The 128,510-nt window shown below is 40.5% G+C and overlaps 2 protein-coding genes across 2 annotated transcripts; one reads left to right on the plus strand and one right to left on the minus strand.

Annotated features, from left to right (window-relative positions):
• Nucleotides 1–19,284: 19,284 nt before the first annotated feature.
• Nucleotides 19,285–34,156, plus strand: LOC309383424 (monoacylglycerol lipase ABHD6-like; the record flags this gene model as incomplete). Its single annotated transcript, XM_081935960.1, has 8 exons — nt 19,285–19,397; nt 20,787–20,943; nt 22,446–22,559; nt 27,257–27,389; nt 30,467–30,624; nt 31,235–31,268; nt 32,839–32,939; nt 33,855–34,156. The coding sequence occupies 8 exons, from the start codon at nt 19,285–19,287 to the stop codon at nt 34,029–34,031; spliced, it is 987 nt and encodes a 328-aa protein (XP_081792086.1). The 3' UTR covers nt 34,032–34,156.
• Nucleotides 34,157–35,977: 1,821 nt separating this feature from the next.
• Nucleotides 35,978–108,186, minus strand: PRKAR2A (protein kinase cAMP-dependent type II regulatory subunit alpha). Its single transcript, XM_081935951.1, has 11 exons — nt 107,647–108,186; nt 92,496–92,531; nt 58,144–58,196; nt 57,661–57,744; nt 51,933–52,039; nt 48,247–48,400; nt 43,340–43,441; nt 42,541–42,615; nt 41,964–42,029; nt 40,899–41,037; nt 35,978–39,921 (listed from the first exon to the last, which is right to left on the minus strand). The coding sequence occupies exons 1-11, from the start codon at nt 107,912–107,914 to the stop codon at nt 39,788–39,790; spliced, it is 1,218 nt and encodes a 405-aa protein (XP_081792077.1). The 5' UTR covers nt 107,915–108,186; the 3' UTR covers nt 35,978–39,787.
• Between the last annotated feature and the right edge of the window lie 20,324 nt (nt 108,187–128,510).

Below are 128,510 nucleotides of genomic sequence, written 5' to 3' on the forward strand. Positions count from 1 at the left end.
TTGAACTAGAACAGGGGTGTCAAACTCAATTTCATTGAGCATCAGAGTTGTGTTTGACCTCAGGAGGGGCTGGCCAGGGTGGGAATGGCCAGCTAGACATCACTCGTGTTGGGGGCGACTGTGGTGGCCTGAGACTCTGCCAGCAAAAATGGGCTCCCGAGCTCCGTTTTCGGCGGTGTCAGAGGCACTGCGGACCAGTCCTTCACTGTTTCAGATCGAAGCAACCCGCAGGCCGGATGTGGCCCCCAGGTCTTGAGTTTGATACCCCTGGACTAGAAGAACTCCAAGGCCCCTTCCAACTCTGTTGCTCTGTAATTCTGAACAGAAACAGTAAGTTTGGATAATTGGGTAATTTTACAGTGCAGGGCTGTTAAACTTGCGGCCCGCATGCCAGATGTGTCATGTGCTGGCCACGCCCATGCCCAGTTCAGTGGTGGGATTAAAAAAAATTACTACCAGTTCTGTGGGTGTTGCTTGGTGGGCATGGCTTGGTAGGCATGTTGTGGCTTGGTTGGTGTGGCAGGGGAAGGATACTGTAAAATCTCCATTCCCTCCCCCCTCCAGGGGAACGTTACTGCAAAATCCCCATTTCCTCCTGATCAGCTGGGACTTGGGAGGCAGAGAATAGGGGCGGGGACAGTCAGAGGTGGTATTTAACAGTTCTCTGAACTACTCAAAATTTCCGCTACCGGTTCTCCAGAACTAGTGAGAACCTGCTGAATACCACTTTTGGGCCAGTTTAGTGAAGGGAGAAAAAGTCCCAATATGTGACATGATGACGTGAGTTTGATACCCCTGGCCAAGTGGGTTAATGTCATCTTTCTAAACTCACTCTGGTTTTCTACAAATGTTTTTTAGATGGACTGAAAGAGAGCCTGGCTAGCAGCTGATATCAAAGGCAGCTTCAAGAATAGCTAACAGGTGTGGAGAAGATTACATTATAACACATCCACACCCTTCTCCCGTGTCAAAGTATATTTGCCTACTATTGTCAATAGGCAGCTCCTTTCAGGCTCATCCAGGTCTCCACAGAAGAGAATATCTGTACATCTGGATTGAATTGATCACTGCCCTGATGATGTTACCTAGTTAGGTAATGAAACACCTGCAAGCAAACAACCCAGATCAACAAGGTTTCTCATCCAGGGATCACCACAGAAGGAGAAGCCAGTTTGAAAACAATCGGATTCTGCAACTGCCTAGAACAAAATGCCCTTTGAAGACAAAGATTAAGAATCATTCCTCAATGGCTGAAATGTGAATCTCCCCCACCCCCACCCCAGAGATTACCTGACTGTCCCACCAATAGAATGATCAGTGAAGTATCATCTATTGGCTGAATGAATGAATGAATGAATGAATGAATGAATGAATGAATGAATGAATGAATCTATTCTCAAGATTCGGAGGAGATGCACTTTTGTACATTAATGGCACATATGACTGAGGAAATGGGGAAGTTAATGAAACTTTGAGAAACATATAATTCATGTAGGTGCTAATTAAGGATAAAACAGCAATCAATGCCACAATATCAGTTGGTAAATTAAAAATTATAAGGGTTGTCTAAAATTGCTATACAGTAATAGAATAAAAGTTAAGTGGTTTGTAAAACAGGTTTTATAGACATAACGATAAAAATGTTAAATAACTGGATTTTTAAATACTCCAAATTATCTCGCTCTCTGTGTGTCTAAACTTGGATTTCTATGCTGTATTTGGAGTTATACTTGACTAATTATTTTCTACAGTTTTGCAAACAGCCTATACCAGTGATGGCGAACCTATGGCATGCGTGCCACAGATGGCATGCAGAGCCACTTGTCAGGGCACGCGAGGCGCTGCCCTGTCAGCTGGCCAGTGCGCATGCGCGCACTGGCCAGCTGAGTTCACCTTTTTAAAAGCCATTTTTCGCCCTCCCCAGGCTCCAGAGGCTTTATAGGAGCCTGGGGAGGGCGAAAAGAGCCTCCCCCGCCCTCCCAGAGGGCCTTCGGAGGCTTCAGGGACCGTCCAGACGGTCCCTGAAGCCTTCAGAACGCTTAAAATTACCCTCCGAACAAACCAGAAGTCACTTCCGGTTTGCTCGGAGGGTCGTTTTAAGCATTCCGAAGGCTTCAGGAAGCCTCTGGATGGTCCCTGAAGCCGCCGGAGGGCCCCCGGGGGGTGGGGGAGGCTCTTTTCGCCCTCCCCAGGCTCCTATAAAGCCTTTGGAGCCTAGGGAGGGTGAAAAAAGCATGTAAAAATGGGAGGTTTGTGCGTTATGCGCACATGCGCACTGGGGGGTCGCGCATTGCATTATGGGTGTGGCACACCCGCACATGACCCATCCGCACTCCCCCCACTTGTGGCACGCGAGCCAAAAAAGGTTCGCCATCGCTGGCCTATACATATGATTGTAGATTATTCTTATTTTTAAATTAATAAATAGTTAATTAAGGAGATCTATATTAGGAGTAGGTTCTGGAAGGCACTACTGCCAGTTCACTCGTGGGTGTTTCACGGTGAGTGTGCTTAATGCACACTGCACGCGCATGTGTAGTGTAATAAAAATAGTTCTGCGCATGCGCAGAAGCAAAAAACAAGATGGCGACGCCCATGGCACCACTCGGAAAACCAGTTCGGGGGCGTGGCAGGCCAGGCCGCCAAACCACTACCGGTTTAGCTGAACCGGTCCGAACTAGTAAGAACCCACCACTGATCTATATCTATTTGAAAAGAGCTAGTTTATTGCAGTGGTGAAGGCATCAGGCTAGAAACTTGAGTTCTAGTCCCACTTTAAGCACAAAGACAGCTTGGTGCCCTTGGGCCAGTCATTTTCTCTGAGGCCTAAGGAGGAGGTAATGGCAAACCGCTTCTGAAAAGCCTTGTCAAAAAAACCTGCAAGGACTTATCTAGGCAGTCTTTGAGAATTGGATCTGACTGAATAGTACACACATACGCACACCTCTTATACTATAAAATCAAGCTAGAAAGGCAACATATGAAAAGTCTCCCATATTTTTTTTAAAAAATGAATCTGTAGTCTTCTAGATGCTCTAATCCATAGACCTCTAGATTCAGCCAGCCTAGCCAAGATATCCCATCTTTCCTAATTTAAATTGAAACACAACAATAGAGTCCACTGATACAAAGAACAAAGATATGAGTAGGAGTAGAATGGAATGGAATGGAATGGAATGGAATGGAATGGAATGGAATAGAATAGAATAGAATAGAATAGAATAGAATAGAATAGAATAGAATAGAATAACAGAGTTGGAAGGGACCTTGGAGGTCTTCTAGTCCAACCCCCTGCCTAGGCAGGAAACCCTATACCGTTTCAGACAAATGGCTATCCAACATCTTCTTAAAGACTTCCAGTGTTGGGGCATTCACAACTTCTGGAGGCAAGCTGTTTCACTGATTAATTGTTCTAACTGTCAGGAAGTTTCTCCTCAGTTCTAAGTTGCTTCTCTCCTTGATTAGTTTCCACCCATTGCTTCTTGTTCTACCCTCAGGGGCCTTGGAGAATAGTTTGACTCCCTCTTCTTTCTGGTAACCCCTGAGATATTGGAAGACTCCTATCATGTCTCCCCTAGTCCTTCTTTCTCTTAAGCTAAACATACCCAGTTCCTGCAACCGTTCTTCATATGTTTTAGTCTCCAGTCCTCTAATCATCATTGTTGCTCTTCTCTGCACTCTTTCTAGAGTCTCCACATCTTTTTTACATCATGGTGACCAAAACTGAATGCAGTATTCCAAGTGTGGCCTTACCAAATGTATAAATTCTTTTATATAAGCCATTTTTATTCTTTCCAAACAAATATTGGAAAGAAATTAAGTAAAGTGGCATCAACAGGTAATTTTATGCATCGAGAAAGTTGTTGGGAGATAAAATAAAGATGGGAACATGTTTGTTCCTCTTCATTCTGTGGATAAGAATAATACAAGAACAGGCGGAGTCACAAAGAATTCCTATTTCACTTCTAGTTTGGTCTTTGCTTGTATTCTTTTGATTCACAATGGACGGAGGAAGGAAAACAAGACAAGTAAGGGCATTCTATTAGTAATTTTGTTTCCAAAATTAGCTGAACTCGGAAAACTGTACCTGGTTTATTCACTGAAATGCTGCCAAGGAAAAGAAAACTAAATTTCTAGAGAAAAGTGGCAGCTACTGATTCCTTTGCACTAATGATTGATCTACAGATCCCAAATATGTTTTTTTAAACTACAGGAACCATTGCACTTCAGTTTGAGATGCAGGTAACACAGACTCATCCCCAAACAGCCTTTGCAGTGATGGGTTCCTACCGGTTTGGCCTGGTTCAGCCAAACCGGTAGTGGCATGGTGGCCTGGGTCGCAGAACCGGCAGCAACCCAGGCTGGCCACACCCCCGAACTGGTTCCCCGGTTACCGCCACCATCTTTTTTTTTTTTTTTGAGTTCTGCACATACAAAGAACAGGGGTGAGTTTCAAAAAATTTTACTACTGGTTCTGTGGGTGTGGCTAGGTGGGGGGCATGTGACTGAGTGGGTGTGGCCAACTTGATATCACTCATGCCCACACCCACTCAATCACATGCTCCCACCTAGCCATGCCCACAGAAACGGCAAAAAAGGAAACGGCTTCCCTTACTGCTCCCCGCTGCTGTCCATGCCCGCAGAGCCAGGCTGGTCCCAGCCACCCTCCCATTCACCCCCACTTTCCTGGGCTGTAGCCGGTGGGAAGGGGACATACAAGGAGTGAAATGGGAGGTGCCCTGCCGGTAGAGGCTCTGTGTAGACGGTGAGGGAAGGGGGCAGTGGCAGGGGAGGCTGGCCATCCCCCAAGCCAGCTCTTGGAGGAAGGAGGCAGAGATGCTGACCCAGGCTCGCTTCCCTTCTGCTCCCCGCTGCCACCCCTGCCAGATGGAGGCCAGGCCAGTCCCAGCCACTTGCTTGCCACTTTCCTGGCCAGCCGCCCAGTTGACCAGGCAGGGCCTGGATTGCTGCCAGCAGGGAGAGGGGGCTAGGCTAGCCCGAATTCTGCTTACCTGTGTGGGAATCAAGAAATATAGCCTATTGATCTATTAGATTCAATAAGTCCTATGGATAATAGAAGGCCCCAGAAGAAAGAGATATGAACCAAAGTTTTCAGCTAGGATGATTTCAAAATTTATCAGAAATATTTGTAATCCTGCTGAATCGTTACTAACTGTGAAATATGTTTTTTTTTGCAAAATATGCACGTGTATGGATTTGTTTAAAACAGGAAGAATGAATGTTGGAAATGAGGAATTGAACGTAGTGTACATAGGTGTTCACAGAAAGTGACAGTTAGTGAGGTTGTTGTTGAAGGATGTATGTGGTTAGAAGAAGAGTATAAAAGTTTTGTGTATTCCCTGGGAAAGAATAACTGGCTGAGGCGAATGCTCAGATCAACAACTGTTTAATCATAACCAACTAGAATGAACAGAACAGAACTCTCTGGTTTGACAGCTATTTATACAGCTCCTGTCAAACCGGCAACCAATGAGAACACAAACTTTTCCCGCCTGATCACTCCCCATTTCTCAGCCAATAGGAATCATCCACAGTCCTTATTGACACATCAGACACACCACTTTCCCCCCAGATGGCGCACAGGTGGTCTGAGAAGTAGGCTGGCCAGCACCGCTCCGTGCAGAGCATCGTAGCGTTAGGTCTTGCATCTGTGGAGAAGGCTCTGGGTCAGCCCTTGGAGCTGTCAGATGATGCCTGCCAGAACTTCTCGGAGACTCCATCCCAGCCTGGGACCTTGGCTCTACAGGTGAGTTGGCCGTTGTGATGTCATTAGGTGGCAGTGGTGGACTAGTGGGGGGCAAAGACAAACTTGGCCGGCAGGTGGCATGTAGTGCTTCGTTGGTGCCTTGATGTTCAGTGGTGGTTGGGGTCTCGGGTGCCTGTTCGTCTCGACCTTGAGGTTCCTCGGCCAGTGGACCCATAGGGGCCATGCGGCGACACAGTTGATCATTGTGTCGTTGCGATACCCGACCATCAGTCAGTAGGACCCTGTAAGAGCAGGGTCCTGTTATTTCGGTTATTTCACTTGGCACCCACTTTGGGTAGCCTGCAAATTTCTAAGCAAAAACCCAGTCCCCCTTAGCAAAACCCCTAGTGTTGTACTCCCTATCTGGATTCTGAGTGACAACGTAATTGGGATGCAGGCAGGCAGAGTTGTTCAAAGTCTTCTGCCCATCAGAAGCTCCACTGGACTTTTGTTATTTACAGGACAGGGAGTTGTGTGTTGCAAGAACAAATAGTGTGATATTTTATCCTGCAACTGACCACTTCCCATCCTGGCTAATGCTTCTTTTGCAGAGTGGACTGCGCATTCCGCTCGGCCATTGTTTGCGGGATGGAATGGGGAAGTCAGTGCCTGTCACATCCCAAAGGAGGCTAAAAATGTTTGGAACCTCTCTGCTGTCCACTGGGGCCCATTGTCTGAGACCATTACATCGGGTAACCCATGACTGGTGAACAGCCTCTGCAGCACCCTTACTGTCGCTTTGGCAGTGATGGAGGCCATGGGTATGATTTTGATCCATTTGGAGAATGCATCCACCACTACCAAAATCATTGTTCCTTGGATTGGGCTGGTGAAGTCCACCTGTAGTCGTGACCATGGAGCTGGCGGGGTTTCCCACTCCCTGGCCTCAGCTATGGGTGGCGCCAGATGGAACATCTGACAAATGCTACACTGGCCCACCCATGCCTGAATGGCATCATCCATCCGTGGCCACCAAACGGTACTGCGGGCCAGGGCCTTCATATGGACAATGCCCGGGTGGCCCTCATGCAACCTCATTAAAATCTGGGATCGTAGTGCCTCAGGAATAACCACATGGTTGCCCCATAACAGGCAACCCTTTAGTTTGGATAGTTCGGTGCATCTATGATAAAATGCAGGAACTCTTCCGTCACCGAATCAGGAGGCCACCCCCTGCGCACCCTGTCTAGGACACGGAGAAACACTCTGTCCGCATGAGAGTGCGCCTCTATGTCAGAAGCCATAAGAGGCACATCCAGGTCCTCCAATGCGAGGACCTGACTTGCTGGAGCTGGGTCCTGCACTGGTATGGGCAACGGACAATGACTTAAGGCATCCGCATGCCCTAGATGCTTCCCAGGTCGATGTTCTAGCTGGTAGGCATATGCGACCATAAATTCTACCCAACGTAGCATCTGAGGCAAAAGGATCAAGGGGGGTCGGGTGGTCTCCTGCCAGAATACCCAGAAGGGGCTTATGGTCTGTAACTAGTAGGAAATGGCAGCCATACAAGTAGTCATGGAAATGCTTAATTCCAGCAACAGCCGCCAACGCTTCCTTATCGACCTGACTGTAATTTCATTCAGTCGACGATAAGGTACGCGAGAAATAGACTTGATAAGCCTGTGCCATGTATTGTATTGTAAATAGGCAATAGGAGCCTCCTGACCATTGGGTAGCCTGTGGGCCAGGACAGCGCCAATGCCATATGGCGAAGTGTCACATGTGAGAATCAACGGCAATCGCTCATTGTACTGTATGAGGACCACCGATGACATCAGCAGAGCCTTTACAGCAGCAAACGCTTTGGCTTCCTTAGTCCCCCAATGCCACACAGCCAATTTGTCCAAAAGCCTGTGAAGGGGCTCCGCCACAGATGCCTTATGGGGAAGAAAAACTGCATAAAAATTAAGGAGCCCTAAAAACACCTGCAGTTCACTTTGGAGGTAGGGGTAGGTGCGTTATGAATAGCCTCTACCTTGGCTGGTGTAGGATGGATTCCCTTAGCATCAATCAAAAACCCCAGGAATTCTACCGAGGGTACCCCCAACTCGTCTTAAGGCGCAATCCAGCTTCTCTGAAACACAGCAAAATGGCCCGCAATTTGAGGACAAGGTCTGCTTTATCTTTAGCAGCCAGCAATATGTCATCAAAATACGGAACCACCCCATCAAGCCCTTGGAGCAGACGCTCCATGAAACATTGAAATATACCTGGAGCCACGCAGACTCCGAAGTGAAGTCTACAGCATCTGAAGGCTCCTTTGTGTGTTACAATTGTTTGGGCATTGGAAGGAGACTCATCAACAGGTAACTGTTGATAAGCCTGTGCCATGTCCAATTTAGCAAAAATCCATCCCTGTCCCAATGAATGCAGTACATGTTGCACTACAGGAACAAGGTACGGATTAGATTGTAATGCCTTATTCAAAGTTGAGCAGTAATCCACACAGATCCTGATGGACCCGTCAGCCTTCACAGGGGTGACTATAGGAGTCTCACACCGTGAATGATCAACGGGTTCCAGGATCCCTTGGCTGATCAATTTATTTAATTCTTCCTCCACTTTTGCCCTAAGCATGAAAGGAACTCTGCGAGCTTTCAAACCAATAGGGACAACAGTGGGGTCCAAATTCAGCATAATAGGGGTGCCCTTATAATTACCCAGTATCCCCTCAAACACATCTGCAAACTCTTTGGAGAGTTTGTCAAAGTCAACAGTCACTGCATGAATGCCAGCAGGATGCTCTCAGGTGGCCAGGTTGGCCCGCACTCTTCCATTCCGCATAGGCATCGCGTCCTTGTCCTGGCCCCATCAGGATGGCCCAGCATACATTCACCAAATGGCCCTTTTTCCCGTAACGGCAGATGGCTGTTTCAAAACGGCAATTCGATCTATTATGATTGCCGCCACAACTGAGGCACCCATTCTGCGGTAATTTGGTGGGCCATCCATTCCCAGTCGCTCTGGTTTTCAGGTGGGCAATCTCCTCGTAGTCATCTAATAACTCCCCCTCAGGGCAGTCTTGCTGGTTGACTGAAGCTGATTGGGGACCTGAGGTAGCGGCTGCCATGTAATGCTGGATCTGGGCCGTAGATCTCTCAGCCATTTTAATGGCCCTTGCCTCATCTACTGCAATTTGGAGGGTGAGCTCAGATTTAGCCAATAGCCTCCGTTGTAGTTTCAAGTCCCTAATGCCACATACAAATTGTTCCACTAGTGCGTCATCTAATTCAGGGAACTGGCAATTGATCACTTCTTTATGTAGCAAGGTCACATACTGACTGATTGACTCCCCCTCTCTTTGGATACACTGTCTAAAGGCATGCCTTCTCGCGATCTTCGAAGGGGTTGGAGCATAGTGATTCTTTAATTTGGTTAACAGCAGCTCCCTGGGCACTGTACTCAGTAACATAGGAGCTGCGAGCACCCTAGTTGTGCCAAACATATCTGGGCCGCAAGCACTAAGAAAAAATCCTTTCTTCCTTTCACTATTTACCTCAGTAAGATCACTAGTGATTATGAAACATTCAAATTGCTCAATAAATGCGTCCCAGGATTCTCTCTTTGTGCTGAACGGCACAAAACTAGGTATAGCCGACATGTTGAGGCTGAGACTGATGGAGCTAGTTACAGTGGCTGAGGGAATTAGTATCCCACCTTTGTCGCCAGTTTTGTGTGTTCCCTGGGAAAGAATAACTGGCTGAGGCAAATGCTCAGATCAACTGTTTAATAGTAACCAACTAGAATGAACAGAACAGAACTCTCCGGTTTGACAGCTATTTATACCGCTCCTGTCAAACCGGCAACCAATGAGGACACGAACTTTTCCCACCTGAACACTCCCCATTTCTCAGCCAATAGGAATCATCCAGAGTCTTGATTGACACATCAGACACAACAAAAAGATAAGGTTCAAGATCGGCTCGGAGCTCTTTGATTTATAACAGTCCTTGTAGGACTTGTTATATCTCTTTGGCCCTCTGCATTAATATGTTAATGCAGTGTATTACTGCTATTATATCTTTATATCTTTTATATCCATTCATTTCTAACGTTCCCAATTATTAGAAACAATAAACCTCTGATCTTGAAGTAAGAACTTTTGCCTGTGTTGTTGCCTTTGTTTCCCATTAGAATTTTCCTATGACACCTGTGTGTAGGCAGGAGGAGGCAGTTCTGTGGATCCATGTGGCAAAGGCGAGGCAGGGCGAGCATCTGGGCGGGCCGGTTCAGGGGTGTGGCCAGCCAGCCATCACTACTGGTTCGGCAACCCAGGCCCAATTTCCACTACCGGTTCACTCGAACCGGTCCAAATCGGGAACAACCCATCTCTGGCGCAGAACAATTTCCATTGAATTGCGCATGCAAGCGCAGTGTGCATCCAGCGTTTGCATGAGTGAACCGGCAGTAATGCCAGCTGTAACCCACCCCTGTGCCTGTGTTCAATTGTGAAGGGACACAGGGCAGAAAACATCCTGCAGAAAGCACAGCTCCACAAAAACAGTCCTTTCAGCAGTTTCAAGAAGGCTCCACACCCATGTGGACCCTGATGATACAGATAAACCTCAAGGACTCTCTAAAAGGATGCAAATGACCAGCTGTCTGTAAGGAATATAAATCCTCCCATTCCCCACCATCCAGTCAGAGCTGAAGAAGCTTCTTGAATGGGAAGTGACACCTCTTTAAGGGGAAAAACAAGAAAGTTGAGTTGCCCTCCTGAAAAAAAGCACCTTTGGGACAACCATGACCTGGATGACTGAGAACTTCCACAGATATTCTCCTCCAGATCTTTTCTTTTAATTTGTTGAAAATATAAATGTAAAGCTTCCTATGGCAGGTTTAGCAGAGCAAGAGAAGGAAAGCAAGTTCATGCCTGTATATGACTGGCTCAGGGCACACACCAAATGCACGCAGATATAAATTTTGGCCTCATCTACTACTTATCCCAATGTCTTATACTCCATTTGCTGAACGATGCTCTGGAAACACCCATTGTGTGCGTGTGTGTGTGTGTCCCCATCTACCTAGGCGAACATAAAGACATATTCAAAAATAATTACTCACTAGTTTAAAAAAATGCAATGGCAGCTATTTAAGAAGGAAAACATTAAGCATGCTGGTTAGGAAGAATATTAGAAGTATAAATCATCCCCCCCCCCAAAAAAAATTATATTTCAAATGTTTCCAACAAGAATTGGAGAAAATACATTAGAGTGACAGAGACAAAGAATCAATTGCATTGGTCAAGAAAAAAAAACGCCATCCTGGGCCCAACGTTTGGGAAGCCAAGTACAAGCCAGGACAAAGGGTGAGTGATGGAGGAGTAACACCTCCTTAAAAAACCTTAGTCCAGCTGGCCTGGCTGGTAGCACCTCTTAAGGGCCCCTTTCCAGAGTTACAAGAGAAGACGGTGAATGGTTTTGAAGGCAGAAAAGGGCTCTACACCCCAACGGCAGATAAAGTGGAAGAGCCATCTTCTAGGAGAAGGGAAACTCTGATTACAAACCTCCACTGACTTGTGGCTATATCCACTCCTGGAAAAGGCTTCAGGAGTCAACCTCGAGGTAAAATCGGGAGTCGGAGTCCCAGAAGCAGTTCGTGACTGTGTACAACCATGTTCTGGTGACTCCTTTGACGCAGCTGGAACCAATCGTATCGGCTCTGCCATTTCATTGGACTATTTCAGCGACGTGGAGATGGGGGATCTGCTGCTTGGGAAACAGTCTATCTTCCATATTAATCTACCCAGGCCTCATGCTCTGGAGAGGACACTCCAGCTTTGACCTCGTTCCAGAGCACAATACCATAGTCTTTTGAGACTGAAGGATGCCTATGCAGGTCACGCAAAAGACCAAGGATTAAATTTAGGATTTTGCAAGACATGGAAGAACAAGGTGGACTGGCAATACCAAATTTCAAGTGATGTTATCAAACCTGTTATTTAACAGGGATAATGGACTGAGTTGAATTATCAAGTAGCTGGTTTCTTCAGATGAAGGAAGGAACACAGGATACCCAGGAGGTTGTTATATAATATAAATAATAGAAGCGTACAGCGTCTAAGAGAATACTTCATTATAAAGTATATACTAAAGTATATACTAAAAGTAAACACAAAAGAAGAATGAATCTGAACATACTAGATTGTTTCCATATTAACATTTTTTTCTGGAAGGTGAATGTCCTAAAAATGATCAGTAGAAGACAATTCATGTAGATTGCAAGGTTTCCTCTTTAACAAAATAAAAAGAAGCTCTTTTCAAAACTTTCTCCCTGCAGTATCACAACCATCTCACTGGTTTCAATAAGTAGCATATTCTACCCAGAATTATGAAAACAAGGTGGAATATTCAAGTTACAAAAGTTGACGGCACAGAATTCAGAATACTTATTGAGGCTTAATTACATATTGTTATTGAAATAACATAGTGAGATTGAGCAAATCAAAGACTAAAAGGAGGCAAAATATGCACAGGAAAGTTGATATGATCAACGGGAATGCCTATTACAGATTAATATTAAAGTTATGAAATGTATTGGAAAAAATGATATAAAATACTTTATTGCTGATATATTAGCCAATGTTGTTGGATAATTATGGTAATCCTGCCAAAATTGTGTAATAATCAGATACCATTTTTTCATACTTGGTGGCAATGTTATAATGTTCAATTCTGGAACATGATTTAGTACCAAATTAAACTAAACCTACATTTTCTTCTTGTCAACTATAGTTTTTTTGTGGGGGGGTTGTTTGTTTTTGTTAAATTTTCATTATTAAATGAAATACCCAACAAAGTATATAGAATTGGGTTTTTATATGGTAGCGGTTGCCAGGAAAGTTTACATAGTTAATGGAAATAACATTATAATTCCATTTTTTTAAATGAACAGCAGAATAGATTTGTAAGATATTTTGTAGAATATTGATCTCCAAAATAAATTTGTATTCATGATGGGGTGTGAGAGGTTTTCGCTTTTATATATATATAGATTGATCACTGGCCTTACTTCAATAAGATCAATATGTGCATTATTAATGTAAAGTTACTATGTCAATTCTTCCTTAGTTTCACATATTACAAATCTCTGTTCTCTTCCTCTCTCCTCGATTTCGTTTCCCATCTTATTTCTAGGCTGGGCTTTTATGTATCTGTAAATAAAATAAAATAAAAATAAAATTTCAGTGACATAATTTCAACATTCTTTAAATGCCTGCCCTTGTTCTCTATTCCATGTTACCAGAAGAGAAGTAGGGCCAAGGACATAACAAGTTACCAAGAACATTAAATAGAAAGGGCAATTGGAAATGGACCAAAAAAGAGCTCCATTTAGTGGTTTTACAATATGTCATTAAGTCCTGAAAGCCCGGGGAGAAATATTTTTTCCAGAGGACAATTAAGTCTTTGACATGATCATAATGCAGCCTGCTCATTACAGTCGCAAGGTGTGACCGCTGCAAAGCAAGTCCAACATGATTTTACAATCTTTTTTTTGCAGTGGTTATTAAGCAAAATCACCATGGCCGTTAAGTGAATCCAGAGACATTAAGCAAGCGCCATGGTCAGTAAGTAAATCCTTTGTTTTTTATGGGCATTTTTGCTGAAAACCAAAAGTAAACTCTCTTTTTCTACACAAACATTGCAAATCACAGTCATATCATTGTGGGATGCTACAAACAGTTGTATACGCAGGCTGGGTAACGGTCATTATAACTTAAGTGCTTTTGCATTCAGTTCTGGTCGCCACGATATAAAAAGGATGTGGAGACTCTAGAAAGAGTGCAGAGAAGAGCAACAAAGATGATTAGGGGACTGGAGACTAAAACATATGAAGAACGGTTGCAGGAACTGGGTATGTTTAGCTTAAGAGAAAGAAGGACTAGGGGAGACATGATAGCAGTGTTCCAATATCTCAGGGGTTGCCACAAAGAAGAGGGAGTCAAGCTATTCTCCAAGGCACCTGAGGACCGAACAAGAAGCAATGGGTGGAAACTAATCAAGGAGAGAAGCAACTTAGAACTGAGGAGAAACTTCCTGACAGTTAGAACAATTAATCAGTGGAACAGCTTGCCTCCAGAAGTTGTGAATGCCCCAACACTGGAAGTCTTTAAGAAGATGTTGGATAGCCATTTGTCTGGAACGGTATAGGGTTTCCTGCCTAGGCAGGGGGTTGGACTAGAAGACCTCCAAGGTCCCTTCCAACTCTACTATTGTATTGTATTGTATTGTATTGCTATAGTGCTATTACTATAATTGCATATCAGTTGCCAAAAGCCCAACTTTTGATCACGTGGCTCTGGAGATGCTGGGATGGTTGTAAGTATGAAAAGTGGCTTTGAATGGTCACTTACCGTTACAATGGTTGTAAGTCAAGGCCTACATGTATATATCTTTTTACTTTCTTGCAGCATTCCTCTTTTTTTCATTTGTGCTATCTTTTATTATTCTATGCAAAACTTTTAATAAAATTATTTAAAAAAAAAAAAACTTCTGATTTTTTTTCCCAAAGTGCCAGGGGGATGAAAAGGAGAGCTAACCAAGCTCCAAAAGGCAATTTCCAAAGACTCCGGATGTGGGAGGAAGAATTGGTTTGTCGTAACACCTCCACATTAACAAGGCAGCTCTTAAAGCCTCTTCCATCCCACTTCAAAATGCAGATCACCCAACAATTCCACAGAAGCACAAAGAGTGGATGGACACACATCATACTTACCCATCTCAGGTAAGGCTCTATGGAAAAAACAGGGATTTTTCCAGTTAGTTTCCAAATGTCTGTGACTGCCTATTGTTTACAATCCTACACAAATATTGCTGGAAGGAAGGATCGTGGAAGCTTATAGGGTTTCCACATGTTGCCATAACTCAAATTTGTGAATTCAAAAAAGAAAAGGCTAAATAACCTGTTAAGACAAAGTAAATGTTATTTACAGGGCATGAATAACATGAATCATTCCAATGGACAGCTCTTTCTCATTAGTTTACTTTATCTGCAAGCTTTTGGGGTTTTTTGCATCTTTTTTAAGGAAAAAGAAAGAATTTGAAATGTATTTGAATATTAGTTCAAAAAAGAGATTTTTTTACAAGAAAAATTGTAAAACTAAGTGAGTTGGAACAGATATAGTATGTTAAACATATATGTTTAAGAGAAAGAAGGACTAGGGGAGACATGATAGCAGTGTTCCAATATCTCAAGGGTAGCCACAAAGAAGAGGGAGTCAAACTATTCTCCAAGGCACCTGAGGGCAGAACAAGAAGCAATGGGTGGAAACTAATCAAGGAGAGAAGCAACTTAGAACTGAGGAGAAATTTCCTGACAGTTAGAACAATTAATCAGTGGAACAGCTTGCCTCCAGAAGTTGTGAATGCCCCAACGCTGGAAGTCTTTAAAAAGATGTTGGATAGCCATTTGTCTGAAACGTTATAGGGTTTCCTGACTAGGCAGGGGGTTGGACTAAAAGACCTCCAAGGTCCCTTCCAACTCTACTATTGTATTATTGTATTATTGTTTCTACTGTATGTATGTATGTATGTGTATATATGTATATGTATATGTGTATGTATGTATGTATGTATGTATGTATGTATGTATGTATGTATGTATTGAAGTGATGTGGTGGCTCAGTGGCTAAGACGCTGAGCTTGTCGATCAGAAAGGTTGGCAATTTGGCAGTTCAAATCCCTAGCACCACATAACTGAGTGAGCTCCCATTACTTGTCCCAGCTTCTGCCAACCTAGCAGTTTGAAAGCACGTAAAAATGCAAGTATAAAAATAGGAACCACGTTTGGTGGGAAGGTATCAGCGTTCCATGCGCCTTTGGCGTTTAGTCATGCCGGCCACATGACCACGGAGATGCCTTCGGACATTGCTGGCTCTTCGGCATTGAAACGGAGACAAGCACCATCCCCTAGAGTCGGGAACGACTAGCACATATGTGCGATAGGAACTTTTACTTTTACCTTTATATATAGAATACCTAACCCTAACCCTTAAAATTACTAGAAGATAAAATGTGCATCTGGATTGGTGATAAAACAGATGCAAACCAAACTATACTACTATGCACAGAGAACTAGTGTGGTTTTTCCCTTAACTTCCATAAACTTGACCCTGGAAAGGAAACACTTTGAACAGAAAATGTTAGTGAGCAAGTAGACGCTGTATTTGGTGTCATCTGATTTTCAGAGGTTGCAAGAAATCCAGAGCAGGATAGAAGGAAGGGTGAAAAAGGCTTGCTTCTGTTCCTCACCTTTAAGTGCTATTTTTTTAAAAGTCAGTTACAAATGGTAGAGTGAATTATTGGAGGCCAGTACGTAGAGTCATCTGCCAACTTCCCCAGACTCAGAGACTGAGGTGGAGGTAAGGGAGAAGACTGAAGATCTGAGAAAGTCTTGGTTGCAAAGCTTCTCCTGATCATTTCCACAGTTGCAAAACTCCTTCTCCTTAGCACAAGGGTGTCAAACTCGATTTCATTGAGGCCACATCAGGGTTGTTTTGACCTCAGGGGCCTGGGTGGATGTGACCAGGGTGGGAGTGGCCAAATTGTCATCACTCAAGTCGGGAGCACCTGTGGTGGCCAAATGCTAAGGCAGGACTTCCCTCAGATTTCCTTCCCTCTCATTATAATCTCCTTCCTTCCTTTCTTCCTTCCTTTCTTCCTTTCTTTCTTTCTTCCTTCCTTCCTTCCCTTCTTTTTCTTTCCCTCTTCAATCTCCTTTCTTCTTCCTTCCCATCTTTCCTTCTTTTTCTTTGTCTTTCCCCTTTCCCTTTCTCTTTTCCTGTCCCTTCTTGCATGCTCAAATGCAAAAGGGGAAACATGTCTCCTTTTGTTTTGTTTTTAGTTTGTCTTGATAACCCTCTGCACGCAAAAATAGAGCTTGGGGGAGGGCGTGTGCAGCCCTCCCGAGTGTTATTTTCACTGGCAGAGGCACCATGGGCCAGTACTTTGCTGTTTCCAGGGTGGCCCCTAAGCACCTTGCGGGCCGAATGTGGCCCACGGGCCTTGAGTTTCACACCCCTGCCTTAGCACCTAGCAATAGCAATAGCACTTAAACTTACATACTGCTTCACAGTGCTTCTCTAAGCCATTTACAGAGTCAGCATATTGCCCCAAACAATTTGGATCCTCATTTTACTGACCTCGGAAGGATAGAAGGCTGAGTCCACCTTGAGCTGATGAGGATCGAACCCCCAGAAGTCAAGCAGAATTAGCCTGCAATACTGCACTCGAACCACGGCAACACCACGGCGCCTCCTCCTCTTCCTCCTCCTCCATTAGAAGTACGCCACCCTGGAAGAGAGAATCTTATTTCTTATTGCAAGGACCATTCAATTGCAGCCTATCAGGGACGTGTGGTCAGGGGAGGCAGGGGAGGCAGAGCCTCACTGCTCTCATCATGAAAAAAAAAGGGAAAAGGGAAAAGGCGCTGAGGAGCCTCGGGGAATGGGACTGCGCGAGCTGCAGTCCCCTTCATGTTGACTCAGGAAGGCAGGGAATGGGACCACGTGTGCAGGACAGAGGGAGGTGCAGGAGGCTCCTCTAGCCTCAGCCTCCCTCCTGCACACGTCCCATTCCCCGCCTTCTGTCGGGTTCTGACACCAGAGCTCATGTTCCAGGGCGAATGCGCATGCGCGAGCGGCTCCCTTCCTCGCACTGAGCAATGGCAGGTTTACAGGAAGTTGCTCGCGAAAGCAGAAAGTGCGATAGAGTTTTTGGACCGTCGGCTACCGTTTCCCTGCTAGCTCGCTCGTGAAAGGACCCTGGAAACCGAGTCGTGGCTGGCGCCTTGTTAAGAATTCCCCGCCTTCCTGATGACATCACCAGCCTCACCAGACATAAACCTCACCGCACGTCACTGCAGCCTATAATCTTTGCTTCATAGAGAATTTCTGTTTAGATTAGGTTTTCCAGAATTTCAGTCTGGAAATTTGATTTGTATCTCGGCATTTGTTCAGAATGACCAATGTAAACAAAGTGGTAAATAGTCATTGAGATAAACTCCCTCATCCTGACTCATCCGAGGAGGAGGAGGATCTAGATTGCTAAGGAACTCATAGGTGTGGCCTGTAGCTCCTCTGAGTCACCGAATGCAATTTTACATTGTTGGAAATCTGTTTCAGGATTGTATACAGTGGCTGATATTTATATTTCCCCATGCTGAAAAACTAAATCCATCATGTTTACATTTTTATATGTGTTTGTGTATGTTTATGTGTTCTTTCCAATTTAAGAATGCTTGAAGAAGATCACACCGTGACTGTAGACCTCACAAATATTGTCACCTGCCTCCTTCTCATATTCCCAAAATTAACATAATTCATTTCTGTCCAAGTAACCTGGGGATGATATACTTTCTGGTCAGAAGAACATAAGAAGAAGCTTGTGGGATCTATCTAAAACAGGAGTGTCAAACTCAAGGCCCGCAGGGTGCTTAGATCTGGTACCCGGGGCCACCCTGGAAACAGTGAAGGACTGGCCCACGATGCCTCTGCCAGCGAAAATGGAGTGCGGGAGGGCCACCGGTGGCCCTCCTGAGCTCTGTTTTCATTGGCAGAGCGCTGCAGGAGGCCAGCTGAAAATGGAGCTCGGGAGCCTATTTTAGCTGGAAGAGCGCTTGGGCCACCATGGGTGGCCCTGAAACAAGTGACATCAGGATGGCCATACCCACCCTGGCCAAGTCCACCCCGGCCCCCTGAGGTCAAATACAACCCTGATGCGTCCCTCAGTGAAATTGAGTTTGACACTCCTGATCTAAAGACTTATCTAATTCAGCATTCTGTTTCGGAGGTGACCAGACATTGGTCTTGTTTCCAGAAATGCTTATCAAGAGCTATACTGCCCTAGGATTTTAGGTAATCCGTAGCTTCTATAGCCAGAAAACGTTTAAAAGCCTTATCCCCCATAAGTATATCTGATTTATTTTCAAAACTTTCCAAATTATTTATTTTTTGGTTGCAAATTTCACAGATTATTTGTTCACTCTACAAGGAAGTCATTCTTGTTATTTAAAGGGGCCCTAGTCAGGGGTGGGTTCCAGCAGGCACTACTGCTGGTTCGCTCGTGTGCAGAAGCGAAAAACAAGATGGCGCTGACTATGGTGCTGCCCGGAGAACCAGTTTGGAAGCGTGACAGGCCCGGGTCGCTGCCGGTTCCAGTGACCCAGGCCACGAAACCACTACCGGTTCAGATGAACTGGGCCAAACCGGTAGGAACCCATCACTGGCCCTAGTACTTCATAAAATTCCTTCTTATATAAATGATCATATATACATTAGTTATAATAAATAACTTACCGTAGTCATTCATGAATATGCAAACCTTATAATGAAGTTGTCCATGTTATTGGCCATCCCCCAAACTATGGTATAATTAACTAGACAGTATAATTAAATCCTTGCTTTTATCATCTGAGTCATTGGTTTAACAGGATCTAACATCATAAAACCATGTATTTATTTATGTCTCATTTGTTTAGGCAACAAAAGCAACAAAGAAGCACTTTAATTTACAGTCATGGATTGCAACATGATCAAAATGATCTCACATGGTGCTTTAGACATCTTAATTAACTTCTTAATCTCAAAGTACAATCAGCTACCTTCACTGATATTCAGGTTCATGATCTGGTAAGTTTATTTCTTATAAAATACATGACATACTTGGTCAGTTTGATCATAGTTCACATATTGTGTACTGATCTACAGTACCCATTTTCTGAAGTCTTGTCCAAAAATAGCCCAGATGACATGTTGGTGATATAAATGACAAGGTGGGATGAAGTGGTATGGAACTGTTTTAAAATGAAAGGAAAGCTTCCTCCCTTACCCCTCCTTCATCTGTCAGCTGGGTTATTTTTTCGACATGGGTCTACCAGTCTTCCAGAAGTAAGACTCTACTTTCAGAAATAGTCTGGCCTAAAACATCTCTATACCTGTCATCTGTCACATGAGCAAATTGAAAGAAGTCTAGGTCTCCATCCCAATTACTCATTCACACTCACTCTAGCCTACTCTGATTCCAAGGAGAGCAACTGGGATGGTTTTTCCCACCAGTTGCAAATACTGGATGGAAGGGCAAGCAATGTCAGGAAATTCCCCAATTCGGGAGAAGGGAGGGAGGGAGGGAGGGAGGGAGGGAGGGAGGGAGGGAGGAAAGAAGGCAGGCAGGCAGGCAGGCAGGCAGGCAGGCAGGCAGGCAGGCAGGCAGGCAGGAAGGAAGGAAGGAAGGAAGGAAGGAAGGAAGGAAGGAAGGAAGGAAGGAAGGAAGGAAGGAAGGAAAACCTATGCACTGAAGACAAGATCAAGTCAATGATGATTGACTTCATGATGAAATGGGAGTTGGGAATTCCAGGATACATTTATGCTGTTATTGGACTCATATGAAGAAAGATCCTTTGAACTACCAGCAGCCAAATATTTTTAAAAGAAAGGTGATTGTAGGAAGTCTGCTCTTGAATAGCCACAGCTCCCAACATTGCCAGGCACAGAGAATGTGTCAGCCCCATTAGGTATTCAGGATCAAGATATCAACTGCTCTGGAAGTCTATCACTTCTTTTATTGAGAATGCCTATGATAATAGAATGCTAAAAGCCTGATTGTACTGTACCTCCCTATGAATCAAGGAAATATTCCTGAATGTTATCTTGTTCCTTACCCTTTATATCTTGAGGCTATGAAGTTCTTAGTAAATAATCTTAGAATTTTGCCAGGTGGGAATGGTACCTACTTTCAGAGTCTTCTTCTCACTTGGAAGAGCTGGTCTTCCATTTTCCGGTGTCAGCATTCGCGCCAGCCAACTAATCGTTGTGCATGCAGTCATGCCATTAACTGGAAGACTAGCTGGCCGGCACATATGCGCATGCTGGAAACCAGAAGTTCATTTTCCGGCGTGCACATGCCCCCTAGGCAGCTCCTCTTTTGGGTTGCGGTCCAGACGAGAGAGGGCGCTCCCATTTCAGTACATGGTGCTGAAAAGGTTCACCATCACTGTCCTATACTGTTCTCCATTCTTTCAGGACTAAGCGTCTGAGTATGGGTGTGAAGGTGAAGCACCTCAACAGTGAGGACTACCGGTTCAGATACTTCACTCGAGGGAAGCCTGGATCCCGTCCATCTGTGCTGATGCTTCATGGATTCTCACTCAGCAAAGACATGTGGTTAGATACCATTCAAGTAGGTCTTCCTTTTATTCTACCTTGGATGGTGCTAGTCTGGCCTTGGATGCTAGAAGTCATAGATGAAACTTCCTGTGTGCTTGCTGAAGCCTTCTTTCTTTTAAAGGAAATACCATTCCCTGTGTTCCATCTCCCTACAGTCCCTGAGCCTCCTTGCCATCGGGCAAAGTGGGATGGGTGGAAGGCCAAAGATAAAGGTGTGCGTGTCTCTGAAGTAAAGCCTGCCCCACTTCCCTCAAGTAGGAGAACCATCACCACGATGTAAAAAAAGATGTGGAGACTCTAGAAAGAGTGCAGAGAAGAGTAACAAAGATGATTAGCGGACTGGAGGCTGAAAGATATGAAGAACGGTTGCAGGAACTGGGCATGTCTAGTTTAATGAAAAGAAGGAACAGGGGAGACATGATAGCAGTGTTCCAATATCTCAGGGGCTGCCACAAAGAAGAAGGAGCCAAGCTATTCTCCCTGGCTAGAATGGCTCATGTCCTTATCTAAGGCTCTACCCAATTCTTTTGCTTCTTTATCTTCTTGGGGATAGCTGAGAACCAGCCATCTGCCACTAGGATAAAGCAGGCAGGGAAACTCAGATCCTGTGCAAATTGTTGCTCTTATGAGCTTTGGGCTATCAATAGGATGTCACTGATGGAGCAGCTAGCAGCTAACAAGAGAGTGAAACTTTAGAAATAGAATAATAGAGTTGGAAGGGACCTTGGAGGTCTTCTAGTCCAACCCCCTGCCTAGGCAGGAAACCCTACACCACTTCAGACAAATCACTATCCAACATCTTCTTAAAGACTTCCAGTGTTGGGGCATTCACAACTTCTGGAGGCAACTTCTGTTCCACTGATTAATTGTTCTAACTGTCAGGAAATTTCTCTTTAGTTCTAAGTTGCTTCTCTCCTTGATTAGTTTCCACCCATTGCTTCTTCTGCTACCCTCAGGTGCTTTGGAAAATAGTTTGCCCTCTTCTTTGTGGCAACCCCTGAGATATTGGAAGACTGCTATCATGTCTCCTCTAGTCCTTCTTTTCATTAAACTAGACACACCCAGTTCCTGCAACCGTTCTTTATTTGTTTTAGCCTCCAGTCCCCTAATCATCTTTGTTGCTCTTCTCTGCACTCTTTCTACATCTTTTTTGCATCGTGGCGACCAGAACTGAATACAATATTCCAAGTGTGGCCTTACCAAGGCATTATAAAGTGGTATTAACACTTCACATGGTCTTGATTCTATCCCACCTAAAGGAGGATAAGCATCTTCCCAAATATATCAGTGAAGTCTGAGCATGCTCACTGTTTTCCAAAATGCTTCAGTTGATGAGAGGAGTGGAAGAAAAGGAAAAGGTGGGGTAGAGTGGGTGTGGGTGTTGTGGAAGGGAACGGGATCCGGTCGGGGACCAAGAATAGCATTTCTTCTCTAGTCCTGCTTTTGGCAGTGTGGAGAACCAGCTATTCTTGCTTTGATTGCTAGGCTTCACATGCAGAACCATTTCCCCAATAGGTCTTTCCTAAGGACCTCCACTTGATCTGCCTTGATCTGCCAGGCCACGGGGGAACCACTCGCTTGCTCGGAGAAAGTCACACAGCAGTTGCTCAAGCTAAAAGGATACACCAGGTAGGGTATCTCTTGAACGGTGATGGGATACATTGTTCTTTGAATTGGTGAATGACAGCAAAGGGGGAAAATGAGGAGGGGTGAGTTATTGGATATAAACCAAGGTGAGACTTGCTGTCAATGAAAAATATAAAAAGTGTCTATTCTTTGTATTAAAAATGGGGAATCTCCTTTGAATCAATACAAGCATGACTTACAATACAATACAATACAATACAATACAATACAATACAATACAATACAATACAATACAATACAATAGTAGAGTTGGAAGGGACCTTGGAGGCCTTCTAGTCCAACCCCCTGCCTAGGCAGGAAACCCTACACCGTTTCAGACAAATGGCTATCCAACATCTTCTGAAAGACTTCCAGTGTTGGGGCATTCACAACTTCTGGAGGCAAGCTGTTCCACTGATTAATTGTTCTAACTGTCAGGAAATTTCTCCTCAGTTCTAAGTTGCTTCTCTCCTTGATTAGTTTCCACCCATTGCTTCTTCTTCTACCCTCAGGTGCTTTGGAAAATAGTTTGACTCCCTCTTCTTTGTGGCAACCCCTGAGATATTGGAACACTGCTATCATGTCTCCTCTAGTCCTTCTTTCTATTAAACTAGACATACCCAGTTCCTGCAACCGTTCTTCATATGTTTTAGTCTCCAGTCCCCTAATCATCTTTGTTGCTCTTCTCTGCACTCTCTCCAGAGTCTCCACATCTTTTCTACATCGTGGTGACCAAAACTGAATGCAGTATTCCAAGTGGGGCCTTACCAAGGCATTATAAAGTGATATTAACACTTGATGTAAACTTGATTCTATCCCTCTATTTATGTAGCCTAGCACTTCATGGGCTTGTCCCTTTTAATTTATTGGAGACAACAGAATTTTACCCCTGACTCCATCTTTTTATTTTTACTTTTTCACTCTGGATCAGGCATTCCTAATGTTAGTCAGGCTGAACCAGTGGTGGGTTTCAAAAAAATTTGGAACCTACTTTGTGGGTGTGGCCTGCTTTGTGGGAGTGGCTTGCCGGCCATGTGACTGGGTGGGAGTGGCTTGCCAGCCATGTGACTGGGTGGGAAAAAGGAATGACATTTCTTGTAGTAAATATATTTTATAAACAATTTAAAAATAAAAATTCCCTAAAAATATTTTAAAGATATTCTATAAATAAAAAAATCCTTAAAAACCATTGTTAAGTATTCCACACATAATAATTTATACCGTAACCATTTCAAGGTATTCTACCAGCAATAATTTATACTGTAACAATTTCAAGGTATTCTACTAGCAATAATTTATACTGTAACCATTTCAAAGTATTCTTCACGCAATAAATTGAAGTAAACCATTTTAAAATATTCTATACTCAATACTTTTAAGTAAAACGATTAAAAAAATTATATGCATAATAAATAAAATATTCTTTTAATAAACATTAAAAAAACGGGTCACTTACCAGCAGGCAGAATCAGCAGCTCTCCGATGCGATGGATGCAGCAGGGAGCAGGCAGGCAATGAGGCAGCAGGACAGGTAAAATTACCGGACTGGAGGCCCGCTTGTCGATTACCTAGGCACGCCGCCTGGCATGCTTAGCCAGCCAGGTGAAGCTGGAGAGGAGGGGCGGGGGGCTTTTGGCTGCATGGCATATGCCAGCTCGCTGCTTTCTAGCCTGCCGCCCACCCATTAGCCTGCCGCTAGCCTGCTGCCACCCACCCGTTTTCAGCTGCGTGGCTTACGTCAGCTCACGGCATTCGCGAGGGAAGGCCTTCAGGCCTTCCCTAGTGAAAGCCGTGAAAGCTAGCCTGCCGCCACTGCCGCTGCCCACCTGCTTTCGGCCACGCAGGGTATGCCAGCTCGTGGCTTTCGCGAGGGAAGGCCTTCAGGCCTTCCCTTGCAAAGCTAGCCTGCCAACGCCAACGTCGCCCACCTGCTTTCGGCCATGTGCAAAAGCCACCAGCAGTGCCAGCGTCAACCAGCGCCTTTCGGCCATGCGGTGTACGCCAGCTTGCGGCTTTCACGAGGCAAGGCCTGAAGGCCTTCCCTCGCGAAAGCTAGCCAGCCGCTGCCGCCCACCCACTTTCAGCCACATGCAAAAGCCGGCGCCAGCACCAGCGCCAACCAGCACCTTTCAGCTACGTGGTGTACGCCAGCTCGCAGCTTTCGAGAGGCCTTCCCTCACGAAAGCTAGCCCGCCAACGCCGCCAACGCCCACCCGCTTTTGGCTGCGTGCGAAAGCCGGTGCTGGTGCCATCGTCAACTATCGCCTTTCGGCCCCACGGCGAACGCCAGCTCGCGGGTTTCGCGAGGCAAGGCTTGGAAGGCCTTCGCTCATGAAAGCTGCGAGCTGGCATAAGCTAGCCTCCTGCCGCCGCCCCTCCCGCTTAGTTGCTTACCTGAGGGAAGCAGCAAGCTGCAGGAAGGCAAAGCGAAGCGAAGCGAAGGGAGGACCGATCAGCAAGCACAATGCGACAGCTGCTCGGGAACGAGAAAGACTCTGGTGCCACGCTTTTAAACGGGTCACCTCCAGCCCGCTCACTGATTGGCTGGACTCCAGCCAATCAGTGAGCGGCGGGCTGGGCTAGTTTAGTGCAGACGGGTGGGGGAGCGAGCGAGGTGCAATGGGACAGCCAGGGCAAGCAAGTGACAGGGCCGGGGCAGATGTTCCGGAAGTTACTTCCGGCTCCACTGGTCAAACCGTCTCTCACCAGATCAGTAAATTTCACCAACCGGTTCTCCCGAGCCGGTGCAAACCAGCAGAAACTCACCACTGGGTTGAACCCTGCTTAGTTTTCCAAGATGAACCAAGGTTGGTTAGATGTTGCCATCTAGCAAGAATATTTTTTTGTTAAATGAGCACATAAAGGAAACCTAATGCTTTTTATCAGTCCCTTCCAAAGTCTCACAGATGTGTGAAGTAGCTGTGCATTGTATGATACCTAAATAGTATTACTTCCTGCCACTTCAATAATTCCTACTTGGATATAGATTGTCCAGCTTTAACCTCAAAACAGTTGAAAGAAAAATTGGATCTAGCTGTGATCTGCCCATGGGTACTTAATGAACATCAGAGAGCTAAAGAAGGAAACCCAAATCTCCACAGCTAAGTTCAACATGGAAGACATCGCAATTGTGTGCCCCTTATGCCCTTACTAATCTCGATGAATCCGAATTACTTGGGGTTTACTTAGGATGACTTCAGTCTGATGTTGTGTGATTGTTATGACAATCCTAGAAAAACATGCTCAGGCCTATTGGGATTAAACGTTCCCCCAACACTTGTTGATTTGTGCAATATTGTCATGTTTGAGCCATGGTGGCGCAGTGGTTAGAATGCAGTACTGCAGGATATTTCAGCCGATTGCCGGCTGCCAGCAGTTCAGCAGTCCGATTCTCACCGGCTCAAGGTTGACTCAGCCTTCCATCCTTTCGAAGTCGATAAAATGAGGACCCAGAGTGTTGGGGGGGGGGGGGCAATATGCTGACTCTGTAAACCGCTTACAGAGGGCTATAAAGCACACAGTGCTATTGCTATGCTTTGAACTGGGATTGCAAATGGGGCATCAACTGTCATGTCCAAGAATTGATCAGTCTTCTGCACTCTCCTGTAGAGGGAAAGCTTTCAAGTAGTTAGTATTCATCTTATTTTGTGAGCACATTAATAAAGAGCTATAGCAGATGTTCTCAGCTTTGCCATTATTACTTTTGTTTCATCATTATCCCTGTGAGATAGGTTTCCCATATTTTGAAGACATCAACATTGGTCCATGGGCTTATACAATATAACCAAATGGATTTACAAAATGAATTTTATTACCACCATTCCCTCTTTAATCAATCTTGTTCTTACTGCTTGATGACATTCTTATTTACTTACTTACTTACTTATGTCATGTTAGATCAGCGATGGCGAACATTTTTTGGCTCACGTGCCATAAATGGGGAGAGCGCAGGGGGGTAGTGTGCGGGCGTGCCACACCCATAATGCAATGCGTGACCCCCCCAGTGCACATGCGCTCACTATAGGCACAACCCCCCCCCATTTTTTGCATCCTTTTTTTGCCCTCCCCAGGCTCCAGAGGCTTTATAGGAGCCTGGGGAGGGCGAAAACAGCCTCCCTGCCCCCCCAGAAGCCCTCCGGAGGCTTGAGGGACCTTCAGGACGCTTCCCTGAAGCCTCCGGAGCAGTCAAAACGAACCTCCGAGCAAACCGGAAGTCCGTTCCTGAACTTCCGGTTTGCCCGTAGGGCCAGTTTTCTGCGCTCTGGAGGCTTCAGGGAAGCTCATGAAGCCTCCGGAGGGCTTCTGGGGGGGCGGGGGAGGCTCTTTTCGCCCTCCCCAGGCTCCTATAAAGGCTCTGGAGCCTGGGGAGGGCAAAATGGCTTTAAAAAAGGTGAACTCAGCTGACAGGACAGTGCCTCGTGTGCCCTGACAAATGGCTCCACGTGCCACCTGTGGCACGCGTGCCCTAGGTTCGCCATCACTGTGTTAGATGCTGCTATATCAGCCATATAAACAGTAATTTGCATGAATCACTGAATCCTGAGCATTGTTTCAGCCTACATGGCAGTATGAACTCAGCCTATGTAACTAATTTAGTGTTCATTATATTGTGCAATTCGTTCCAGAAAGAAGGGATTAGGGTGGGTGAGCATCTCATGAAAGAACAACCACAATCTCTTTGTTCCCAATGTTTGTTTCAGTTTGTCCAGTGTGCTGGCTTGAACCACAAGCCTTTTCACCTGGTTGGCATGTCCATGGGAGGCATGGTTGCTGGGGTTTATGCCGCTCTCTATCCAGCCCACGTCTCCTCTTTAGCGCTCCTCTGCCCAGCTGGTAAGTATTTACATCAAGTAAGTGAAGTGTGAAGGAAAAAGCCAAAATGCTTGGCCCAAACTCTACATTATGAAAGGAGAAGTGGAAGTGCTGTTTGGAGATGCCTTCTCTCATCAGAATCGTCTCCGTGGCTTTTCTGTATAGTTACTTCTAGAGTTCACCTCCAAATCCTCACAATACCCATTAAAAATAACGGATCTTCCACCCTATGTATTTATACCAGGACTTGAACATAATAATACATAATAACTACTGAACTCAGTGGGTTGGAATCATCACTTCCCCCCTCACCGGATATGGAGGCGGGAAGCAATATATCTTAACCACATCAACATACACAACACAATCACACTTTTCATGTGGATCCTCAGCAGGGGTGGGTTGCTGCGGGTTCGCTTCGCGTGCGTTTCACGGTTCGCCTGAACCGATACGAACTGGTAGCAACCCACCTCTGAACCTCAGCTAAGTTGCCTTACGAGACATATCACTTCTGATTCAATGACTTCCTGGTTCTTCTACATCCAACCAAGCATCACATACTAGAGTGTACTTGCTCTTGTGGCTCGGTCCTTTCTCCAATTGACCCATTAGATGAGGGCTTCTCTACCATGGCCATGTGATGTGTGGACTTCTTCGACTCCCAGAATTCTTCCATCAACAGGTTGGCTGAGGAATTCAGGGAGTTTGAAGATTCCTCATTGTCAAGTTACTATGGTTGAGGAACATTGCATTAGATTATTCCCTTACGGCTAGATCTTGCTACCTGACCCACCTACCTCAAACCTAAGCTTCAGGAAGGCATGATAACAGGGCCAGGAGGAAAATCTTCATTCTCCATATCCCTCTTACTCAAGGTAGAATTTCTGCCACTCACTTGCCAACTGAAATATTTTGTCTCTTCCTTTCTTTTTATCGTCTTATGTTGCCTCTTCAGTAATCTTTCTGTCTCCGCTTACTTGTCTTTAATTCTCCTCTTGCCACAAGTCTGTATGTCTTTTGCAGCTACAATTCCATGTGCTTTACATCTTTTTCAATCTCTTAAGTTTTGTTTCTTCTGATCTCCTCTGATTTCCTCCTTTGGAAAGTCCCCAATTCCAGTATTCTCATAGGCTCCTAGGGAGTCCTTTATTCCATTCATTGATCCAATTACCTTATCCTCCTAATCACCTTTATATCCAAGTCCATTCATTGATCCAGTTACCTTATCCTCCTAATCACCTTCATATCCAAGTCCTCCTTCCTATGTCTATTCACTACAAACCCTGGGTGCCCAGATTCCTAGCACCCATTTTTTCTCCCTTACATCACATGAAAATTCCTACTAATTGCTCATTCCCCAATTTTACTGCAACCCTCTGGGTTACATTAAGACGGTACACGATATAGCCTCTACCTTGATGGTAATAATAATAATAATTCAGACCAGGAGTGAAATCCAGCAGGTTCTGACAGGTTCTGGAGAACCGGTAGCGGAAATTTTGAGTAGCTCGGAGAACCGGCAAATACTGGGTGGGAATGGAGATTTTGCAATATCCTTCCCCTGCCATGCCCACCAAGCCATGCCCACCAAGCTACACCCCACCCCACCCACAGAACCGGTAGTAAAAAAAAATGAATTTCACCACTGATTCAGACTATCACATTTGAGGGCATTAGGTTGCCAGGAAACATCAAACCCAGACCAGACTACTGCAAATTTTTGACTGCCTCCTTGAAAAATGCTCACAAAGTCAGCTGTTTAAAACATGGGGGTTAATTTCCATTTAATGTAGCATTTCAACCTACCTTAAAATAGCTTTCTTGTTTGATTTTCGGGGAACTTTCAAAGATGTTTAACAAATGTTTCTGTCTGTCTGTTAGGATGTACAGCTGTTTCCACGCCTTCATTTTTAAAAAGGGTCTATCTGTGGACTCGGTTGCCATCTTTTTTCCTCACCAAACTTTTCTTTTATTATTGTGCCTTCAAGTCAGTATTGGCCCCTAGCCACAGTCAATTTTCGTGATGAGATTTCAAAAGTGATTGCTCTTGTGTTCTTCTTGGGGCTGGGAGATAGGGACTGGCTCAAGGCTACCCAGTTGGCTTGATGCCTACTGTAAGTGGGGAGAAGAACTCACATTCTCCTGGTTTGTAGACTGGGTCTGTCAACCCATACATCCAGCTGACTCTCCTACAATCTTTTAATCATTCATTTTTTTAGTCATTCCTCTTTCACCAGAGCCCTGGTGGTTAGAATGCAGTACTAGAGCCATGGTGGCACAGTGGTTAGAATGCAGTACTGCAGGCTATTTCTGCTGACTGCCGTCTGCTTGTAATTTGCCACTTCGAATCTCACCAAGCTCAAAGTTTACTCAAGTCTTCCATCCTTCCGAGGTCAGTAAAATGAGAACCCAGATTGTTGGGGACAATAGGCTGACTCTGTAAACCGCTTAGAGAGGGCTGTGAAGCGGTATGTAAGTTATATTGTTATTGCTAATTCTGCTGACTGCCAGGAATTCAATCCTGACTGGCTGGAGGTTGACTCCGTCTTCCATCCTTCCGAGGTCGGTAAAATGAGATTGCTGGGGGCAATATGCTGACTTTGCAAACTGCTTAGAGAGTGCTGTAAACTAGAGTTTCTGGATTGTGGACCGGTGCAGGAGGGGGGCGGAGAGGGGATGGTTTTGTGCGAGTAGTGGGCAAGGGTGTGTGTACGCACAGCTCCATTTGCGCAAGCGGCGGGCATATGTGCCCACAGCTTGCGCAAGTGGGAGGTTCATGGATACTTGGGCTCACCCACTTTGGGGGGGCTCAGTTTTGAACAGTTCATGGCTCAGTAGTAGGCCATGGCTGAGAGGTTGGGGGTCCCTGCTGTAAAGCGATATATAAGTCTAGGTGCTATTGCTATGGAATATTTATGTGAAGCAGTATATAGGTATAAGTGCTATTGCTAATTACCAGCTGTGGATATTGATCAATGAAATTACTTCACGTTAACACATTTTTAGTATTATTTCTATATTTTTAAGATTCTGGCTCGTTTATTTTTAGCGTGGTAGTAATTTTTAAAAATATATTACATATTCACACCCTATTTTAGGTCTGAAGATTCCAAAGCAAAGTGAACTCTTTCTGTGGTTAAAACACCTAGTTTTATCCAAGGATCCTGCTGAGACTGCTCTTGTTTCGGTTACTAAGGAGCGAATCGAAAACTTCATGAAAATTTGCCTATACCAACCCAGCTTTTTAAAAATGCAGGTGAAGATCTGGACTTTTCCTAGATTGCTGCTCTCTATGTCCCTTGTAATAACATCTCCCATTTCTCCTCAAGTTCTTTTACAAGACAGTCAGGAAGGGCAGAAGATTGAAATTTAAGGTGGAAGAGAGACCAGCATAAATATTTCCCAAATACTAGAATAACAAGAGAGATGCATGGCTCCTTCCTTCCTTCCTTCCTTCCTTCCTTCCTTCTTCCTTCCCTCCCTCCCTTACCAATTTACTCTGGTTTTTTTCAAGAAAGGTATCATGGGGTGCATGTGATCCCCTTTTGTGACCTTCTGACAAGCAAAGTCAATGGGGACACCAGACTCACTTAACAACCATGTTACTAACTTAACAATGGCAGTGATTCACTTAACAACCGTGGCAAGAAAACTTCTAAAACGGGGCAAAACTCACTTAACAAATATCGTGTTAGCAACAGAAATGTTGAGCTCAATTGCTCAAAATCCTCCTAAATCGAGATTACCGCTAGTATCCTCCCGCAGCTATGCACCTAATCTAAGAATAAAATAGAGAAACTGTTGAAAAAAAATGGCACAGAAAATTTTAACACTGCTGATTTGTACTTTTCTCCTTCCCCCTTCAGCTCCTAAAGGGATACCTTGAGCATCGGAAACCATGTAAGATGTTTTTTACATTGTGTAGGTACAAGACGCAGCGTGGACCAAGCTTGGCTACTCATCTATATTTCACAGCAGAGTACTCCAACCTTTCCGTCTTTACGGACCGGTGGGGGGGAGCAGGGAGAGGGAATGAAGGGCGGGCAAGCATGTGCAGCTCTATTTGCGCGAGTTCTGGGAACGCATAACAGCTTGAGCAAATGGAGGGTGTACGCATACACTTGACCACTGCTTGTGCAAGTGGGATTGTGCGCGCATGCAGTGCACTTTCCTGCCGCTTCCTTAGCCCGGTTTCAAGTGGCTCATGGCCCAGGGGTTGGGGACCCATTTTAGAGGGGCCAACATACATTTAATATCAAGAGAATCCATCCAGGGAGCTGCAGCCAAAATCAGCCCTTCATTCAAGGCATTTTCGCTGGGTTTGTTTCAGATATGGACATTTCTCCTTTCTAAAATGAGAAAATAATCCTAATGTGGGTTTATTTTACTATACATGTCACGGTAATGAGTCAGGGAAAGCAGGTTAGGCAAGGCTTCTGAAATTCTTTACCTACCAGTCCTACCAGTCCTGAACCAGTCCCAGTTGGGATGCCCATTTTGAGTGGCTTGGGTAGAAGTAGAGAGCCTCAGATGCTGCTGTAGGAAAACCACTTGTTTAACATTAGCTCTGTTCTGGATCACATCACAGGCAAGAAGGCAGATTACAATGGAAGAAACGCTAACGTTCTGAGCCAATGAATGCCCTTGGCCACACATTTCAGGATCATGAACACGAGACAGCCTTCCCTATTTTACAAACCTTCCAAGGGTGTTAGGAATATAACCATTACTCCCAGTCAACTCAATCCCCATTGCGTGAAGAGGTTGTTGCCCAGCTTCATTTAGAGAGATGTGAATTGGAGAAGCTGCAGGGGTGGGATCAGGCAAATGAGGGAGCAAAGGGTTAAATTTACTCCTGCAGCTGAATGTTCCTGATCAGATTTCCTCCTCCTGTTATTATTATGAAGTGTGGTGGCTCAGCGACACAGGTCTTTGCTCCAGTAGTTCGAGTTCTAGCATGGCGTGGTTGGGTGAGCTCCTGTCACTCGCCTCAGCTTCTGCCCACCTAAACAGTTCAGAAGCATGTTCTATGCAAATAGTCAGATACTATTTCGGTGGGGAAGACGAGGATGGATTATGTGAATGGTTGGAATCCGATCAGTCCTGAACCAGTCCCAGTTGGGATGCCCATTTTGAGTGGCTTGGGTAGAAGTAGAGGGCCTCAGATGCTGCTGCAGGAAAACCACTTGTCTTTCTTTCTGGTGCAAAGTTAGCTCGCCCTCCTGTGGGCCACCTTGGGAAATGCATGCACCAAACAGAGATAGTAAACAAGACAGCCAAACTACTCCTCTGCATATCACTGTAGTTTCCTGGTTATTGTAACATCGCCATATGCTAAATAAATAAATTCCCATTATTCATACGAATAAGAATACTGAAGATCAGACACAGGGAAAACCCAGGACGAGTGTCCTTGCTTATTAAGAATGGAAAGAAACACCTCCAATTTTGTTTCCTTTTATTGAGAAAGGTTTTATGGATCTCACCAGCACTGAATCGAAGTATTGCCTCCATGACAACATGAGGAAAATCAAAGCTCCCACCCAGATCATTTGGGGAAAGGAGGACAAGGTAAGGGATATACGTGTATCTGGGGTTTTGTGCACACTAATGTAATTTTAGAATCAGGCAAGATTCTAAATCCCGCAATGGAAATTGTACTGCTATGGTTCATTTTCTGATAGTTTCATTGCTCCTGGTGGAAATTCTTGACTTGAAAATAAATCTCAGTTGTTATTCTGAAGGGGACATCCTGCCTTTCAGTGAACAGCTTGAAAGTTTTGCCTACATTTTAAGAGGAAGAAGGTTGAGGACTTTGCACAGAGGTTTGAGGGAGGCCCTTTGATACTGCAGACAGGAGGGAAGGCAACACTACTGTATTTTAAATCCAGAATTGGGAGAAATGTAACACAGAAATTTTTGCTTCCACTGTGCTGTACCCTCACTCCTATACTTTTTAATACAAGTTTTCATACATTTCTTAGAAACCACCTAAAGTCACTTGGTTGAATTGGATGGATGGAATGAATGAATGAATCTCATTTATTCTAAAATCAATAAGGCAAATCCAAACAAAGGAAATGAAATAATGGCAGAGAGAATATCCTGATGAATCTTAGTGGTCAAGAGATTGGACTATTAAGAGTAAATAAAAACAATGGTAGCACTAGCACGGATGATCTTTGGGTAATGAAATGTCTGCAAGAAAACACCCACGCTCAGAAAGCACCAAGAAATCTTCTTTATATCCTAACAGAACTCACATGTAACCTGGCTATACAAGTCAAGGCATCAAAACCTGGATATCTGAGAATAGCGGAGAAGCTGTGTAAAACATCAATTTGCTATTAAAAGCTTGTGTACTGAACGTTGCTCCAAGAGCAAATGTAAGGTGGCACACCCAAGTCAGGATATATATTTTTTCAACATACACTTTAAAATATTTCAGTTGTGATGGGAAGACATCCTTTGTTTCCTTTTGTGTAGGTTTTTGATTCCTCAGGTGCAGAAATTCTGGCGGCTGCCATTCCTAATTCCCAAGTGCATTGGCTGGAAAAATGTGGACACTTCATAACCCTCGAGAGGCCCAGGACATCTGCAAGGCTCCTCTTGGAATTCTACAAATCAGTCTGTGACTCCGCCGGGCAGAAGAAGGTGGCCTGAGGCTCAGGAAGTGCCAGGGAGCAGGAGACAGGCAAGGTCTGCCCCACTTCCAGACCCATGTTGACTTCTCTGGCTGATACATTGGGAGATACAACTCAAGATACTTAGTGGGCAGCAGAGGAGGTGAGGACGTAGAGAAAATAAAGCTTTGCATCACCATTCCATAAAGACTGATCAAGAATCGATCCAACTTTCTAATGGGACTTGCACTTGTGTGTATGTAGCATTGTTGTGTTACTCCATATAGCTATGTATACCACTTCTTTACTCCAATTGCCTTTCTTCTGTTAATGAAATTGAGGCCTGAGCAAAGAATATTTCCAAATATGGATTTCTGCATTGTAAAGTTGTATGGTTCCTGGCACTGTGACTCGGAACCACAAATTCCTCAATTTTCTCCAATATCGGAGGCAGAGCTCCAAATAGGAAGATAAATCAGATGTCAGACACACCAATCTCTTGCCTCTGAAATCTATTTATTTTAGGAACCCTGGTATCAAAAAGATTCCAATGACCCTGCTCTGAGGAAAGGAAATTTTAGATTAGCAGGGAGCAGAGGGCTTCATTTCTACCTTGTCAGTCTATTCCAGCAGGGCGCTAGATTTGATTATTTCAATGGTATCTACTTTTTACAAATTAATAATAGTTTTAAAAAAATCCTCCCTTGAGGGCATGCTGAGCCTGCAATATAGCCAAGGACTTTGTGGCAACATTTTGTACAAATATGTGAGTTAAAGACCCACTTCTCTAATATGGTGAAAAAGATTATCAGATTAAGGTTTGGAAACTAGTGATCCTCAGTCGTACGTCTACTATTAATTGCATCTCTTTACTTCTCTTGGAAGTTGTGAGTTGCTGTTTCGTACCTTCAAGTCAATCTTTACTCCTCTTGACTGCCTGGATTAGTCCCTAAAGTATTCAGTAGTTTGCCATTCATTGCCTTATTCCTAGGTCTGAAAAGGACTCAATTCCCAAAGGTCACCCAGCTGTCTCCATTCCTATGGTGAGACTAGAACTCACGGTCTCCCGGTTTCCATCCTTGTGTCTTAACTACCCACATTAAACTGGCTCTTTTGGATTAAGTTAGATGGACAAAATCTCTTGTTTATATTTTTTCTCCCAGTTCACTGAAATTTTGTTTCCTGCTCCCAGTGATATCATGGCAATGCAAAGGTGAAGAGCCCAAGCTGACCAGGTATTGGCAGAACCACTGTTGCTTGACTTGGTCATGCTTATTATTTCACTTTACATGTCACTTGGGTAACATCAAATAATGTAACAAGAAGAAAGTACTGATATAACATCAGGGGTGGTATTCACTTACCTTCCCTACCGGCTCGCAAATGTGTGTGCGCATGCCACCTCCGTGCATGCACTAAGCCTGTCGCGCATGCACTTTTGGCAAAAGAAACGGCCTAAATGGGATTCTGTAGAGCTGGGGGGGGAGGGGGGGCACCAGCGATTTCCACTACCGGTTCAGATGAACTGGTCCGAACAGGTAGAATACCACCTCTGTGTAACATGATGCAGGCAGCAAGATCTTCAACCACCTCCCTAATGTCTCCTTGAAGAGTCTTGCTTTCTTGTGTGTGCACGTGTTTTTGAAAATGCAGCATGTCTCTTTAGGAATAGATTGTTCCAGGGAAAGAGGCCATGTCTAAGGAAGGTTCAAGCACAGAGTTCCTATAGAAGGCAAGCTTCTTGATAAAAGTGTCTATGAGGAAAACACTTAAATGAGCATTTTTCCCCATTTCAGAATAACACTGTTCTTGAGAAAGAGGGAGGGTTGGAATTATTCCCATTTCTTGCACTATGCGTTTTCATTTTAGTGTTTGCTGCTTGTAACTGATCAGTAAAGCTTGATTTTTAACTGCTCTTTTGGGGAAAAGAATTGGTCAAGGACTGCGTTGGTCGGATTAAAGAAAGCACACTCACACATGCAAAACTGTAGTCAGAAAGGATGGACATGGCATGTCAGCTTTTATTAGTTGAAAGTAAAATCAAACTTCAGATCAGAATGAGGCCAGTGTCTTATGTGGAAGATACTGTCTTCCCATCTTGGGCAACACTACAGTGCAAGAACAGATCTCTCTGAAAAACTGCTCACACTTTGAAAACAATCATGTGGCAGATGTAAAAGTGATTTAAAATCCCCCCCCCCAAAAAAAGAAGACAGAAAATATCCCTCCTACCTAATGCAACAGAACAGCTTATCAGAATCAATGTGTGTCCTTCTCACAGGCAAGACACATTTAAAGCTCTTAAGAGCCTTGAGGTAGCATCTTTATGCAAAATTAAAATCACCTTTTGGACCAGGCTGGAAAGCATCCAAAGCAATCCACATGGTTTTAAGCTTTAGCTAGGCTCAGTAAAGATGTGTCATGCTCCTGCCAGTTTAGGGACTATATTTTCTTTTTCCTGGAAGATCAAGGTCCAGCATAGCCCTGCAGCCTGCTCAAGGAGAACCCACAGAAAAGGCCTCTTCAAAGGAAACATGTTCTTAGAACAAACAGAAAACATTCGCCTTACACACACAGTATTCACAACAACAAAAAATAATTGAAGTGGAAAAGACCAGAAAACTTGTATTTTTGTCCAACTAGTTTTACAAAGACATTTCTTTGTAAAAAGAAAAAAATATGACAAAATGGATGTCAGGTTTTCCCTCACTCAAAGCTGCACTTCCTTATCAGTTTGTTTTAGATTTTTTTTTTCCATTTTAATACATCGTAAAAATTTGTGCTGTGACATCAATAGACGTACCTTAAGAATAGGACACTATAAACTCTTCCCAGAAACCTCAAAAAAGATATGTAAGTTTAAAAAGACAGTCTCAGAAGACACCACTCTGGTTAGCCACTTTGCTGCTGAGTTCTCTTATTAAAGCTAGACATCACCAATTACCCTATGTGAATGAACACTAGATTTGCCCTTGAGAAAGAATATTACACAACATTTTGAAATGATGTGCAACATGAGAAGTTAATGAAGCCAAGATAAAGGAGGGATACAAGGATGGAAATGAATTATTCATAGCTGATCTTGCTGAAATCCAGCTGGATTTGCCAAATGAAAGGGAAATCCACAAAGGAAGGAACAGATGTTTACATGATTGCTCTAGCTTTCATTCCAAATACTGCACAACAAATCATTTTAAGTTATACATTATAAATAATTTCTACTCTGACACATCCCAATGGCTCTTTTAAAAAATAATTTCTTTAATGCGAGAATCAACCAAAAGTTGAACTTGTATTAAAATCAGCTGATGACAAAGTATCTATTCCAACTAGGCCTAAGGATGGAAGTCTCAAACAATACACACAGTAATGTCAGTGACCTACTATCATAATGAAATGATTCGTATGACCAGTTGGTCAGCCACAAACACACATAGATAAAAAGAGTTTGCACCAATTGAAAAGATAAACCCAGTTTAGGATTGTGCAAATCAGCCCTTCAAGTTGTCTGCTTTCAAAATAATATAGGGTTTTCCTTTAAAGCAGAACATGTATAAATTAGTACTAGTTCATCCTATTCACTTCTATTTGAAAATGGCTTTGAATATAACCTCAGTTCACTTTTCCTGGATTCTTTTCTTTACCAATGTAGAATCCTCTTCAAAATATCCCAACCCAAGCAAGTGCTGCTGAAGATTAACCAGGTGGGAGAGATAACCTAATTGTATAACCTGTTAAATTACATCACAAAAGATACAAAAAACTCGGAGCAAGAAATGGAAAGGAACGCCTTTGTGGCCAAAATGGTGGGTCTAGAACACATTTGTTGGGTTCAGCTGTAACTTGGCCAAGCCTTAAGAGAACTTTTTTTTTTAAATGACTTGCTACTTGTACAAGATTAAAGACTGTACCACTTACCTTTTCTCACCAATCCCTTTTAGGAGATCAGATCCAGAGCCAAATAATAGTTTGCCCAAATTGAAAAACATACATTTAAAATCTTTGGTGTAAAATCTTTACATAAATAAAGCATTTTTCCTCAGATGTTCAAATTGTAGCTAAGTTTGAATTTATATATTGGGAGGAAAAACAAAATAGGATGGCCAGGGCTTCATTAACTTTTTCAATGGCAACGATTATAAAAAGAAAAAAATATTTTCAAGTGTTATCTCCTGATTCAACAACATATAAAAGACTTAAATCTTAAATTAGTAACACAAAATAGAAATTGTAAAAAGGGGGTCAAGCTCCAGGCTAAAAGGCAACCTATGAATTGGATTTATAGCATCGCCAATGGGAATTCAAAATGGCTGAATTACTTATCAAATTTTGATGACACAATGACTAAATTTTGACTTGTTCTGTAAGCTGAAAACCCACAATGAATGAAAATTTATTCCTAAAACGCATATAAGTTGAGAAATACTGATAATAGAATTGGCAACTGATGCAATTTCATACAGGATCAATAGCTTCTTCCCTAATAATTTCTGATGCTACATTTAGATTATTTTTATGGTAATTTCGTACATGGTTAATACTTGGGTAAAACTTAGAGTAACTTATTTTCCATAATTATATATAAATTGACAGCTATACGCCGATTCAAGCAGGGTTTTAGAGAAATGCAGCTAAATGAACCTGCATTCAAAAAAAGTGCCTCCAATACAATGTTAATTGTCCAGAGATGAGGTTATTTTCTATTGTAGCTTTTTTTAAAAATCATTTTTGAAGTAAAATGCTGTTAATTTTCAAAAAGGACTTAGCAAATAGGTATTGGAGTTGGAAAGTGTATACCCAATTGTTATATAATATTGTAAAATGTTACAGTAGAATGGATCCCATTAGTATATAAATATTTCTTAAGTTACAAAAAAAATGCAACCCTTTTTTCTTTTTCTTTTTTTAAAAAGCATTAAAACAGATTTTGCAAATGGCAACGCCATGCAAAATCTAGAAGTACCAAGAATCTCCATAAGCAGAAATTTAAAAGAAATTTCTGCTGTTTCCCAGGAGGCCAAAAATCAGTCCAATTTAGAAAACAGCAGCAAATGTCCTGCGCAACCTTTGCAGGCCTTGAATCTCATGACCCATGATTCAAATTCACTGGAGCCTTGAAACTCTGCTTAAGACATCTCACAATTCAGCATTTTACTTCATTGTCCATTATTTATCAACCAGGTTCCTTTGGAACCCTTCAGCTTTAAACAACCCCACTCCCCATTTCCAGAAAAGAACAAGACAGACTGGTTAACCTGCGGTTACTACAAATGTCCCATCATTTTTGACGTTCAAATCCAAATGTATCATTATTAAAATCAGATTTTGATCGTGTGAGGGGGGAAAAAAAGCTGTCAAGAAGAAGGTAATGTTAAGAAGGGGTCTGTTTCCAAGTGTAGGAACAGCCACCAACCATCCAGATCTCTGATTTCAAAGTTTGTTCTTCCTTTTTTTTTTTTTAACAAGAACAACAAATAGATTGCTCCATTTCTTTAGTATCAGGCACTTGAATTGTTGGGAGAAACAACAACAAGCAATGTGAAAAGAGGATTAAGAGACTCAGCAGTAGACTAGGTCTAATAACAAAATTTCAGCAGCAAAGCAGAGGCCTGGAGTGAGCCCTGAACCCTCCAGCTATGCTGAGACCTGCGTAGGTTTCTAACAAAAAAATGCCCAAGAAGACACCAACAGCCACTGTCCCGTAGTGTCCTTTTTTTCATTTGTGTGGTGCTGCGCTGTTACTAATAGGAGACTTTTCTACGTCTTGAACTGAGAAGGCATCGAGGCACTCTGCCCCTAATTGCCTGGATTGAGCAGGTCCATGCTTGAACCAAACAAAGCCACCAGCTGCTCTTCATAATGTGTTATATTCCTCTTCATAATGTCCATGCAGGGCCCAAGTAACCGCTCAAATGCTTGAATATCCATAACTGCACAGAAATACAGAGAAATGTGAACAGAAATGTTTACATTAGTTTCACGGAAGCTGCCAATCCAAGCTCTTTTTAAATTACCCAGAAAAGCAGAAAAAAAAATCCTTGGAGAATGAATAAATGATTTTATTTAAAGATCCCCAACTCCAATTGACTCTGAGCAACTGATAATTGAAAAGCAAGAAAATAAAAACTTGAGAAACCTATTGCAAATATTCAAAACAGAGCAAAGCTGAAGAAAACAACCTAGGGGCTCAGCACCCCAAGGCCTAGGAGAACAGCCAGATTTTTAAGGATTTTTGGAAGCTCCTAGGATGGGAATCATGCAAATCTAGGGCATATTTAATTAAATGGAATTATGAGTGATGGGACAAAAATAACAGCTGTTGTTTTTTGTTTTTGCATATGCATATGATTTAATGTGACCATAGAGAACTTTTAAACACCTGATTTTGCCATTATTACAGACTCGGTTATTCAGTTATTACCTTTAAATTAGAGCAATCACAAAATAGTATCAGAAGTGAGAATTCCCAAGGACGGACAAAAGAATCTTGGAAATATTATATCAAATCCTTCCCTTCGCTATCTTTGAAGTAGATAGTATTACAACATCTGCAAAGTCCAAACTTATAGAATCTGTCCTTTTGGGCTATTTAATTACAACACTGGATACTATGAAATTTAGCTCAGTTAAGGCAGAAATTGCAACTTCTCACTTCCTTTTTTAACATTCCTAGAAACTTAAGTAATAATGGAAACTCCATACAGTACCTGTATGGAGTTCCAAGAGATCATAAAATGCTAGTATGCTTTGAAATATAAGGGGCTAATAGTGGGAGAAAAGATTTCTTAAAGTTTCATGCCAAATCTCTAATAAACAAATGATGGAACCAAACAGAACAGTATGGAAGGCAGAATAAACTGAATCCAACTATAATAGTAATTATCACAAAGGAAAACAGAGTTCTTACCTAAACATTTGACTACCCCAACAGCATAGGCTGAGGCTGCCCTTGGTTTGTTAGTAACAAGTGCAAGCTCTCCAAAATACTGTCCTTTTTGACATCGAGCAATCTCTACCTCTTGGTTTGCATCTTTTACCGTGAGGGTCTACAACAGAAATTCAAGATACAGAGATGATAATTTGCTGACAAACTGTTACGAAAAATATTTCACCACCTGCATAATCCTGAGATTAGCTGAGATTGTCCTGTTCTCAGTTCTGTATCTATCAGATGTCACATTAAAGCTTGTATGAATTAAATTCTTTGGGTTTAGGAGCCCTTAATTGCGAAACACTCCCTGCAAATAAGGTTATCCAGGAATGTGTGTCCATATTAGTAAATTAATATGATCTAGTCCTGACTTCTTGACATGTAACCTGTTCATAGGAAAGCCAAGCCAAGAAATGAGTCCAACTAGAGCACACATATTTTAAGCATTTCCAAAGCTAAATATTTACCAGTAAAAATTCATTTGCAAAGGCAATTTCATTAATGAAAAATGTAAGTCACCTTTCTAACAGTGTCCATTAGATGTGTTAGGAATGCTACCCCAAAATTAACAATCGCTCACTATATGTAACTAGCTAGGAAAGTCTAGGAATTATAGTACCAAAATAGCTCAAGTAAACCAGACTATATCAAGTATAAATGGATTTACAATAAATTAAAGAACAACATATGCAGGATGGAGCTCATTACTAAATTAACATACACTCTTTTCCAGGCTACGTTAAGAGCGCATTTAAAACAACACAAAGGGGCTTTACAGAATAAGCTTGATTTTCCCATTTAACAGGATTAACTTCCCATCTCATTGCAACTCTGTTTTCAAATCCTATCTTAAGCTTCCATAATTGGTAACTGATCTATGGTTTCTTCATTGGACATCTTTTTTCCAAGACAATTGGAATGTGACACAGTAAGGACTATTTTCAGGAAAGATTCCTTAACTTTGTCAATTCAGTAAGATATATTTAAAAATATTAAATGATTCTAAATTTTAACTATCATACTAGAAATAACTGAACTCACCTTGCTTTTAATCATGATCTTTACTTCACCAGATTCTACAATGAAAAAACTCTCCGCCTTATCACCCTGTGACAACAAGATTATAGATGTCTTTGGATTTTCTGAAGTGTTGATGAAAATCAGTTTCAAACAAAGTAATGTAATTTCTGATATTGAGCTAGGAAAAGCATACAGCAGCACAGAGAAAAGAATCTATGCTACCTAATCTAAGATGTGGAAATATAAATGAAAATTGGGATGATATTGAAATATTTCAGTGGAGAAAGGAGATCCTAATATAAAGGTCACTGCTGCTTTAGAAAATTATAGCATACTTTCCAAATATTATTTGAGCAATCCTTTTGATTTTGAAAAGGAATTACTGTATTCTAGAATCCAAATAATACAGAATGTAAATTAGCAACTCTGTACAAAAGTACAAAATGTAAAATAATTAAGACATTTTTTTTTACATTTTACAAAACATTCTTTGCAATCCATTTTTAAGAATTCTATTCTAATTCTGTGTATCACTGAATTCTTAACTATCACCCAAATCCAATATATTTACCAAAGTGGGAGAATTGCACTTATATACCTGAGCAATGATGCGTTCTCCATCTTGATATGTCTTTTCTCCTATTACATCAACAATCTTCATTCGCTCAGATGGCTGCAACAACAACAAAAATGAATTTAATATGCCCTGTCCCTTTCTTTGGCATAATCTAGTTCCACGATGCAATGGAGGTTACAAGTTTCATACTAACTTTTATAATCATGCATAATTTTACCCTGAACTTCTACATTCTGTGGATGTCATATACCTGCGTATGATATCCATCCATATCTATCCCCATGTCCTTTTCACTTTTTGCATACATCTCAACCCAAGAAAATGGACACATTATCACTCTGTCCTTTTCAGAGTGTGTGTGTGTGTGTGTGTGTATGTACTGAAGAAGAGCATCACCATTAGTTCTAGAAGCTAATGTATTTCTTTGCTTTCATTACTAAATTAATTAGCAGAAGGATGATTACAGCCTAGATTGTAGTCTATGATAACTTTCCTGAGTATCTGACAACTAACTTGATATTGCTATATGTTCCCTATAAGCCACCATGATGTAAATTCCCAATGTAAATAAACCAGTTTAGATTATAGAGGTCAACTGCCATATAACAAGACTCAGTCATATATTCCTTGGAAGAATCAGAGAAAAATATACATAGAGAACCAGCCAAATCTGTCTGAATAGCTTACTGAAAAACCTATCAAGAAAATAATTGCTGTCATAGATCCTTTCCTTAACCCCTAACCTCCTCTTAAACATTTACAATGCTGAGGAAAATCTAATTAGACATGCTTTCCAGTTCATTTCCACAAAGTACTTTACCTCCAGTGACTTAAGAAGAGGCACTGATTCAATAAATAATTCATACGTTTTCCTTTTCCTTGCATTATTTTTCAATATAATTCTTCTGAATGTTACACGATCCTTTAAGAAACAGAATGAGAAAAATATTTTCTTTGGTTATTTCTGAGCTAATCAAATTAGAACATCAACACAAACAGAAAACATAGCTATATATAACAATGGCCCTTTTTGTATGAATAAGTAGTATATTATACATGGTTATTAATACTACTATTTTTTTTAGAAAGGTCTACATTAATACACCCTGATCTAATTCTATATTTCAATGAATCTCCAAATGAACAGCAGCTGAAATAACCTCTACATGGAACAAAGTAAAATATAATATCTTTCTATAAATTTAAATGCATGCTTACTATTTACATGAAGTTAAAAGATTCAAAATTAGAAAAAGGTACAGACGCTTCAATATTTTTTGGTCAATATCTTCTAATATTTCCTTTGCCAAAAATAACAAGTTCAAAATATAGGCAACTAAGAATATTTCTCTTCTTGCCTTCTCTTTGAGATGTGTATATGTAGAGCAGAAGGAGTATTACATATGTTTGTCACGTTGACTTATTTATAAGAAATAATAAAGGTGGAATAAAAAAACATTTTTAAAAAGCACTTACACAGCAGGAAAATAATATGACTGAATGATCTCTCTATGTATCAGCATAGGCTGTTTCTCAGGACATCTATCTTTTAACTGGTTTTGCTCCCCAAGATTGATGAATAGAATTTGATCTTTTAACTACAGAAAATATACCAAAATACCTCACACAATATTTAAAGGATGACAAGCATGCAATGATGTAATTATGCAAATGCCACAATTATGTACTTGCACTAGGATACTTGATGGAAAGAACTAAATCAAGGCATTTGCATAATCACATTAACATGTGTTATTTGCCTTGCTTGACCTCTTGGAAACCCCAATGACCATTTGCTCTAAACCATTAAGGAAATCTTGCTCACTTAAGTGCATATTAAATGACAAAAACTACTACAGTACGTACTGATTAACCTGGAGAAGGGGAGCTTGTAGCCAGCCAGAGTCTGCTGGATTTCAAACCAGAAAATCCAATAAACAGGTGATGAATCTAATCATTTCTGGGGACTATTCATTCCCCATTCTGCAATTACTCAGTTAGAGGACACTTCCAGAAATCGGTTTTAAAAAATGCAGAGCCAAATAATTCAATGTTGTTTACATCAAAATCTTTTGACAACTTGAGGAGGAGGAGGAATAATCTGAAATGACACAGTGCTGATTCTGCATAGTAACTCCCAACGTTATTTTTTTCCCATCAATGTTTCCATTAGATGGCAGCAAATGATCGAGTTGATTTGAGATTCTTCAGATCCGGCACAAGCGTCAAGATGAGTTTTATATGCGTACAACTGACAGTGTAACTTGTAACATTTCAAATGCCATGGCAATATTATTTTTGGTTCTAAAGTACATATCATGTGTGCATTGCAATCAGAAAAATGGTATAATCATATACCAAAATAAGATTCCATTTATACAATCTTATACCTATGTAAAAAAAACCTGCCCATAATGTGCTCTAGACTTGGACGGAGTCCTCACTATTCTTGAATATTTTTATTTTATTGACTCCTTATCTTTACATAAAATATCCTCTGAGAAGCGATTCTCCACTGATATGGTAACGATTTCAAACACAGTTCTGAAAGCCTCCCTCTCACTTTCATTGTTCTCTTTGCATGCTTCTCATTTTGATCAAGGAAAAATACCTATACTTCCTGGTTCGAACAAAACTGTAAATAAAGACAGCCTTTGCAATGTTTCTAAGATGCTATGTTTCACATGCAATTAGAAGTACTTATCAAATAGGAAGCCATAAATCAATTCCTACTTTGTGTCAATACAAAAAGCCTTAAACAAACAAACAAAAATCACACTTTAGAATTTGGGACCAAGATTAGAAAGATCCAACTTCCTGTGGAAAATCTCGGTCCTTCCTACAACATAAATTATAGGGCTGTTATTATAAGGATGAAATTGGAGGAGGGAAGTGTTTATCAGCACTGTGCATGCTTCAAAATGATTTAGAAAAAGCATTTTGGGCATCATGTGAGCATCATTTCTCTCAATCATTAAAGTTGTCATGCTTTTTTTCTGATTTCTGCACAAAGAAGATGATAATGTTTTAATCAGCAGCATCTACTTTTTAGAATTTAGATGCTATCCTTGCAAGACAAGTACATCTTTCTAATCCTTTTCAAAGCATTTAGAGCCATGCTGTTGGCAACGGCTTTAAACTTCTGAGAACAAGGAAATAGTCTGCAGTGACTTTACTGAGATTATAGAAAATTGCGATTCAGTTTTTCGCTTTGCCAATTTAGGCTCATAATAACTTCAGTGTGTATAAGTGTAATATAATGTGTAATGACCTCTCTATATGACAGAGGTGGTGGAAAAGGCTTGACATTTAAAAATTCCCCCAGAGCTTCAAAAAACAGTTAAGACAAAGTAAGTAAACTAAGATAATTGTGAAGCAAACAAAACATTGATAAAAGAATCTCTGGAATGTTGAAAATGACATTGAAAATTATGTGGAAATACAATACAATGCAATACAATGGCAGAGTTGGAAGGGACCTTGGAAGTCTTCTAGTCCAACCCCCTGCCTAGGCAGGAAACCCTATACCGTTTCAGACAGATGGCTATCCAACATCTTCTTAAAGACTTCCAGTGTTGGGGCATTCACAACTTCTGGAGGCAAGCTGTTCCACTGATTAATTGTTCTAACTGTCAGGAAGTTTCTCCTCAGTTCTTGGTTGCTTCTCTCCTTGATTAGTTTCCACCCATTGCTTCTTGTTCTGCCCTCAGGTGCCTTGGAGAATAGTTTGACTCCCTCTTCTTTGTGGCAACCCCTGAGATATTGGAAGACTGCTATCATGTCTCCCCTAGTCCTTCTTTTCATTACTCAGCCTAGAACTGTGTTGGCTTTTTTGGCAGCTGCTGCACACTGCTGGCTCATATTTAAATGGCTGTCCACTAGGATTCCAAGAACCTTCTCACAGTTACGACTATTGAGCAAGGTACCACCTATACTGTACCTGTGCATTTTGTTTTTCTTACCTAAATGTAGAACCTTACTCTTTTTTACCATTGAATTTCATTTTATTAGATAGTGCCCAATGTTCAAATGCAAGTATAGTCACAGAAAAAGATCAAACTCATGAACTATCAGATGGTTTCTCTACTACATTTGGCCACTGGTTCAATAATGTGGAACAAACTGGATCTAAAAGTGTTTCATATATTTTTAATATTATTTTGTTACATTTATATTCTGTCATTCTACTAAGAATGTATATGTTACTTTCAGGGGTGGGTTGCTCCCGGCATTACTGCCGGTTCGTGTGCGCATTTACACAAAAATAGGTCTGCACATGAGCAAAACATTAAAAAAAAGAAATAAAATTAAATGTGTGCAATTACAATTGTTCTCCACATGCGCAGAACCAAAAATCAAGATGGCAGCACCATAGGATAATGAGTTTGGGGATGTGGCAGGCCTGGGTTGCTGCCGGTTCCAGGGACCCAGGCCGCCAAACCAGAGGTAGGAACCCACCTCTGGTTAATTTGTACTCTCACTCATTCTCACAACCACCTCTGATCTATGTAGGTTACCCTGAAAGACAAACGATTGGCCAAAGATCATCTACAGCAGGCATGTCCAAAGTGCGGCCCGGGGGCCAAATGTGGCCCTTTTTCAAATTTCAAGCGGCCCGCAGCCTCTTCTCCCCACTGGAGTTGTTTAGTCTTTCATAAAATACTGTATTTTTCGAAGTATAAAGATGCATCTTTTCCCCCACAAAAAAGAGGCTAAAAATCTGGGTGCATCTTATACACTGAATACAGCATTTTTTGCCTCCCCAAACTCTGCCCCCTTCACCAAAATGGCTGTGCATAGCCTTTAGGAGGTTTTCAGAGTGCTCCTGGGGGCTGTGGAGGGCATAAATAAGCAAAAAACAGGCCATTTTTTGCTCAACTTTGCCCCCCCCCTAGCCCCCAGGAGCACTCTAGAAGCCTCTTAAAGGGTAGTCATGCCCTTTAAAAAATAGGCCCATTTTCGTGGGAGAGTGCAAAAACTTTTTTTAAAATTTGCCTCTTCAAAATCTTGGTGCGTCTTATACTCTGAAAAATACGGTAGTTAATTCGCATTTAATGTTAAGGGTTCAAAGAATGTCAGGCTGTATGATCGGCCCCACACATTTTCACCTCACCAAATCTGGCCCTCCTCGCAAAAAGTTTGGACACCCCTGATCTACAGTCATAAGCACCATAGCCAGTGGCGGTTTGACCTATTTCAACATTCTGAGCATTAGCTTTTGCTAGCATCTTCCATTTACAATATAAAACAAAATAAAAAAATATTTTACTCTACTCCGACCAGTTGAGAGAGATTACTATCATTCCCATGAGGTAACGATTTAGATGCTGAGCAAGGTGTAGGTGACTCAAGTTCTACTTTCTTAGAACTAATTTTACATGCTTTTCTTTTGACAACATACACTTAACTATCTCAATTCTACTGGACTCAATCTTAGAGTTTCTGCTCTCACTTCCATATAACAAAGCAGCATGGGGTTAATCTGCATGTCTGCAACTTTTTAATTTTTATTTTACTACCTTTGTTTCATCTTGCTTCCTTCTGCTTTTTACATGTCCCTACAACAATGACCTTTGGCTAAAAACAAATAAAACTTTGCTGGTAATAATAACAAGACAGAAAGCTGAGAGAAATCAGCATGCTTCAATATACTGACATAAACGTTGATAAAAATTGTGTTTGTGTAATTCAAGACGTATTAGAAGATTTCTCACAAATAAAACTTACCAGTCCCCAAAGGGCTCCTTCGGTGGTGGCCACAATAGTTGCAGCTCTAGGAGTGTTATACATCAAGGCCAGTTCCCCAAAACTGCCGTGATTATCATAGCGACCAACGCAACGAGTTTGGCTTTCTCGTGCTACAAAAATATCATATGATCCCCTAGAAAGATGGGAAAATAAAAACCCCAAGCATTAATTCAAACGCAAAACACTGCTAATAAAAGCTCAGTTTAATAAAAATAGTAGTAGTTTGTTTTCTAATGTAAAAATAAAATAAAACATTTCCATCTGGTTGGAACAGAACATGCCCTGTCAGAATGTATCCCTATTTGCTACCAAACACTGCCCGCACACAGCACCCATATTTTCACTGTATTGATCACTATGGGCAAGCATAGCTGAGAAAAAGAGGAGTTCTTGGCATGCAGAAATGACCACCCAGCTTCCAATCTATACAATTAAGCTGGGGTTAATTCGCTTCCACTGTTTGCAACAGGGGCGGATGCATCAAACTGCTGGGGGTGGGGTGGGGAGTCTGAGAATAGTGAAATAATATTTTTTCATTTCTTTCTCTTCCTGTTGCTCTAAATGCCTCACAGGCTACAATCTCAAAATCCTTTGTAAACGCCAATGGGCTTGTCCTGCCCTTATTTTAATTATTTGAACTAGTTCAACCCCCTGCCTAGGCAGAAAACCCTATACCATTCCAGACAAATGGCTATCCAACATCTTAAAGACTTCCAGTGTTGGGGCATTCACAACTTCTGGAGGCAAGCTGTTCCACTGATTCATTGTTCTAACTGTCAGGAAATTTCTCCTCAGTTCTAAGTTGCTTCTCTCCTTGATTAATTTCCACCCATTGCTTCTTGTTCTACACTCAGGTGCCTTGGAGAATAGTTTGACTCCCTCTTCTTTCTGGTAACCCCTGAGATCTCAGAACATTGTTGTCATGTCATTTCTAGTTCTTCTTTTCATTAAACTAGACATACCCAGTTCCTGCAACCGTTCCTCGTATGTTTTAGCCTCCAGTCCCCTAATCATTTTTGTTGCTCTACTCTGCACTCTTTCTAGAGTCTCCACATATTTTCTACATCGTGGCGACCACTTGCAGTATTCCAAGTGTGGCCTTACCAAGGCATTATAAAGTGGTATTAACACTTCACGTGATCTTGATTCTATCCCTCTTGTTGATGCAGCCTACAACTGTGTTGGCTTTTTTTGGCAGCTGCTGAACACTGCTGGCTCATATTTAAATGGTTGTCCACTAAGACTCCAAGATCCCTCTCACAGTTACTACTATTGAGGAAGGTACCACCTATACTGTATCTGTGCATTTTGTTTTTCTTGCCTAAATGTAGAACCATACTTTTTACCATTGAATTTCATTTTGTTAGATAGTGCCCAATGTTCAAGTTTGTCAAGATCCTTCTGTATCTTAAGCCTATCTTCTGGAGTGTTGGCTATTCCTGCCAGCTTGGTGTCATCTGTAAATTTGATGAGTTCCCCATTTATTCCCTCATCCAAATCATTGATGAAAATGTTGAAGAGTACTGGGCCTAATACAGAGCCTTGGGGTACTCCGCTGCATACTTCCCTCCATGTAGATACAGTTCCATTGAGGACTACACGTTGAGTGCGGTTGGTCAGCCAGTTACGAATCCATGTGGTGGTGATGCTGTCTAACCCACATTCTTCTACTTTATCTAGTAGTAGGTTATGGTCTACCTTATCAAATGCCTTACTGAAGTCCAAGTAAACTATATCGATGGCATTTCTCTGGTCCACTAATTTTGTCACTTTGTCAAAGAATGCAATAAGATTAGTCTGGCATGATCTGTTTTTGGCAAACCCATGTTGGCTTTTGGCTATTACTTTGTTTGCTTCTAGGTGTTCGCTAATTCATTGCTTGATTATCTTTTCCAGAATCTTTCCTGGTATTGAGGTTAGGATGATAGGTCTATAGTTTCCTGGATCTATTTTTTTTTTCCTTTTTTGAAGATGGGAACCACATCAGCTCTTTTCTAGTCTCTGGCAGTTCCCCGGTGCTCCAGGATCTCTGAAAGATATAGTTCAGTGGTTCTGAGATCTCGTCTGCCATTTCCTTCAGAACCCTGGGGTGCAATCCATCCGGTCCTGGTGATTTGAACTCGTCTAGGGTAGACAGGTGCTCACTTACCATTTTCTTCCCTATTTCAACTTGTGTTCCTAATCTGTTTTTTGTGGTGCTGTTTTTGATAGGAAGGTGACTGTTTTATCCCTTTGTGTAAAGACAGATGCAAAACATGAGTTAAATAGTTCTGCTTTCTCCCTGTTGCTTATCATCTTCATGCCACTTTCTCCCAGCAATGGACCAATTGTTTCCTTAACCTTTTTCTTGTTTTTAACATGTTGGAAGAAGCTTTTTTTGTTATTTTTTACTTTTGTGGCAAGCCTTTCTTTATTGTGAGCCTTAGCATTCCCTACTTCATCTTTACAAGCTCGGGCTATTTGCTGATATTCTGCCTTAGTTATGTCCCCCTCTTTCCACTTTTTATACTTAACTTTTTTGTCTTTCAATTTGTCAGAGAGTTCTTTATGCAACCATGCTGGTTTCTTTTGGGAGCTGTTATTTTTCTTCTTCATTGGTATTGTGCTAGCTAGACTGAGCTTTTGTAATCTCATTTTTCAAAATTTCCCAAGCTTCTTGAGTTGCTTTCCCCTTGAGGATTCTCATCCATGGAATTCTTCCCAAGCTCTCTCTAAGTTTATTGAAATTCGCTCTTTTAAAATCCAAGACTCTAGTTTGATTATTAAATTATTAGACTTATTTTTTTTAAATGCTTTATTATTGTTCTAGGCAGCTTAACAAAACGAAGAAGCTTTTTAAAATAAATGCTTGATCTGAAGAGGCCCAGTGCTATTGTATCTTCTTTTAAATAGCAGAGAATAACTATACTTCCATCAATTTTGATAGCATCTGTACAAGTATAGTCTGAAATGTAACACTACAAATAGTGTATATCATCTGTACTGTTTGCTGTTTGTTGCAAGGAGCAAATTGCTGGGAGGCAGAAGCAGATTTTTCCCCTTGTTTTCATCCCCAAAAGCTAAATGTGTCTTATACTTCAAAGCATCTTATACTCCGAAAAATATGGTAAGTTGAATTCTTCAGAATTTCACTATATATACAATAAGGTAGTCATTTCTACCATAGTTCTCAGATTCACATTCATGATCATTTCAGTTTCACAGAAAGCTACAAACACACATATTTTACCATATACGTCAAAAACGTAAGAAGGCATTCATTGTGAAAAGCAATCAGTGCAGTAATATTTGAGAATGAACTAGCAGAGCTATCTTTAACCCTTAAAACCAGTAAGCATATTCTTGTAAAAAAAAATCTTTCTACTTCAAATATTACTTTACAGAGATAAAACGGTTATCTGTGAAAGGGACTACTTTTTTTTAACAATTAATATCTATAAATAACTTCCATATATCAATATCGGTTTTTCATATATAATTTTCAGTTGATTTTTGCAATATAAGATAACAATTAAAATTTGTGTTCCTTTAGTAAACCTTCTTACAATCATAACATGCTCTCTAAAGTCTGTCCTTTTTATCTGAAACTTAGAAAGTTCAGCTTCCTCATTCCTAATTAATACAATTTAATTTAACATTTATGTTAGAAACATTTGACTCCTTACTCTTCAATGACATAAAAGTTGTCTCCATCATCTCCTTGGTCAATTACATGTTCCTGAGGTCGCACTTTTCTTTCAAACATGGCATCCAAAACTTGTGACAATTGTTCCTGAAAGGATAAAAAGCATTTCAATTAACATTTCTTATGAGGACTAAGTCATTCCTATATAATGCTCCAAAAACTCTTGTCTATGCCATGAGCTTTTTGAACTATAGAGGAGAAGAGTATTCTTGAATGGGGTGCCATCTCACTTGTTCATAAATGCAAAAAACATACAAATCAAACTAAAAATAGATTTTACTTTCCAATGTCAGAGAAAACTCCCTTCTACTTCTAGGGTCTTCTAACTCCAAAGAACAAATAGAAGTCTGCCATATTAAAAAAAAGGGAAAAAAAGCCGGGGAATCTCAAAGCCTACCATGAGAACAGTGGCTACAATGCTATGTTTTCATGGTCAATTCAATGTTTCAGGATAAAGTGCTAGGCAACTGATAAACAGAGGTATGGTCTCCAAAAGATCAGTAAGTTTTGGCTATATCACAATTAGTCATCTATCTAGTGGTTTTGACAATTCATAGGGAATACACCTATGAAACTGATTTCTAATTGATCAAAGTGATTAGGAAGCACCATTCTATACACCAAAGAAAAGTGCCAGTCTGAGAAAGTGCAGTTACACCACGAAAAGGCAGGAAGCACCATCTCTTTAAGGAGGGGAAGGGAAAAGTGATTCTAAATGATTCAAATTCTACAAGAGAAAAGATGGGGATTCTTTCCCTCAGATCTTCCCCAAATCTATTTTAAAAGTCCAGAGAGATTGAGACATTACAAGATAATCTCTGCATAGAAACATAGAAAACTGACAGCAGAAAAAGACCTAGTGGTCCATTGATTCCGCCTTTTGAGGGCAGAACTTCCTAATCTTCTGCAAAACTTCCTAATCAGTTCAAATATCACAACAGTAAAACTTAAGAAGAGCTGAAGAAGCCCATTGGATGCTTCTTGGATGCTTCAAAGAAAAATCAGAAAGTCCAGTTGCTCCTTTGGGACAGTTTATATCTTGGTGCATCAAAGTCTGTATCAAAGCCAGACTTGCTACTTCTCAGAAATGTATGTGGCAGCAAGCTTGGAAGAAACCAACAGGATATATGATTGTTTTCACTTTTACCAGAATTTCAAGAATTCAGTCTACAAAAATATTTAAATTTGCACATCAGCAACATTTAGTTCTCTGAAAATGAATTTTATTACAGTTAGCAACCAAGTGCAAAGAAAAAAAAGACATAATTACAACAAAACATCCATGTACATATAGATAAACGAACAGTTAGGCTTTAAGATACCATCCATAAAACCTTTGGAGCTAATCTAGTTAACTCACCCTGTAAAATCTGATCTATAAAACCTATCCACTTTATTTGCTACTTTACAATCCTTGGTTAGTACATATAAAAATCAGTTAACAGAAAATTGGAGGAAGGAAATAACTTTATGGCATATATTACAGAAATGGATGAAACATAAAATTTTGCCTGCTGATATGTTTTATCTGTAAGACACTTATACTTTTCTATGGCTTCAGAGTAAAATCTCACCACATGCGCCAAAACATTAGGGGCTACGTCCTTTAGCCTTAGAGGAAGGTAACATTCTGTGGATCTCCTTTGTAACCTTTTAATAAGCAGAGTTATCTTTCAGTGATTGGCTTGCTCATACGAGAGGCGGCTTAGAAGAATATGAATACATTTAATTCTCCGTAAGGTTTAAGTCAAATAAGAAAAGAATGATAGTCTCTAAAGGGTAGCAAATTAGTATTTTATGGCAACAGATATTATCAATCTAAATGTAGAGTTTAAAATGGGTTGATTGGGTTTTTTTTAACTACTTTCATTGGCAGATACTCCCTTTGAAGATTGTGAAAATACTTGAATAAAATCAAAGGCCAAGAAAAAGCTTCTTATCCTGTTCCTTAAAATAAGAGAAAAAAATCAACCCCTATATTAAGGATTATAGGAATGTCAATGCCCTACTCTTATCTTGCAACAAAATGTTTCCCTTAGTAAGAAGGAAGGGTTATTTTTCAATTAACTGAAGTTGTTGGGTGCCTTTAAAAAAAAAACACCAAAATAAATTATTGTTTAAAACTCTGAGGTTTGGGATGTATAAATCTCCAATGAATTAAAACATTGCTTCAAGAAAGCCAATTTTCACTTTAAATTACTGCTTGAATTACTGAAAATGTTATTGCTAGATGCATCCACAAGATAAATGAACAAATATTTATTCTACCCTTGTTAAAATAAAAATATACCCATATAACTTCCTTAGAGAACACTTGAAGGAGTCATCACATTGTAAGTTGAAAATTCAGAAGGAAAATATCTCAATGGTATTAAGTACTGAATATTTATCAACAAAAAGCAGACATTATTTTATTTTATTTTTAAAATGTTATTCCAAAAAGGCATTATGCATCATTTGCATATCAGATATGTAATACCTAGCACTGTTTACAAGATAAATTTTGTTTTTGTCAATGATTTTATCCAGTGTTCTATGATTGTTGCTGCCCAAGTTGTTGAATATGAGATGGATGGTAATACATTTCATAGATGGATGGATGGATATTAAACAAACCAGTTTCATTTTCTACAGGCAGCCAATTGATACAGCAATGGGGTGATAATTTCTAGTAAGCCAACGTAAATTTTAGGACAGCCTGATGGATTGAAAAAAATGGGCATACCTTGCTGTTTTATAGAAAGCTCTGTCCAATTTAAATACACTGGTAAAGGGTTTAAATAAAACCTTGGACAGTGTTTTTTATTAACATATCACCTCGGGTAAAATCAGCACGGCTTTATTCTGAACCTAGGATGTGTTATTCCCATGTTTAAATATTCCCTATGTTCTGAAATGTAGCATATTTTTAAAAGGCTAAACAGGGAATTAAAACCATAATAAGCATTCCTATCAAGGTAGTTCCATTCTGCTGTGGTGATAACATTTCAGCACAACTGAAATAACTCTCAATGGCAAAAAGAAATGTAGGATGCAGGAAATTAAGGTAGGATATGAATAATAAAAATATCCAAAATGAGTAGCCTTATTAAAAGATTGTTTTTATTTAGTGGTGCAAAAATTTTACAATATTGTGGATTAGAAAACTGTGATGGAGTTCTTGAGTTGACGTAAGAGAATTAGAATAAGTAACTCAGAATAATTTTGCCTTAATTTTTAGGGAGAAGTACTTTAGTTTTCAAGACTCTGTTACATTACCCTACTAGCAACAAAGATTTTTCCAAAAAAAATTCAGATAGTTTTTGGACTTGCTTGCTATATCTTTTCTGTTACCCAATTTACCTAATACATTATTTCTTCCTACAGGTGGTATTTAAATAAATGTTTATATGTTAAATTGGTACACTTTTTATTTGTGGTCTACCCAAGATTACATTTTTCATTCATACTGATCTTTACAAACATTGTCCTGAATGTTACCAGATTTTACCATTATTACCTTTTGAATTATTAAAACCTAGAATGCTGCAGAACATGTTAAAAACAGAAAGGATTAAGTGAGAGCTAAGAACCATGAAAAAAACTTGGCAGCATCTTCTAAGAGAAGCTGTGGAGGCTGGAAAGGTTAAGGACTATAGTAATTTGGCAAGCTGACATTCAGAGGAAAAACAGCTCTCACTTATTCAAATGCTATCAACTGAGTTTTATCACAGTAGGTTTAGCAGTGTTCATGCAGTCCTTCTGAATCTTTACTAAAAGGATGCAAATTATAACTAGGCAACCTGTAGCAAAGTCAGAACGCAGCCGCGCGGGCAATTATGGGGAGTACGAGGTACTCCCAAGTAACACCTCTCCTGCGCGAGCTGCACTGGCTCCCTGTAGTCTTCCGGGTGCGTTTCAAGGTGTTGATCACCATCTTCAAAGCGCTCCATGGCACAGGACCTAGTTACTTGCGGGATCGTATCCTGCCCCATACATCCCTGCGACCAATTCGCTCTCACAGAGAGGGACTCCTCCGGGTGCCATCCACTAAGCTATGCCAGAGGGCGGCGCCGAGGGGTAGGGCCTTCTCTGTGATGGGCCCAGCCCTCTGGAATGACCTCCCCCCCCCCCCCGACATTAGGACAACTACCGATCTCCGCTCCTTCCGCAAGAAACTCAAGACCCACCTGTTCCAACTAGCTGGCCTGGCTTGAACTGTAATTACATTCTCCAATCCCCCTGGACAATTTTAAATTAATTCTGACTTTCTGGGTATTTTAATTGTTTTAATCTTACTGTGTTGTTTTAACTTATGATTATTTATTTATGTATTGTAAAATGTTTTTGTATATACCTCCTCCTCGTCACTTGTTTGTATATTTAATTGTACGCCGCCCCGAGTCCCTTTGTGGAGAGGGAGCGGCCTATAAATTGAATTAATAATAATAATAATAATTGTTAAGAAACCTCAAGACCTAAAGGGGTAATGGTTTTAGAAAATTTGTATTCATGTTTGCTAATTACTGTCAAGTAGTAGAACGTGGCAACAGAAGAGAATAAAAATGTTCAGATCATCTTTTAGCAAAGCCAAATACATCTTCTTTACTAGCAATATCCCTGGTAGATACCACTTCAGTTTTTTTTTAAAAAAGAACATTTTTGGTAAAGTGATGGGCAATATTTTCATGACCGGATGCTCATTTAAATATTTCTGAACTTCTATTCTATTTATTTTCCTTACATTACCCATGCCTTTAAAAATGATGGGGTTGAAGGGAAGTTAGTGTATGTGTAAGGTAAAAAGCATTTATTCTAAAGCCCACTAATACTTTCTTTAATTTGTGAAAGGAAGAGGTGGCAATAGCTGCAAGAAATGCTCAATATTACAATATGGATAGGTTAAAAAAACACTTCCGCTAAATATTTCCTACTCTCTATGATATTGAAAGTCAAGATATACAGAGTAGATATAGTGTAGGGTCAGCCCCAACAATAATTGCTAAGCCCATGAAATAGCTGCATGTCCTAGAATCACTTTAGGTAGCGAGATAATAATAAATAATAAATGCCCTGTATCACAATTCCTAAAATGAAATAATCTGAGCATCCTAATTATGTAATTATAGACACTAAGAATAAACTAATTAATAATTCTGGCTTGCTGAAGAGACACAAGCCATATTCCTGGATCTAGGCAACAGTGAACAAGAAAGTTCAGTCAAATAAGGTAAAATTCTTTACAAATCTGGTATTTAATGTACATCTGACTGCAGAGGTGGGTTCCAACCGGTTCGGCAGAGTAGGTAGTAACTCAGCCACCCATGCCTCCGAACCAGTTCTATCAGCGGCACCGTAGGCAGTGTCATCTTGTTTTCTGCTTCTGCGCATGCACAAAAGCAATTTTTTCACTACTGCACATGCGTGCAGAGGGCGTATCAAGCACGTTCGAAGTGCGTCCCTGAGCAAATCGCAGTAAAGAAATCTGGAACCCACCCCTGTCTGACTGGTGTATTAAAAGTTAAATCCTCTTCCTTTTTTGTACTGACTGTTACAAATTAAATATTCTAAAATAGGAATATTTTGAAATAAGAAGTAACTCAATTTCATCCACATGTTGCTATAGTCACATTTGTAATAAATCAAAATGCTCCTGAATTCATATATGTTAGATTTTGAATCTTCAAGTGAAAGGTCAAATTAAAACAGTAAATATAGGTTAAGCTTACCTGATCTAGGTTTTTGAAGATGAGAATATCTTTACAGGCTTCCTGCAATCTGCATCTCTGCTCATCTGTTTTTGGATGAACTACCTAAAAAAAAGAAAAACCACAAAGTGGTTTAAACATCTTGATATCAACACATTTTAGCTAAACATGTTTGGGGTTATAATTCTGCAGATATTTAGGGAAAACATTTTGAAAATGTTTTAACTGTAGCAGTGTACAATTTTCACATTCCTTCAGTAAAGGAGGCCTGAGAAGTAAGAAAGGAAAGATCTGGCTCCAACTATTTTATTAATTAATAATACTCAGTTGAAAAGTCTTCAGGAATAATTTTGTGAATCCTTTTGTATTCATTCAAAAGTCATAATAAAGAACAAATGCTGCTACTTCATTCATCACTTTAGTTCGTAACTTCACCCAAGGAATAGAATAAAATTAATTGCTCTTTGTATCACGAAGCAATATAGTATTTTCAATCTTGCTTACCTTTGGCTCTGTATCTTCGTCCTCTTCATCTGGATTGAAGGCTTCCGCACAGACTTGAAAAAGAAATATTTATTATTCTTTAACAGGGCTGTTATGCATAGAGAGGCAAGAATTCTGTATGGATATATAAATCAGTGCCATCTTTAAGTTCCCAAATAACATAAATTTTAGTGTAAAAGATGTAACACTTTAAGGGTACAGACACTTGCTTAACTATTATTCAGGAGTTAGTCCAAGGTAATCAAAATAAAGGCAATACAGTGGTTCTCTCCATTGCACCATTCTATATCAAGATATGACAAAAAAGGTGTAGTAAACAGGATTGCTTGTGAGACTTACCGTATATTGCCTATTTGTGTGAAAGGGAAAAATAGAAAAAAACAATCTCACATATAAGAGTCAGGCACTAAGAAATGTTCTTTTTTAACAAATAGGGATGTCTATATTTGCACCAAGCAAATAAGTATCGCATCAACAATTTTCCCTGTGCATTTTTTGGTCACGATTTAGGAAGAAAAAATAGTTCAGTATACTGTAGTCCTCAACTTACAACCACAACTGAGCCCAAAATTTCTGTTGCTAAGTGAAACATTTGTTAAGTGAGTTTTGCTCCAGTTTACGGCCCTTCTTCTCATAGTTGTTAAGTGAATCATTGCATTTGTTAAACTAGTAAAATGGGTAAGCAGATCTGGTTTCCCCATTAGCTTTGTCCGAAGGCTCAAAAAGGTTGCATCATAAATATGAAGCAGTTGTCAAGCGTCCAAATTTGATCATGTGACCATAGGGATGCTGCAGTGGTCATACTTATGAAAAAAGGTCATAAATCATTTTTTCAGTGCCACTGTAATTTTGAACACTCACTAAATGACCTGTTGAAAGTTGAGAACTACCCGTAGTCTATAATGGAGTCAAACATTTATGTTCAAAATTTCAGAGCTTAACATATATTTAAAAAGTAAAAAAAAAACTATATGCCAAGATTATGCTGAAATATTATCAGAACAAAATACAAGTTAATAATTATTTGCTTCAATGTGATATGCTCTTGAAACTTTCCCAAAGAAAAGCAGAGGAATATTTTACATACACCAATAACATATTGGACTTTGGACAAGGGTATAAAATTTAAATTTACTGTACAGTTTACTAAATAATAAAGTGCAAAAAAGGGGAAATATGTGAATCAGAAAATGTTAAACCATTCAATTTGCCTCCTCAATAGGAGCCTGCAAACTTGATCAGCAAGCTCACCTGGAATTTTGAAAGCATATCATGAACATCTTCATAAAATGTTTGCTATGGTGAGTGTCCTCAATAATTGTTGGTTTTAAAGTGATTTTGCTAGCCTTTAATAATGGGTATGTGTGACACTGACTTGACTCAACTCCTGATGAATTCATGGACACAAGCTATATAGCTTTCTTGGTGATAATACAAAAAGGTTTGTTAATATATGCATTACAGGATATATTTTTGTCAGTTTGCTAATTTTATCTCTTAACCTGGGATCTCCTGTTCAAGACTTCTTGAACAGGAGCTTAGCTTTTTCAAGATCAGCCAGAATCTTAATACTATTTTAATTGTTACTGTATTTTTCTGTAAGCATTTTATATTTTTATAAAAAAATTTTAATGTAGGCTTCCAGGAAAGATACAAAACCTAGAGCATCGGGAAATATGTTTGATCAGAACTGGGTTTGAGTTTGAATTTTCAGAAAAATGTAAAACTCTCCAGTGTATATTTGCCACATACAACCTAGATGTAATGATAAAGCCTACATGCCACTAGGAAAACCTAATCCAATTCTACCTTCCATAGAATAACAGAGTTGGAAGGGACCTTGGAGGTCATCTAGTCCAACTCCCTTCCCAAACAGGAGTGTCTATACCATTTTAGATAAGTCGCTGTCCAGTCCCGTCTTGAAAGCCTTCAGTGATGGGGCACCCACAATTTTACAACAACAGTATTTTATTCTATAGTCTAACTGTATAAAACCTTTGATAGATTGCCCTGAACTAAATAACCTTGGGAAGAATAAGAAAAAGAAGTCAATTTCTGAAAATCTGAAATAAACTGGCAATTCCATAAAAGTGTAAACAATTTGAGAGGTAGCTATATAATTATAGCATACTGGCAAATTCAGCAAGACTGTAAATATTAAAAATGTTTTTGTTCTACTATGAGGACGCAAGTTTTCCAATGACAAAACCAGGCAGAATTACCCCTGAAAAAGGGATGAAGAACCCACCTCAGATGGTATTGGATTTAATACAAAAGAAGTATTACTTTTTAAATTACCATATTTTTAGCATACAAGAAACACCCCCCCCCCAAAGTGGGTAGAAATGTCTGTGTGTCTCATAGAGTGAATATTGCGGCAAGGGAGGGGGGTTTGGCGGCTGCGATCGGGGGCAGCAGACAGGCATCGGCAAACGGACAGCAATAGGCGGCAGCGATCCCTGCCGCCTAGAACAGCTGATCAGTGGTATTCCAGGAGGCCAATCCAACCACCAATGAGCTGCTTGGTAGCAAAGGCTCCAGCATTTCGTGGCGGCGGCAGTTCAGCTCAGTTGACCGGTGGTGGGTGTAATGGAGCGAAGTCCTGACGAGCCACGTGCTGGGGCTGCGATAACATGCTGAAGAAGGACGCTAGCCAGATGAATATCGGATGGATGCTGGGAGGCAGTGGCAGATTTTTTCCCCTTGTTTTCCTCCTCTAAAGCTAATGTGTGTCTTATAGTCCGGAGCATGTTATAATGCCAAAAATACAGTAATTATCGGTTCAGCAATTAATGCAAATCAATGTGAACTATTGTTCTAAATCTAAACTACATTAATTAAAGGCGTCCATAAAAAGTTTCCATGTATAAATAAGTTTACACATGTTGCTTTGAGTAAGAGTAGAAAAATAATTAGAAGTGACATGCCTTCATTAAAAAGTGGCACTAAGATTTAGATTTTTCTTAACAATTACAGCATGCTAAATCGAATCAAAGGAATAGAATAGAATAGAATAGAATAGAATAGAAGACTATAATATAATTCTTTATTGGCCAAGTGTGATTGGACACACAAGAAATTTGTCTTTGGTGCATAAAGAAAACTAAAATAGAATACATCACACACAAAAGCACACAGGTGTGCATTTTCTTACATCTTTATTCTTATAACATGATGTACAATGACCGCACTGAACTAGTGGGCAGGTACTGTTGAAATAATCACAAGACAATCTGATGCTAGCTGAAATGGAAGCTTTCCAGGTTTTTGATATTTTATGAATGAAAGAGCATTGCTCAAGTCATTTTCCTGTGTAAAACACCACATATTAAACCATGTTTATGAGCTGCTCCCTATATTCCAGATTTAGCCAAGGCAAACATTCCAAAATATCTGAGCTGGTGTGACATGAGGAGTTACTGCTATTAAAAGTTTGTATTTTTTTTCTTGCATGAAAACTAGAATTTTCAACATGTCAATTAAAGCACAGTAAGCACTTTTTAGGCTGTTCCCTCTAATCCCTCCCAGTATGACTTTTCCATTCCAGCTTAACTTCATGTTTTCTCTGAGCAGGAGACCATACTTTAAACACTGTGGCAGTCACATTTTTATTTTTAAAAATGTCAATACGATCTAGGTACACCCAAACATATTCTTGAAAAACCGATGATGCTAGCAACTTCTTAATAAAAATAATAAGATGAGGTGGGGAACTACGTATATGGTAGGCATGTTATAACCGCATAATAGAGTGTACCACAAAAACATTTTCAGAAAATTGAGAACAACATTCACAGCAACAATCAAAAGTGTTGTTATATATTAATAACAGACTGTAGGAATAAGAACATTAAAATAGTTGCCAACTTTTTTGAAATAAAGCTTTTAAAAATAGCTTTTAAATTTTAATGGGAGATATCTATGTATCTTCTAAATATATGCCTAATTCACATTGATGTAATTTAGTCCATAATAAAAATATACATCTTGTTTAAACTTTAGCACTTTATTATTTTTGTTCTATTATTACAGAAGTTGCATTATCATTTTTTCCAATTCAAATTTTCAAGTTAAAAAATAATTATGAAAAAAGTAAACAAAGTTCTTGAACAAATCAAGACTAATAACCTTAAAAGAATATTCAGCAAAGTAATTCCCAGACTAGGGGAAATAAATTTAAAGTGTGTTATTATTCTGATATCCACTTTTTCTTTCACAAATTTGGAGAAAAATATTCTCCACCGTGACTTTACAATTAAACTTGCTATCATTTTATAATTTCATTTTACTGGGGTTAGCTGCCCAATAAATTTAAATAAAATAAAATAAATAATATGCATATGCAACATTGGCAAAAAGAAAAGAAGAACTAGGAAGGAAATGAGTAGGTAAACCAGATGGCAAAACTGCAGCAGGAATTATACGGGAATTTAACTGCTGGAGATCTCCATGCATCATCACCTCTTTTTCTCCCCCCCCAGGATTACTTTTAAGAACCATTCCATAATTCAATTTCATGTTGATACTATTGTTAACATATCATAATGTTATGTAATGGCTTGATTGGCTTTGATGTGTTTATTTCATTATTACAGCTGCATAAAGATACACTGCAAAGTTTTTCACATATAATGCAATGGTGGGTTCCGGATCCCATTCCAACTGTTACGGTTGGAACGGGTCCGGCGTTGTCCACATGGATACGTGCAGCGGGTGCATGCGTCCTGTCCAGCGACACCTCCACGAGCCTCTGCAATGCTCCAGCTGCTCAGCGGAGCATCACACAGACACAGAAGTGCCAAAGACTTTAAAGGACAGATAAGGAGCTTGGGCGGGCAGTCCTCTAGAGCACCCTACCGGAACGGTACTTGGTGCTCCGGGCAGGCTCCAGTACGCCCGTACTGAGGCGTATTGCCTGCAATTCACCACTGGTATAATGCTAACTCATTATAGTATCTTTTAGTCTGTGCATTTGACTGCTTGTTCCTTTCCTGTTGATAAAGGAGCAAACACCCAAGAAATATAACACAGGCAAGCACTTAATAAGATAGCAGTGAAGGCTTAGAAAAGGATATTCACATGCCAGGATGTGTCTATACCTACAAAAATATTTGTGCAGATAATGGTTTCCCTGTATGAAAGTGAAAAAAGAAACAGGATAGAAAGAATATTGATGTTTTCGAGGCTGCAGAAGGTTCTTGAGAGAGCATGAATAACCAAGAAAAAACTAAAAAAATGGATCATAGGGGGAAAAAATGATCTAGACTCTAGAGTTTATATTCAAGGCACAAATGACCAGACTCAAATTATCCTACTTTGAATATATTATGTGAACATCCAATTCCTTTGACAAGTCTATAATGATGGGAAAGGAAAAAGGATAGCCAGCAGTAAACCAGACCGACTCGATTACAATGTCAAAGGGCGTACTATCAGAAAACCTGAATTGCCAGGGTGTGGACACGTCCTGAAGATCTACCCATATATCCTACTAAGAGCCAAGACCAATTTGAGGGCATATAGTTCTTTTAATCCCTTTAGATCTTTAATACTTTAATGAAATCAAGCTTTCATATTATTTTATTACAAATACTTCTAAGGTCTATGAACATTTTATTATTTCAATGAATTCTGTAGAGTATCATTAAATTCAAGCCAGAGTTAAATTAACTGTTAATGGTGTTTTACTTTTAACTTCTCTGTTATATTTTTTAGGTTTTTCCAATGCAGCTTTTGAAACGTTTTCCTGGCTGTATAATTATTATTATTTTCCAAACACAATCAGAAAGAAATATATAAGCAACAAAAATAGACTGTGAAAGTATTAAATTAAGACTTTAAATCATTTGGATTAGTAACCTAAATCAGACTCCTAATGAAACAAATACATTTCAGTCATTTTAGCTAGTTTTTCCTTCAATATCTTCTATCCTCCTAGAGAACACTAAATCTGAGAAACAAAACCAATGAAGCAACACCTAATAATCAGGGGGAAAAAACCCTGAATATTCATGCAGATTGGTAAATTACAGGATTCATCAATGTTTCTAGCAACATATTCTAAATGTTGTTTAAATGACATGTAAAAAGCCAAAAAAAGAATGCAGTCACAAAAGTTACAGAAATACTATTTACCGTACCTGACTGTGGAAATAAAGATAGTAATGTCTCTCTATATTGCCTTACACTTTACACATTTTGGAGCAGAAAACTGATTGTGTAAAGCATATCAAATTTGATACGCTTTAAATCTGCAACACTCCATTTTGAGTTTGAAACAGATGTCTGGGATGCAAGAAGCTGTCCTGCAGGTGAAATGAGATGTTTTCATAATTTTGAAAGTCTTTTGAATACAACCCATATTTTTTGAGCTGGAAAGGCTACCTAAAAGCACAGAGTGAACATTTGTTTAACTGTTGCTTCCATCTATTATGCCCGCCTCTGTTTCAAGCACTACATGGAATGTGGCTAGAGAAAGTATGTTTGTTTGGTCAGTCTACCAAGCATAATTTACTTAGCAATGTTTAAAAGATAGTAAAAAAAAGACTACCACTCATAGCATATACGTTTTATGTATTCTGAGTTTTGAAAACTGCATTAATATTTGCATCTCTACACTTCTTAAGACTTGTAAAGTGAATGTTCTACTACTGAAATACATTTACACATTATTTTCTTAAACAATAAACAAGTATCAACATCATTTAGTTAAAAAAGAAAAGACATGTAAAGTCAAGGATTTTCATTACTGGAAATAGATTAAGAGCTAAAATAAACCTAGCATTATGCTTTTATTTTTGCCATTTAGAAAAACACTTAGAAGGTACTTAAATAAATGAGAGCCACTTTGATGTTAAAGTGCCTGGATTAGAAAGTGGAAGCACATGATCTTTCTTTAGGCATGAAAACAAGCTGATGACTTTGGGCCAATCATTTTCTTTCCGTCCGTCCCCCCGCCCCGCCCCCCCCAGTTATTGTGGAGAATATAATAAGAGACAGGAGCATTATGTGTCAACTGTATAAAATAAAGGCAGGATATAAATCCACACTCACGTTAAAGAAGATGACCAAGAGCTGTAGCAAGCAGAAGAGTGATAAAATGTCATTGACCTGGAAAGGATTGGAATTTTTAGTTCTTTGTTCCTTGAGGTGACATGTTTTTTTTCTTTTAAGTTTCCTGTGTTTATTCAAGATATAATATAATAAGTTTCTTTAGTTTCTCAGTGAAAAATCATTTAATGATAGTCACCAAGTTTCAGAAATACAGTTTTGGAAAGAGAGTGCGGCCCACTAGAATTGTAATTGTCCATCATTGCTTAAAGGATTAAGTAGTTTGCAGTTACTTTTGAAATAAATTGAAAATATGTTTGCTTAGTAAATTCTTAGAGTATGAGAGATTAAGCCATTAATTTTAGTTTAATCTTCTGAGTTTTAGATCACTTGGCAGTCTTAATTTCAAATTTGGCTTGCCTAATTTTTAAAGCTCTGATATCTACAACCAGGTGCCCTGCTTTTAAGTTTCAGGCTAAGACTAAAGCAGTGAGCCTGCTCACATACAATTGATCATAGGTCTTCTTTCTGAGCCCATGGACTATTGCTGGTATTTAGTGCTGAGGGGTTTTAAATTACATGCTCTGGTTCTGAAAGGTGCAGGAGTTTATTGATTTATTCAGCTAATCTTTGGCCCAATGCAGACAATACAGTACAATGCAATACAATAGCAGAGTTGGAAGGGACCTTGGAGGTCTTCTAGTCCAACCCCCTGCCTAGGCAGGAAACCCTATACTGTTTCAGACAGATAGCTATCCAACATCTTTTTAAAGACTTCCAGTGTTGGGGCATTCACAACTTCTGGAGGCAAGCTGTTCCACTGATTAATTGTTCTAACTGTCAGGAAATTTCTCCTCAGTTCTAAGTTGCTTCTCTCCTTGATTAGTTTCCACCCATTGCTTCTTGTTCTACCCTCAGGTGCCTTGGAGAATAGTTTGACTCCCTCTTCTTTGTGGCAGCCCCTGAGATATTGGAACACTGCTATCATGTCTCCCCTAGTCCTTCTTTTCATTAAACTAGACATACCTAGTTCCTGCAACCGTTCTTCATATGTTCAGATAGATGGACATTTTTCTCTCAACTGGGTGGTATATGATTAACAGCTGATCACAATATATTTAAAAATGCTGAATTGCGCCTGTTGCACACAGATCATTTCTTGGTCCAGATGAAATTCATCATTTTTAATGATCTTTGGAGAAAGGGGGGAGGGGTGTCAGTTAAATGGTCCATTTGGAGCATTTTATGGATTCAGATGAATTACATAGGACACTTAAGGATTTTCTAGATGATTTGGCAGGCAATTTAGCCAAGTGCTTAGTGAGCCTTTGGAAGTGGGAGTTGACTCAGATGCTTAATATGGTTGAATAGCCTCTATCATCCAATCCCATCAAGCACTTGGTTTAGCAACAAAGCTCCAGAAGACATAATGGGAAAAGGTATGCTTGGAGCACAAGCCAGAGTGGAATGGGACAACTCGCCACAGTCATCTCACTGTGGCCAAAATGATGCAGCCCACTTGCCGCAGGACAATTCCATGCAGGATTACTCAAAGTGATAAATATTATCTGCCACTATTTCTTTGACATTATTTCCATTGACAAAAATGGAAATAATTTAGAAGAAACAGTAGCTGATAACTTTTATAGCTTAGAGTTATCTTGCATGGATTATTCCACAGTGAACGGAATGTCGCGAGATGCCGTGGCAAGATTGCCATGGTGAGACTGCCACGCCGAGTCATCCTACACCTCAAGCAGAGGAAGTTAATATTATGGAGCACAGGTAAATTTCATGTTTAAGCCTAGTTAATGTTGATTCATCTCCTCAAATATTGCCTCAGCAAGTGGTCATCTAGCAGCACCATTTAGGACTGCCATTTTCTTTTTGGTAAGGATAGACAGGAAAGTCTTCTGACAAGCTGCAATGTCTTTTTAGGTAAGGAAGCAATGTTAAATGCTCTTCATGTTTGTATATTGAGGGAAATAAATTTAAAAATTTGTTTTTTATCAAGAAACATGCTATCTTCTTTCCCTTATTCCGTTAGAATATTTTTATACCAAATACCCAAACTGCTTATTTTATTTATTCCTTATATATATTGTTGTTAGTTGTGAAGTCATGTCCGACCCATCGTGACCCTATGGACAATGTTCCTCCAGGCCTTCCTATCCTCTAATATCCTCTTGAGTCCATTTAACCTGACGCCTACTGCTTCGGTGACTCCATCCATCCACCTCATTCTCTGTCGTCCTATTCTTCTTTTGCCCTCAATCTTTATATAATTGAGTTGCTTACATCTAACATATCCTGTAGTTTAAAATGTTAAAACATAGCTGAAAGTAACAACTAGTCTTTTGAACATCCCTGTTTCTAGTACAATTAAAGAAAGTGCAGCAGAAAGTAACCATGTTTTTTTTTTATATTATTCCAAACCTTTCCACAGAAGGATCATTTCTGAACATGCTTTTACATAAATATTTGTCTCTCTCATGAGAAAATATGAACTACAATTCTGCTTTATTTATTTAAAGAATGGTTAAAAATATCAGGTCAATGTAACTAAAGCAAATTTAGTACAGCACTGTGTGCCAAATGTCATCATGTCTCAAAAATAATCAGAATTATGCTTGTGTCATCACTTTAACAAGAGTGAAGAAAAATGTGTGAATGTTAAAATAACTTTTTGACACAACACATTAATATTCTAATTTTATTGAGTATTGCTGCACTGGATTAAATAGACAAATATATAACTTTACAAAGATTATTGATAATCTGAGAAACAGATAGTATTGTTGTAGAAACAAAATTGTACTTTAGTTTGAAAAATTACATAAGGTGCAGAAAGAAGATAGGCAGCATATTCAAGCAACCAACCACCTTGTTCCACTGGCTGTTCTACTCATTAACACAGGAAATTCCTTTGAATGTGTTCCTCAAAACTTTTTTTTTATACTTTTAATCCACTGACTCCAATCCTTCTTTCTAAAGCAATGGAGATCAAGGCTACTTCCTCTTCTAGATGACAATTCTTCAGATTTTTGAAGACTTATTACATTGTCTCTCAGTCATCTCTTTTGGGTACAACATTCATACATCTTTTTAACTGATCTTTATAGATCTGGTTTTCAGATTCTATCATTTTGGTAGCCTTTTTTTGAACTTGCTTCAAATTGTCAGAACTCTTGATGAACACTATTGCCTAAATATTCCAAATACAGACTGACCAGAGTAACCTATCTCCGTTACTTTTGCTAGGGTTCAGACACTTTAAATCTACAGCATTGTCTTGAGCTACTAAGGTTGTAATGCTATTAAGGAAGGTTAATCGGGTACAAATTGTTGGCAACAAGTTTAGGCTGACCTCTGCTAATTATACCACCACAGATCAGGGCACTTAAAAGATGCTAATAAGGTACCCAAGGCAATCAGCCTGAGAGAAGAAGTAACCACAAAAGGGAAGTATTGCTGGAGCATAGAAAAGGAGAAGTACCAAAGGGGACAGAGTGGAAAAACAACCAGTGGTGTTATATGGGCATATCTGAACGGAAGTGAGGCTAAAATGGAAAATGCCCTTTAACCCCAGCCTGTGGGGGTAGAGTGCTGCATATAAAAGGGAGCCTTTGCACAACTTTCTTTAAAACCCTGCATGATATGAGTCCAGGTTACCTCTAAAACCCTAACCCTAACCTCAGAAATCTTCTCACCCCAATGGGGATTGGCCTGCCCCATTCATGCTTGCAGAAGGAGCTTGCTGTGGACTCCCTTGGACAAGAAATTCCAGCTGGTGGGATCCAGGGTTGGCTTGCCCCAGAAAAGCCAAGGGAGATTGGTAGAACTTATTCAGCAGAGGAAGAAGACATCTTATTTTCTTCATAGGATACAGCATACATAGCCTTCTTATGATTCACAATTTTCATTGTTCTGTGCATGTCCATAAAAGAGCCATGAATATTGAGTTGGGGGTTACAAATAATTATTAGCAAACAGGCAAATTCACAAATATGGAATCTATAAATAATAGCACTTTTTCTTGGTAGGTTATATACTAAGACTCAAAATACTTGTCTGGCACCTTTAGTAAAATATCCGGAATATAAAAAACACAATACCAGGATACGGTTTGGTGGTATACTTTATCTTGGATGTAACCCAAACATTTTAATAATTACCAAGGACACTTAAGAAAGATATAATCCATGGAGATGCTGAACAAGGAAGCATGTGTGTTAAGATAAATATTAGCTTTATTGATATGAAGTTTCAGGCTTCTGAAAATTTAAATTATATTGCAATCACTCATCCTTCTAATTACATATATTTGTTTTTTTAATACTTTTTGCCAACTAAATACCAACTAAATCATCCTAGGTATCAGGTCTTGGCAAAGGATTTCTAGAGAAAAAGATACACATGAGCTAAACTGCTTGAGAAAATTACCAATTAAGGGATGATAAGTTATAGATGATTGTGTACTTTTGTAATTAGTCATACTATGTCCTGGACAGTTCTCAATGAAGAAGCTTCTTGGATGAAAATGGGCATTGGCTTACCTGAGATGCTCATTCTCTGGGAAGGTGGAGACAGCAGCCAGGAATGGATTAACTCTGTTATCATCCAATGGGACTGAGTCTGAAGATTTCAATATCCCACCTCCTCTACTGGCTCCTCCAGCTTTTAAGACTCAATTTCCTTAGGGATAGGACATGCTAATTTGACCTCAATATCAATTCGGCATAAAATTCATTTCTTTTGCAATAAACTTGCTCCCCTGGCTTCCCTTTCATTTGTGGACGCAGCAGAGGAGGCTTAGCTGGTTGGAGCCGCGCAGCGATTGAGGGGCTTTGCCTGGGGGGCACGCTTCTGTCGTTCCCTCCTCCACTTAACATTGTTTGGAGGGGGTGAGTCAGAAAGTATGTTGGAGTGTCCAGGAGAGAAATGAAAGGTTTTCAAGGGGAAAAAAACCAAGAAAGTCCAGTTGCCTTTTGGAAAAGCACATTTGGGACAACCATGACCTGGATGGTTGAGAATCTCTCCATAGACGTTTAGTCATACTATGCCCAAACACCACAAGATAGGCCATTTTATACATGAAAACATGATGAAAAATGAAGCACGTACCTTAAAATCTCCATTGTAACAATCCTTGGTTCTCTCTGAGTTTGATTATTTTCTTGCAATGTTTTATTACCAAACTAAATAGGTAATGACATGTCTTCAAGAAAATTACAAGTCCACAGGGCACCAAGGGCCTCGCAGTTCAACCCTGATCTACAAATATTCTTTTCTATTGATTCGCTCCAAAATAGTTGTCTTCTGCAATAGCACTACACTTGCATTATACAACCTCATAGTTTGCAAGACTATATATTTCATTCTACTGGCATTAAAAATACTGCATTAGAACACACAAAATAATCTGCTGTTAAGATTTGTCTATTATTAGAATCTGAAAATCTGTTACTGACATCACTATTTGCAAATGTGTAACAGTTGAAGTATTGCACATTTGTAAAAATTTTAAATATAGCCCTTTACCACAAATGAGTGCGTGACTTGGTACTGATCAATTTAAGATGTTAGTATTCTTGTTTAATTCCACTTTCAAAACACAGGATTTTGCTTGTTTTCACGAGAGCTAAACACTTTTAGCACCACTAAAAATACTATAAATTTAGTGTTTAAAAATAATATACCTTATGCCTTTATTAACAGGATGCAGCTGGCTTCTCTAAAACTCAGCCAATTTTTCAAGAACAGTTTGAATGAATCAAGTTGCATGATAATTTATCAATGTATGCAGTAGAAAATGTTCCACATGGAAGATTTTTGTATTACGATAGTAAATTTAACATCAATTATTCTATGGACATATGTGAACATAAATACATTTCACTGAAATGTTTGATTTTTTTCAACATGTTTCTACATAGATATTTGATCCATGTCAATAATATTAATAATGTGGATATAACAAATATCGTGCACCATTTTGTAACCCCCTTTGCAATTTAAAATTACTTTGATTTGCTTTTTGTTGCTGGAGTATATATATCGAAAGACCACTCTGAGGCCTAAGAATCTGAGAAGGGACTTTAAAAGATGGCCAAACAAATGGACATCAATCATTCCACTTGTTCTAAATATCATTTACAAGCGGAGATGATTTCAAACAACTGTCAACCTGCCCAGACCAGGCCATCCCAGCAAACTCAGCCGGAAAGCAAAATGCTGAAAGAAAAGTCTCTAACAGGCACAGAATGCCACCACATAGCCTTATATGTCTGATAAAAAAGATATTATCTCCACCTTTTAAAGGATGACAATAAGGACAATAGGACATAAACTTCTTTTAACTTCCTTCCTCAAGACGACACTAGGGCATTGCACACCAAAACAACTAGACACAAAGACAAATTTTCCCCCATGTTATCACTCTACTGAACAACTAATTCCCACAATACTGTCTTCTGCCATTGGATGTAAAACCACATAGTAGAGCTGTACAGTATTACTATTCTTCTCATCTTTCCTGTTACCTATTCCTTTAGCATCTTATGACTATTACTTTGTATCTTACTATATATGTTGATTGCGTGTTTTGTATCCTATGACTATCACTGAGTGTTGTATCTTATGACCTATGATTACTATATTTTATTATCATGCTCTGTTGACAATATTGAAAACATTTTGTGAAAATATTAATTTAATATCTTTTCCTGTCCTCATATATTAATAGCCAGATTCCCCATTTTTTAATTCAATCTTTCATGAAATATCAATCCCAAAGTTTATCCATACTTGGTGATGGCCATTATAATAGGATGGTAATTCCTTATGTATAATTTTTTTTCTTCAGATGACTATCCCTCAGAAGCAAGCATATGTAATAAAAAATACTTTAAGCATTTGTCTTCAAATTAGTATGTTAAATGACTTCCTAAGAACTTATATGAAGAAACAAATGAATGCTAGAAGCTGAAATCACCCCTGGAGGGATGAAAACACTCCGCTTTATGCACTCTCCTATTGTAATGGCAATGAAGAGGCACCAACTACAAAGTGTCATAGATTAGCAGATGAGCATGCAAAGCTCCATCTGCACAAGTGCGTAGGCAGGTGCGTAAAACCATTCCATCCACCCCACCGCCAGTCCAGGGAACCGGAAAGGTTGGGGGCTCCTGTCCTAGGTTCAGAAACTGCTTTGGTAACACTAGTGTCAGGCTGGAAGTTATCTTGGGCATTGGATCTTCAGGCCTGCCACATTTAGTGCTGTGGAAACCTGGGAGGGGGGATTGTATGGAGCTGGGGAGATATATAGTCATAATAACATTCCTTTCTCAGAGTCAAGGACATTCTGCCCTGCACCTTGAGGGGTGTGACTGGGAAGCATCTCCAGTTGGGATGGTGATTTGGCTGTTCCATGAGATTGATATGTGAGTGCTGGGTAGGGACTTAGACTTTTTTTGCGGGGGGAGGGGGGGACCTGGAAGCTTTCAGATTGGGGTTTTCCCAGATGTGCCAATATGACATCTCTAATAAAATGGAACTCTGAGGAACTTTAAGCCTCTGAGTCTTCTTTCGTTAGGGGTGTTACTTGAACTCTTACATTAACCCAAATCTCCTTTAAACTTCAAGCAACTTCCTGAGCCCTGGGGTGCTATCCGGAGCCCTGAGCCTTGAACGTTGACAACTAGTGGATGTCCAGTTCTGGGATCTAGATTGGGGGGGGGAGGGTGTTAATGCAAAAATCAAAACATTCTGAGATGTTTATAGAAGAGTTCTTATGCAGGCTTGTAGAATCATATAGTTTTTTTCTTCCTATTGTTTTACCACACATGCAGGGTCAGGTTTTATTCCGGATCAACCAAGTGTTAATACACTGGTTATGATAGGAATTGACCAACTGGCTTGTTGCCCAATTCTGACATTGTAGACTGAGAGAAAGCAAGTGACTGGCCCAAAGTTATCCAGTGGCTTTTATACTTAAAGTGAGATTAGGTTGTCAATCTCTTGGTTTCTAGCCTAGTGGTGTCTTAACCACAAAACCAAACTGGCTTTAACTATACAGCTAATCCCTGGCTCGTTAAAAAAAACTGGAGAGAAAAATGTTGGACAAATCTTTTCCACCTGGATTTTGTGGTTCTATCAAATATTCAAAATGATATTGTAGATATAAAATTGTCACGTTTGAGTTTCTAAAGTTTCATTAACATACTCAATTGTGAATTCTATGAAAAATTCAGCAAATCCTTACCTACAACCATAATGCAGCCTGTCTATTATGGTCACAAATGGTGATGGTTATTAAACAAGATGGCCTCACATAACAACCCCAATCCACTGCTCTCCCTGAAACAATTATTAAATGAATGTGCAGGTCATTAAGCAGAGCACAGGGTGCCATGGGGTGGGGAAATTTCTGGGAGGTCTAGTGCAGGCGCGGCCCCCTTGCCCCAGGCCCCGCAAGGGTTCTCTTACCCGCTGAGACTCCCTGCTCCATTATCCGCTCCTTGGGGATCCTCACGGCCCTTAGGCCTGCTTTCCTCCCCAGACTAGGTCCCCGCAGACCTCTCCCCCACATCACCCCACCATAGGTAACTTTGAATGGCCGCTAAGTGACCAGTCATTAAGCAAGTACTACCTGTACTACCCAAAACTGAAAATATGAACATCATAAAGTTCATTTAAGCACCATATTTGAACAGGTCTTGAGATAGGAGCCCTATATATACCGCTTTGAGATCCTGGAAAAAAGCAGGATATAAAATTCAAGAATAAAAATAAATAATCCATGGATCTAATTCTGCGAAGTACATAAAATAACACTTAACGGCTGTTTATTTCTCCACAACAAAAAGTCTTTCCTTAGGTTACCATGACATTTAGAACCTGGCAAGCTAATATAATAATACTTATTGCTAGTCAAAATATAAACTCAGTTCAGTCCTATATATTTGAAAGCCAACTGACTCATCACATATCTTTCTGAAATGGAAGGTCATCTTATCATTGCTACAGAAGTGCATACAATGTGGTAAATATATTCATAGGCATAACCTTGGCCTTCATAATGAAAAATGATTTTGATTATAGCAATACTATACAAAACGGAAGGCATTCTGGTTTAAAATAAAAACACTTTGACTCTTTAAAAAACTATTCTTATGTATTCAGTTTGGGACATATAACCAAGAGTGCAAAGGTGAGATATATTGCTTTAAAACAGCAGTTGTCACTATATGGGGTGGAAGATTTAATGAGTCTAGCTTCAAAGCACTACCTATGAAACAGAGCCTGTGGTGTATCTTTGTAACAACTGACAAGAGTCCATCAATAATATCTTAAGAAGCCACTTGCAGTGCGATGATTGCTAAGGGACTATTTAAACCTTAATTTCTTTTCTGAAATTAATGGAGGATACCACCCAGAATTGAAACAAAAGACGCCAAAAGAAAGCGTCTTAACTAGTGCAGAAAATTGTAACCAAATAAAGACAGTAATGCAGAATCAGGTTCTTAGCATAGTGCAGCGATGGCGAACCTTTTTTGGCTCGCGTGCCACAAGTGGGGGGAGCGCAGGGGGGTCATGTGCGGGCGTGCCACACCCATAATGCAATGCGCGACCCCCCAGTGCGCATGTGCGCACAACAGGCGCGACCCCACATTTTTACATGCTTTTTTCACCCTCTCTCAGGCTCCAGAGGCTTTATAGGAGGCTGGGGAGGGCGAAAAGAGCCTCCCCCGCCCCGCCGGAGGCCCTCTGGAGGCCCTCTGGAGGCTTCAGGGACTGTCCGGAGGCTTCCCTGACACCTTCGGAGCGCTCAAAACGACCCTCCAAGCAAACCGGAGGGTCATTTTAAGTGTTCTGAAGGCTTCAGGGAAGCCTCCGGACGGTCCCTGAAGCCTCCGGAGGGCCTCCGGGGGGGCGGGGGAGGCTCTTTTCGCCCTCCCCAGCCTCCTATAAAGCCTCTGGAGCCTGGGGAGGGCAAAAAATGGCTTTTAAAAACGGTGAACTCAGCTGGCCAGCCGACAGGGCAGCGCCTCGCGTGCCCTGACAAATGGCTCCGCGTGCCACCTGTGGCACGCGTGCCATAGGTTCGCCATCACTGGCATAGTGGTACCTCTACTTTGCAATACTGCTGTTGTCAATCAATATCTCAAAATCTCAATCACACACTAAAGGAGTCTGTAACCATTTAACAACTAATTCCAGCATGAAAAATGGAGAAAACAATGTTCACATTTTCCATGTTGTTTAAATTTCAATGAAGTCATATCATTTTATGCTCCTTTTTGTAAATTCAACCTTTCCTCATAAAACAATTTCCCCATTCATCTGATTTATTCTTTTCAGGATTTTTAAAGCATTATTTTTAGTGAAAGAAGCCCAAACGGTAAACAGTATTTCGTAATGTTAATTGCACCATATATTTGAATGAATCCATGTTGAATTGAATAAAACATGAAAAGGTTACTTTTCAATGCTCTAGTTACCTTTTCCATTTTCTGTCAGAAACTATTTTTTTATTAATTCACTATTCAAAACTAGTTTCCCTCACCTCCAGGAAGTTAAAACATGTACTGCCACAATTAAATCTATTTTCAGATGCATGCAGCCTGAAGAATACTCTGTTCCCCTTGACTATTTTTAAACCTGAATATATGAATTACTGAAATAAAGTCATTCTGAGGCAGAAAATGGGGGCAGACAGGAATAAATGAGGAGATCGAATGTGGTCAGTTCCTAAGGCGAACGAAATCAATTAAAACTAACTGAGATATTAAACATTCATAATTAAAAAAAACAAACCTTATTATAATAAGTTCCATTTTTTATCTGAAATGTTAACTATGAACAGAAAGTATCCTAACAACAACAATAAGTATATCCTTAGGAATACTGTCCATATTCCCTTTTCAATACTGTGATTAGTATAATACTGAGGTTGACAATACCTGTGAATGTTGCTGTATCTATATTATTCCTTTAGTGGACCTTCAAGAATCTCAGTTTAACAGCTTACAAAGCATCAAAGATATTCATATACCATTTTAAATGTTACTAGTAATTACATTCCTGCAGCAATCTCAAGTAAGGAGAGGAGCTGATTGATTTCACACGCTGCTAAGACAGAAATGTAAACTTCACCTGAAAGTGATAGAAGTAAAACTGCAGGGGGAAATGAAGGGGCAAGGAGACAGCAGAGACGAGGAGAAACAAGCAATAAAGATGGAGAATACAGTAACATAGCTTTCAGCAAGAATAAAAAAGATCAACTTTTGATAAAAGGTAAATGCAAACTTATGATTCTCACAATCCCCAGCAAAAGTGTTTGAAATTATTGCAGTTACAATTAGGAGAGACTTTGGGTTGAGAAAAAGCTGCATACCCAGAAGGGTGTCTCAACTAGTTTAAATAATTGGACAAGTATGCTAGGGACTTGCCCATCCATTGCCAAGATCTCTTTGTACATAGTAATTTGAATTCATTATGTCCATAGCAACCATGTTGCACATGGCATTTTGGCCCTTCGCATTCAGTGAAACAGTTGGGTCTATTCTTTGCCACTGGACAACGGGCATTACCTGGGGCTTTGGAGTTATTTGTGCTCAAAATGATTTTCTAAAAGACCTTACCAACTTTGGTATAGCCATCAGTGCTGGTGTTGCGTTGTTTCTCTCTCTCTCTCTCAAGGTTGCATTTTATCTGCTTGCAAGATGCAAATAGGCAGTCAGAAGCTTCCTAATTACCTAGAATATTTGCAGGCAAACACATTTGCTTCTAATGAAAGACTGGGCAGGGGGAAAAAGTCTTTTTGCTTTCTCCTGGTTTTTTGGCGATCCTACCCATGTATTAAGCATGGTGACTAATAATATCAAATTTAAAAAAAAGATAATAGAGCGCTAAAGAGGATTTCCTAAGAACAAGTAATTGTGACTTGGCTAGTAAAGGAAGTGAATGGTACTGAGGGAAAGAACCATACTACGAAGACAGTTTGAGAGCTACGAAGGTCTGATTCTTGAATGAGTTAGAAAAACACCCACAGTAATGAAAGAGGAGAATTTTAGTCCATAGGTTACAAAGAATAGTAAAAGAAAAAAAAATAGAAGAAAACTATCCATTTGTTTTAAAAGGCTTGCATAAATTCAATCCGTGAAGATAGCGTTTAAAAAGTAAGATAACCCATTGTCCAAAACCATTCCAAATTTAATTCCGCCGCTTAATTCTTCTGTTCTCCAATTTAAATTAATTTTAAGTTTTTTATAGGTAGTCTCTTTTAAAACAGTAAAAATTCCTCACCAGCTGGAAACACTTTCTCTTTCTGTTCCTTCCGTTTTGGAGCCACCCCAACTTCATCAGCCTAAAGGCTGGATTTTTGTCACCAGCTTAAAGAACTTCTCTTGGATCAATCAGGGACTTTGCGATGTCCCTGAGATAAGCAAGACATATTCTTCCTGTTCATCATCTCTGCGGGACAGTTTAGGTCCGTTTGGACCACCCAGCGGCAAAAGTATTGACTGCGATCTCAGAGCATTTAGATTGCATGTCGTCTCATCGCGACATCGGCTCCTCCTCTTTCAACAATAACATTTCTGTAGCCTTATCTAATGTTCTAAAGAATGTCAGATCACTCTAGGCCTTATTTTGCTAATGTGTGAATTTAAGATATTATAAGATCCTTTGCACACTCTAGTTAGGTTTTCTCTGTTTGATACTGTTATATAGAAAGGGTGTTGGTCCTTAACTGATACACCTATTCTCATAGTGGGGGAGTAGCATCCAGGCTGGGTTGACTTCATCTGCTCATTGATTGGACTGAGTCTGACAAGACTATTAAGCCACGCCCCTGTTGCTAGGCAGACCCAGTTTCCGGCGAAGGACTTCTATCAGACTTTATGTGTCATCTTCTCCAGACAAGTGTTCATAGCTCTAATATCATTTTTATCCTCCAAAAACAAGTAATACCAGTAATTGAACAGTCAAGTAATACATGTCAAATTCAGGGAGGGGCTGGATGGTACTCCCCCACTATGAGAATAGGTGCATCAGGTAAGGACCAATGCCCTTTCTCTATAGTGGGGGGAGTAGCATCCAGGCTGGGACGTACCAAAGCCACAGCGTCCCCTGGGAGAGTCTATGCCCTGCGCCCAAAGGCAGCGTCAGCAGAAACAAAAGAGTCTAATTTATAGTTTTTTATGAAAGGTGAAGGCGATGCCCACATAGAAGCCCTACAAATCTCATTCAAAGAAGCTTGCGTAGCCCAGGCTGCCGAAGTAGCCGCACTCCATGTAGAGTGGGCTATAATTGTCCCTGGTATACGGACCCCCTGAACCTGATACACAGCTGCAATACAGGCATGCAACCATCTGCCTATGGTGGTAGATGTCACCTTGTTCCCCAGGGATCCCGGCTGGAAGGAAACAAATAATGCTTCAGACTTTCTAGTCGACAATGTTCTCTTGAGATAAATTCTCAGAGCCCTCCTCATGTCCAAGGTGTGCCATTTCTTCTCTAAAGGGTGAGAAGGATTCAGACAGAAATTAGGCAGGACCAATTCCTGAGACTGATGAAAACAAGAGCATACCTTGGGTATGAAGGAGGGATCCAGCCTCAAAATCACTCTGTTATGATGGAAAATACATAAATCATCCCTGGTAGACAATGCCTGAGTTCAGATATCCTCCTGGCGGAGGTGATGGCCACCAAAAAGGCCATCTTGAGCGTAAGAAATCTGAGACACACCATCTGTAGCGGTTCAAAGGGGGCACCTGTAAGAGCGTCCAGCACCTTGTGTAAATCCCAAGAAGGGTACCTATGTACCGTGGGTGGCCTAAAGTTAGAAGCCCCCTTTAGAAACCGCCTGACCATAGGATGTTGAGTCAGTGTTTGTGACCTCCCATTACATGGTAATGTCCAGATCTCTCCTAGCACCCTTGACAGAGGCGGATTGTAACAATATGTCATCTAAATAGCACTGGAGCCGTATAGGTACCTGTCTCAGGTACGCTGCCAGTGCCTCCAGTACCTTTGTAAACACCCTAGGTGCAGATGACAATCCAAATGGTAATGCCCTGTACTGAAAGTGGTGCCCTAGATAACAAAACCTAAGATACAGCCTGTGATCAGGTGCTATGGGTATGTGCAGGTAGGCCTAAACAAGATATATAGAAGTGAGGAAATCCTTCTGCCTTATACCCCCAAGGATGGAATGCAGCGAATGTATTTTAAATTTCCGATAGCGCACAAAATGGTTTAGTCGCTTGAGGTTGAGAATAGCTCTCCAGCCACCCGAGGCTTTTGGGATCACGAAAAGAATGGAATAATAACCCTGACCTGGTGGATCTGGAGGCACAGGCTGGATAACCCTAATATCCAATAGATGTTGAATGGCTTCTTGCATAAGCTGCCTCCGGGTTGGGTTATTTGAGACTGGACAAGTCCGGAAAAACCTTGGGGGGCTGGAGAGAAATTCAAGGGAGAGCCCTGATCCAATAGTGGATTGAACCCACGCATCTGAAGAAGATAAATCCCAACGATCGGCAAAATAAGCCAAGCATCCCCCGATGGGTGGGGAGCTGGGCCTAGACCTAGTTTCTACGGTAGGAGCACCTGGCGCCTCCTCCTCCGCCCCCTTGAAAGGGGCACTTCTGCTGTCTACTCTTCTGCTGTTGATCTGGCTGGTATTTTTGCCCAGGGACGTAACCCCCCTGATACTGTCTGAATCCTGGGTACCCAAACTCGGCACCCTGAAAGGAAGACCCATAATTCTGACCCCAAAAGGAGGACCCGTAATCTTGAGCACGAAAGGTAGACCACCGGGGATATGATGCAGGCTGGAAATTGCCCTTTCTTGGTACGGTGGGAAGCAAAACCTTTGTTTTCTACCAAGAAGGGATCAAGAGCAGTCCCGAAAAGAGATCCCGCCCCAGCAATGGGTGCTGATGCCAGATGCCATTTATGTCGTACGTCCGCCTGCCACTGCTGTAGCCATAACAATCTGTGAGATGCTACCGAACATAAAATCGCCCTAGAGCAGTGATGGCGAACCTATGGGACGCGTGCCACTTGTGGCACACGGAGCCATTTGTCAGGGCACGTGAGGCACTGCCCTGTCAGCTGGCCAGAGTGCATGCACACGCTGGCCAGCTGAGTTCACCTTTTTAAAAGCTATTTTTCGCCTTCCCCAGGCTCCAGAGGCTTTATAGGAGCCTGGGGAGGGCGAAAAGAGCCTCCCCCGCCCCCCCCCGGAGGCTTCAGGGACCGTCCGGAGGCTTCCCTGAAGCCTTCGGAATGCTTAAAACCACCCTCTGAGCAAACCGGAAGTCAATTCCGGGTTGCTCGGAGGGTCGTTTTAAGCGTTCCGAAGGCTTCAGGGACCGTCCGGAGGCTTCCCTGACGCCTTCGGGGCGCTTAAAATGACCCTCCGAGCAACCCGGAAGTCACTTCCGGTTTGCTTGGAGGGTGGTTTTAAGCACTCCGAAGGCTTCAGGGAAGCCTCCGGAGGGGGCGGGGGAGGCTCTTTTTCGCCCTCCCCAGGCTCCTATAAAGCCTCTGGAGCCTGGGGAGGGCGAAAAAAGCATGTAAAAATGGGGGGGTCGTGCGTTGTGTGCGCATGCGCACTGGGGGGGTCGCGCGTTGCATTATGGGTGCGGCACGCCCGCACACGATCCCCCTGCACCCCCCCACTTGTGGCACGCGAGCCAAAAAAGGTTCGCCATCACTGCCCTAGAGGCAAACCTGGCTGCGGCCAAAGTGGCATCTGAGGAGAATTGGATGGCTGCCACCAACTTGTTGATGTCCTGGTGGGACCTGACGTCTGCTATCGGGATTCGTTGTTGGAGATCCTGTAACCAGAGCAAAGAAGATTGGTTAAAGAAGGAAGCGGTCGTGGCCGCTATCACTGCCCAGGCCGCCGCCTGATGACCCCTCTGTAGAGTAAGGTCCGCCTTTTTGTCCTTAGGTTTTAAGGCATCCTCCAGTGCCGAAGGGAAATTTGCAGAAGTATGCAAGGCGGTCACTGGCGCATCAATAGTAGGTTGCGATAGCACCTGGGCCATGTCTTTGTCCACATTGAAGAATGTCTTGTCATTTGAAGTGGGCATAGGGCCCGAAGTGGGGGATGCCCACTGTCACTTGACCAGGTCAAGGAAGATCTTAGGAGTGGCATCGTGTCAGCCTCGATGGCTTGTTCTGCAAAGATAGTCTCAGCAGATATTCCCTGAGGTTGCACTAATGACTCTAATGATTTGTCTCCGAATTTTGCAGAGGCCTTTGCCTTGAATAACAAGGACTTGAACAAAGATAGCTGAAACAGGCCAGAAAAGGTGGGTTTGGAGGGAGACATGCCTTCATCTTCAGAGAGATTTTCCTTTCTAATTTTGCCCTCCTCCGAATCTGAGTCCTGATCCTGTGATTGAGCAGGAGAGTTTGGAGGGTTCTCCTCCAGGATGTCCACTACCTCTGGAGCTCTAGGGATTGGCCCCTCATGAGATTGAATCTGAGGTTGCTGAAAAGCAGCTGCCATACACTGCTGGAAGTCTTTGAACATCATGTCCTGAAAGTTAGGAACACACATGGTGGGCATTTGATCATGGCGCACCCCTGCAGATGTAGGGGGAATGGATTGGTCAACTACTTCAATGGTCAGGCAAGGCCCAGCTGGTGCTGGGTGGGGGTGACTGCCATCCCTGGTTAGAGCCCCAAAGGCCCAAGGTGTCAATGGGAATTCTTAAATTGAGAGAGGGCTCCCCCTGTCACTCTTCCAGGCGAAGAAGGTCTTGACAGTTGCCCCAGAGAAAGCCTCTTATCAGGGGCTGAGGCAGAAGAAGCCTTCTTGCTGCTGGCCTTTTTATAGATGCACTCTAGTGCCTTATGTTTTTGGCACTCAAACTTGGAAGTGGGCTTGGCTTTTTTGCCCTGAGAATTGGAGACATGCTTAGGTTTTTTGCTGGCCTTACACACACACCCTCACCTTGGGGCTAGTGGCCACATTCGCGAGGACCCTCCCCCTCTCAACATCCAAGTTGTTACTGATGGTCACCATTTTGATTTGCAGCTTCAGAGCGGCTCAAAATGGCGATTTGTGCCAAAATCAATTGACAACAGCAGCATGCTCTACAATGTATGAGGCTAAGCGGCTTGGGCTTCTTAGAGCTGCTGCACGCTTTCTCCGCTGATTTAAATCGTCAGATTGTGTTTTCCTGGGCGAAAAATCTTCCTGGGCGAAATTTCAGTCTCTGCTGTGCCTAACAGAGTTTGATTTCAAAGCCGCGGTCGCCGCTCAACTCAGTTCAATCAATGAGCGGATAAAGACAACCAGACTGGATGTTACTCCCCCCACTATGGAGAATGACCTATTCTAATCTATGGCCTACTATAGATTTGCTAGCATAGCTTGGTTAGAACCTTTAGCGATTCTTCTTCTGTGCTTACCATATTTCTGTGGATATTGCATCAATTTCTGTATTTTTCCAACTCCCCTGAGGGCTGATCTAACTTCATCTTCTAATACTACAGGTCCTTGAAAGTAGGAAATATCTTCTAAATATCTTGGCTGTTGACAACTCTATTTTATAATGTTTTAGTATGTTCCTTCCATCTGTTTCATTTTCTTTGAATTGCTTAGTATCTGTTCATTGGTAACCTTCAGCAGATGGCTCTAAGTTGGAGATCTTCCGAGTTCAGAGATCTTTTAGAAGACCTTCCATGTTTTTCTACATCTGTTTTCATCTTCAATGACTTTACAGATATTATAATACTGCCTCTTGTCTCTTTGAACAACTCTCTGAAATTCTTCATTTAACTCCTTATTGAGATTTTAAAAATCTTTTTTGAGTTTGATTTCTCTCCTCGACAATTTCCACTGTTTTTTGTTCTGACATCCATATTGTATTCATCTATTTTTTTTCATCTTTGGCAGACTCTTCAAATTCATCCTTAAATTGTTATTTAAATTTATTCTACAGTTCTTTTGGTTCTCTTATCAATGAGGTTCAGGAACTCATTCAAAGTGATTCCCAATGTTTTTTCTTGAAAATGGTGAGAATATGCTCAACATATTGTGAAAAGAATTTGCCTTTTTTTTTAAAGATTACCTTGGAACTTGCACGTGAACAGTTATATGTCATATGACATATCTACATTTTCCTCAATATTTCCAATTTGAACATTCCAGTCTCTAATCAGAAGCAACATGTTTTGCTTCATGTTCTGTCAATTACTTATTGAACTTGATCATAAAACTCATCAACTTCTTCTGTATCAAGTGACTGAAGCAGAAACTTGGATGACTGCCATATTAAAGTGTTATCTACAAGGTCTAACTGGTATTATTTGGCAATTGATTGCATTGTAGCCAAACACTGTTATTGCTATACCCTTCCTAAAAGCTATCCTATCCTTAGTTTTTCATGACCTGAGTTCAAATATTTGCTTAAATTCTTCACTACAAGTCAATGACCCAGACTAAATAAAACTTACTAAATTATATCTACAATATAGAGGTTAAAACTATAACATATGCAATAAAATAAAATAAGATATACATAAGAAAAATATACAATCATGCTTGCACTATTTTGGTACCAGAAATATACAAGTTTTACAAGCAGCAAAACAAACTTTCAAACTACAAGAGTTACCTTTGGTCCTTAGTTGCTAGTAAAAACTCCTCATAAAATTTGTTTCCCTCTCCCAGAAACGAAGTTAGGAGCACTTTGGATATGTTGCAATGGAAATTGCTATATAATATCTTTTTGTGTTCTTTTACCAGCCACAGCATGTCCTGAGTAGCAAACAGTGTGATCTACCAACTAAAAGTGTTCAAAATCCAGTCTATCTCAAGCCGCTGATACCAAGGATGTCAATGTATAGTCATTTCATTTCATTTCATCTTTCACAGGGTTGACCTTTTCCTCTGTTTACGCTTCTTATGTTCCATGTTCTTACTGTAAATTTTCTCTCTGTAACTTTGGGTTTTCTTTTCCTGTATGGCAACATTGGCAACTAGGTATTCTGAAGGCTTTAATCTAGCCATAAACATCAATACCATTAGAACTCTAAAACAAAACAATTGTCACTTTTTCCTCAGTAGCATGCTGATAAACTATTTATTTATTTTATTATTTATTTATTATTCATATTTATAGACCGCCCCCTCTCCCGAAAGGGACTCGGGGCGGTGTACAGTCACTAAAATACGTTATAAAATACATACAAAACAGTTAAATAATTAAATACGTAGGTGGAGGAGGTTGCAAGACTGTACATAGAATAATAAATATTAAATATAGTATATAGTGTATTAAAACTTTTTAAAACCCCAAACCCAATTAAAATGAATAAATCCCCGGGAGGTAGAACTAAGAAAGTGCCAGGCCAGCTGATTGAAATAGGTGAGTCTTTAACTTTTGCCGGAAGGAACGGAGGTCGGTGGTAGTTCGAATGTCAACTATCATTTGGCACCATTTTATTAATTATTTAAAGTTTTCTATCAATGTGGGGTTTGCTTGGAAATACAGGAGTAGCTTTTCATGGTCTTTTCCCGCACAGTATGAATTGATATCCTAAAATGATCGTCTGCCTCTAGCATCTTCCTATATTGCTGTTTCCCAATATAGGTTCCTGTTTGTTTTATCTGGGCAGCTGGGATGACCTTCAGGCATTGAGTAACCCTGCTGGGAATAAACTCTTGGCATACAGTATACTCCTAGTGTTCTGTACTCATCCCTCCCAATAATATCCCATCCCACCCAACTCCAGTGTATGGAGTACATTTCTTTATGCTTTTCTCTTTGTAAAAACAACTCTTTTAAAATAAAGCAAGAGTGAAACATTTGGGATTATTCTTTTCTGTATTTATACCAAGCATCTATTACAATACTTTGTGATACATAATCTCCTATAAATTGCTTCTGTTTGTAATGAGCTCCAAGGCCAGGTTATTTAAAAAAAAGATATAATCCATTCTGCAATAAATTTTTGAATCTTGTAAAATCTTGAATTTAATCCTTGATCTTTTATTGAACCATATGTAGTTTATTACTTGTTTAAGCTTTGAGTTGCTCATTTAACTCCTGGAAGTTTATTTTCTTGAAACAGTTTCATTGTCAAATGAAGCGCCAATAAAAATAAAAACAGGGAGAAGGAGTAAACTTTGTTTTTTGCCTTTCAGTATAGTACATTGTTGTGATATAAAATTATTTATTATTATAGCAACAGCACTTAGACTTATATACTGCTTCACAATGCTTTACAGCCCTCTAAGCGGTTTATCATGGTTCTTGCTTATGAATATTCATAAGTCCCAATATCCGATGATCTTAAGTGACACTCAATCCTGAAAGCAGGAGAGTTTAGATAATAATCGATATATTTTAGTTTGAATTTAGAAATGTTAAGGGGACCATTAGAATCAAATTATTTAAAGATTTTTAATGAGCTAAAGGTGTTCCATCTCTATCAGGCAAAGACTGAGTTGGAACTGGAGCCAAGCAAGAGAGGACTGGAGGCATGGCTTCAATTATGACTCAGTTTCTGGACAGATAAAAACATAACAACCCACTAATGGATCCTCCTGCGCCATCAGCTGGAGAATCATAGAAGCACAGAGTTGGTGTATTCATATCAAAAAAATTAAAAGCCACAGTTCATCTTTTATTTGCAATAATAAGCATAAAAGATCATGCTAAATTGTAAAAAATATAATCTCCACCAAAAAAGATCATGACCACTTTTTTAATAACCTCCAAAATATATCCAATGCTCATGTATCTTTTCAGAACAAATTCAGCCTCAACAGGGCATATTATTTCAATTAAAAAAATGTTTCTTTTCTTTTGAGTACTACCAGGAAAAGCGTACATTTTGCATTTAGTAAAGAAATAGGTCTCTGACTTTGGGCAAATCTTTTCCTTCTTTATAAATGAGACTAAAGTCTTCTTTCTATGATGAAGTAAGTTTTTCATGTCCCTAAGCCTTATTCATTACATGAATTAAAGATTTAACCAGAATATCTTATAAAGTGAATATTTTTGCTTATGCATCATTTTTTGTCCAATTGAGCAGGAGGTTAGATTAAAAGACCCTTCCAACTCTGTTAATTTCAAACTGGCAAGGATTTTCGGAAGTGTTTGCCATTAGCTACTACATAGGCCTGAAACAGAATTTTTATATTGGCTTTTATATTATTTATTATGCACCAGACAGAGTTGCTTTAGACGAGATGAGTGGTTACATAAATTTAATAAATATATTGACTAATTCACAATTAAACAACAATATCCTGGAAAACTATACAACTTCTGTGACGTTTGTAAATCCCTTACTTATTCTTTTGTATTTTTCTTTCTTATTGTTCAATTTCTTTGTTTATTTATGTTTCCTTTAAAAATGACTAATGAACATATTTTTAATGGAGCATTCTATCATACGAAGAGAGTTTTGATACAAGGAGAAAGTTTCTTAACCCAGGTTTGACTTGGATATTCAGAAATTAGCTGACTACTTTTTCCACTCATTCTTTGAAAACAAAGTTTTAGTGAAGCTTACCAAGTTTTCTTAGTTGTTTTCAAGAAAATGTTACTTTGCAGTTGTTCTCTATTTCTTTTTAATAGGCATTTCCTGCATTATATAAGACCAGATTCACACAAGCCTGTCTTTACAGGCAGGGTGCTAAAATACAACTATTATCCTTATACACATGCAGTGTACACAAACTGAAATCCTCCCCACCCACCCACCCCACACACAAAGATTCCTATAACAAAAATTAGAATTAAATGGCAACTTACTTATATAAATTACATATACCTGAGATAACAAAGGCAACAAATGTATTCAATATAATTGGTGAAGTGGAAATATTTTCTTAAAAGCAAGGCAATGCTACAATCAGGAAAATATTTTAGCTGCTTTATATTATGACTTTTTAAACCAACACTGAAAAATACACTCACAGTTTAAAAAGCTCAAATGAAAAAGATCTTTTTAATCTGAATTTCTTTAGAAAATGATAAAAACTAAAATCTATCAATTATAAGGCAAACAATATTTAAATTATTGAAAATCATTTGCTTGTCAGCTGAAGTCTTGTTACATAGCAGGAAGAAATTAGAGAGACAGAGGACAAATTCCTGAAAATTTCAAAGTATAGCAGAAAGAAGAAGAAATAATACTGCACTGTTCTTACTGCTATGACACTAGCCTTATCCTAAAAAAATATCTGACAGTGTTATGAACAAGACATGTAAAGTTTGTTTGTCAAACAGATCAAGATACAAGCTCACACTGGAGCAAAATTCATTATAAAGCAAAAACAATTCTGTTGATGATCACATATAAAACAGTAATAAATCTATCTTCTCTGCACAACATATCATCCACCAACAAGCATTTTAAATGATGAAAGGCTGCCTGAAGCATGAAAGGCTTGTGGTGAGCCTGATCTGTTTGATCAAGCTGCTATTTTTTTCAACTATCCAAACCCCATTTGGAAATGCTTGCAAAAGATATAACCAATCACATGTATGTATGCATATCCACTCCAAGAACAGGGTTGGGTACACATGCTTAATGCCTTCTATCTAGAAAGTCAATTCCTCCTCTTGCAGAAAGCCAGCTGAGCTTTCCTCAATTTAAATGCTAATTAGGTCAGGTTTACCCACAGAGCAGAGTGAAGTTGCAAAAAATAATCATCTTGTAATTGGGGAATGACCCTATTAAATGCAACCATATATAAAGTACAATCGCTGTTCACCTTTTTTAAACAGTATATTAGATAAATACATTTCTAGCTTACCCACAATACATAGGCTACCTATTATCTTTACACGGATATATTTTGAATATGCAAATATTAAAAATTTATCTTTCCCTACCTGCCATGAAAGACATTTAACCTGCCTCCGCAGAACTCTATTACCCTTGCTGCAATATAAGACAATGCTTTCCATTGTTACTAAGACAGAAATAGAATTAATTAACTCTGGTGAACAATTTAATTTCTACTCGTACAGCATTAACTGTCCCACAGATATGAAGTTTTTCTATTACAGGATAAAAGAGAGGGTGCATTTCAAGTACTGTATTTAGTTTAAATCACATGCTACAGAATTTTATCCGTAGCCTGGAACATATTGTTCCAAGTGTTTCTATGTTTCTCAATTGGCTTATTTGTTTTTGTCATTTCTCCAAACCATACTTTGAGAAGACATCAGCCAACAAAACAGTGAGCACACACATTCAATCCCTGCTGCTACTGACTAGAAGTTAAAGAATGAGGAAGTATGTGGGTGACAGAATCTGTTCCCATTCTGAGATTAAGCATCATATTGGACTGCTGCTTTGTGGCAGCTGGAGATCATAAATTGAGACCCTGGAGCCCCAAGAGAGAGATTCATTCATGCAGAAGCTTCCTGCTCTCTCATTCTTTTCCCCACAAACAGTAATCCTATATACTTTTAACTTGCCACATTAACAATCTAGGGACAGTAGTTCATGCAGTGAAATATGATGATGTCACCCTGAGGAATTAATCTCATTTATGATTCTTCATTCATCAACATATATATGTAGCACATATTTTAAAAAAGACATAAAAAATAAATACAAGAAAAGTAACTCAATACTTTGATCAATTCCCAATTAAAAGACTCACAATAGTCTTTTACAGATTTTCCAAACACAGAATAGGCAGCGCCTGAAAACAATGCAGAAGGCAATAGACATCCAAGAAGAGGTTCGTAAGAAGATTTTTTAAATTGTATACAGTATATTACATGTACAACACATTAATGATAGGGGTGCTATGCTGTTTAGCCCTGAGGTTACCAGGTGCAGCAACAATGTGTGTTAATAAACTATTTCTACTCTCATAATTCTGAACTTTTCAGATGTGTTGCCAAATGCAAAAAGTGTGTACTCTGCACAATCATTAGAAAGCCTAAAAATAATTGTCAGAAAAATATTATTTTGTTCTTTATCATGTCCTGTGTTGAAATGAATCTACACTGCACTTTCTTCAATAAGTTCAGTTCTGTTCAGAACTGTGAAAAACTGTTAGAAAAGCATTAGCTGCTTTTCTAATTTGCTAAGCAATTCTTTGAAACACATTTTTAAAAATGTAAAAGCAATTTCCTTGACCAACTTTCTGTAGGTTAATTAGTAAATAGCAGCAGAGACTATGAAATAGGGCAATCTAGCATTTTACGACTGTATTCCTCACACTCTTGTGAATGGATTAGAATAAGTTGATGACTTGCATGCACAAAACAGAATCAGTGTCGGCTTGCCTAAGCAAAGTGGAGCCCAGTATACAATTTAGCAGGGATCCAGATCTTCAGGGCTTTGTCAAAACCTGTTCTTCTTCTAAACAGGTTTCTCTTGGATAGCTGGCTTGTCCAGACAGAGCAGAAGGAAAAGAGTAACTGGACTTTTATCCTAGGTTATAAATAATACAGAAGTGAGGACCAGAATCCTGCCAACTACACCCTTACTTTGAAGCTCCCAAATCAATAATTAAGAGAAGTATACCAGGTTCAAAATCTTCACTACCGGCCAAACTTCATTGAGTCTACCTAAAAAGAACTACTTGACCTTAGCCTCTCTTTCTTGCCACTACAGTGGAGAAAGATCGTGCTAGGGATGATGGATTAGGCCATGCTCTTCACACAGCACCACAGAAAGCACCCAACTCTTTCCAGGACACTTGCATATCTGGAGCTCCTCCAATCATGTTGCTTTGCATTACCAGTTAAATGCCCACAGTCCCCTTCTGATAGAGAATTCAAATATTAATTCACGATAACCCAGAACATATGACAAACCTCAAGGCTTGCTGCATAGCCAATAGGCACAAAAATTAACTTTCAGAAGTGTCCAGCGAGACAAATATAATGTTTAAGACGCTCCAAGAACGGTCTTTCCAGTCTAAAGTTCCAGATAACTCAACAACTGTATACAGGCAGGCCTCAACTTACAACAGTTCATTTTATGACCACTTGAAGTTACAACGGCACTGAAAAAAGTGACTTACAACCATTTTTCAGACTTAGTGCCACTGCAGCATTCCCATGGTCGTGTGATTTATATTGAGATGCTTGACAACTGGTTCATATTTATGACGGTTGCAGTATTTCAAGGTCATATAATCCCCTTTTGTGACCTTTTTGCAAGTAAAGTCAATGGGAAAGCCAGATTTACTTAACAACAGTGTTATTAATTTAACAACTGCAGTGATTCACTTAATAAATGTGGCAAGAAAAGTCGTAAAATGGAACAAAACTCACTTAACAAATGTTTCACTTAGCAACGTAAATTTTGGGCTCAATTGTGGTTATAAATCAAGACTACCTGTATAGACAGAGTCACAGACAGGAGAAGAATCAATAGCACAAGTCATCTATTTTATATAATTGATTGAATCCTGATTCTTCCTATCAAGTAGATGACTTCTTTTGCTCTCAACTTGCAACATAATGTTGTGCTTGGGACTTGCCTAGATCAGGCTCCTCAGGTACACCCCCTTTAGCCATTTCTGTCATCTATCATTTCTTTGTGTAAGCCCACCACTAACCCTGATTTGCTTGCAACCCCATACCCCCACCATAGAGTTATTACTCAGTTTGTGTGCCTCTGGCTAATGGATCAATTCTAGCAACATCTGGTATTCTACTAAAGCTAGCCTTTCAATAATTACATGCTAGCCCAACAAGCTAGACCAATGCCACATAATCCAGGACTACTTTTATTGTAACCTCTAGAGTAAAAATATCCTATAAATATGAATGGGCTTCCCCCTCCCTCACTACTTCTTCTTGTGAATTGAGGGGGGGATTTGTCTGCTACAGACTCAAATTTGCTTGCCTGACCACTGCCTTGTGATGGCTCTTCCTTCGATCTTTCAAAGCAATTACCTATGCCCTCTATTCTACCTGTCTTCTCCTCCAGTTTCGATATAATTGGGTACTTAACTAAGATAGTTTTAAGGGCTCCAGTTATAGTGATGCACAGTAAAAATCACTTCCAGGTAGTTTTTTTTTAAAGAAGTATTCTTTTCTTCAAAATATTGCTAGGGATTAGAAAACACTGAAATCACAATGTAGAATGACCAGATTTGAGGAATTTATTTAAAATCTGATAAAAAGTAACAATTTCATAATATTAATTTCAATAGATAATATTGAATAAAGTCATAAATAGGCTTGGATCCAAGTCATAGGGCTAAAGATTAGACTGGGATGTTAAAAAAAACCATTTCAGAAGGCAGCAATGGCAAATTACTTCCATATTGTTGATAGCTTCATGCAGTCACCAGGCATCAAATTCAACTCAAAGGAGAGTTTAACACATTTCAAGGTTAGTATTATTTAAAACTTAGTGATTAAAATTCAGTATATAAATAGTAAAAGCATGGACAACAGATTGATTTAATTCTGTTATATTAAAAATAAGTCCATATTAAAACTGGACTATAATTTCAATATTAATTTATTTTGTAAAGTAACAATTTAGGTTTATTTCAATTAGTTCTTAATGAAACACCGTACTAAGAAGTTACAAAATTTGATGAGGCGATTCGACAGATTCACTTCTTTACAAGACTTTGTATAAAACCTTTGCATAACATTACTAGAGTTTCAAAAATGTACAAGCTTGTGAATTGCAAATGATTTTTGCTTCAAACATTCATGTTTTGTGAAGTTTATTGTATTACCACAAATCTATGATATTGTTCAATATAACAGTATTACGATTTTATTGCTATGTTATTTGTAGTTCTCTGTTTGATGTAATTTTGTCCTACATTGTTCTGAGGAATATAACATATTCAATCATTGTTTTAATTGGAGTAGTATATAACCCTTGGGAAATACAAAGCAATAAATAAAATCAGAAATTTGGAACAAAATAAGGCTGTCTGTCATGTTTACTGTGAAGCAAATTTAAAAATATTCTATCCTCTCACATGTTTGTTCAAGGAAAGGCCTGAATATTTTAGTCAATATTATGACTTTTTCGCTTTTTATTCCATAAACCTAATTTTAACCTTTATATTAGAGTAAAAGCCAACAGCTTTTACTTCCATACTAAAACAATCTAGGGCTGCAATTTTTCTTTTTTTCTCTTTCTAATTTTCCTGAAGTCAATACTTGGTTTTTTAAAAACTTCCAGCTACACAAAATGTTATTTTTTGCAAATCCTTTTTTTACTATTTAGCAACACTAGAAAAATACACACACACTAAAGTAATCACTGAAACAGCTGTTTACATTATATGATAAAAGAATACTGACCTGATACTCTTCTGTTAAACTTGTTAATAACAGGAGCTACAACAGAAACAAAAAAGTCCGGTAAGTTAGGAAATAACTAGTTGAATTATTAAAGATGATCATAATTATCTAACAACAGATTTATCAAATTGTCATCCTATAACAGGCTGGCTTTTTATTATTACTGATTTTAATTAAACTTCCAAAGCATTATTTTAACTGCATATTTAATGTTAAGATTTTCCTGAATTTATCTTGAAGCCCTGACAAAAAGATACCTCCAAGAACTTTAAGCTTAAAACAAATTATGTGCTGCTGGAAGAGAATAGAATAGGAAAACCGCCTTTATAAACTGGGCACAGAAGAAAGGCTTTCCTTCCTATAACAGTTTTTTTCTTCAATTCTCACATAAACACAGAGGAGAAGTAGAACATATATTATATGCAGTCCATGAACAAGTATGAAATTCTTGGCTGACTAAAGTAAATTGCTGCTTAAATATCAGGTTGGCCGATATACCTAAAATACAATAAAATGCACAGCTCAGTAATTTGTTAGATGAAGGTCTTTCTTTGTAGGTAAGAACTACCCAAAGCAATTTGCTGTGCTTTTACAGCATTTCCTAGGATTTAATTTTCATGAAACGGATGCTCACAAACTATTAGAGTACATAGTAAAAAGTTACGTATAAATAGTCTTCAACTTACAAATAGTTGCTTAGATGATCTACCTGTGGGGTACTTACATGATCTACCTGTGGGGTACTTATGACCCAGATTCAAACTTCAGACAGATCCACCCACCACCACTCGCAGTTATGCCAAAAACTGTCCTTTACCTCTTTAGTAATCTTTATTTTCAGTAAAACTGCACCCATAGAGAACAATTGGTTTGCTCATCAATTACAGTAATTTGCTTAATGACTGGTGCAAAATAGTTACAACTGTGATGAGCAGACTCCATTATGGTTGTAACTTGAGGACTACCTGTAGTTCTAGATTAAACCTCACTTTTATGCTATCTTCCATAATCAATCTTGCTGTAAAATTGCTTTCCAGGAATCACCATTTGGGTATAGTCATTTCTCTTTTGAAAACATCTACCAGAATCTAATTCTGGTCAAGGAATAGCTATCAGGCAGGAAATAGATTTAGCTATCTATAAGTAATTGGGACATGAAGATGAATGTTCAACTTTATATGTGGATTAATCTATTTCATCACTGGTATCTTGTATTACCAATAAAATGAGGAAACACTTTTAGCTTCATTTAAGTGAGGGTGGAGGGTGAGATAGATTTTTTAAAGGTCTGCAATGACTTACTGATTTATGTTTTTCAGTTCCATTTGCTATCAAATACTAGCTACTATCAAATATTCTGACATGAATTTTAAAGCTGTACAAGATCAACAATCAATATGAAACTATTTCTATTCATTTAAAGTCTAATCCATGTTATGCATATGCATGTAATATCAAATCTAATCATTTTCCTTTGTCTCAGGTAAAAATAAATCAGGGTGTGCAACCTTGGCAATTTTAACATTGCTAGCTGGGGAATTCTGGGAGTTGAAGTCCCCAAGTCTTAAAGTTACCCAGTTTGGAGACCCTGATATAAGCAGCTGTATGTTAGCAAAATAATAATAAATGATCTAAAACTGATATCACAACAGCAACCAGCTAACAAATAGCAACTACTGGTATATGTCAACAGAAATAGCAAGTATGTCAACAGAAAATTCATTCAGCTAAAAATGAACTTAAGAGGAATAAAACGCAAGCAACAAAAACAGATCCTGTGAATCAGGGGGGGAATGGATCATGAAAGCAATGTTATTCCTTTGACTGCATCTTTTTGCTTAACAGAATCTCCATGTAATGTAGGTTTCAGAAATCAATCATGCAGTTTGTGTCCAAAAATCTGTCTGCCTCTCGCAGAGTTTATTTGGCTTTTATAAAGTTTTTACAAGCAAAGCACAGAGCAACAACACATTAGCAATAACAGGTTCACTCCCCCAAATCTTCCCTAGTGAATTCAGAAAGATATTCAGGCCAAGGATAACTCATGCCTTTGCTCTGGTGAATTAATGAGCTAAAGATAACAGACTGTGCATCACCTTTCCCTTATTCCAGCATCTGGTTCTGCTAATTAGGTGAGGTTGTAGGCTTCCAAGATAAACAGCCACTGAGACCATGGTAGTTTCTACGCATGCCTGTACGTAAGCCTTACCTCTCATTCCCACAATGTAAGGTGACGTCTTCAAAGAAATACACGGGTATTCTCAGTGGTGTATTAACCATTAAGCAGACTAAGCACTTGCTTAGGGCACCAGGCCCAAGGGGGCACCACAAAGTTAAGAAAGAAAGAAAAAACAATGAATATTTGTACCATATGTACAAAGGAGGGGGCACCAAGATTTTTCAGTATTTAGGGCACCTGTGGGCCTTAATCCACCACTGGGCACTCTCTTTCTCTCCATCATTTGGATTCTAGTCTTCCTTCTGCACAGAATCAGAAACTCCCACTACTGGAAGGCAAAAAGAATTTCTGATGGCATACCTTCTCCTACATATTAGATTGAAGAACCCTTCCTTCCTCTGATGAATGTCTTATTTCCACCCATAACCTGCTACTAATAAGCAAAATTTCATTCATAGGGAAACATGAAAATCTAGGGGGAAAGTGCAAAGTTCCTAAATTGTAATCCCTTCTTCTGGCATCCTTTATTTTATTTTTCCTGAAGAACTGGAACAAATTTTAAAAATCAGCTATATAACAGTCTCTTTCAAAATAACTTGAGGCAAAACAATCATGTAGTGAAATTTTTCACTCCCCCCAAATTAACTCTAGCATTTTACGAAAGACATCTTTTTTCTGCCTAGAATCATTACATTTCCAGTGTTGAAGACAAACAGTAATAGCAAGCAGAGAATACTTGTCTGCTTTCACTGCCATTGTCATTTTTTATATAAGAGGAAAGGTTTAGATCCTTGTGGGTTTTATTGCTCACTATGGTAGAGGTGGGCAAATCTGTTCCTGTCATTATGGTAAGGTCTTGAAGATCCACAAGTGCAGTGGCATGGTCAGCTATGTATTCTTATCCTGTAGATTAGGAAACTGGTTCTTCTGCGTGCTCAGACAAAACAACCCTAAGGTTTTCCACAACTCCACTACTCAACTCTTGCAGTCTTTGAGATCCACAAAAGAATACAGCAACTTAAGGAACTTAGCCCAGGATATTGTTTCTCATACTGTAGAGTAGCTACCTAAGTGCCTCTGGAGTGCTTCCGAACAGAAGAGCAAGACATATCATTTCCTGCCATTGTTTCACTGTTAACTCTAGTATTTAAAAAACCTTTAGTTTTTATCACTTCTTCAGGACTTCTTATACTATGATAATACGGTTTACTCAAGAGTGTTTAATGAGGACATTTGTGTAAATTCAAACATGCAACACTGAAAGGGTCACCTTCATTCAAGTGCTAATTTTAAAAAAAACAGCATAGTGAGGCAGGATTTAACTTTGTGGAATCATGCTGATTTTCTTCCAGCATGATTGAATATGAATGTTGATTTTGCTGTGACAGATAATGGCCAAACTATAATTTCTCAAATCCTCTTTAGGTTCCTTTTAAAAAAAACTGTTTCCCTGTTATATTATTTCCCTGATAGCTTTCTGGCATTTCAAGAGATCCAAGTGTCAAGCCTCTTTATCAGTAGTCCATTTTTCAGAATTTTCTAACCCCTTCCAACTTCTCCATATACTGCCCTTATTTCTTTCACCTATCAACATCATTGTTGGTACTTGGATCAGTTGAACAAAAGCATATCTTGGCAGATAATTTTTTGTGTAATCATATTTTATTAAACTTATATGCCAACTGGATGACTCCACAAAAATCAAAGAAATCTGTAGTCACATATTGCTGGTATTAGATAGATACTAAGCTTTATTTATTAGCCAGATATTATAGGTAGTCCTTGACTTATAAACTATTTGTTCAGTGACAATCCAAAGTTACAATGGCCCTGAATGGCATTTATGACTGGTTCTCAGAGTTCCAACTGTCCCAGCACCTTCATGATTGCATGTTTATAATTGCTGAGCAGTTTGCAACCAATTTACACTTACAACCAGTTGCAGCACTCCATAATCAGGTGATCGCCATTTGCATTCTTTGCTGCCAGCTTCCCCAGAGACTCGAAATCCAAATTTTGATCATATTACTGTAAGGATGCTGTAGTCGTCATGTGAAAAACGGTCACAAGTCACTTTTTTCAGTGCAGTTGTAACTTCAAATGGTCATTAAATGAATGGTTATAAGTGGAGGACTAGTATTGCAATTTGCTCTTATGGGACTGCCTTCAAAGATGATTTGGAAGTTTCTGCTGGTCCAGAATGCAATGGCCTGAGAAATAATGGGTATGATTTGTCTCTCCTATGAAACATCATTACATCAGGAGCTGCCATGATTGTCAGTAGGGTCCTGGGTGCAATTCAAGATGCTGATGTCACCTCTAAATCCTTTTATAAAATAGACCTTGGTATCTTTGGGATTGCCTTCTCTGGAAAGAATCTGCCATTCTAATGAGATATAGCAAGGGAAGACTTGCTATAGTCCTGAAACCCTAAGAAATAAATAAAATATATAATGTTCTCTTTGTTGCTTAATGTATTTATGGATAAACATATAAGGAATGATTGTTGTGATGATAAATTTGTGTTATTTATGGGGACGTGAATGCATGTGTTTCTCTGTATGCAAATGATACTGTGCTGGCTGAGAACCAAAACATTTTGTAGCAAATTTTAAAAGTAAAATAATGAAAAGTATGGATATGAAATCAATGGATCACAGTTGAAACACCAGTTTAACTAATGTAGGGAAATAGGTCTATTATACCTTCACAAAACAACGGATGGGATAGATTTTGCATATTGTATGTTATAGATTTTACAAATGTGTATGAGCGGCATACACATTTTATACATTTGCTAAATGCATAAAATCCATAATGTATAATGCATGTTGAAAATGGCAAATGGATTTCATCCATTGAATCTGCTAAACCAAGGTCTGCTAATCTAAGGGTAGTTAGTTGTTGTCTTTTGGCAGGAAAAATGGACAGGCAAGTACATGAATTTAAATACCTTGACAGAATGCTTAGCAAAAGTAGAAAAGGAGATGAAGAAATTTTAAAATGTGCAAAAGCTGACAGAAATATGATAAAGAGTATGAGATATCTTGTGAGGATTTATTATAAACATTTGTTGAAAGAAAATTCAGCCTATTTTATGAGGCCTCTATAAAGTATAGTCAAAGATCTTTGATGCATGAAGAAAAAATATTTTCACTAGAAAGTTGGGAACAACCTTAGGCAATAAATCATTATGTGACCCTGAAACTGCCAAACTTGCCCAAAATAAAAATTTCCTGGTTTAAAGAAGCAAAAACAGCTATATATAAAAGCCAGCTTCTATCCACTTTATTAAGTTGTATTTGTCAATTAAATTGGATATGTCAGGAGAAACAAAACTGTTGAAAGTAAAAGTGATGAAGTGCTTAAGTGTGCATTTTGTAGTAAAACAGAGTGTGTAAGAATGAATGATTAATGAATGTGGAATATCATAAAGGACTACACTGAATCAATTTGATCATTTCCAGGATGAGAACATGAATTAGAAGCAAATGACAAAACAAATATATGAAAAATGAATGTATCTAGACTAGGTCTAAGACATTACTGCCACGAGTAAAGTCTAGTTAAGAAAACATGCTAGCATGTTTTAAACTTTAACAGAATGGAGGCAAACAAAGAAGACCCAAGACATGGGACGAATATTACCGTAATTCTACTTAGTCTGGAAAAAAGCCAAAACTTGTGGAAGCTAAATCAATGACAAAGACCAAACAGAGACATTGTTGGAGTAATCTCACCAGTGTTCCTGAATTTTATCACCAAATATTAACTGCTGCAAACCCTCTATTGCTGGATATTTATACAATCAGGATAGATCAAAATGGACTATGGAAAAAGGCCATCTATATTTATTCAAGGTAAATATAAATGGGCTTTTTCCACACCCCATTTTAGTGTTCTTCCTTCTGAAGTGTTGGTGGTTAGATTTCATGAGACTTCTTATCCTTAGAACCTTTGCCCTTAACTAATGTTTAACTTTGCCCTAACTATGAAGGCTGATGTCCCTTATATTATATGCTGATATGTACTTTACTTTCCCCAATTATTTCCAAATAGGACAGTCATACATATAATTTTTTAATGCTGGTCAAAGACTGTAATTAAAAAGTTCAATTATATAGGCTAACTTATCACACTATACCAGGCTGTTGTCTATCAAATAGATCACTGTGCTAATTTCCCATGTTCAGCTAAGCTATAATCCATAATAAAGAGTATAGAAACACATTCCCCTAAGCTAAAATCTCTGCTCAAACTATCACATTGATTTACAAAGGAATTGAGTATTTAAAAAAACATATTTCAACTGAAAGAATTTTTTGCTATTCTGCAGGTCATTACTTCTGCAGTTCAAACAGATAAGCTAACCTAAATCATCAGGAAGAGGAACAGATGAAATGTTGTAGCTATTATTTCTATTTCCTGCTATGGTGTCCCTGTAAATAGAATCCCTATCTCCCAGGGCTTACAGAATGGCCAGATTCACTTTGGGACAGGTGACTTTGTTCACAGTTAGGTCCTAGGCAAGCAGAGCTTTCAAGGTAAAAACCGGCACTTATAATTGAATCCAGAAACTGAGTAGCAATGTGACTTCCCGCAGTGTTATAGAGACATATCTTGAACAGCCCACCAGCACTTGGATTAGTGAGTGTTGAACTTGTTCAACCTTTAAAGGAACTACATATGGGGTGAACTACAATACAGCACTCCAATCACGGCCTCTTGGATTTCCAAAACCACCTCCTGCAAAAAAGGTTAAATTCTTGCCACAGCTTCCATATGCAATTCAAATAGAAGGTGAAGTCCAGGAGAGGCCCACCATCCCAAGTTCTAAGCCAGTTGTGTTGAAAGGGATGTAACCCTGCCCAGAAACAAATACTGTATTTCTCTTGAGTCGTAGTGTGCTTATAGTCACAACCACTCAATCGTGATAAGATTGGTTTTCTGTAAGTTTGTCTCTCCACTCCTGATCAAAACAACCAATGTATGACCACATCGAGCAACTGCATATAGATATGAAAAAGTAGGGATGCATTTCTATTATCACCTCCCTCTATCTGCTTTCTTCAATATTGTATTCAATGTTCCCATTAGAAGAGGAAAGCAAATCCTATTTCATTGAGTATAAACTTCACTGCATTCTAGAATTTTAATGTTTCTTTGAATTTCTTAATATATTAAAAAGCAAGGAAACAATTACAGTACTCAGGAACTGAGGAACTTCATTGTAAATATTTTAAACCCAATATAAGAGGGATACTCTGGATATCCTTGTAATTTAGCTATCAATGTAAACAAAACTTTTTTTAACTATTGCCTGCCTGCCTGCCTGCCTGCCACTGTTTTATGCACACAACATTTGCAACCTTTACTATATGGCCACATGTACTGCTACATTTCAGTACTGTAGTGTACAACTTCACTTGAATTTTAGACAAAGAATGTCCCCTGATGGGATGTCCGGAGGGGAAAGGTTCCTCTTCAGGCTCATCACAGCCAAAAGGACAAATTTCCTCCTGGATAGAGGACGACTCTGGGTAACCCAGGGAGGCTGCAGGGGAAGAGGCCTGAAAATATTCCCTCGTACTCTCTGGGGAATTACACTGCCCTGGGGATCTCTGAGGGAAGACTTCTTGGAGCTGGGATGAAGGGCTGGGGTCCCTGGATGGCTGCCCAGAGGAGATGGACAATTTCCTGGCCCTCTCGAAGGTTTTTTCAAGGGCCTTGTGTCTGCGGGCCTCAGCCTTAGATAAGGCCCTGCCACCTCTGGGGTTTGGTACTCCCTTCCCCTTAGAACCCTTCACCTGCTCCACCTCCGGTGGATCTGGCCTACTGCGTTTCACAGCGTCCATGGCTTCCTCTGGTGCTCTCTTGGACTTCTCTGCCATCTGCAATCTTGATCAGGAAGCAGCAGATGTGGAGCTGTAGGCCAGTGATAGGCACGAATGTGGTTAATGACTGCGGGCCTCTCAGATGTGTCCAAAAGACGGGAGAATGCCCCAAGGGGTCAAACCTCTCCCAGGCCGCTTGTGCTTTCTTCGGTGGAGGGGAAAGACCTTGCCAGCGTCCCAACGAAGGCCAATCCACCCCTGCGGCGTCTACGTGCTGAGGGAGAAAGTGCGAAGCAAGAAACGGCCGCCAGAAAAAAACGTGCCAAAAATGCATTTAAAATGGCCGCCACGCCTTTCCGGAGCTTTCAGGAACTGTCTGCGGCGTTCCGAGCCTCTGCCGAGGCCTCTGAGCGCTTTTAATGAGCCGCAAAACAGCTGGGGGGTGAGGAAGCCTCCTGCTATCCCCGCGCTCGCCAGCAGCCGCCCACGTCTCTCAGCTCAGCTGTCCTTTAAATAGAGTCTCCGGACTCCCTCAGCCTGCAATGGGGCGATCAAGCGAAATGCTGCTTCTTTTCCCTATCTAGTTGACAAAAATAATAAAATGCTAACTAAGTTTGGAGAGTTCAATTTATTTGTCCAAGGACTGAGGAAATCCCCCAAAACACGTCCGAATGGGGCTGGACTGAGTTTTTGAACTGGCCCTCAATGAGGAGAGGAGGCGTGGCTAAAACAATTAACTCAGTCCTTGGGCAAATAGACTGAATTTAACCCATGCTTGGACTCTCCAAGCAGCGCACAGGAGAATTTCTAGTTCTTCAGGAAAGCTTGGAAGTTTGCAGGTATTAAATATACCAAATGTAGCACAATTTCACCCAACTATCAACTGATTATCTTATCTAATGTACTTTAAGAAGCAAATATCAAATATATGACCTTATTATTGATATAAGAATTTATCCATCATTCAAATTTCCAAAGCAGTTTAAAATTTTAACACATTTAGCATAGGAATAGATGGATAAACTAGGGAGCAAAAAATACTCAAAGCATCACCTTTTTAATAAAATGAGTACCCAAACAAACTTTTAGTATGTTGAAAATAAACTAATCAGCTATAACTATACAGCTGAGAGTTCAATTACAATGTTTAATACATACAAACTACATGACATGAACATTTACTTTCAATACATAATAACAAGGATAGAATCATAACATAGAGTGCTCCAGCAAAGTTAATAACGTTTCATCCTACTTCTGGAATTTGGGGAGAAGAAATATAATTGTCATTTTAGAAATGATTTATGACAACAAAAAAATTAAAATGCATCTGCTTAGAATGCTATCACTTGAAGGAAAAAGAGGGGCAAATATTGTAACCAAAGGAACACAGGTGAAAAAGAAAAGCACACAGAGAACAATGCCATATCTATATTATTGCTTTTGATTAAAATATATTTTTAAAGTAGATTTATTGCTCTTATACCATAGAACCATAGAGAGACAATGTTGTATTTCATAATTCAATTATACATACTCTATACTTCCCAAAACAGTAGAATGTGGCATATTTTTTCAACTGTGAAATCTCATAAGAGACAAACCTGTTTTGTCCTCAGTATAAGAGTTGCTTTAAAAAATCTGAAGGACACCACCTACCAAGAGATTTTAGAAAGATTTCCAAGAACCCTTTAAAAAGCAGCTGACTCCGCCCTTTTATCCTCCGCTTTAAGGCCTTCCAGTAGGTCAGCCGGGAGAGCCGAGGTAGAGGTGAGGGATACAATCAGGTCATCCACCTGAGGAAGTTTTAATAGCTCTTCGAGGGGGGCCTCCATGGTAAAGAGCTTTTTATCAGTTCCACTGGGATTGGCCATGGAACCTGGTTGAGCCCATTGTCGCTGGATGATGTCCAGAAACAGTTGGGGGGCAGGAACCAAATCAATGGGAGGGGGAACTTCTTTAAAGAGCCCCGCGCCCGGATCCTGAGGCCCTATGGTGTCCTTGCCACCTTGGTCAGAGGTGGGTTTATCTGCCGGAGGGAGCCCCATTTGGGGGCCCGCGGCACGGGCCTTGGTCAGAATGGCTCTAAACATGGAGGGGTTTAAGAGACCAGAGGTGGAAGGGGCCTCTGGGGTGGGGTTTTCGTCCTCTGAAAGGACCGGGGCCTCCTGCTCAACCTCCTCACAGTCTGACACCTCACTGATGCCAGTGGGTGTGGGAGAGACCTCTCTAGCCAGAGGGGCCTGGGGTCTCACAGATCTGCCCTTGCTGGGAATAGCAGACATAAGGGGTAACTTGGAGACCAACTGCTGCATGCCATCAGAAATACCCTGAGCGATGGCGCGCTCCACCACGCCCTGCATGGCCTTGGACAGGTGTGGTTCCTGCATCTGGAGGAGGGTTGGGCCAGCCTGGGAGGGGGCCAGGGAACCCTCCCCATCCAGGGAATCCTCAACCAGGGAATGGCTGGGGGAACCAAGGGAGGCCCTAGAGGGATTGGGAGAAAACCCAAAATCTTCCTCAGCTGGCAAGGGAATGGATTTAGCTTGTTGGAGGGAGGGGGCAGGAATTATTGCCCCTTCCTCCCTGGGTGAGGGTGCAGAAGACTGCTGCTGTTGAGCTGACTGGGCCCTTTGGAACTGCTTCTCAAGAGCCTTTTGGCGCCTTTCAGCCATTTTCTCTGCGGCCTTGGAGGTCTTCTGAACCTTGGGTCGCTTCCCCTTGGCTGGGCACCCCACCCCATCACCTTTGGCAGCAGGGTTGGGCCTGCTGCGTTTGCTGGTGGTAGGACCAGCCTGAGGATCCACTTGCTTCTCCATCAGATCTTGGGTGAAGGTCAGATGAGATGAGGCCTTGCTGGTTTGCTGTGCTCGAGGCCTGTAGAAGCTGAGGCAAGTGGGGCTGGTCTATGGCACCGGCTAGAAGGCCGGGTGCCTGCAGATCTGCGCTGATAGGCAAGAGTGAATGGTCTGGTAGACTCAAAAGAACCCTTGCAGCCGCTTAGGAGGTTTAGAGAGGAAGGGGAGCCCGTCAGGAGACCCAGAACAAGGCCCGGATTTAAGGAATCCTCTCAGCGGCGATCTGTGAGAGCAGGCTGCGCGGCAAAGGCAAAAGCCCGGGAGAAAATCGCGCCAATTTTGCAACCCCGGGGGAGAAATTGGAAGCCTAATGCCTCCCTGGGGTCCCTAACTGCCTACCTGACCCCACTCTGGTCATTGGGAGATTCCGAATGACCCCCCCGAGGAGCGGCTGCAATCGTGGAAAACGAAGGCAAGCCACGCTGCAGGCAGCCTGCCTCAGTCCTTTAGTTAAAGCGCAGGAGGAAGAAAATAACAAACGCTAAGGAATTGTCTAACTATACTCAAAAAAACAAAAAAGGAGCTACACTATGCTATCTAAAGGGTCCAGTTTGCTGCACAAGGACTGGAGCACCCCAAAAAGCGTCCTGTAGGGCGACTGAGTTTTTTAAAACTGAGCCTCTGAGGAGAGCAAGGGGCGGAGCTACAAGAAATTCGAACTCAGGCCTTGGGCAGCAAGCTGAAGTTAGACACTCCAAGCAGCGCCTAGGAGAATATATCAAATTCCCCCCCAAAATAAAAGCAGACTAAACACTGCTCAGAATTTATTATGTGCCAAAGATAAACAAGATGATATATTATTTTGCCAGTACTAGGACTATCTTATCCTGCGAACACAAGAACTGTAGTACTACAAAAATAAATTATGCTTTCCAATTAATTATTTAGAGTTACATCTTTTTCACCTAATGCACATTTGTGCCCCTCTAAACATTGCTTATCTCCAATTTCCAGCATAAAAATAGTTAAAGATTACAATATCTGCATCCCACTTGATTCGGCTTCTTATCATAAAGGAGTTATAATCCAGTCTGGTCAGTTACCACTCTTTTCCCATATTTTAATCCTCTTTTCAATAATCTGTGTAATCATTAAGGCTTATGCTCAAATCAATAGACAATTTACCTTTATAGCTATATAGCAAACATAGTAAGGTACAGTATATTTTATTCATTTTACTCTTGTACTGTGATATTTAATATACCAACAAAATGGGTTTTCTGGCTATTTTAATGAGTTTTCACAAAAACATGTCAAATTAAACATTGAATTATGTTAAAATGCCTTAAAACTAAAGGAAATTTTGCATAATCACCATTAAGTGTTTCAACAGTTTATTCCAACAATTTTTTCTCAAAATTGTTCTATTTCAATGAATCTTCCTTCCCAACAAGTATGTTCTGAATCACTGCTTTAACATGGTTAACAGACAGAATTTTTTAATTACCGTACACCAACTGCTGCTATTTACACTATCAAATTTATCATTTTACTCCAACCACTCTATTTTGTTATTTTAACAGTTACTAGGAAACTGTATTTTTGCTTTCTTTTCCAAATTGGTCTTTCCTTAGAAAATTAAAACTGAGGCATGCTCTATAAATGCATGTGCTTTTCTAACAATGTTTAATTTAATGGATATAACAGCAAAGTTTTATTTTACCATACATAAATACTTTACAAAGTATCTAGGAAAACATTTTGATTTATATCCTCCTTCATCTTAATGGCATTTGAAGCTACTTAAATACTAAGGTTCTAAGTTATTATTGTTAATAACTGATCTAACTTTTTCTGTACATCTTAAATGCTTCAATTAGTCACTCTCTTTCATAGTGATAAAGGTAACTATTTCTGACTTCAGAATATTAATTCATTAATTTTATTATAAGTCTGGTTTGGAGGTAAAAGCACAATCTAGACCTACTAAATTGATCCACATTTGAAAAAGAGTATCATAGTTTTTCCAAATTTAACAGCAAGGCTTAATTTAATATTCATTTTGTTTAATATTTGCCATGCCTAATAAGACTTGACACTACCTAATTAATCCACATTTTTAAAATTTTGTGTATTGTGTATTACATGTTGCATTAATTTCAGGTCTTCAGAAATGATTTTTTTCTACAAAAAGCCCTACCAATATTTTACCACTTAGAAAGTGAAGAATTTCCCCATAATGCACAGCATTTCATTTCTGTTCACTTTTGCTCTCCCTGGCAACAGCCTCATACACACCATACAAAAACAGCTTTTTAACTGGGTCTTCCCTGCTTCCCATCTCAGGAAAAGTATCTCATTAGCATCATAACCATTTTAGTTACAAAGATACAATTCAGAATACCAATTTCTCTGAAAACTTCCTCTTCCCTGATTATTATCATATGCTAAACTTAGAAACATGTCAACTCACTTATATACAGTACATAGCACATAACTTACCAATCAGGGAAAAGAGATCAGAAAGCTGTATCAACAGAACTAACCTCTCAATTAACTGTCAAAAGTTAGGACACTAACTATTCTATCACTAAGGTTTTCAAACAGCACCTTCACTTTTGACACTTACAAAAATAGAATGTTGTGTCTGACAACATTGATATCACTTAATTCTAAGATTCCCTAAATGTTCTCCAATGGGGGGTGAACTGAATAATCGAATCCTGATACATTATGATACATTCTCCTCAAATTTCTGGTCCCTGTACTCAGAATATTTTTAAAGGCTTCCTTTGTGGATTAGCAATTTAAACCATGTTCAAATTATGAGATAATTAATCCACATTTTGGCAAGCTCCTTTGGACAATTTTGAACATGAACTAATCCAATTTTGAACCAAGAATATGCAAATAGCTATTTAGAAATGAGTTTTAAAAATAGTTTTCATTGCTTACCAGTAAATATGTTGTAAATAAAACAATGAGACAATACAGGAAAACATTCTCTAAATATTGTTTTAAATGTAGGACTTACAAAATGGATAAGATGTAAAAAAGCTGCTGTGTTCAAGGAAAAACATGGTAGAATATGGCCAGATTCTTGGAAGAATCTTCAAGAAATTCCTTTACTAAGAAGGGGAGGATATCATTCAAGATAAGATCTTTTCCGATCTTTCTCTCCCTCCCTCCTTCTTATATACTATTTTAAAACAAACTACTGTTCACAAGTTGTTGTGTTCCAATCTTACAGGCTCTATTCTCTTCTCCATACAGCTGATCACACATACCTCCGCCCAAAAAACCCTGGACACTGAAAAGGCTGCCCCTACTCTTAAAATCACAAAGAACAGTATATTTAATGCCTCTTTAGGCCTCCCCTCCCTTTCTCTTTAATCAAGAAACAAGGAATACCTTAGAAGCAGGGTTTTTTTTCCAGCTGGCTCTCTTTTTTAAAAAAATAATGGAGAAGGAAAGATTTTCATTCAAAAGTCACCTCCATTGCCTGGAGCAATAGTCACTCAGAGATATTGAATGAAGTGAGGCAGGAGTGTAAGTAAAATTTGAAATGATCCAGCTACCGTTTTTCTTTTCCCCTCCACGTCAAAACAAACGGGGTGAAGCAAAGAAGCAAAAACACACTAAAAAGGGTCTTATTTTTCTACACAAGGTCACACCTACTTTTCCGCATTCAAAGGCCAACCTCCCACCCACCACCACCCGCCAATACCGCAAACAATGCTCTGGCCATGGCTATATTAACTGTACAGTTAAATTGCAGCCTTAATGCGTTAAGGGAGAGCAGTAAATATCTATTCTTTTTTAAGGGGCGTGCATAAGCGCACCAGCTTGCCTAACGTTCCTGTCCTACTGTCTCCATTTATTCGTACCATTTACTGTGTTCATACTTACGTTTATGCTTATATCTGTTATCTTTTACGTTTGTCAAAATAAATGATTTTTTTTTAAAAAAAACCTGGTAAATTTATACCCTGCCTCCCCGCCCCCGTTGCTTTGAGGGCGGCAGGGCAGGATTTCGCATAGCGGAGAGCTTTAGCTCTCTCTCCTTCTCTCTTCTCCGCTCTCCACCGTTCGCACGACATGTTGGAAGCACCGTAAAACCGGCGGCTGCTAACCCGCCCAAGGGCTCCCCCATCCTAACACCTAGAGCCGCCGGGGCTGGGGGGGGGGTGGGAGAGAGAGAGAGAGAAGCCCGCGTGCAAAAACAAAAAAAAGAGAAAGTCCTCCGCACGTGAGGATCTTCGGATTCGACAGGAAAAACGGGAGAAAAGGTTGCGCAGCGGGTGGCGAGAAACACCCCCCTCCCACCGACTGCAACTCACGCTCGAAGTCGGAGTCGGAGTCCTCCTCGGCCTCCGGTTCCCTCCTCGACTCTTCGCCGTTTGACTCGGTCTGCATAGGCTCCCCGTCGAAGTTGACTCCTTTGCCCCTGGCGGCCGCCGCCTCGCGCAGCTGCTGGTCGCGGGAATCCCTCAGGCGACCGAAGTATTCGGCGGCGAAGTCCAGGAGATCCGGCGGCCGGCGCCGCAACACCTCCACGGTGTAGCCCTGCAGCAGCTCCGACAAACCTGGCGGGATCTCGATACTCATGTTGGCGAGCCGAACGAAATTCAAGTCAGGGAAAAGAAGACCGAAGTCGTCGCCCTAACTGCCACAACCGTCGTCGCCGACTCCGACGCACGCCTCCGCCCCTGAGGCTTCCGAAACGGGACCCGGCGCCGGGGCCTCCCCACCGCGGCTCACTCCCCTTCTCGGAGCCCTCTGCTCTCCCTCAGCGCCGAGGGAGCCGCGCTCGCGCCGCCGCCTGACACGCGAGAAAGAAAGGGACTGAGGGTGGGGGGGGACGGGGCGGGGGGGGAGGGAGGGAGGGACTGGGACGGAAGCTCACAACGCTCTACGCGTCTCCAAGCAGGAAACGGCCAACAGCGCGAGCGAGGGGGCGAGCGAAGGCGGGGTGGGTGGGTGGGAGAAAAAGGGGGCGGTGCCGGCGCTCGAGGAGGCGTGAATAAAAAAAATATGGGTGGAATCATTTGCGTCACAATACCGAAGAAGGGGCGCGCGAATGGAACGGGGTTTAAAGGAGTAACTGTTAATATGGAAGGATTGGGCGATGGGATGTCGCGCGTGCGCAGAGGAAGGCCGGGTTTCAGGTGGGCGACCCAGCGTTTGGTACTGTTAATTCCTTCGCGGGTTCTAGCCGGCTGTGGGGAAGGAAAGGGTTGGGTTGCGGTGATGTTGTGCTTCGGGTTGACATCGATTCGCTGTCTTCCCGATGACCGTTGGAAAATACGCGACGATTTTTCTTTAGTAACTTCTTTAGTAACTTTCCCAATCCGTAAATGATACACACACCTCAAAGAATTGTTCAGAAATTGTCACTAGGCTCGACCTCGACACTGAACCACCATCTTATCCAGCTGCTTTTACCTAAAGGCAGCTGTTTGAAAAATGTGAATTAAGCGTGTCAACGTGCATACGTAAAAAATTTTCCAAAGCGGATCTTATTTTTAGTTTTCCTGGTTTTCAAAACGAGGGGGATAAACTTCTGGATATTTTTTTAAAAATCATGTTTTTGGTTGTGGCGTCATTGCATTATTAACCATTTTTTAGATGTATGGGAGAGAGAAGAGTTACATTTAGTAAAAGAAGGAAAGAGTTTATCTTGCTATTTCATCAGTGTTAGCTCAGGTAGTGGAATAATTGGCAGTTTTATGTCAGCTCTTGATTATCACAAGTTGTTGTTCCCATCTAGCTCTCCTATTTTACTAATCCAAGAGGTCCCTAAAATGTGTTTCCTGGTAGATAAAAAAAATTAAACTGAATCCCTACAACCCTGCTTCTTACAAAGGATAGAGATGCTGCTCTGAATATGGACTAGATGCCTTCTGCTTTTTTCTTAAACAGAAGGGAAGCAAGCACCAAATTGGAAGTGGCACCAAATATCCAGAGAAGTGGGAGACTCCATTGGGTGTATACAAGTCGAGGCTTCACAACTACCATATGTGGCAGGAAGCTTTAATCTAGATTCTTATACTGAGTATGGAATTGGCCTCAATGACTTAAATGCTGTAGCCACTAGGATTTGGACTGTAGGGTCATGAGTCTTATGGGCCAACAAGCATTTATATTTAATCACTTGCATACCTCATTCATTTCTGATATACTAAACAATGAACTGTTCATAACCTACTTGGAGTTAGCTTTTGCTAACCTTAGATTTAGCAAGAGCCTAAAACCTCAATTTCAAGAGGTTAGCCTTGGTGATGTAACAATATTGGGTTGAGTTATATCACAAAAACCTCATGAGATCACATGTTTCCCAAGTGTTAGTTAACATTGCATAGCAATGTTAAACTGCTCAGAAAACTATTCTGTCAGCCCTTAACTGCTTCTGATTTGCATATAGGTTACATGTGAAATATTTAATTTTATCAGTACTGAGATTTTCTCTTTGTTCCTTTTGTGTCATGTCTTTCAGATTGAGAATTTCCATGCAAAAAATATTATGTTTTCATGATTATCAGTAAGTCATTTAAGAAATCTTGCTGTCTTAAAACCCTTTAAAATAATAAAACAATAAATGTATTCCTCTGGTATGCTGTTCAGCAAGCCAGCTGAGCCTCACGTGGTGCATTAAAGAAAGACTCCAAGTCATAGATGGAGCACTAAAGCAAAATATGCCCATCAACCTTTATATCCATTTGGCCATCAGGCCATTCAATTTGTCAAATGTTTGTTGAAATAAAGGCATATTGTGTTCCCAGCATTCCTAATATGTGCAATCTGACCAAAAAAATAAGTTTGGTCTAGCAGGATTTGTACATGGCTGGATAATTATAGCATTTGTTTCATGTTGTTTATAGACTAACCTATGATGTGCTCTGGAATCTTCTCGGGATCAACATCAAGCATGGATTTTTCCTTTTTGGAAGGTCAGAAGTAACATTTGCTGGTCATTTGGTACTTCACTGGAGGATTTCTGAAGGATAATAAATAAGTGTTTTCCCAGAAACTGTCCTTCAACTAGTTTCCAAGTATACAGTTTATCAGATCCTGGAAATTTAAACACAAAGTAAGGAGGTTTATTAACTTCAAACTTAAATTCTATCCCTTCATCCTGCTTTCCTAGTAAAAGGGTTTGGGGTTTCTTTTTTAGACTGAATATAAGAGTTGGATAGGTCTAGCTTTTCTTTATTAGCATTTAGCCTTCTTTACTGAGCAGTTCGCATGCTCGTTCTTTATGTTTTGAACATAACTAAAAAAAATCTGTTGATCTTTGTATCTCTTGCTACTTTCAGCTCATTCTAAGCTTTCATTTTCCTAACCCCAGCTCTATAGTTCTAGGTCCGTGATGGTGAACCTATGGCACGTGTGCCACAGGTGGCATGCAGAGCCATTTCTGAGGGCACACGAGGTGTTGCCCTGGCCAGCTGATTTTTGGGCTTGATTTTTGGACGTTTTTCATCCTCTGAAGTCTTCCCTGAAGCCTCCAGAGGGAGAAAAATGGCCCAATGGGCAACCCGGAAATCCATTCCCAAACTTCCGGTTTGCGTGTTGGGCCATTTTTTGCCCTCCCCAGGCTTCTAAAAAGCCTCTGGAGCCAGAGGGGGGAAAAAGGACCTACCAAGCCCACTGGAAGTCGGAAACGGGCGTTTTCACCCTCCCCAGGCTCCAAGAAAGCTGTGCGCACATGCTTTTGGCACCCAAGGTGAAAAGGGTTCACCATTACTGTTCTAGGTTATCCATACTTGTCACCCCTTTGAAGTAGTACAGGCAGGAAATACAAACCATGAGTATCAACCCTATCTTTATTGTCAGATCAAAGTGATAAAATGTTGCAAGTCTGAAAGCACTTTTACTTTCCAGAAAATTAGAGATTTTCCAGAACATTAGGGATTTGAGATAATTTCCAAGCTCCTTTTGCTTCTGTGGGCTGAGACGCCTTTGTGAAGTTTTTGGTGCTCCCTGAGCTTGGTTGTCTTCTTGCAAACATTGTATTACTCAACTAGATACCATCAGTGCTACAAGGCACCTTTTGCATGATGGTTCTCTGGTCTGCAGCTCTTCCTTCTGACTTTCAAGTCATTCCCACATACAATACTCTTCCATTTGTGTCCTGTCCCTAATGGATGAAATTTCTAAAAAATACAGTTAAGGTGAGAGATTTGAATTATGAAACAAAGATTCAGAACGTACAGGAACTTTTGTTCTTTTGTACTTTTAGAAAAGAAATGAAATGAAAGTTAAATTTGTGGAAATAAGAAATGCTCACTATATTTTCCTCATGCACAAAAAGTGTTATCAGTTGTTAAGCAGTCAATATCTTTGAAAATGAACTTTGCAAATATTTTATGAATGCGGTACATTTTCTCTACAAGTGAAACCTTGTTCATTGATTAGAGTAACAGCTATATGTCTGCAAAATCTGTGCTTTGACTTTGGGCTGTTTTGATTTTTGTGTGGGGCAACTGGCAACCCCCACAAAGAATAAAGTTTAGTACTTTTAAATAAAAACACAGAACTTGGCAGATAGACAAGCACTTGACACTTGTCTGTCCTTAAAACCCATTGTCAGGTTTCTGCGTCAGTAATATACAGGCTGTTGATTGAGGACGCCATTGTATGTTGTCAGTATAAATATGTCTGTGTTGCTCTTGGTCTGACAAGAGGAGGAAGAAAGCAATTGAGTTGTTAAGTTCTACTCAAAACTATGACCTTGGCTGAGCTTGTCAGTTACAGCATATTTATTATTCCCTTATCAAGAAGTCCCATCAATATTCCCAATCCTTCTCATTTTCTGGAAACAAATATTTCTTAACTGTTTAACACAGAGAGTTAACTGAACATCAGATCATGCCCCCAGCACATAAATCTGGTTGTGTCTGAACTGAATTTACTTCAAAGGGAGAAAACCCTGTACATCTTCCTCAAAAAAGAAAGATCAGACAGGGGTTGGGAAATCACATTGTGTAGCATGCTTTTAGCAAAATGGAGATGACTCTTCCATTTTAAATTATTTGAGGAAAAATTGACAATAGCTTTTAGGCAAGTATTTTGCCTTGAGTAGTGTCACTGCCTCTGTCATTATGTTCTCTTGCACTAGGCTTTAGTAGCTCTGTGTAATGTGCACTTTCTAATTATTATTTTAAAAATGGCTTTGTTCTTGTGATCTCATGGAACATTTATAAATACGGGGGGGGGGGGAAACAGGGGTGCAGGGGTCAATGTAATATACAAAGGAAATAAATTCCTTTCTGAGGGAAAGTAAATCTTCAGGTCATTAGTTGGTCCACAGTTGTTGTCAAAGTGAGCAAGGTCTGGGAATTTTTTATTCAGAATAAAACATCCTAAGAGTTTAGGGCACGGGTGTCAAACTCACTGTGTCACGTTGCCATCACGTGACGTATCGCAACATTTCCCCCTTCACGGAGGTGGGGTGGACATGGCCTGCACGTGACTCATCCGGCCTGCAGGCCGCCAGTTTGACATCTCTGGTTTAGAGTAAACATTTTTTGTCAGTTATATCAGATTAACAGAAGCTACATTTTGTTTGTTGGGTGGAATTTCATGATTCAACTGCTAACTGGAATCTACTGTTTACAAACCAACATTTTTGCAACTTAGAGCTTTTTCCTATTTGTATCTAATAGTATCTTTTTTTTGCCACATCCCATGATTTAATTTTCACCTTGTCCCTACACCATGACTGAGAGAACCATAAACAATCCTCGGCTATATCACTGTTAAAATAGCATTTTTCCCCTTCATCTGCCAAGATCCATCTGCAAAGTATACAAAACCTTCCATTCTGACATCCATGATGTTGGAGGGCAAAGTTGCATGTCGAGTAGTCGGTGGGTTTTATTAGTGATTGATATTGATCCATCACTAATAAAATATTGATTAGTGATAGTGGTTCATATTGATATGAACACACCCCTTTTTCTTCAGCTTGATCTACTGTCAATTGCTGTTGTCTGTCTAAACAATACAGCACTGTGATAATTTATGAGAACAGTGCAATAGTGCTAAACCTCTCAGCCAACAGTCCCATATATGTTTGAAATCTGTGGTCCTTATTAGTTCCGTACAAGGTTGAAATAGAAACAGGAACAATGGGACTGACCTCCACCCTGTTGCCACCAGAACTGAGCACAGAGGAATCTGGAGGCTGACATTTATATATGTCTACCAAACAGAAAGGAAGGGAACAAATTCCTAAATGAATGTGCTGCTTGCAAACTCAACTCTCTGTGATTCCAGCCTGCTGTTTGTTTTTTAACTTAATTCAAGCTATGGTAGGAGAGACATAGCAGAAAGTTTAGATATGATTTATTAATTTATTGAGCACATTTATATGGCTACCCATTTATCTAGTGAAACTCTGGAAAGCAAACAAAATAAAAAAAAAACATAATGGAAAAGTCCACTTTATTCCTGCTACAGTCTGCAATTGGTGAGTGTTTTCCCAGCCTGCTCTGCAAAATAGGAGGGAAAAGAAAGCCAGAAGAATCAACCTATCATTTTACTTGTTACTGGCTGCACATCCAAAATCAGGACTGCCCCATTCAGCAGTTAATGAGAAGAAGCGTTGGAAGAGAGGCAGGGTTGGTAGAGATAGGTAGGCATTTACGGTAACTCAGCAGTGGACAAAACATTTAAGCACAGTTGTATGAAATACAAAGATTCTGCTTCTGAAATCAATATTTACGTCTCCTTTTCAAGCAAAGAAAACAAAAAAAAACCCTAAGATCTTGACTTTTAACATATGGTCAGCAAAATTTAGAAATGTGGCATACGAATAAATACCGTAAATACTTTCTCTTTAGGATTGCTTGCTATACCCCATCTGTCTTACATATCAATCAAGAAGCAGCGAGAATGCTTTATCATGGGAAACCTTATACATTTTCTTATAAATGCTGTTCTCACTGCTGCAATACACCCCAACTCATTTTAATCGCCAGTATTTGGGGGATATTTTTTCTTCCCAAACACAGCTAGGGCAAAAAGAATTAATGTGCTGGGAAATGCAGATGAATAACAATATTAACAAGGTCAGTTTTCACCATGGGACTTCCTACAGCTCTCAAAATGTGAATTTTATACTATGGGACAAAAAGGTGCCACCTCTAATGTTCTCACAGTAGTTTAATATTGGGCAAAGAAGTTGATTACTAAGAGATTCAGAGCAGCTATATTCCAATATTGTGAAAAGTACTAAAACCATATAAGCAGCAGCAGTAGTAAACAATTTTACCTTTGCCACTTCCTCATAAGTCAGGCATGTGACATCAGCTAAAATGGCACACATCTGTGCATCCAGACAGTGCAAATGTATGGCATGCAGAAACCTTTGTAGGGCAAGTGATAGGTGTCCTAGCTTTCACCAGATTCCAAACCTTCCAATGTACTTACCTCTGTATAGACATAGTCTTCTGCCTAGATTGCTGCTCTGTATAGGTAAATGCCCTTTTCTTTGATGTCACCAGCTATTTGCTGAATTTTACTCCAATTTACATAATACCTGAATATTGCTTCAGCATATGAAGTAAATCCAGCAAATGTACCTTGTAAACCATGTTCAATTAAAGCTAACTGTGATTTGTGGAAACCTTGGGACCCTCTGAGCTTGGTTATTTGCTTGCAGACATTTCATTTCCCACCTAGATAACATTAGTGCTAGTGAGTGTGGGGTTTGCTCCCTTTTTAGTTTGCCTTGCCATTATTTGGGAGGGGCTGTTTTTCTCCTTAGTAGTTCTTGGATTCATGTGGTGCTTTCTGCTTATTTGCTTGGTGTTAATTCTTGCTTAACTGGATTTGACTGTTGGAGAGGATGTGTCTTTTTGTTTTCATCTTAGCTTTTTTATTGTCTCTTGGACGGTGTGTAAATGCGATTTACCTCTGTGTGTCTGTTGATGGCTGATTTGTCTGAATGTCAATTGTGCCAACTATCTGAATGCTAATAAGTGATTTATTCTATAAACTGTGGCTGTACTGAAGTAACCATAATAATGTCAACTACAGGCTTTAATCAAGGCAGTGAAATTTGATTATGTTTTGTTTTTTAAACAAAAGTGCATTGTTTGGGGCAATTGTTTTGTAAGTACAATTGCAAATGTTCAAGACCTGTGTGCCATCCCCTATTCAACGCTGTGATAAAGCACAAACCAAATAACTAAGTCTGTTTAGCCTGATAAATGCACAAAGTAAAACATCAAGGCAAAAATAATTAGTGAAAGAGTATTTTATTGTTCATATTTATAGGTTTCTCGCTGATTTCAGGTTAGCATTTGCAAAACCTGCCCAAAATATTAATTGTGCTTGCTTGGAAGTTTTCTGAAAATTGATTTTTAAACTGAAAATTGCTTGAAGCACTATTTAGAGCCAGAGAGCCTTTAATCTTAAAGGGTAAGGGGGCTAGAAAAGAGAAAAAGCTAATTTGTCTTTCCAAGGCTGTTAGTGAGCAGCCTGCCAAAGGGCCATCCTCTGCTTTGGCATTAATCCATTCTGCCTCCAGCTGGACATATCAGTGATGGTTTCAGTTTATTTGTATTTTGTATGCAATTCCAGTTATTTGCACGGGGGAAAGATGGGTTACTAATGCAGTTTGACAAAGTTGCAAAGAATTTCAATGGGTTTGGTTTTGATGTGGGTATGCCCATATATAGGGAACTATGATAAGCAGTAAAACGGAAAAGTGTAACAAGAAACATTCCGTTAATATCTCTGAAGGTTACTTAAGCGCAAAGCAAAACCCACATATTCCAAAATGTTTCTTTTATCTGCCTTTTTACAGAGAACTCAAAGCAGCTTAATGCTCAGTTCCCAGGCAACTTATGGGCAGACTGGCTCCAAGAATTTTATTGCCAAGGCCGAAAGAACAGAAGCTGCCTACAGCTGACTCTTACTTCAGGCTGCTGATAGAGCAATGTTTTTCACTGACCTTAAATGGCAGTTTTCTATAAGATGGGGGGGAGCACATGGTACGCAACATAGCGCCTCTCCTTCCCCCATCACTCTTTTGCTCCTCTCCCATCCTGGAAATCCCAATTAGCTCAATTTCCAAACAGATCATGCTGTGAATATTTTTAGTGGTTGGTTTGTTTACTTTCTATACATACTTACTGTTAGATCTGGGCAGCGAGAGGACAGACTGCGGACACGAAGTGACTTATCAGCTCTTTATTAATAGTAGTAGTGATCCAGCTTGCTCTGTGGTCGGAGGGTTCCCCTTTTATAGGGATCGGGTACGCCCCTCGACCAATCAGAACGATACCTGTTTCCCGCTGTAGCAGCGGACCAGAGGGGAGACTTGCCACGATATATGCTAATATCTAACACCCCTCCCCTCTTACACGGAACATTGCGGTAGGTAACATAGTCTTTTAGGTATGTTGGGGGTTGCCTTACTCGGGAGGAACGTCGTGGTTCTGGTTGGTCAGAAATGGTTTCCGGATCGGATGCTTTTCCCGTTCCACGTTCGGGAGGTTTCGTACCCTCGTTGCTAGGGCGTTCCGGAGTCTGCTCGGTTGCGTTGCCTGGGGTTTGCTCTGCTTCGTGCGTGCTTTCTTGTTCCGAGCTTGGTTCGCAGGTGTCGTAGTTTTCTATGATGGGGCTCTCGCGTGGCTGACTTTCTGTAGGCAGGAAAATCTCGTCTTCGTTTCGAAGGTCTGAGTGCGCTAGGCGACCCCGAAGTTGATCGATGTGCCTTTTCCAGTTCCGCCCATCTTCCAGTTCCAGCAGATATGATCGTGGACCCGTGATGCCAATGACCTTTGCCGGCATCCACAATGTTCCCCCTGCATAGTTGTGGGCGTATACTGAATCCCCTATGCTAAAAGACCGAATTTTGCTTGTGGAGTCTGGGGGAGTTGTGGCAGAGTAATTTGGGTGAAGACGGTCCAGGTGAGACTGTAGACGGCGGCCCATGAGTAGTTCAGCGGGGCTCCTACCCGTCGTTGCACTTGGGGTGATATGCTGAATTAAAAGGTAATGATCAATGCGTGTTTGCCAATCACCTGGACCCATCCTAGCGAGGGCCTCTTTTGCGAATCGTACCATTCTCTCCGCCTGTCCATTTGATGCCGGATGGAATGGCGCGACGAGGGCGTGCCGAATTCCCTGACCTGCTAGATATGTCTCAAATTGCATGGCCGTGAACTGGGGCCCGTTATCGGAGACCAGGAGGTCGGGCAGGCCATGGGTGGCGAAAAGTCGCCGTAGAACCTTAATGACTGCCTCTGCCGTGGTTGAAGTCATTAGGACTACTTCTAGCCATTTTGAGTATGCATCCACAACTATAAGGAAAGTCTGACCTTGGAATGGCCCTGCGAAGTCGATGTGTATTCGCGACCAGGGTGCTTTAGGTTTCTCCCATTCTGTGGTGGCCGCTTCCGGGGGTGCTGGTCTCGATTCCTGGCATGGGTCGCAAGTGGCCACCCACTCCTCTATTTCTTTGTCCATGTTTGGCCACCAAACGTAACTTCTTGCTAACGCCTTCATCCTAACAATCCCCGGATGACCCACATGTAAAGCATCTAATACATTCCTACGTAACGCATACGGAATAACAACTCGATCCCCCCACAATAAACAACCCTGCAACACTGAGAGTTCGTCCCGTTTTGACCAAAACACTTTGAATTCCGGGCTCACGTTTCCCTTCGGCCACCCCCTCCAAACCCAAGTTTGAACTTGCTTTATTAAATTGTCTTTAGAGGAGAACCTTGCAACGTCGTATGAAGAAACCGGTCCAGAGTCCAAACAGTCAATGAGCAATACCGGTACTTCTGGAGTGGGGTCTGGCAGAATGTCAGGTAATGGGCAACGGCTGAGTGCGTCTGCGTGTCCGAGAGTGGAGCCCGGTCGATGAATCAATTTGTATGAGTACGCAGCCAGGAAAACAGTCCACCTGGTCATGCGTGGAGAAAGGGAGACCGGAGTGGGGCGGTTTCCCGCCAAAAGTCCCAACAACGGTTTGTGATCTGTAATTAGTTCAAAATCGCGGCCGTAGAGGTATTCGTGGAAACGTTTTACTCCAGCTACAGCAGCCAGCGCTTCCCTGTCCATTTGGCTGTAATTCCTTTCGGCCGATGAAAGAGTCCTGGAGTAGAAGGCGATGGGCCCTTCTTTTCCGTCGGGCATCCTGTGGCTGAGGACTGCTCCAACTCCGAAGGGTGATGCGTCGCAGGTCAATACCAGCGGTAGGGTCTGGCTGTATTGGACAAGCAGTGAGTCAGTGGTGAGCAGGCGCTTTACCCCGGCGAAAGCTGCAGCTTCGGATCGTCCCCATTTCCATGGTGCGTTCCTCTGGAGTAGACGGTGTAGTGGCTCAGCAACGGTCGCCTTCTGCCTCAGAAAAACGCTGTAGAAGTTAAGTAGTCCGAGGAAGGCCTGCAACTCGGTCTGATTTCGTGGTGTGGGGGCGTCCTGGATCGCCTTAATTTTCTTTGAAGTGGGGTGTATTCCCTGACCATCGATTCTATAACCCAGGAATTCTACGCTAGGCACGTTAATTTGGCATTTTTCCTTTTTTTAGGCGGAGACCCTTTTCTCTGATTCTGGCCAAAACAGTTCTGACTCTTTTATTTAATTGCTCCTCATTTGCAGCGGACACCAAGATGTCGTCAAAATAGGGGACGACTCCCGGTATCCCTTGCAAAAGTCGTTCCATGACGCTCTGGAACAATCCTGGGGCAATGCTCACGCCGAATTGTAGCCAGTTGCATTTGAATGCTCCTCTATGCGTCACTATAGTTTGGGCCTCCGCTGTGGCGCTATCAACTGGCAGTTGCTGGTAAGCTTGTGCCATGTCTAACTTAGCAAATACCTTTCCTGGCCCCAACGAGTGCAATAAGTGCTGTACTACAGGCACAGGATATGCACTCTGTTGTAGCGCGACATTAATTGTGCATTTATAGTCCGCGCAGATGCGGACTGATCCGTCTGGTTTGACTGGGGTCACGATGGGTGTTTCCCAGCGCGCGTGATCCACCAGCTCAAGGATTCCTTGCTCCACTAACTTATCTATTTCCTTATCTATTTTTGGGCGGAGTGCAAAAGGCACTCGTCTCGGTTTAAGTCGGATTGGCGCCACTTTGGGGTCTAAATTGAATGATATTGGTTTACCCACATACTTACCAAGACCGGGGCTGAACACATCCTCGAACTCCTTAAAAATCTGTTCAGCGCTGCTGTTTCTCACGGCGTTGATTCCGGTGACTTCTAACCCCAGGGCTTCAAACCAATCAAGCCCCAGAAGGTTCTGTAATGGCGCGCTGGCAATGGTCACGGGCAGCTGGGCTTCGATGTCCTTGAAACGGATTTGGAATGTGCCTTGGCCCACGATGGGGACTTGGTTCCCCTGGTAGTCTCGTAGCAGGACGTCTGGAGCGCGTAGTTGGCTCTTTCTGAGGCTAGGGATAGCCTGTTTCATGGATGCCCATGAAATAATCGTCAGGGTCGATCCTGTGTCAACTTCTAGCTCGCAAGGTGAGCCCTCCAAGAGGACTGTGACTCTCAGCCTTTTTGGCCGCTTAGGGCGGACCTGATGTATTGTGGTGAGATACGTTCGCAACTCCTCTCTCTGGGTCAACTCTATCTCACCGTCTACATCCTGAAAATACTCTCGTTGAGCATCTTGATAGAACGCTCTTTCAGCTCTTTGTGTGTATTCTCTCTGGGGATACGCTCGCTCAGCTCCTTGTGAGTAATCTCTCTGGGGATACGCTCGCTCAGCTCTTTGGGAATTTTCTCTCTGGGTATACACTTGTGGATTTCTCTCTGGGCGCCCTTTCTGATTTCGCCAAGCCCCTGGGTTGGGCTTCTGTTGGCGGTACATGGGTGGCTGCCCTGAGGCAGGGACTCCGCTCCGGCACACTCGTGCGATGTGCCCAAGTTTGTTGCAGTGCGAACAAACAACGTTCCTGAACCTACAAGTAGACCTGGGGTGATTCCCTCCACAACTTGCGCAGGACGGCAAACGGGATCCGGGTCTCCCCCCAGGCCTCAAGTGACTGCTCTGCATCATGTGACTGTCCTCGAACTCGGGATTCTCGTAGTCGGGGCTTGTGTCCTCGTAGTGTACTCTGGTTTGTCTTGGTGCTGGCTGGTTTACGTTGGCCCCTCGTTGTATGGTCACCGATGATTTCTCCGCTGACTCTGACGCTCTTGCTTCGTTTAGCGCTATCTGTAGGGTTAAATTCGGGTTTGCCAACAGCTTCTTTTGTAGTGAAATGTCTCTTAACCCACAGATGAGCTGCGCTAAGATGTGCTCGTCCAGATCCCTGAACTCGCAGTGAGTTGCTGCTTTTCGTAGGGCTGCAACATATTGATTCTCCCGCCTTCTGGTTCCTCGTGTTGAATTCCTTGCGGCAGACATGGCGGGAAGGTTTTGGCGCGTAATGAGTTTGCAGGGCCTGTTGCAACGCCGTCCACGATACTGCCTGTATTGGAGTAGGCGCGGTGAGGTCTCTGGCCGTATTGAAGACTTCCTTTCCGCAGTAGCCGAGGAAGATGTTTTTTTTCCTCACGTCGGTGATCCCCGTGTATTTGTTCGCTTCGAGGAAACACTTGAAACGAATCATGAAGGCTTCCCATTCGTCGTTTGCTGGGTCGAAAGGAGCGGGGGGAGCATGCATCGCCATCTTCTCTGTTTGAATTTGCTGCGCTGCGGTGACCTGAGATGGCTGCCGGAATTTCTGCCGAATTCCTGGGCTGGATCAAATCCGGAGATTCTGGAGGTAGCGTTCTTTGTCCTATCTGCCTCTCGATCCCACCTTCGTCGCCAATGTTAGATCTGGGCAGCGAGAGGACAGACTGCGGACACGAAGTGACTTATCAGCTCTTTATTAATAGTAGTAGTGATCCAGCTTGCTCTGTGGTCGGAGGGTTCCCCTTTTATAGGGATCGGGTACGCCCCTCGACCAATCAGAACGATACCTGTTTCCCGCTGTAGCAGCGGACCAGAGGGGAGACTTGCCACGATATATGCTAATATCTAACACTTACCAACCATTTCCTAAAGCCCTAGGCTGGTAACAAAACAACAACCTCTCCCACAAAGTCCATGCACATGCAAAAACAAAATATAGAAATATTTATTTATAAACCTATATAAATAATCTATGCATACCATAGGTCCCATTTACATATCATAAAACATTTCTCCTATGTCAGAAGAGTTTTTTTTTTACCAGTTTCCTGATATACAGGATCCAGGCTGGAAAGTGAGTGATACACCTGCTGCAGCCTTTTAGAAAGACTGCAAAAGACATTCATTTGGCTTTCTGTCTTTTTATATGCTTTCTGAGCTGGATATACTGTTAAAATACTATCCATGCTGCTTCCCAATATCTTCCCTGGCTGAGGTGGTATTAGCAGTAGCCCTTAGACTTACATACTGCTCCATAGTGCTTTACAGCCCCTCTCTAAGCAGTTTCCGCAGTCAGCATATTGCCCCCAGAAACCTGGCTCCTCATTTTACCCACCTTGGAAGGATGGAATGCTGAGTCAACTTTGAGCCTGGTGAGATTTGAACTGCCAAATTGCAGGCAGCCGGCAGTTAACAGAAGTAGCCTGCAGTACTGCATTCTTCATGGAGTTGTTGAGACAGCAAGAGTGGAACATCAACATTCCTGCTGAGGCCTAGTTTCATGGCTTGACAGGGAACCTGTCAATATAACCAGAAGACCTGATCTCAAATTTTCATCATACCAATGTGTACAACTGGGCACATTCTCAGTTTACCTTTTACCTCATGTCAAGAAGGCATCACTTGATTATTGTGGAAATTATCATTATTCCATAAAATTCAGTTCCTGCCCTTTGGAGAGAGGAACCTATCAAGAGATCTATATCTATTGCTAAATCATTATTACAACTGAACGTAACAGAGACTAATAGTAATATAGAAAGCGTTAGAATCAGGGGTTGGTTCTGGCAGATACTACTGCCGGTTCACTCGTGGGCACACAGCATGCACATGCACAGTGCAATAAAAATTGTTCTGCGCATGCACAGAAGCGAAAAACAAGATGGTGATACCATAGGTGTGGCATCAGGGGCATGGTAGGCCTGGGTCACTGCTGGTTCCAGCGACCCGGGCCACCAAACCACTACCAGTTCAGCCGAACCAATCTCAACTGGTAGGAACCCACCACTGGTTAGAATCCATAGATAATAAGTCAGTCTGTCTGTCTTTCTCTCTCTCACACACACACACACGCACACTAAATTTCTGAGGCTCTTTAAAGGAGACTGGTCTGGGTCAGCTGGTTCTCAACTCTTAAAAAGGCAGTGATCTGATTAACCAGTCACTGGCTCCAGTGGCATGTGCAGCATTGGGAACAGTGGTGGGTTCCTACCGGTTCGGACTGGTTCGGCTGAACCAGTAGTGATTTGGTGGCCTGGGCCGCTGGAACCGGCAGCAACCAGGCCTGCCACAACCCCAAAATGATTCTCCGGGTGGCACCATAAGCGCCATCTTGTTTTTTGCTTCTGCGCATATACAGAACAGTTTTTATTGCACTGCACATGCGCACATCAAGCATGCACTGCGCACCCATCAGCAAACCAGCAGTAGTGCCTGCCGGAACCCACCCCTGATTGGGAATGTCTAAGGAATTCATCACATCAGCATCTTCTGCTTGGAAAATCCAATAGTAGGGAAGGACCAGCTTTCCATTCCCTGTCTGCAATTGCAATTATACTATAAACTAAGCCATGGTTTGCTTAACGACTGTTTACTAAATAAACTATAGCTAACTCAATTTATGCTGTGCCTAGAGCAGTATTTGAATGTAGTCTGTTTCTTCCCAATACTTTAACTTGGGAAATGCAAAAAACGGGGAGCCAGGAAAAATCAACTTTCCATTACACTATGGTTGACTATAGAATTAGACTCAATATAACCTTCTAGTTTCCATTTTACTGAAGAGAGTTTTCTTGTGTAAGTTAAAGTTATTTTGTGGCAAGCTCCTGAAAGTGCCTTTTAATGTGTTCATTTACTTCAAGCTGTTTAGCATTATTTAGCTTAAAGATTAATTTCTGTAAAATTAATGTGTGTTTGTTTTAAACAGCTTTTGTAAGCTGAAATGCATGTACCAAATGCCCTCAATTTTTGCAATGCACTTTTAAAAATCCCCACAAAATCTCCATTACATTTGTTAGTACTTTTTTAATTAAGCTTGTAGCACAGCCTGGTGCTCAATTTACAAATAATTTCAGCAAATTGGGTATCATTATAAACATTTTTCTCAGAATATTAGCAAGTGTGCCCCTGGGGCCGTGTTCCCAATAGCCATCACCTGCTGTGGTTTTAGAATAATTAGGAATTAAGAGCATTTTAAGGTAAATAAATAGCTGCACAGAATTGAAATGGGACGTGAGGCTTCTGGTTCCCTGAATCAAACTCAAGTCCCTAAAACTAATTGTTCAATTACATGAGTTTAAAATCTAATTAGAATGTGTAATAGAGGAAGTAGAATAGCAGTAAGTACAGCCAGTTGACCATGATAGCCTGAAAATTTGATTAATTTATTTATATCTGTGGCACCACAAAAAGGTTTACCATGATCACCTTATCTTTTAAATATTTAAATATTATCTAATCCCCTCAAACGTGGAGGAAATCATAAAGCAAAGAGGGAAAAAGCCATCTCCATGATTCAATAAATTCAACACAATTCAATAATGCAAACTCAAACTGACTTTGTTTTTAAACTCCCACACAACACTGAAAATTCTCGTCTGCTTCAGTGTGAGCAGTTTAAAATAAAAGTGATCAATCAAGTTTTGAAATCTTAAACAAACCCTTTTATTTGCATCCTGTGTTTTATGTTCCTATTTACAATCATTTTAATTGTGAAAAGCAGACAAGATGTTATAAGGTATTTATTTAACATCCCAAATTTACAGTCATTTTAATTGTGAAAAGCAGACAAGATGTTATAAGGTATTTATTTAACAACCCAAATTTACAGTCATTTTAATTGTGAAAAGCAGACAAGATGTTATAAGGTATTTATTTAACATCCCAAAGCAATGAGCCCTCTGTAGAAAAAGATCTTGCGGTCACTATTTTGATAGATCTCAGAAATGAATTTATGAATGGAATTTGAAGGCAAATCTTCATGAACAGCAGGTCCTCCTTATTACAACTACGCCAAGAAATGATTCAGAAGGGATGCTTTAGATTTGGTCAAGCATATTACCTCTCTGCTCTTTATCAAAACAGCCTCTTTTTTTCCCCTCGGCTTTTGCAATTCCTTAAAGAAGCCACTGTATTTTTCAGACTCCTGCAGAAATATTTCTTCCCAATTATTTCCAAAGTGTACACAGTCATCTTACACCTACTGTATAACCTACTGGTCATTCAAGCTTTAAAGCAACAACAACTTTATGGAAGATATTGAAATAACTGGAACTTTTAGAATTGCTTTTAGGTTGTCTTAAGTGTTTTCCTATTTGAAAGCATTAGCCAAGCAAAATCTGTGATTCATCATGTTGTGCAAAACACAGCCGTTGGCTGGTGTTATCTCCATCAGATTTATCTGTCTGTGTTGGTGGATTGATCATTTGGTTATTTTAATGTTGGTTAAAAAAACCATTTCTAACTATAGAACGTTGTTTCAATCAGAATTTTGAAACCTTTCATGGCCAAACTATTTCTGAAATATAGCTAGTATCTTCCTTCTAGACAGCCACAGGTTCTCCATTTTTAATGACTGATACAAAGCAGACATAAACTTTAGTGCATAGCTATGAGCCAGTCCAAAGATCTTAGGCAAGCCACCACAGATGCTCCTTGACTTACAACCACAATTGAGCCCACAATGTGTGTTGCTAAGTGAAATATTTGTTAAGTGAGTTTTGCCCCATTTTACCACCTTTCTTGCCACAGTTGTTAAGTGAATTGTTGCAGTTGTTAAGTTAGTAAAATGGTTGTTAAATGAATCTGGCTCCCCCATTGACTTTGCTTGTCAGAAGGTCACAAAAGATGAACACATGATTCCTGGACACTGCAGCCATCATAAATACTTGCCAAGCATCCATATTTTAACCCCGTGATCACGGGGTTGCTGCAACAGTGTGGAAAATGGTTGTAAGTCACTTTTTCAGTGCCATTGTAACTTTGAACGGTCACTAAATAAACTGTTGTAAATCTACCTGTACAAGGCAACGAGAGCAAGCAAAATGTCCAATAACCAATCTTCTGTGACTTATCTTCCAAAGCTTCCATATTTAATTCATTGACTGTATTCTCAAACTTCTGTCAATCTCTAGTTGATTTCTGTCCTGCCAGGTTGAAAGCTGACTCATTCAGGTGCCTTACACTATCAAGCCATGAGCTTGTATCCCTTCATGGTTATTAAAGCAGCTACAAATCATGGGTAATAATAATATTTCTTTCCACGAGCAAACAAAGTAAATGTTCCTCCTCAAGATCACCATAAGCTGAATGCAGTCAAGAACACAACAGTGCCAATGTTTCCCCACAACTTCATCAACTGTCAAACCTCCTACTCAGACTTCTATAATGGAAATCTTCTTGTCTCTTTAGGAACCAATCTTCCCAACAAGGAAAATGAGTGTAAAACATTGATGTTTATAGTTGCAACCTTTACTTAGGAGGAACAATGGTGGGTGACTGTATTATGTTTATTTACATTCCCAAATTTAAAACAAAAACAACAGAACCAAACCACAAACAGGAAAAGCTCATACACAAATACTGCAATCCATTCAGCCATCTTAATTTTATAGGAAGACTGTTGGTTGGGTTTATATTTCACCTGGTCTCTATAGACCTAGATCTATATACATATATACATCAACATACATAGCACTCCCTCTCCCAGTTTTTCCCAAAATAATAAACCTTGTGCAGGTTAGATTGAAAGAGAGTGGGGAGGGGGCTTTAATCCTCTCTGGCTTGGGTTTCTCTGCTCCTAATACAGCCCTGTAAGTGCTGCATTACTTCCTTGTTTACAACATTTGTGCAAAAGCAATCCAATATTTTCCTTATTCATTAAGATGGTGGACACTTTAATTGCTTTTCTGCCCACAGTTCTAGTTTCAGATAAGAAGACAACAGCTATGGCCTACTTAGGGATTACCAGGAGGTGAAGGATGAAACTCTGCAGTAGCATTGCAAGTGTAATAAATATTGGGTATATAAAACAACTAACTTCCAACCATCTTATAATGCATTTATTATATGTATTTCTGAGAGAGATAGCAACAATTATTATTACAGTTGTTACTGTTTTTGTTCCACTCCTCCGTCTCCTGATGGAAATATGCACAAAATATATATAGACATAGATGCACGTATCACGTACACTTGTATTAGGAAGTCTTAAGGGTGGTTTCAGCTAGTGGTGAAATCAACTTACCTTCACTACCGGTTCACAAATGTGAGCACACGTGCCACCTCCGCGCATGCACAGGACCTTCCGCGCATGTTCAGAGTGTCAAAAACGGGATGTGATGACATCTGGGCCGGTAGGCAGAGTCTCCCGCCGCCGCCACTACCGGTTCGCCTGAACCGGATAGAACCGGCTGAATTGCACCACTGGTTTCAGCTGGAATTGGCAAGTGTAAGTCAAATAAATAAAATTGCTTCTGTATGACCCAAGAATTAAATACCAATGAGGAAAGCTCTTGTTAGAAACTTTGGTAGCTCAAGAGAGAAAGCACAATCATTCAGATCACAGGGCCTCTCTAAATAGCTAGGTCAGAATATTCTAAATGTGAAGGGATCTAGTTGAATGTCTAGCCGCGGAATGCTGTTCCCCAGGAAGATGGTAGCAATAGAGAAGGCATCGTTCTGCAGCCCTTGCAAATGGCATTCTGAGCTAGGCTAGGGGATGGGAAGACAGGTTAACTCTCCATGATGCAATTAGATGAGCAGATGTGATTGGCAGATGGCAGTCCCATAAATACCTGGAACCCTGAAGGGTTTAAGTTTCATAACCAGTGCCTTGAATTGCACCCTGAAATCAACAGGTTATCAGTAAAGCTCCAACAATAGCCCTGTTATATGAGGGGGACAAGACATCCATAACTAATCAGGCAGCTGCATTCTGGATCAGCTGCAGCTTCCAAATGCTCTTCCAGGGCAACTGATGTACAGCACATTGCAATAGACCAATTGAGAGGTATGAGTGAATGACTGTAAACAAAGCCTCCCCTTCTAGCAAGAGTTGCAACTGGCACACCAGTTATGACCTTTGGATGTTCTTTTAGAATAGGAAGCTTTTGTTCTCTTAATGATGCCTAGATAGGGGTCACTACTTAGATTTAATAAGGGACTTTGATCTCCAGATTTGTCAAGCAAGTACATTATGTACCGCAGAGACATGTATAAATAAATCCATACATGTCCCTCTTCCTCATGCTTTTAATGGTATAGTCACTACGCTGTTGGCACCCTACTGTCCATCCTGAAAGAACTCTGTTAAAGCACATTGTTATTTATCCTACCTTGGTCCCAGGGGTGGGTTGCTGCCAATTTTACTTCCGGTTTGCAACCCGCAAGCACGCTCTTCGCTCATGCCAGGCACACGCTGCGTGCACATGCACTATTCAATGTAAATTGTTCTTCGCGCATGTGCAGAACAATTTACAGTGAACTGTACATGTGCAGTCACTAAAAACCAAAATGGCAGTGGCCCAGCGGTGGCGAGGGAACCGGTTCGGAGGCGTGGCAGGCCTGGGTCACTGCTCGTTCTGCAACCCAGGCCTGAATTCCACTACCGGTTCGGCTGAACTGGGCCGAACCAGGAGTAACCCACCTCTGCTTGGTCCTCATATTTTCCTCTGCTGACTTTACTGAAGCATTGCCCTGCCTACCTAACCTTCATTTTTATTGCATACCCTTTTGTTCACAAGGGAACGGCAAATGTTAGGATTTTCCCATGCTAGACTCCCCCAATTGTTGCATGCTTTTTAAAATATATCAGAGATTTAACTGAGAGCCAGTTTGGTTTAGTGCCATGATGGCGAATCGATGGCACATGAGCCATCGTCGCCAGGTCAGCTCCACCACACATGTGCGCGCACTTCCCGCCATCCAGCTGATTTTTGGGTTTCTGCTGGGAGATGCGTGCAGGAAAGGAAGGAGAGGGACGGGGGGTCGCGTGTGCATGCATGGGGTGAAAACGCCCCACCCCCGGCATGG

Source organism: Natrix helvetica, assembly GCF_964273705.1.
Source record: "Natrix helvetica genome assembly, chromosome: 1".
Lineage (NCBI taxonomy): Eukaryota > Metazoa > Chordata > Lepidosauria > Squamata > Natricidae > Natrix > Natrix helvetica.

Coding starts and splice junctions, on each gene's coding strand:
- PRKAR2A (XM_081935951.1), bottom strand. CDS start 107,914: ATGAGTATCGAGATCCCGCCAGGTTTGTCGGAGCTGCTGCAGGGCTAC. Junction 42,030..42,540: donor GAGAACGCATCATTGCTCAG/GTATATAAGTGC, acceptor TTGTTGTCACAG/GGTGATAAGGCGGAGAGTTT. Junction 41,038..41,963: donor AGATCATGATTAAAAGCAAG/GTGAGTTCAGTT, acceptor TTTCTGTTGTAG/ACCCTCACGGTAAAAGATGC.